Below are 101,375 nucleotides of genomic sequence, written 5' to 3'. Positions count from 1 at the left end.
AGGCTAGTTTGTGTAAATTGTGTAAAAACATGACCTACGTAGAGCAACACCTAATGGGTCCACAACCTGCCCCAGCCATACCTGCGTGGACCGGCATCATCACGAGCTCTGGAATGAACCCTTCTGTGAGGATGAGGATGAGGATGAGGATGAGAGGATGATGGTAAAAGAAGCTTTTTTCAGGTGGCTTTTTTTTTCTTTTTAGAAATCCTGAGAAAAAAGTTTTGATAGGGAAGATTACAAAACAGCAAGTCAAACAATTCATGCTTTTAGGATGACCATTATGGCTTAATTACGGAAGCATCCGTGGCTCCTCCCATCCTTTTCTATAAAATGTACTAACTTACCAAACTAGAGGACTAACAAAAGACTTGTGAGGAGGGAGTGTAAAGTTTTGCAACTGCCCAGAAAAGTAAAAAAATACTACAAGAGATTTAAATTTGCAGACTCGCTCCTTCGGGATGATCTCTTTGCAGCACTTCCAGCACAGCTGTTACTTTTAGGTTGCTGCCTGGAAGCGCCCCAGATGTGCACAACAAGATGACCTTGAAGGAGAGATTGGCCAAATTAAATCAGGTATGATTTTAGATTTATAGTGACTGAGATGAGGAGTATGAACAAACCTCATCTTTTTAAACTAGCTTGAAAGAAAGGAAGCAGAGTATTAATCCATATTTTCACAAGATGAATACTGAGCATATAGAGGAATGAGTGGAACCAAGGTTATGCTGCAGGAATGGTGTTCGAGTGTTTCGCACCACTTTTCTACGATGCATATGAATTGCAGAGCTGTAACTAATGATTATTTTCCTTTGTTTTCACTGCAAGTAAAAAATAACCATCATGATTTCTCATTTTAGGATCTGAATGTTTGACTTTTTTGCTTGTTATGTTCTCTGTTAAGCAGTCAACTACAATCATTGTAACAACTAAATGTTGGAGTATCACTTTAAGAATCCAGCTTTAATGCAGCACATGAGAGCACAGAAGACAAATCATACATTTCACTGTATTTATTTAAACCACTTTTCCCTTAATTTTTCTCATGTAAATAGCAATAATATATGCCACTGTTGCAACTGTTAGTAGCAATGTGCTGTGCCAGTGCCAATGGAAAAACCTATAGCAGCCTTGGGACTATTTTCTTCCCTAAAGTCTTTCTATTTTTAGCCTTTCTGTGGGAAAAGAGATAAAACTTTATAAAGTAAACGTGTAGTCTGGTCAGCGTGGGGTCAGATTGATCACAGACTGCTTCAGGACTCCGGGCGTCAAACGGGAACCACAAACTGATGAAATCCTGTAAAGACAATTCTCAGATTTGAGGTTTCATATTTATACACCTGAGCATACTGTTTGTCTCATCTGGAGGCCTGTTGTTTGAATAACATTGGAAGTTTTATTTTCTCTCAAGACATTAGGCCACAGTTTCATGTGAGCCGTTACAAACACAGGTAAAAAAACCACTGGATTTCTTCAGCAAAGATTAAAAAAAAAAGAAGGTCTAATCATTTTTGCTCTTAAATCAACGCTGAGAGCCGGGCGCACATTTGTCCTCTGCTGTGCTAAAGCTGCTTGTGGCAAGCTGCCAAATCCAAGTGGAGGAAACCTTCACACATGCAGCCCACAAAAGCATCCTCAGTGTTTACCTGACATCAGTGCAATGCCAAAACAACAAGAACAGCTCATACTGCATTTCCTCACAAAGGTGAACAGTGCTATGATTAAATGCTACGTGTACAACTTACGGCGAAGTGACTGAAATGAATCTCTGAGCACTTTGTAAACGTGTGACAGCCGGTGGTAAATAAAGACCCGTCTTTGCTGCAAAGTGTTGAATCAGCTCTCCCAGCTTCAGCAGAGGCAGTGGCCCTCTCTGGTGGCTTCGCACTGTTTATTTGTCAGACAGCAAGAGCAGTGTTTGGCTCACCTCCGCGACGAGAGGACAGCAGCTTCTTGTCTGTTTGCATGGCTCGCTGTCATCTCTGCAGGTAGATCCAGCCACAAAACATTTGACCTGCGTGTCCTGGTTAGCCATGCAGGAAACAGATGGCAATACAAGCAGACAGGAGATGTTTTGCACTTGCAGGGTTTCTCGTGTCCCTTGTAAGGCTCACTGAACCTTTTTTTGTACTGAGGATAATCTAGTCCAGGCACTGCACTCTGCAAATAGAGGTAGAAGGAATTCTGTGTGACTAAAGGCCCATATGAATTCAATCCGATCAAAGTGCTTAAGTGGTTGCAGGCTTGCATATCAAGTTGTACCTTTAAAACTGCTGATTTCTTTGCTAATCCATGTGTATACAGCTAGTGCAGCACCGTGATGATCACTGAGGATAAACTCTCCATCAGTGTGCTCCCAGTGTTCCCTAATAGGTGCAGGGGATTTGGGGAAGTAACAGTAGAAGTGTCTGAGTGAAGCAGACAGTGAGGCAGAATCAGGAAGAAAATATTTTTTTCATTAATTAAACTCAGAAAGATGGCCGCTGCTATCAGCACATAAAAGTAAGAGCAATGCAGCAAATTTCAGTCGCTGGTCACAAAAAGGGAAATTAGTCTAATAGCTGGCAAACACTCTACACGTGCTTCTCCAAAGAGCTTGTGTAAATCTCCACAAACTCACACACTGCAAATACAGATGCTCTAAGAGACGCCCCCCCCCAAATACTCCCAGGCCTAATTGCTGAGTGGAGTGAGCCGCAAAGGGTGGAGTATACAACAGGAGAGAGAGCAACACACACACACACACACACACCACACACAACACACACACACACACACACCACACACACACACACACACACACAGAGGAAAGCCTCAGTAGGCCACACCTTTTATTACAGTTCATAGCATCATTTTGTGACAGCACACATTTCAGACATCCAAAATGGGCACAGAGATCTTTTGACATAATCAGGTCACATTTGAGTTCATTCATTTTTAAGCATACTAAAATTTTAACTTCACTTCTGCATGTTTACTGCTTTTATTAAAAAAAAAAGGTCATCTTGTTTTATGCCAGGCCTTGATCTGCCTTTTCTGTACTTTAGTGTTGGACTTAAAGGCTTTACTCTTCACTAAACACTGAATCTAAACTGTTTGCCAATGTGTTTGTTTGGCTGTACGTTAAATGTTGATTCAGTAATTCTTTCTAGTCATGGCACACTCCCCATATCCATAAATGGTACATGGACAAATTTTAGGTAACAGTGATGTGCTCCTATGTATTTCAAATGCTAAATCAGTGGCATACGGTATGCTTTGAGTATCCTTCATGCTTTGAAAGTATGTGGTGAAAACCTGAACTTTTTGGCTCATGCTTTCTCCCGAACGTTGTCGCTCCATCTTCTGAGGTTGGCAGAACATTTTTTGGTAAAACTGTGCTGAACTCACATTTTTTTTCTATATTTATATTAAAAAAACACTCATTTTGATCCTCATCTTCAGTCCTCCACTCTTCCCATCTCTGTTATACTCTTTCTATTACCCTGCTCATCACTTCTGCATTGCAGCATCATCAGTTACCCTCTTCGCTCACATTCACATTCGCTTCTGAAGGACCCAGCTGAATTTCCAAATGGCCACAGAGGCCTCTAATCAATTAGAGCCAGTTTTAAAAGCGCACTTGAGTTTGTGTTTTTGAACATGTGGGAATTGAAGTAAGAATTGGATTTTCTGATGCAGTTTAAGATGCTGTTATGTTATGAAGCTCCCATAAGAATCAGATGTATTATGATCTCCTTTATTTGCTTCATATATGCACTGTTACAGGGCTATAATTTCAAATAGTGAGGTCATTGTAATTTTTGTGAACCAGAAGCTCAGACTTCAGTTTCTGACAGTTTTTCTACTCGCGGGTCTGCGTGATGTCAGATAGAGCGGATAACCCCAATATGGTCATCTCATGCGCATAAGCCCCACCCACCTGCTGCTAGCCAATCATAGGACAGTTAGTTCAAAGCGGGAGGGACTAATCCAACTTTTATTTTTTTTTTTCCAGAGGTAACAGACACTGAGGGGCTGCACTGATGCCCACTATATAAGACAGGCAGAATAATTTACGACTGTGATTTATGCAGACCTACTCAAAGAATAAAAATACAGAGCTGGAAATGAGCATAACAGGTCCCCACAAAGTTGTACAGTGTAAAATGTTTTATTGGTAGGTTACATTTTATTTCAAGTATAAAATGTGTAAAATGATTGCAGCTTCTACTGAGTTAACATGTTTGTGTTATATAAAATGTCCTTGTAAAGGTCTGGATACTGGAAGTTTCATCTGAATCTAAGGTCATTACTGCTGCTATTTCACTGTCATTCAAGGGCAATCTGTTTACAGTAAACACACTATTCTGTACTATGGACTTAATGCTAAATAGCTAACATATTGGCTGCTTTACATACATATGAACTTGTTTTTTGCTATTTCCGTAACAGTAATTATCCTGCAGTTCATGTAGATGTACTTTCTTTTGTGTTGGTCTAAACAGCTTGCACTGTTCTTTCTTATGTGCTTTGTTAAAGGTCATGTACAGTAAACCCCTGTGAACTGTGACACTTTGAGTCAAGTTGGGTCTGTATTATTTTTAATGTAGATAATGAGCTTATCTTTGTTGTTTTCTCAGAATATAACTGGCCGAAGTGATATCTTTGCTTTTTCACATCGAATCTCATGTCTTAGTTATTTCAGGTCATTAAATTTCCACTGGTGTTTGTGCAGCTTTTTTTTTTTTTTTAACTGTTTGCATGATGTTTAGTTTGGGAGGAAAAAAGGTTCATTGTCAACAGCCCTGAGAGGAAGTCATGAAACAACATGCAAAATATGTTCGCACTCGATTCTTCTCTCAAGATACTGGTTGTTTTTAGCTTTCGGCGAGCAGCAAGGCCACTGTCCTCCACAGGGAACGGATCCCACTCCGCCCCACAGTCATTTATATGACTCTGACAAGCCAGAGGTATAACATAGGCTCAGGGCAGAGAGGAGGGGGTAAAATTACCATTTTTAGAGCAGCGTTCACAGCTGTAACTAAGCAACAGCAACTTTATTTAGTGTCCTTGCGTGGGTCAAGCTGTGCCATTTCCCATTGGGGATAGCGGGCGTGATGAGAGCACAGCAGCTGTAATATCTGTAATTGGTGTCAGAGACAAATTAAAAATGCAGGAAGTGAGAATTGTATGGGGGACCTGAAGTGCCAAAATTACTTTAATGGGTTTTCAAAGCATCTTGCCAAAGGTTGCTGGCTAACACTGGCACATTTACAGAGCCAAAATCAAAAACCAATGTATTAATAAATAAATGCATATACCATTAAGTAATCATATAATTGAAAAGGTAAACATAGACATGAATTAATGTAAAAATGTGACATAAACTGCATCTGTATTTATTTACCTTCTTATTGATTCTCCTATTTATGTACTTTCCATTTCATTTTCCACTTATTAATTAAATCATTTTAAAATTTATTCACTTCTGTGATTTTCATTATTTATTTATTTGTTTGTTTCTTTACACGGTTCTTTATTGTGTAAATAAGGGGGTTGTCACTTGCTGATAAAGACCAGGACCAAAATGAAAATAACTTGTCAGAAAATCACCAGCTGTGCAGTGAGAGCCTGGAGAGGTGGAGGTATGCACTGGAGAGAAGAGGAATGAAAGTCAAAACAATACGTGTGAACAACACAGGTGTAACCTTTGCTACCTCTGCAATGAGTGAAGGTAGTGAAGGTAGATGAGTTTAAATACCTGAGGTCAACCATCCAAAGCAATGGACAGTGCACAAGAGAGGTGAACATGAGAGTGTGGGCAGGGTGGAGACAAGTGTCGGGTGATTTGTGACAGAAGGAAGGCAGAGAGAGTGAAAGGAAAGTTTTCCGAGGTGGTAGCAAGACCTGCTATAAGGTATGATTTGGAGACAGTGGCACTTACACAGAGACAGGAGGCTGAGGTTTCAGACTTAAGCTGTTAAAATTTTCACTGGGAGTGACCAGGATTAGAAATGACTATGTCAGGTACGCTCAGGTTGAGGTTTGGAGACAACGTAAGGGAGAAGAGGCTGAGATGGTTTGGGCACGTGCAGAGGAGGGAAAGTGGATATACTGGACAAAGGATGTTGAAGACGGAGCTGCCATGCAGGAGGAAAAGAGGAAGACCATAAAGGAAGATCATGGGTGTTTTGAAGGAGGGCATGCAGAGAGTCGGTGTGACAGAGGAGGATGCTAGGGGAGATGGAGGCAGATGATCCACTGTGGCAACAGCTAAAAGGAGCAGCCGAAAGAAGAAGATGATATTGATGATAATCGTCAGAGTACACAGAATCTAAATATAGCTTAAAATAATTGCAAAATACTAAATAAAACATAAACTGGGGTGCACTGGACAGGCAGGGTCTCCAGCCCTGATTGCTGCCCAATCTACAAGCCACCAAACCCCTGTGATGCCTCCTGCGAGTGTTGGCCCACAGGAGGGAAGGCTCAATTTACCCAGTTTACCTTGAGAAACCCTACCAGAGGCAAACTGCCCCCAATACAGCTCCTCGGACCACTAGGGCACAAACTCCTCCACCAGGGTAAGGTGGGGATCTACACTGAATGGAGCCAGCTGAGGTAACAGGGTGCCTCCTGGGTGCCTCTTAAGCGAGATGTTTGGGGCATGTTCTACTGGGAGGAGGCATCGGAGCAGATCCAGGACACAGTGGAGAAATTGTACCGCTCAGCCTCTCAGCTGTTCTTAGGAACATCTTGGTGTCATCCGAGCAAGAGGAGGGGAAGAAGGAGTCTGCTTTGGCTGCTGCCCCCTCAACCGAGACCCGGATAAGCAGCAGAAAATAATAAAAGCAGAATTATTGACTCATGTCACATTTTTCATTGATGCCTACAATTATGTTTTATATTTATTTTGAGACATTTAATCAATTCGGTGATATCCAAAGAGTGTGGGCCACGGCTTCCTGGTGGCCTTTAAAGGTACTGCAGGTGAGCTGCAGGAAGTCAGAGGCTCCAGCCCAACCACAACCCTGAACTGGGTAAGTGGAAGAAAATAGATGGATAGTTTAAAAACAAGCTTTTAATGTTCAGTTTTTAAAATTTAGATTCAAATTACCATTAAATATTTACATTTAAAAGAGAACCAAAGCCACGAGGTAAAAATTACTTGTAATTTTATTCATTAAATGATCAATAGCAGGAAAAAAACCTCAAATATGGCCGTGGCTGTCAGACGCTGGAAAAAAAGCCATTAATGGAGACTCAACCTGACCAGAGATTAGTGGAAACGCAAAGAAAGAAATACTTCTGAGGCTCTTCAGAGTTGTGGCTGAAGAGGTTCTGAGTGTAAAATTGGCTGCTGCAGTCTTCGGTTTGGGAAAAAGACTTTATTCTTCAAAAACAGGCCTCATCCTTTCAGATCAGAATTTTACTGGAATTTGGAGATAAAAAAAAAAAAGTTTGGACTAAAAGTTAAGACAGTTTTATTCCAAGTGCAGCCTCCGTGTCTGAATTTAATTTATCATTGGAGAGAATGCTAATTAGAAAGGATACATGGGAGAAAGGGAGTGAAAGGAAATGAAGTATTTTCCTGCACAGCTCGACTTCAGCACCTCATCAGCATCCTTTGCAGTCACGTCACTCTCCTGTTCTACATAAACTGTCAAACTGCCAAACCATTTCCTGTGGCCAGACTTGTAAAGCATATCTTTTGCCTGCTGCACCCTTCACGTTCACTTCGTGTGAGGCTGCTTAGTTTGTATTCATCTGATGACTTGCACTTGGTTGTATTTTTTAGAGAACAAGACTGGGGTCAACCCCGAATGCCTTTTGCAGTCAAAAATGATGAATTTAGTATAAGAACTGCAAAGAAAGCAGCCAAAATTCAACGCCTCGTTGAATTTGAACAAATCACCTGCTGGACGAGAGTTAAGATTTCTGTTGCTGTTACAGAGGACAGCTCACGCTGAAGGTTAAAGGCTGTCCCTCAGGCCATCACACAACCATCTGTCATGTTCATTTAAGCTGCGAGACATTTAAGGACAGCCTCACAGCTCGTCAGCATTAAGCTGTAAAAATTTACATTCAGCCCGTCGTACAAGTCTTAAAGCGAGCCATGCAGACAGCTCTACCGCTGCCGTTCTTCTTCTGTCAAGATGCTGAAACAGACCTCAAAAGAAAAATCTATATTTAAACACCAACATTTGAACATTTTTTTCATTTCATCTAAGTTCCATCTGCTGCACTTATTACACAAATCTTCAAATAACCTTGAGATTTAAAAACAGTTATCTGCTCTTCAGTATGCCAAATGACAAGGCTCTGGTGGATTCATTTAAAGTCTATTCAAATGTGGCATTTAGAGCTGGAACTGTGTGCATTTTGCTGCATGTGGGCTCTGCTGCAGACAGAAGGAGATGGTAAAAAATAATAATTACACAACAGTGCGGTATTAGAATTATCCAGGAAAAAGGAATCAGAAGGAAGGCCGATGCAGAAACTGTTATTCACCAGTGATTTAATTTAAACTGCAAAAAACATACAAATGGAAGTTAAACATTTTCATCTTCGGTCAGTCCTTATTGAGAGTCCGTTTTCTGTGGTCTGATGGGGCCGACAGACGGGGGCCGGTTGGTGAAAGGGTGCCACAGGCCCTGGACGCTGGGACTGTCGGTGTGGATGGGTTTGCGGATGCGGATGATGTCCAGACCGGACTGACTGGTCAGCTTAGTCAGGAGCTCCGATATCTGCTGAGCCGTTTTGCTCGCGATGATTTCTTCCCTCACGTTGCCATTTACTGAAAGAAGGGAAAACACGACTTTTAGGAGGACGCCTACGACACGGACATGATTCTGAGTGCAACTATGTTACTACCAACGTCCACCTGAACAGGCGCCCCAGAAAAACTAGTGTTATACTGCCCCCTACAGTATCTAAGACTGCTCACCTTTCAGGTTTCTTATTAAGGCAGTGATAAACCAGACTGAACACAACCCTCAATCTGATCTTTAGCTATAAATCCAGTTAAAAAATCCTGCATTTGTCCTTAGTTTTTAGCATACTTTTTATTTTCAGATTGTTTAAGTTGCTCATTTCTGTTCATCTGTTAATTTTGGATATAATATTAACAGGCACGTGTCCTTTCTAAAACAGCTCATGTGGATACGACACATGGTGTCATACCAGGGGAATATCACATTTTCCATACGCTTTGATATCTGTGAGACCAGCCACCTGATTTGGGCTGTTTTAAAGAATATGATGTGCCTTATAGAAAAATATTCATCCCCAACCTGCAAAATTGTGTTTTCTACAGTACCTCCACATTTACTGCCACATGTACTCTACGTTAACATGAGCTACCCTCCTGACAGTCCATGTTCAGAGGTATGATATGCATCCTAAAAGTCTGAAGGACTTGGCTCGAGTAGTTTTCTAGATGATGTAAATTTAAAATGATCCTTCAAAGAAAACACTATAAAAAACACACCGCCCTTCGTCCATTAATTTATTTTGGTTTTTGTTTTTGACTAAATAAATGACAGCAGAGACCTGAAAGGAGAAGAGCATCTTTTTCCTGGCGTGGGATCAATAAAGTCTCATCTTTTTCTGACAAATCTGTGACGTCAGGTGGGAAATATTTGATGAACTTTTATACATGTTACAGTAAATCTTATCATCTCTGAAGAGCCCAGATATGTGACTAAATTCATGTCTGATTATCATTAATTCTACTACTTATCTTAATGTTCAATGAGTACACTATCGCCTATAATACATATAATATTGTAAATGTTATTCTTGTCCACAAAAAATGCAAATAAATATATGAAGAAAACACTACATGATAAATAAATGTTTACTTTGGTTTAAATTGATCTCTCTTATTATTTCATTGCCTTAAAATTCCTCAACAACAGCTTAATCATTAATACTTCTATGTACTTTAATACTACTTCACCAATTTATGTGGTTATTTTCAGAAATCACCATTACCTCATTAAATGTATTGAGGTTTATTCTGATTCAAAGACAGCGCTGTGATCACTTACAGTATTCTGCAACTATCTTTGGTGTCCCGCAGGGCTGCGGAGACACATAGACGACAGTTCCAGGGTTCTTGTTGGCATAATCCACGACTCCCTCCTCAATAAAATCCCTAAAAAAAGACGATGAATTGCATTACAGTTTGGTGGTAATGGTGGCAGTGATTGTTTGGGTTTTTTAAGCTATACCTGATGATTATTTTCATTAGTGGTTAATCACCCTACGTTTTTCAGTTGTTAGTTTTTAAAGCTTTTTTTTTAACATTTTCTTGAAAATACAATTTCAACAACAGCAGATTTTACCCTTAGATGTTTGAATTGGTTGATGGGATGCTGGATCTGCTCACTATTATAATCCAAATGCATCTGAAGGCCTATAACTAGGGTAAAAAGTAAGTTAGCATCATCTAGCATCATGATGTGGAGCTTGAATCATGAAGGCATGTCGGTCCAGACCTACTGCCTCTGCTTAGAGTTCCTTCAACTACACTATATTACCCAAAGTATTCACTCACCATCCAGATCATTGAATCCAGGTGTTCCAGTCACTTTAATGGCCACAGGTGTATAAACCAGCACCTGGGCATGCAGACTGCTTCTACAAACATTAGTGAAAGAATGGGTCGCTCTCAGGAGCTCAGTGAACTCCAGCGTAGTACTGAAGTGGTAGGCCACATAAAATCACGGAGTGGGGTCAGAGGATGCTGAGGGTCATAGTGCACAGAGGTCACCAACTTTCTGCAGAGTCAATCACTACAGACCTCCAACCTTCATGTGACCTTCAGATCAGCTCAAGAACAGTGAGAGCTTCATGAATGGGTTTCCATGGTAGCTGCATCCAAGCCTTACATCACCAAGCTCAATGCAGAGTGTTGATGCAGTGGTGTAAAGCACGCCGCCACTGGACTCTAGAGCAGTGGAGACGTGTTCTCTGGAGGGATGAATCACACTTCTCCATCTGCCAATCTGAGGGAGGAGTCTGGGTTTGGTGGTTGCCAGGGGAACGGTACCTGTCTGACTGCATTGTGTAAAGTTTGGTGGAAGGGGGGGGTTATGGTGTGGGGGTGTTTTTCAGGAGTTGTTCTCTGCCCCTTAGTTCCAGTCAAAGGAACTCTTAATGCTTCAGCATACCAAGACATTTGGGACAGTTTGATGCTCCAACTCTGTGGAACAGTTTGGGGATGGCCCCTTCCTGTTCCAACATGACTGCACACCAGTGCACAAAGCAGCTCCATAAAGACATGGATGAGCCAGTTTGGTGTGGAAGAACTTGACTGGCCTGCACAGAGTCCTGACCTCAGCCTGATAGAACACCTTTGGGATGGATTAGAGCGGAGACTGTGAGCCAGACCTTCTCTCCAACATCAGTGTCTGATGAGCCGGGGATCGAAACACCAACTTTGTGATTAGTAGATGACCCGCTCTACCTCCTGAGCCACAATTCATCGTTTCATGTCGTTTAAACCAAAATTCTGACTCTAACATCTGAAATCGAGACTGAACAGATCAGGCAGTGTTTACCCAGTCCTCTGTTGTCCAATTTTGGTGTAGCTCCCAGTTTCCTGGATGAGTGTCACCCTGTGTGGTCTTCTGCTGCTGAAGCCCATCTGCTTCAAGACTCGATGTGCTGTGTATTCAGAGATGCTCTTCTGCATACCTTGGTTGTAACGAATGGTTACAAAGTGGTTCACTTAAAATCCCCTTCCCTCCCGATTCTTATGCTCGGTTTCAACTTCAGCAGGTCGTCTTGGTCATGTCTACATGCGTTGAGTTGCTGCCATGTGATCGGCTGAGTAGAGTGTATGTATGCTATGATGGTATGACAATAAGACGTTTAACCTGCTGTTGGCTTACAGCATCTTCTCGGATTCCTCCACCGGGAAAAACGGCTGATTAATGAGGAATAATAAGCTGCACGTACAAGACTGGCCCCAACATTACGGGCTGAGGTAAGAATAATTACAATCTCTAAATCAGTGGGCATACGAAGTAATCCTTTATTTTATGTCGAGGCCTTTACTGAGATAAACTTAACTGCCTACAGAAACTACCAAAGGCTTGTTTTTGTCTTTTACCTCACTCCCAGCGAGCTCGAAGCTTTTTTGGAGAAGATGATGGAGACTCGTTTCAGCTGGCAAACGTACCGACCGACGCCATTTTGAAGGACACTTCTTAAGAAACGGCTCGGTGTCCCTCTGGAAGTCATCGTTAACCTGCTGTTTTCCTACTGCTGGACAAAAATAAGCCAGTTAAAGCCTCTACGCGGCAAAAAGCTCGCAGAGGACGACCTGACGGGCATGTACACAGCGCTGTCCGTCGGTAACAAGTTCCGATGTGAAACATAACTGACCTAATGGTTAAATAAAAGTTAAGACTTCCTAGTAGAAGACTTCTTTCGTCGCAAATTAAGTTTAAAAACATTATGTTTATTTTCTACTATAAACATTAACATGTTGAGTATAGTTTAGAGGGTAAATATGTGCTAGTCTGGTCTTCCGCACAACTGTCTTGCGCATATTTCACACGGACTTGTTTTGAAAACGCACCGAAAAGCCCGGGTTAGAGTGGAGCATGGGAGGAGAGGAGGACAGATATCAGAGCCTGTAAGTTGTTGTTTTTTTGTTTCTTGCTTTATTGAACGGCACTAACTTTTGAGTGATGCTTTAATACGCCTCCGCGATAATTTTCATGTTCGGCATGTCTCCGTTTGACAAGAAAATAACGGTTTTCTGCCTCGCTGTCTCTCCTTACTTTAACTAGAGGGTCACCCCAAAACTTTGCTGTGCGTTTCTTGTATTAGGCTGCTGTTTTCCTCATGTTTTGGCGTCTTTTTGCAGGTGCAGTGTGATGACCATATAACCAATGTGGAGAGGCTTGCTGCTGAGGGGCTCCACTTCTCTCTTGCAGGTGGCAGCCCCAAAGTTTCTCCCTGAAGAACCTGTTTCATCTTTGAGACTTCTCTCTCAGAGACTCCTCCACAGGCCCGTCCCAATACTTCGGAGTACAGGCTATTTTCTGGCACACGCTGGGACCAGGGGTTATAAAAAGGACACCAAATCTACTGTAGAGTTCCCTGGGACCCCCGTCACAGTCACAGACATTAAACAGTATCTACGCTCCAAAGATATTCCCTTCCACGATGGCTACAGCTGCCTCCACATCCCCAGCATCTTCGTGGATTCCTCCACCAGGAAGGACGGCTTCTCCCTGTTTGTCGACAAAACCACCGGACAGTTTCTGTGCAAGGACACACTGGTGGAGGGGAGCTGGGAGGACCTTCAGGACTGCTTGGAGGTGATGCAGAAGGATGGGCAGGACTCCCTCAGCCCTGATGTCCTGCTGGGTTATCCAGAGAGTGTGGAAGAGCAGGAGGATAGGGAGAGGGAGCTGAGAGAGGTGCAGAGTATCTGGTCAACCTCTGTCCCACTTACAGACCTCCCAGAGGATGAAGCTCAGCTGATTAAAACCATGTTCCAGGTATTGTTGAGTGTCATTTGTGATACTTAATTCAGATAAACCAAAGATCAGTGATCAAAGCTCCACATCACACATCTCTCTGCCCCATCAAAGCACTGATTACTGAGTACAGGCAGCTACAAACCCAGGTCTGTGGCATACATTCACACACCCATCCTCATCCTCAGACTGCTGTTATGTGGAATCAGAGCACCTTCAAAACCTTGAGCTCTGCTGCTGCTAAATGTTTTTATTTTCCATATTGAACATTTTGTTAATATCTTAACTTTGCTCACAGGTTTGTAATGCTACACCTACTACAGGTCTCTAGCATAAAATATCACCAACCATGATGACAAACCAAAAAATATATATAACAAACTAGGCAACAGAATGAGCAGCTGTGGTCCAGTGATGCTTTGTTATGTCGAGCTTCCTTCTTATGCCCCATCAGCCTCTCGAACCCTGACAGGACAGAATGGAGTGAGGTGTGCACCTGCTTTACTCCGCTAACCAAACGAATCCTTAAAAAAACATCAGTTCCCCCTCTAGCTGGTTGTGCATGTACAAGACCTTACTTTTCCCCTTTTCCTGCCACAGTAATGTTTTCTTAATGTTTTGTTTCAGATCACAAAGATCTCCAATGCAACCCTCAAGAAGTTTGGGGTGAGATTATTCAAGCCCACCAAGAGTCTGGTTTTCCCCTGGTTTGGTGGACCTGACTCCTCATTAAAAGGGGTCAAGCTCCTGTCAGCCCAAAGAACAGAAACTGACACAGTCACATATAATGAAGCTACAGTCCCAAGATCCAGCTCCTATTACAACTTGTTTGGCCTCACTCTTGTGGGGCGTCTGGACTCGGAGGTGGTGGACGGGTCACGAGTTTGACACGATGGCTGTGAGTCAGGCAACAGGACTCCCAAGTGTTGCTCTTCCTCGCGGAGTCAGCTGCCTTCCTCCAATCCTGCTGCCCTGGAGCAGTTCAAGCGGGTGACTCTGTGGTTGGGAGGAGACATTCGCTCTTGGGAGGCGTCAAAGAGCTTTTCTCGCAAACTGGGTCTCAGGCGCTGCTCGCTGGTGCGGCCCGGTGAGTACCGGCCGTGTGCGGTGGAAGCTTTGGCCAGAGGTAAAAACTTAAGTAACATCATTAAAGCCTCCATCTCAGCAGCCCACAAGTCTATAGTGTCCTTCAAGCAGCTGAGAGAGGACGTTTACGGGGAGCTCGCCAACACAGATCAGGTGGCCGGAGTGAAGTGGACGAGGTTTCCTGAGCTCAACAGGATCTTGAAGGGACACCGCAAGGGAGAGCTGACCGTTTTTACAGGTACTGTGTTATTAATGATGATGTTTGAAGACTCTGGGACTAATTACTTTATTTGGAAAAAAAGATGCATTTCCCAAGAAATCATAACTAAAACCGTAGTCCTGTCTCTTACCTGTTTAACTGTGATGTAAACAAACCTCTTGCAGCATCATAAAATATGAATCCTGTGGCAATCAATGCCTATAAGAACAATGGCTCTTCCACCACTACTAAGCAGCCAAAATCAAAATCTGTTTGTAAGCAAGCAGATTCAAATTCAATGTTTTCTCCCTAAGTTATGATCAAGTTTTACAACTCTGCTCACAAAAAACTCCAAATCCATACCTGACTTAAGTTTAGATGATTTCTGCTTTAAGATGATCTCATTTGGCAGCGCTGCAGCACTTTCAGCACAGCTCCTGTTTTTACATCCCTCTCTGGGTCCCTTTCTATACTGTCTTTAATTTAAAGGAACAGGATGCTTAAAAAATAAACAGCTGGCCAAGATTTCACTTTCACTGAAGTGTCTTGAAGAGATTTTCAGTGTAGCAGTTTAAATTTGAGTTGTGAGCACTCACTGTATTAACCCAGTATACAACCATAATGTTTCCTAACAGGACCTACTGGAAGTGGGAAAACCACCTTCATCAGTGAGTTGGCCCTGGACCTTTGCATGCAGGGTGTCAACACTTTATGGGGCAGCTTTGAGATCAACAACGTCCGTCTGGCCAAGATCATGCTGACACAGTTTGCCATGCAGAGGCTGGAGGAGAACCTGGAGCAGTATGATTTCTGGGCAGACAAGTTTGAAGAGCTGCCACTCTACTTCATGACTTTCCACGGGCAGCAGAACATCAAGTAAGTCTTATCAGTGCTTCAGGGATCCACCAAGTTCTTTATTCAGGAGGATGGCTTTGTTTTCTGCCCATAAGCCCCATAATTTCATCAGTTCTTTCTTGTAGGAGTATGAGTGCTCAGTCAGTCCTTCTGAACCTTCTCCAATTTTGTCTGCAGAACAGTGCTGGACACAATGCAACATGCTGTCTACCTCTATGATATCAACCATGTTGTCATTGATAATCTGCAGTTCATGATGGGACAAGAAAACCTCTCAGTAGACAAGTAAGAGAACCTAAACCAAAGGAGAAGATGGATGATGTGTTATCTGGTGTGTGATGATGTCATATTAGTGCTGTTATTGGTGTTCTTATGCTGGATGTAAATAGAATGCTCTCATGTGATTCAGGTTTGCAGTCCAGGACCACATTATTGGGGTTTTCAGGAAGTTTGCCACAAACAGCTGCTGCCACGTCACTCTGATCATTCATCCGAGGAAAGAGGAGGACGACCGAGAACTGCAGACGGCATCGATCTTTGGTTCTGCCAAGGTAAGGCCGGGAAATGGTTTACGCTTTCACAGAAAGTGCTGGAAAAGTTTAGTTTTCAGTTCTGTCTGGAAGAAAATGCAGAAGAATCAGGTGAAAGTGGCAAATTCATGGCAGGCACTTGATGTGCAGTGCTTAATTATCCTCTTAACATCCACGAGGTCACACTGGTGACTGATTAGGGTCATGGTCAGTTTCACATGTTCCCCTTTATATGGAAATTTCCCCATCTGTCAATCCCAAATGGAAATCTTAGAAGAGAAGAACATTAAGGCCAAGATGCATGAAGGAGACTTCACTGATTGTTTTCATCTTCTAGTTTCTGAAACTGTATTTGTTTAAAAATGCAGCCTCACCATAACCTCGTCCCCAAGCTGTTTGCTGGTGACCTGGTGAATGTTAGAGGGTTAACAAAATAACAACAGCAAGAAAAATCTCCAAAAAAAGACTTAAAAAATAACAACATGGCTTTTGCTCTGATATGATAAGATTACATTTACACTTGAAAAGCAGATGCACTGCCACACGGCATTATCGAGAAGGATGAAACAAAACACTGATAATGTGGTATATTGTGTTACTTTATCAACACACTTGTACTTAATATGTGTATTTCCATAAAACAGGCTCCAGTCTAGAGTCAAATACTGTACTTTGGGGGGTAGATCTGATGTATTGGGCTGTTTTTATTTATAAATTAATGTATTTGTATACATACTTGGTGTCTGTGTAGTTGTGGTGCTCCATGTGTTGCAGACAGAGCTGAGAGTTGCACGTGCTCGGCTGGATGAACTGTGATGGCACCATATCAAAATGAGCCCAAACCCTCTTTTTCCTGAACATACTTGAAAATTTAAAGAGAACAGAAGTTATTTGCAATGAAGGATAAGAAGTGTGCAGACAGATCAGCTCACACTGATCAATAGAGCTGAAAACGAATAATTGCACCCACAGTCTGAGACCTGAATGCAATGACAGTGTGTTGTCTTATGCATCCAGTAGAATCACTTCACTGATGTGTTATTAATTTTAACGTATATCATTTTATTTTATACAGAATTTCCCTTTTTGTATTTGTTTTTTATTAATTATGTTCATTTGCTCATGAGTGTCATTCTGTTTTGATTTTTAAAGTAATATCTAAGACAATATGACATTTTAAGAAATAAACATCTTGAGTTGATGCTTTAATAAAAATACACGTATAATCACCTTCTTCACACACCCGCAGTTTCAGATCAAACTAAACGCATCTTGACCTTTAACCCCCTCCAGGCCAGCCAAGAAGCCGACAATGTTCTCATACTGCAGGAGAAGAAGCTGGTGACGTGTCCGGGCCGCAGATCCCTGCAGGTGACCAAGAACCGCTTTGATGGAGACGTGGGCATCTTCCCTCTGGACTTCATCAAGCCTTCGCTTACATTCTCAACTCCCATCAAAGGAAAACACAAGCTGAGGAAGGTCAACACCAAGCCGGAAAACGAGGAGGAGGGCGAGGCGGCCGCAGCGGCGTCAAAGGAGGAAGCGGCTAAAAAAGACAAGGGAGAGAAAACAAAAGGAAACACAAAGACTCCTCGAACTGTTAAAAGTCCCGCAAATGGAAACGGAGCCATTCAGAAGTGAGAATGGAAGGTGAGATTCAGAGTATTCCCTCTGTTAATGAGGGATTTGGATGTCAAAGCTCATCCAGACTCTTTGTATGAAAGATGATGTTCGGCAGTTTTATGCCAATAACAGGAGGTTCAGCTAAGCTACGTGTAAATATACAAATATAAACATGCATATGAACTGTATGGATTACCCTCCCTGAGCCAGAAAATGCCAAGTTGTTTCATCATGGATTGAAGGACGTTACAGGCAGAATGTGAAATAATGACAGAAAAATGCTAAATTAGCCTTCAAAGCTTTTCTGTTCAGTATATTAAGACTGAACTCTTTAAGTGTTGTTTAACCTCTTCTAATATTACTGTGACACCAGGAACTACTGACGGCCTGTTCGTGCCGCTCTGCTTGCTGGGAGCATTACCACGATGTGTTCTCTACTGACTTTTTGTACGATGATGATTTGTTGCTTTTTCTAATTAAAGGAAAAGCTTCTAATGCAGGTTGTGGTTGTGTTTCCATCCGTGGGCAGCAGGGGCAGTGTGCACCAGCCGACTGGAGTTTATTCCCTTCAGATAGAAGCTGATGAGCAGCAGATATCATTCAGCAGTGCTGTTTACTGCAGACATGTGTGTTTGATTTAGCTTTGTCTCTCGGCCGCAGCAGCGACGTGTTCCAGATGTTTGTGATTTATAAATGACTATAAGCGTGACAGAGTGCAGTTATGCACATTAGGAAAAAAGTAGATAATTCTGCACTGTTTGCTTTAACAGCGTACCCCTCTTTCAGCGCTGTTTGCCTGAACATTGGAGGTCGCTGGCTTCGTTTTACCCTCCTGTGATTTTGCCTTCAAATACTGATAATTAAGTGAGTTCTAATTACCCACAGTGATGAGAAGAAGACTAAAGATTTAAGCATGCTTGCCTGTTGCTTACCCTTCAATGTCCAGCCTTGGCCATCTCCAGTGTCAAACCACACAATGCATTATTTAGAGTGGGTGACTTTTAATAAATGCAAAGTGTTTTAAAACATCTTCATATGAATATTTGATGGGTAAAGTTGCCTGCCCTGCCTCAGCTGCACGGGTGTGGGGTTACAAGGAGAATCAGCAGCTCTGAGGTGAAGCAGGTCTGCATTGTGCTGCATGGTGGGCTGCAGCAGGACCTACTGACGGCTGAAGTTTCGTACTTTATCACGGTCACTGCAAACCCATATAAATTTCAGGCTTATGATTTAAAGGGTTAGTGGTTCAGCGTGGGAATATGAAAGTGCCTGTGTGTTTTATACCTTTGGTGATTTGCAACCCTGAAATAATCAAGTGTCACTGTGGGAATCATACACGTGGAATTTGAAGGACCAAAGGTGCCAAAATGGAAAAAGGGGGAAAAAAAAACAGCTGACTCAATAAAAATAAAAATTAAATCACCAGATTTAAAATAAATACAGGTACAGGTTTGTATTTGCTTTTCATTTCATTTCAAATTTTCCTGTTGCATTTGTCACACTAGTTATTTCCCCTAACATGTTTATTTAAGTATTTTATTTTTACAGTTCCTTTATGTTTCAATATGCAAATTAGTCATTTGCATTTTGGTCTCAGCTGCCCGAAGGACGCTGTTCCAGGAGTCTTGTTGTTTGTTCAGATGCAACTTTACAAACCGAAGCTGTGCTGCCAGAAACTCTTCCAAACAGGCCAGAGATATATTCCCGTCTCTTTCCAGTTGTCCTGCCATAAACTGTAACATTGAACAGGCAAACTGAGGGCGGTAGAGTCTGAGATGTTGCTCCTGCACTTCGAGCCTTGTTCCGTCTGATCCTGAGGTGAATTTACAGGGATGCCCACTCCTGGGAAGATTGTGGCATTGTGTTAACACACACCTGAGTGCCCAAGACAAGCAAACTACCAAAACGTCTGCCTTTGTAGAGGACGTCTCACATAGCTGATGATCGGTTAATTAAGGACTGACTATAGAGTCCAGGGAAACTTCTTTAATATCCATTTTGGTCTGTCTGCCTCATTAACTAACTGCTTTGGGTCTCCATGTGTAACATCTTAAGACTGGGAATTTTAGGCAGTCCTGGCACCCCAGAGATATGAAATATCAGTCAAACCTGGATGTCATACATATGTATAACACTGTCATTTTTTATTCCAGCTGTTCTACTTTTTCTTCACAATCTTCCAAACCAGGAGCCGGCATTACTCAAATTACAACTCAGCTGCTTAGCGTTTCCTTTTAAAGGTTTCTCTTTTTAAAGTTGTCAAACTGGAGCATCAAAAACGGTTTTATGCACCTTTTTACATTTAGATAAATTGGTGAAGTTGCTCTTTGGTAGTTTTGACCTGTTTGCCTCGGTGCAGACTTCAGACACTGGGGCCTCTCTGTCTGCCTCTGATTTCTTTGCTGGCTCCATCTTTGACAGACCAGTCCTCGGGAAGCTCCTGGCACCGGACTCATCTTACATGAGGTATGTGCAGCCTCGAGCTGCTCGGATAGCTGAAACTGTAAAATATTGTTGTAAGCTGTGGGAATAATTCCTGTGTGCGTCTGATGTGTCTGAGACGGCAGGAGGGAGACGGGTCTTTGTGCAAAAGTTCCATCATTTTGTTCTCGTTTCTGCTTTTCTGACCCTTCTCTTAATGCTCAATGTTTTCCTGTGAACGTTTTACTGCTGTGTAAGTACACACTGCTCTCCATACAGACTCCAGGCTGTGTGCTGGATGGGTCCGGGTGTCCTTTTGACTGTGTGGGTGAGGGATATGGCTGCAGAGATCTCTGAATGGGGCTCTTTGTGTTTTAAGACATTACTGTACCGAGATGATGGCGGCTCCGTCGCCCGCCAGCTCCTTAAAAATCACAAAAATGCACAAAAAGACCCCACTGAGCTAAATTCATGCAGACATATGAATGTACAGTCATCAGCTATAGGATTACTGAGCTTCATCCATGTAAGCATTTCAAAATATCCAGAGTTTCATTGTTCTTTTTCCCCTTGTAAACAGGTGGGGGAAATCCAAACTAAATACAGGAATCCCTTTGTGTAGCGGCACAGCACTCTATGTCTGATTGTTCTCTTTTGTTTTGAATGGCCTGTGCTGATCAGGGCTTTGCATGCCTATTCAAATAGTTGCCATCTGGAGAGAAGAGGAGATGAAACAACTGGAGTTATGAAGCTTTTAATCACGAGGGAAACAAACAGTGCAGAGACCGAAAGGATGTGAATCAAACGAGGCTGAGAAAAGATGTTTCAGCTGCCGATAAACCTGCTTCTTATCGTTCTAATGAAAACATGATCAGGTGTCGGGATTACAGCGTAAGAACCAAATAAGAGGCTTCATATCAGTCAGTGAGAAATAAGCTTGCATGCTGCTCCCAGCATGATCAGATGAATGCATAGCTCTCCGCCCCATTAGCTGCCCTTCATTAAGCTCCAACTATTTTGCCTGAGTCTGGAGGTAATTTCAGGACCTTCAATCAGAGTTAATCAGCTGAGGGGGTGGGTGTGGGGGGGGGGGGGGGGGGGGTCATTTTCTGAGGCTTTTCTGCTTTTGGCCTTCATGGTGAGACTGTTTTTATTATAGGAAAATCAGCTAAGAATACAATAGAGGTATTTTTAGATTAATTAAACAATGACGAGACCACAAAAACATATTTTCCCTGCTTGGGTTCAAAGTAACGGTTTCATAATGTCATATTCTTTGTATTATCTATGGTTCCTGCTATCCTTAACTTTACTCTGCCTTTGTTTTGCTAAATATAGATGTATTTTTATAGTAAACCTCAGTTTGCTGAGTTTTTCATGTGCTTCTCATTGTTGCCTGTGAGTTTGGTCTTGATTCCTGTTTCAGGTTGAAGATCCACGCGTGGCTTTCTGTGTTTTTACTTCTCTCCTTTGTTCTTTTTGCAGCGATCGCTGTCTGGATGAGTTCACCTGTCTGTTCTTTCGGGATTTGTCAGGTTGTTATCTCTACTTTTCCTCATTCCAGTCGTCGTCCCTGTTTTTGGATTTTGTTGTTTTAGGATCATTTTGTATTTTTGGATTAATCTGCCTCCTTCTGCACTTTTTGGTATAATTTTTGTGAAATTAAAGATATGTCTGCAAATAGGGTCCCCGTGAGAGTGTTTCAAGAGAGCATGACACACTTTTTTGTACTATTTTGCTTTATTGTCTGGAGTTAGCTGTCATACATGTTGTTGATTAAGCACTCACTTATCCTAGCTCAGCATAAAGACTGGGAAATCTATCCAACCAATTTTCTGTTGCTTCTCTGGGTCCGGATACCTGGAAATCTCACCCAGGAGGAAGCATCCCGGTCAGTCCCCTGGTCCCCTCAACTGGTTCCTTTCAGTGTGGAGGAATAGCAGCTCTACTGAGTGTAAGGAGCTACAGTACTTATATCGACCAAATTCCCATCAGTAGTAAGTCCCACTACTTGGTACTCATCTAGAAACACCAGCATGCACTTATGTGAGCAGTTATTTAGAAACTTTATCTCAAATAACTTACATTTCAATGATATCTATGATCACAAAGACATAAAGTAGAACAAATACACACAATGAGATGTAACCATTGCTACTGTGTCCAGGCTCAAAACACAACAGCTCTAAACTGTATTCATAAAGATTTGAACATTTAGAGTTTTATGAGATCTGAGGTAAAAAATATGATGCAATCAAAACCTCACCAGACAACGTTCTCTGCAGGATTAATTCTGCATGCTTGCCAGATCACCGGGGTTAACTCTATGAAAACAATTACTTTGTCTCACATATCATTCACTTATGATTTACTGTATGCACTTTGGAGACGTATCTAAACCTTTCCTTATGCTGTTTTCATTTAGTCCATAAGTCCCAAGTTTGAGCAGACAAGGGAAATATTATTTGAGCCAGTCTCATATTAGAAGAGAACGTGTGACAGAGAACGCTGAGAGAACGCTGAGAGAACGCTGAGAGAACGCTGAGAGAACGCTGAGAGAACGCTGAGAGAACGCTGAGGATGTAGAGCAAGTTTACAGTACACTGAGCCTCTGACTGTATCCTTAAAGTGCTGACCTGGAGGCCTGACCAGAATCACTGCATTCCTGTTCTTGCATTAGACTGACTGTGAATCTGAAATGTTCATAAACAGAAACCATTATAGCGCCATAAAGCACACGCCTCATTTCTCTGTGGTTCTGCAGCTAGAGTGTGTTCAGGACAGACAGACCAGAGGCCCTTTCAGACTCACAGCTGATTCAAGATGCCCTTCCACCCCACCCCCCCCGGGTGGTGTCAGGACATGAGGGAGGTGGGGTTTACTCTCTGCCTCGCTCACGTGCTCTCAGCACGTTTGACCCATATTAGCCAACACTATGCCTGCTGCTGCTGCTGTGTATATTAATAACCAAGCTCACATTCTCCTCTCTGTGCTCTCCGATCATGAGGAGAAACGTTTTCAGCCCATTATGTGAAACTTAAGATATTTTCAATCATTCTTATTGCCAAGAAATCCGACAGGAAAGAGGATAATCAGCAATGAACCTGTCCTACTAAAACAGAATTTAAAGAAGTATTTCTCTGTGAAATAAAGCTCAGTTTGTGCTGAATGATGATATTCTACCTTATTATTTTGGTGATAATATTGTATGTCAATCTTGTATGATGCTTAAAAGTTTCAGATGGAGCACTGAATACTAAATGCACCTTAATGCATGCGTGACTCAGAGGAAATGTAGAGATCTGAACTTTACAGACCTTGCTGAGTTGGAGGAAAATGCAGCTGAAGGTGAACTGGACTCCTTGAGAATGCCTGCAGTGCTTTGCTTCTCTGTGGGTGGCAGTCAGAGCGATTCACCTACAAACATCTTAAGGTCAACCAGCATGCACTGCTTTTGGGTGCACTGGAGGATTAAGTCCACCTAACAGCAGTTCTTGGCATGCAGGCAGTTGCTGTTATTTTTTGGTGAATGTGCAAGTGCTAATGTGGAGGACAGAAACTGCCAAAATCAAAATCAAAAAAAGCATAAATAAATATTAGTCACAGTAAATAAATTAATATGCCATTAAATTCATCAAAAATAATTATTAATAAATCTGTGAATGTTTATAATGCACCATTATAGACAGTTTTTTTCCTTGCCTATTTTAAATGAAAGTCTTTGCTCAGTGAGGCAAATAATGAATAAAGAAATTCAGAAAGGGGCTCCATTAGGGCAGTGTTTCTCAAACTGTGGGGGCGCACCACACTGGTGGGGCGCTGACGACCTGGGAGAAAAGTCATGCGAAACTAATGTTGAACAAGGAAGTTATGTTAGCAGACGTTAGCAGGTATGTTAGCAAAGCGACCAATCAATCTCTCCAGCATCACATCCATCGAGCTGTCGAAGTTTGAATCATTTAGGAAGCAATTCATAACGCAGCCCTCAACTTGGTGGTCTGAATACTGACGTGAAATATTCCATTTTCTGTGAAAATGCTACTTATTATTGCATAGAAATTGCTTACAGGATAATTGTGTCTTTTTCTTTTAAAATAATAACGAGTACATTTAAAGTTACAGACAGAGTGAACAGTTTGTTTGTACTTTCCTTTCAAACTGCCACGTTTCTCCCTCGTTTTACATTTAAGCTTCATCATTAATGTTTTAAAGTGAAAAATCAAATCTATATTTAAATATATCATATAGTAAATGCCATGCGTTGTACCTACCATTAATTAGAAGAATATTAATTACAAAAAAATCTATGAGATTATAAATGTGTTAGTTTATTATCCAAAAAAATATTGATTAAACTACACTCCCTAAAATTTTACAAATTGTTGGCCTTCACACATAAAAGTCCAAAATAATCCAAAATAATCTTCCTCCAATCTGAAGGAGGGGCTGCTGAAAATGAGAGATGATAAACTCAGGGGGAAATTTGTGTTTAAAAGACTGTAAAAGGAGTGAAGCGTAAACTTGTGGAAAAGCTGAATCCTGATTATCACTGTTTATAAACCTCTTTATTTATTTTTGTAACTTTCTTTGATCTTTGTGAAATCTAGTTAAAATGTTTCCATTTAGATTACGCTCTGTAAAAATGGTAGATTTAATAAGCTAAACCCAGTCAATCAATAATTTGCTTTCTTTCTTTGATGCTTTTTTTTTTTTTTTTTTATTAATAAGGCTTTGGGCATTACTTGGTTGTTACTGTTGTGGTTGTTATTGAAAAAATGTGAATAATGACTGACATAAATTATCATTATCATTTGTTTTGAATATATTTCACTAATGTTTTTATTGAGTAATTTACCAAGTTTGTTGCTGTTCTTATTTTGACAGTCACGGCCCTCCGTAGCGCTCATATCTGAAATGTTTAACTGACCTTTAGCTGACCGTCCACTTCTCAGAGCTGTACTGTAAACACCTGCCGTCTCAGTCCGCTCAGCTGGCCGTGGCCCGCCTTTTAAACATAAGAGATAAAGCTTCTGAGACACCAGCATGCCTGAGCCTTATGTAACACCCAGCTCTGGCCAAAGAGAGTGCTGAGGGGCTTAATCTGCCCTGGCACCAAGGGTGTGGAGGCTGTTCAAGAGCCCCGAGGGGACTGGGGAGTGTGTCTTATATGGCAGTTTTGGCTCTTTTATTTGCTGTAAAACTCAGAAAGGGTTAAATGAGAGGGTAGACGGGGTGACAGTAAGAGCTTAATTGCAGTAATAAGAGTGCTGTGGTATGTGGCGTCTGAGGCTAAGCAAATGGATGACGAGATGTTCAATGGCTCTTTGAAAGGAAAGCGTCTCTGATTGTAATGAGCCTTATTCCTCTTCAGCAAGTGGTCAGAATTAGTGTCCTACTTTGGAGACAAGTGAGGCTCCTGGCAGCACTCCTGCACCTCACACCAGACTTTCTTTTAATTCAGTCTGAGAGAGCCAGAACAACATGGAGACAGCTCTGCTCAGCAGCACACTGGGCATGCTCCACAGCCAGGCCAAAGAAAATGGCCATTCGCTCTCAAATTAGCCATCTGCATGGCCACCTTGAAGGAGGCCCCTCTCTGCCTAATCTTCTCAGACTGTGTGCACACACTGACTGTCTGCTTTATGAGCGCCTGAGCACTGAAACCACAGCAGTTAACTGAAGCATTATCAGCATAAGCATGGTCAGTTAAGCTGATTATCTAACTGTGGGCTATCCTCTTTGAAGACACATATAAAAACAGGGCGCATATGAATTCTGCGTGTTATCTTTCAAGTCCATCAGTTTATGGCAGTGTGCAGGATAGTGCCGATCAACAACTGTGGGCGGTAAAGAGAAGATGGTTTTTCCCCTCTACTGAGTATTATTTTCATGCCCTGCATGAAATTATTGTACATTTTAATTAAGCTGCTCAATTACAAAAGGACAGCGCTTGATAATGAGGATCAAAGTGAGTGCACTATTCAGTAAATGACAAGCAGCTCCCTTTGGCACACCGATGCTGAGATTAGATGGCTGAGGGAGTCTGGCATCTCACAGCTCCGGCCAGCAGTGACAAAGGAAGCTGAATTCCTGCACAAAATAATAATGCAAAGCCTCTGTGGAAAAATGCCAGAAAAATTAATAATATTATCAATTGATTTGCTCTGGCTATAGATTTAATGCTGCAGAAATACTTCACACATTGCTCGTGCATAGCATCTGTTTCTTGAAGATTAGTGCAGCCAAGAAGGGACACACATGCAGACCAGTTGCTGTGTTATTACAGCACATGTGGAAATATTCATAATCAACATGTCCTTGATCAGGACATGCATAAAAAACATGTGCTCAGTGTTAACCATATGTAGGTGATTGATAAGAACACTGATTGCAGCTTCTGTCGACCGCTTCATCCCATCTTCTGTCCATCAAACTATTCATTACATCATTTTTCTGCTACAGCTGCTTTCTTTGTCTGAAGCTATTGTAACAACAAATCCACAGTTAAGACATAAAATAAAAACATAAACTTGACTTTGGGAAACTCATTGAAATGATATTATGTACTTACAAAACTAACCAAAATAAAATAGACGCACATAAGAAAGGCTTTTGTTTTACTCTGCATCATTTTGGACAAATATGATCAAGACAAGCATTAGTGGTGAATTCTACACGGTGTATTATATTTCTGTGCTTTTTAAATCTTGAAACGTCCCATGTTACATAATTAAGAAAAAACTAATAGTGAAACTAATACAAAAAACAACATTAAACATTTTTATCAGCAAACTAAACGAGCCTACAGTGAGCCACTCTGAACTGAAACTAAAGATTTAAAACTAAATGATGAAAAGATTTCTTTTTTTGCTTTAAATGCTGTTGTGGTTCATGACTTCAGGTTCATAACAACTTGGATGGGTCTCATTGTAGTTTCTAAGTTATTTGAAAGTACAAAGAGAGGTGAAAAGTAAAATGATTTATTACCTTAAATGTCTGCAGTAGTGTGGGTGGGATGGTGGACGGAGGTTAGCAAGAGAGTCCTGGATTCAAGGGGCCCTTCTCTGTGGAGTTTGTATGTTGTCCCTGTGGGTAACGTGCTCGTTAGGCCAACCGATGAACCTGAATTAGACGTAGGTGTTAGTGTGAATGGCTGTCTCTCCATCCCTGCCTCTCTGTGTTAGCCCTGCGAGACATGGTGACCTGTCCTGGATTTACCCCACCCCTCATCCCACTGACAGCTGGGATAGGCTCCACTCACCCCCCTCAATCCCAAAGTGGAGAGGTGGAGGAAAATGGATGGAGGAATCTATAGAAGCCACATTTACAGGTCAACCTTTATGTGACAGGATGAGTTGGAACTTGTGATCTGGTTTCCCCTCACTTTTTATTGTACCTTTAAATTAAGTAATAATTTTACTATTAACACCAAACTGTAACAAACAAGAATGCCAAGAACCACAGTTTTCCCTTAATGCACTAACTGGCACGAATAGCTGTCAGTTGTATTTCTCTGTGACATAAAAACATCCGTTTTATATTATTCACTCCTGATTTAGCTTCTTTTACTTACAGCTTGTGGTCATCATCTGTTAGTGTTTATATCAACAGTCTCTCAGTTTACTGCTGAAACGTCGGGCTGGGATGCAGGACAAAGAGCACAAACACATGGTTTACTTTTCTCCTCGTCACACTGCGATGGCAGCAGATGAAGATAAAACACACACTGTGTTTAGGTTCAGGCATCAGCAGGTCATTCCCCTTCCTTCCCCTACTTGTCATTCATGCATTTTGCTTTGGTTAACCTCACGTCGAACACTTAGAGGACTCCATTTAGTTTATATTTGCCTTCCTGCTGGAGATTTGGAGTGTGTGTTTATTTGTTTTGCTTGCAGTTTACATTTTTCTGCCTTCCAGTTAATCAGAATGAGAGATTACTGTGAATAACTGCAGAAACAGAGATCTTGCTGTGATGTCTGCTGTAAATACTGGACACCATGCAAATCCAATGCAAAGGGCACAAATGGAAATATCACATAAGGACATGAATGCTTTTATTCTGGGGAAACCTTAAAAATGTTTTTACTGGCTTCCTCTGCTCATGCCTAATGTATCGTAATGGAAAGCACTGCAGTTTCACATTCAGGAAATGGACTCTCAAATAGCAGCGATATAGGGGCCATTTCTGAGTGAAATGAGTTGCAAGCGTCACTGACCACTTACTCTTCACCAATTACCTCCATCCGGCATGTTTGTGAATAAAATGAGCACACAGTGGGATGTGGAAGGTTCATTACGAGCCAACACAGCGAAATTGGCTGATCTGAGCCATGATAGGCATATTGGGCATGCGTGCAGCAGCAGAGAGCAGCATGAGCACAATGCCCTCATGCTCGAGTGGCGGAGAGCACCCTGATTTCGGGAGTTGTTATCAACAGGCACGCAGCATTCAACCCACACACAATTATCAATTACTGTAACAACTCTTCTCAGATTCTCTAGAGGCCACATAAGTGCAGGGCAGATTTTTTTCTCCACTCTCATTATGTCTGATTGCCGTAGCCCAGCAGCTGAAGCCAGAAAGTTGAACAGATCCAATATCCTGCTAAATGGAGTTCAGTGCTTTGAAAATTAAGATTTGTGTTGCTGCACACATATACACAAAGTAAATAAAACTTCCTGCGCAAACACACAGGACTGTGACAGCTCTGGGGCAGCGTTGTGGACCAGTCAGTCCTGGTTTGTCTGGATCATAATCTGGATATAAAAGATGGACCTAACCACCAAAAAGCCTCAAGTTGAGCATTTTCATCATCACCATCTTATTTTTCTACATAAACAACTGTCACAGATCTGACTCTGAATCTGAGGGGATTCTACACCTGCATGCAGTATGGACTTATCAGTCACAAAGTAGGCCCGTCCTAAAGTATACCCTGCTTCTTCATTCTTCTAGACACTAATGAGGACCAATTGTCCCTTCTATTTTAATTGCACTGCAGCTTTCATACAATCATACAAAACCTTTGCACTTCATACACTCACTTACTCCTGCACATACACCCAACACATCACCCCAAACACTTTGAGTGGGGTTGGGCAGGTCTTCCCACGCCCCTGTTTCCTGCACCCTGCCTGGGCTGGGTCACTGCTTCCCCAAATATATATATATATATATATATATATATATATATATATATATATATATATATATATATATATATGTGTGTGTATATATATCTATATATATTATCTATATATATGTTGTGTGTGTATATATTATCTATATATATATATATATATCTATCACACTATACACACCCATATTATATATATATATATATATATTATATCTATACACATAATATTATATACACACACACACACACATATATATATATATAATATATATATATATATATCTATTCTATATATATATATATAATATATCTAATATATATAATCTATATATCTATATATATCTTATATCTCTCTCTCTATTATCTATCATATTCTATATCTATGTGTGTGTGTATATAATATCTATGTTCTCTCTCTCCTATATCATCGTGTGTCTTATCTCTCTCTATCTGTGTCTCTCTCTCTCTCTCTCTCTCTCTCTCTCTCTTCTCTATGTGTGTGTGTCTCTCTCTCTTCTCTCTTCTCTCTCTCTCTTCTGGTCTCTCTCTCTCTCTCTCTCTCTCTGTGTGTCCTCTCTCTCTCTCTCTCTCTCGTGCTGTCTCTCTCTCTGTCTCTCTCTCTCTCTCTCTCTCTCTTGTCTTCTCTATCTCTCTCTCTATCTCTCTTCTCTGTCTCTCTCTGTGCTCTCCCTCTCTTCTGTGTCTCTCTCTCTCTCTCTCTCTGTGTCCTCTCTCTCTCTCTCTCTCTCTGTGTCTCTCTCTCTCTCTCTACTCTCTCTGTGTCTCTCTCTCTCTCTCTCTCTCTCTCTCTCTCTGTGTCTCTCTCTCTCTCTCTGTGTCTCTCTCTGTGTCTCTCGCTTCTCTCTCTCTCTCCCCCTCCCCCCCTTCCCCTTTGTCTCTTCCCTTCCTTCTTCCTCCTCTGTTGTTACCCTCCCCTGCGGGCAGCTCGGGTTTTCAGTTCCAGAAAGAGAGCCATCACAAGTTTTAAGCCTGATCTTAAAAATAGAGAGGGGGTCTCATTATAAAACCACTATAAATCTGTGACATCATCGCTGTCTCCGCCCTTACAGCCTGTTGACGACTGTAAAAGCTTCATGTTACGTACAAAAATAACAAACTATCGTCTAACTGGGATTTCAGAGCTTGTAGAAACATAAATGTCTGCAGATCAATTCGCTCCTCTGACGCTCTGACAGCCACTTTATGAAGGAGGAAATGAATGGGAGTGTCAGACAGGTGGTTCAGGTGCAGCAGGAGGGGCGGAGTCAGAGAGACACTCAGAGTCTGTTGGATAAAACCTGCCAGGTTGGGGTCACAGAGTCTGTTACCGTGGTAACTGACTCAGAGGTGGAGTTAGCTCTTCCTGGAACAGAAAACCCGAGTTTCCTTCATGTAAAGAAGGTCTTCATTACCTGTCTTATTGTGGAATATGCACAGATGGTTTTGGCATATAAGTAAAAGAATGCAGCCACATTAAAGGTTTAACATTTGTTTTGTAGATTCCTGTTGGCAGTCTCCCAGCTGGTACTGGTGAAGGTCTGCCTAGGAGCAAATGTTGGTTTACTATGGCAGGTTTGGTAAATCAACAGGAATTACATCTTAGCCTTCATAGAATACGTATTTTAATGGTTAGAATTTATTGATATTTTTAAAGGGTAAACACTGATTGTGAGGAATGCTGACCTGTGCTCTCTCCAAAAAGGTGCTCCAGCCAAAAGAGTCCCTAGGTTTCCTGAGGGCCTTTTTAAGGTTCCGGGTCATACCAGGGAATTGAAGAGGGGATTGAATAGGTAATCACCAATTTAGTTGTATATTCTGCATGGCAGGACTAGTGGAGAAGTATTTTATTTAATACATTTTGTTTTTTGTAGTGTGGTATTGATGTTAATAAAGTTGATTAGTTACGTTGTGTATTTAGTTTGTTAGTGTAGTTTTTTTGTGTACCCCAGAGAATGATTAGGCTCAAGTGGTAAATTAGCAGCAGTCTATAAAAAGCTGCCAGTTAAGCTCAGACTGCTGTTGGAACCCTGCCTCACCATTGTGTTGTATTGTTTTTATGTTTCTTTTGTGTAAATGTTGGTGAATAAACCACCTGTGGGTCAGCACGTCACCTCTGCGTCAAGCCTCCTATTTTAATTCAGCCGCTACGACCGTCCTAACACCCTCATTTTAGGGTTAACAACCCCAGAGTTGTTAGCAAAACCTGCGTTCTGGAATAGGCCCCAGATCAAGATGCATTATCACACTCAGAGCAGAAATGTGTGTGATGATGTAACTGCAATTTTCACTTGTAGCGTTTGGTAACATTTCAGGTTCTGTGCACCAGGGTTAGAAGAATCACTGAAATCCTTTAACATGACTCTTGCTATAAATGTGCAATTAAAGATTAAATATAGTCTTGAGCGTAGTAGTTTGAAGTTTTCATCCTGGACCAGTCTCTGTGCTGAAAACTCTGAAACAACTTGCCATAAATATTGACCCTCCCTCCATTCAGCTCCACATCAAATTCTGCTCTAGTACATTAAAATACCAGTACTGCTGACCAGAGCGCACAAATGCAACACTTTTTTCATATTTGACAGCACAATAAAACACAACAAAATTCAGAATATAGTTAATTTGGATTTTTATTTAATTTTGATTATTATTATTTATTTTGCCATATTACACAGCACCAGTCAAAAGGTTGAACACACAGTGTGTACAACCTTTTGACTGGTACTGTGTTACCCAACAATCAGACGATCCCTTATGAGCAGCACTTGGTGACAGTGGGGAGGAAAAACTCCCTTTTAAAAGGAAGAAACCTCCAGCAGAACCAGGCTCAGGGAAGGGTGGCCATCTGCTGTGACCAGTTGGGGTACTTTAGTTATGGCAAAATTCTAGTTTTTTTTTATAAATATGCTTCAAGATTTTAAAAGAAGCAGGGCAACATGGTTACCATGTTGCCCTGCTTCTTTTAAAATCATCACTGCTGCCCTTAACGCAGCGCCTGAAGGGCTTCATAAAAGCTTTTCGTTCTGGTGAAAATTGTACCGTTGTAAGCACCAAGAATGATCTTCAAGTGTTCCAGAAAAGTGACACCAAAAGATTCATCTTTTGGTGTAAGTGCAGCATGTAAAAGCTTTTCAGGAGAGCCAAAGTGCTTGAAAAGCAGTTCAGTTAATCGCATGCACCTGTTCTTCAAGGATTCTCAGAGTTTCTGCGCTTTTGGCGTTGCGCAGCAGCATGTCTGTAAGACAGTTGATGGTGGTTATGATTTTTTCACCTTTCTGAGCCTTTTTTATGCTTTTCTTGGATTTGCCGAAGGCCGTCACAAACACAAGGACAATTAAATTCCTGGCAATTCTCTTGGCAGCAGAAGGTGACATCTCTGGGGTTTCAGAGGCTGCCTGACTCTGACCCTCTGTAGGCCCAGTGTGAGAGATTGGTGCTGGCTCAGACCTTTCTACAGACAGGTCCTGCTCTACTGCACTCACACAGGAGGTGGGCTCAATTTTGGGAGCAGAACTTGGACTTGACTGTGGGAATGATGTAGACAGTTTGTCTCCTTCTTCTTCCTCCGTTGTCATCATCGCTCTTTTGGTCACACATTGGATCTCTTCCAGAGCACCAGAAATCTTGTCACTTTGTACAGTTTCATCTAATGCTTCGTTCTCCAACCACAGAAGAATCTTCTGCAAGAACCTTTCCACTGAGTCTTCTACAGACACATAGAGGACCTCAGGATAAAAGGGGAACATTGCTGTTTGAGTTCCAGAGATGACAGAGTCTAAGAGACTTCTTCCCGGTAGCATTGTTGGGATGGGATATGTATGAGACTTCTGGAGGTGGTCATACATTATATCCGTCAGCTTCCTTGAAAACATCTTGAGTTCTACTGCACTTATATTTTCTAGGGGTTTTCTGATAGCATTATCAGAAACAAACAACTGATTAAGATCAGGTTTAATGGCGTTAAAATCAATTGGAGAGTGCCTTTTAAAAGTCATTTGCATAACTGGTGTGTTTGGAGAGTCTGGTTCTTTAAAATCAATGAAGAACCTTTTGCTTTTCTTCACTTGGTGTTCCAGTTCTTGGATCAGTTTTTCAAATTCCTTTTTGGCAAATTTGAAGAAGTGGTCTTTGTATAATTTTTCTGCGTTACATTGTGTGAGTGGGGCACATGAGGCGAACAAGTCTCTCACCTTTTCGATCAGTAACCCCACATTAAAATCACTATAAATGATAATCTGGAGATTATCATTTATTACATTTATAATATCAGCTGCAACTGTTTCTACTAGTGTGCTGGGAGGACAGAGACTTTCAGCTTTCTGGAGACTGAGCGTTCTCCTCAGCATCTGTGAGAGGCATTTCTGTGGGTTCCATGTCATTTTCATCCTTAGTGATCTCTGGCTCTGCACACCATCTGGTGAGAGCCAAACTCACCTCACTGACTGTTACCTTCTCAGAGATCTTGGATTTAAGGGTCTTCATTCTTGAATGAGAACTGAGTACAGTCCCCTTTCTCATGCCCAGGAAGCTCTTTTTACCTGCACATCTTTTCAGATATGCAGCAGCGTGAGAAACCATACGTCGAAGCTTTTAAATGTCAGTCACTTTTACACTGACATAAACAGCAGGTGCTTGCTGTAATTCTGGGTTTCCTATGAGCAGTGACAGAACTGAGTTGACTTTATGAAAGATCTCTTCCTCAATCATGTGTGTCAGCTTCTCAGTGCTGTCACATCTTTCGTGGGGGATGTTGAGAGCGCTGCAGATGCTGGCTGAGAGAGAGTCTCCCAGTGATGGCCTTGTTTCTCCCAAAGCTATGCCGAAATCTAGTCGGAAATTGTTCCAAGGAGTTTTATATAAAAAAGTTTTCAGGATGTCTGCAGAAACTGACTGAATGATTTCAGTAATCATATCAGCAATCACAGCTTGGAGATCAGAGTCCCAAACTCCTTTTTCAATCATGTTCCACTGTAATCCACTGAGCTTTTTGTAGAAGCTATTAATCGCCGGTAAAAGCTCGTATGGTGTTTCCACAACTCGATTTTCATCTGCGTGTTTTTTGGACATTGTTGCTTCACACGTTTGAATTTTTGTGTTTGAATCCTTCAAAAATCTTTTCTTTTCAGAGATCAGAAAGCGCGGCGTGTCGGACATCTGCTTGCAAACGGAGGTACGCTGGGCTAATAAAGATTGTAAGAGTCGCGGGGATACTTAAGTCTTCGGTTTGAGCCAAGCGTGAAGAACAAAGACCAGCGGAATGTATCTCTGACCTGTCATTAAAGCTAATAGCGCGCGCATGCGCACGTCTATGCAGCAGCGATAAAAGTTGAAATCTGAAAAAACAAAGAAAAAACATGAATGAGTGAAGCTGTAAGAGCTGCAACCAGGTTTAACTAGATGAAATTATGAGTTAGGCATCTTGAATTAGGTATCAGCAAGTCAAAATTTTACCTAACCCAAAGTTTTTCCCCCCAGTGGCACGAACAAGCTTCCATACAGGGGAGCAGAGCATCATCCACATACCCATGGCTTTTTTTTGGCTACCACAGGACTTGCCCCCTGGTGGTCATTAGAAAGAATGCAGTTTTGGGGCACTTCTTGGCTTCACTTTTCACAACTGGAAGTTTGACTATGACACATCTTTGGCATAAAATCTATTATTCAGAGTATCAATAATTATTGCATTGGACTGCATTGGCGTTCATTTTATCCGGAGGATGAACTGTGATCACTCAAAAATGTGACCGATTTGATTCTAGATAACAGGTTATCCCTGCCCTCACACTCGGAAAATGTGACCATTTACACTTTTTGTGTTTATAAATATGCATTTTAATTAGACTGCATATATATATAACCTATGTGGACTTGCAAACCAGTCAGTTCAGCTCTAAAAATAACCAACAGAGGGAGAATTCAGATGCTGTTTTTGAGCCCTCTGTGGGACTGTGTATGTAGAGCCTGTTTTACTCTGGAGCATAAAGGCTTGTCTGAGAGGGTTGAGGTTCGTGAGGTATGACCTCGTTCTACATATTTAGAAAACAGAGCAAAGAACTGGTTGTGCTGGAGCAGGCTTTGAATCTAGGGTACGATATCTTCATCACAAAGCTGTACTGTGGGCCTGTGGGACTATGAGCCCTTTACAACCCAGTCAGAGAGGTTGCATCAGCTGACTGCGCCATCATCGGACACTGTTCTCACGTTATAATGTGTCTAATGGGCTGTAATTGTACAGGGTGGTGTTTTAATGTGGTAACCTTGCACTGTTATTGCTGTTAGATAATTTAGGCTGTAGCAAAGAGTTTGTAGACATAGGTATTTCTATGTTTAGGGGCAATTGCAAGCCACAATAGGCTTGCTGGAAAAAGGTGTGTGTCTGTGTACAGGTACTGTGGAGACATAATTCTGTTTACCTGTCTAATTACCTGTCTTATTAGGGGGGAGAGGGGAGCAATCTTCCATGACGGAAATTTTCTCTTTTTTTTTTGGTTTAAAGACTTTGTTTTAGGTTTCATCAAGTTAAGCTTTGGGTAATTGTTAAAGAATTAGTTTTACTGCGGTTCTTGCGCATCGTAGCCGGAAGCTATGAGGACGACTTCAAAGTAAAAGCAAGTGTATGCGTGTGTTTTTTTCTGTGTCCTTCCATGACCTCTAAAACTTTTTGTTGTAGAATGTACAAAAATACCAGAGCACCCTCTCAGTCTAATAATAGCTGTGGCTAAATTTTCCAAGTAAACTTGCAAAAGGCTGTTGGTATGATTATTATTATTATTTTTATCACTAACCTCCATAAATCTATTTGCATACAAAGAAAAATTAACAATTTTAATTTATAATTTAACACTATTTAATAAAATCATTATAGCAATTGAATCTCAGATAGCAGATAGCAACTAATTTAATTCAGAGAATAAAATAAGCTTGCAAGCTTATTTTATTCTCTGAATTAAATTAGTATTAATGTGAGAAATTATTTTACAAGAACTTCCAGAAGATCCAAAGCTACTCCTACTTGGGTTCTATGGTTCCGTATTTTAAAAGTGCAAAAGCTAATAATATTTTTATGGTCAAAAACCACCAAACAACCAAACAAACAAAAAATCTGTTGAATGACAAAGAAAAGCGTATTTAAAAAGACCTTTTTTGAACTGAAAAATTTGTGGAACAAACAGAAAGTTAGTCTGAACCCATGGAGTGCTTCATTTGTTATATTTTTGAAATGACAAAAATATTTTTTATGTATTTACATACTTGTACTTTTTTCTAAAAAACAAAAAACTGGAAAAGAGGGTCGAGCTATTTCTCTTTTTTTTTCAGTGCTATGTTTATCACTGTTGTTTTAAAAGATTCAATTAACATATTGATTAAAAAAAAAAACAACAACAAAAGAATGTTTAAAAATTCCCATACGGTCGTAACGAGGCTCTTATTTTGAAACCTGTGGCCGGACGGTGCGCTTGTTTTCCTCGCCAGCTTTCCTCCGCTCTCTGAAATACGAGCAGCTCCAGCCCCGCACAGCAACAAACGCGCTTCCACGGCAGGAAGAGTAACGAGAGCGCTTGAGAAAGACGTTTAACATGCAGTTTTATCAGCTCAGACGTGGGTGAAGTTACGTGTTTGTGGATAAGACGATTTAAAACGAAGAAAAATAAATCCCGGGGCATCCAGATTTTCTCCTTTTTACAGCGCAGCTGTCCAGGACGGGTCTACAACACTTTGTACATGGTAGGCTGTTTATTCTATCGGATTGTAACTAACCGAACACTTAAAGCATAATCAAATTAGTGTGGATGGTTTTTATATCGAGGTCGGAGCTGTGTCAGAACATGCGTGTCTTATTTTTACCTTGTGAAGTTTATGGGAGCGCACAGAAATCCCACTTTGGCACACCTACCCTGCACAGGTGTGTGATCAGGACTGTATATAGGTCATTTTTCTTTTGCCCTTTGAAAAAGTCTCACTTCCCTTTTTATCGGCGTGTGTATCAGTCATGACAGGTTCAGTGGGTTTAGACATAACAAAGTGCCTCCAGTTGTGTATCCAGACTCATTTCCTGCCCAGGCTTCAGCTTCAGTGCAGATTATAAATCAACAGTTTCCTTATCGTGGACTTTCAGCGTGTTCCTCCATCAGGCTCCTCAAAACTAATCCTGTTTCTTTTATCTTATCTGTTTAGAAACAGAGGGATGGATAATTGCTGTGTGGATGTGTGCCAGACTCGTGTATTACTCCAGTATTCAGGACATGACTGGTTTTCTAGGAAGTACTTGAAGTTGTTGTAGTTATATAAAAATCAGTGTCTCCCACCAGACCCTCTCAGAACTTTTATGTACAATAATAAAGCTATGCAACTTTTTGTTTTCATACTACGAAGATTTTCAGCATTAATGACCCTCAAACACTGACTGTATAAACAAAATGAGTGTATTAGAAAATTATTCTGACACAGAAAGAACGATGGCTCGAAGATGAGCCTGGTCTTACAGGAGATCTTTCATCTGCTGTAACCTGTCTCATGTGGTAATAAGACCCTTTAAAGTTTACCCAAAATACACTTTTACAGTGTATTTTGTAACATTGTTTCTGTTATTATGTCATAGATATTAAACTGTTTTGCCTGATTGTGACAGTCGGTCGGCGAAAAGTATATTTGGTTGTAGTTTTTAACAGACTTAAGTGTGTTTTTAGCCTTGAAAATTTCATGTGGATATCTCCACCTGTGCTGAAGTTATTAAAGAGAAAAGCCCAGTCAGCTCCGAGGGGGCCGGGTGGGAACTTTTTGTTTTTTAAACATTTGAATGATTTTATATGGAATGAAACTTTATTTTCTGTTCTCACCCACACATGAGATCCACGTGGTGCAGGATACATTTTTCAGTGTCAGTTTTCTGGTCTTTTCTCACCCCAGAAATGACTTGGAAAAGATTCCAAACTTGCAGCATCACAGGAGACCTGAAATCTAGGTCTGCTCCACAGACAGAGAGAGGGGTCAGCTTATGGTTTAGGCTTTTTGCTGCTGTGAACCTGAATGAAAACATCTTTTTAGGTGCAGGAGCTCACAAAAGTTTTGTGACCGCAAACAAACACAACACAAATGAGGAGAGAGCAGTTAATGCTCACACAAGTACTGAGTGACCTGCCCCTGGGACGCGGCAACAACATATGTGAATTCCTAACGTCAGTGGCATTCCCCCGTGACGCTGTCTGCAGCTTGATTCAGAAGCACTGTTTTTATTTACCAGTATATATATATTTGAATTTAATTCAGTGTCATACACAAAAAGTTTACATAAACATAAATCAGATTTATGATGCCAAATATCCCCAGGAGTGCTCATCTGGGTAATGAGGTTAAAAAAAAGGAAAAAGCATCCTGTCTATTTTTGGATGCAGCTCACTCATCTGTAAACAAAAGACCAAATGCTTGGAACGAGCTAACATAGCAAAGAGCAAACAAAGCCCCCCCCCCCCCCCCCAAAGAAAACACTATAGGACACTGTATTGAAATGTCTTCGGCTTAAACATACAAAGCAAGGTCAGAGCCTTACCTGAGCAGCTATTTGCATTGATAATTTGTCACGTGATTTTTTTATTTTTTTTTTCATAAGCACATGGCAGTCGTCCCTCGTTTGTAGAGGCGCTGCTTTGTCAGCATGTCAGAGGACTCTGAAGGCGAAGACACGGCCCGCATGTTGTGGTCTTTTTTTTGCATGACAGGGGAATCATGACTCCGGATGTTCAGGGTTGGGATTTGATGACCAGTGTTGTGCCTGGTTAACAAATCTGAATCCTTTTTGTTGAATCTGTATGTGTTAAATAAAGGTACCAGCATGGCGCCTGAGCCATAATTAAGTTTGGTAATGCCTCGGTCACACAGGCCTGGAGACCAGCCCATGACCTCTGGAAAAATGTGTGTTAGCCGTCCTGCTGGTGACGGCTGTCGCTCCCACAGAGGGAGCCTCACTGCAAACCTTTGCCAGTTAAAATAGCCTCAGGAAGAGAAAGCACTGTTATGTTAGGCTTACCTGAGTGCGGTGTGCTATTTGTCTTGCTGTGCAACCGCACCTTGTTGGTTTCTAGTCAAACTTGTTTGAATGAGGAACGCTGGGCTGGAAGTGTGAGTGTACATTAGTTTTAAAAGGCTGTTTTGTGCGATGCTTCTCAGTCGTGCTGCTCTGAATGTTGCCCTTGAGCTGTTTAAAATGAAGGTCGTACCCCTCTATTGTTCGCCTTACGCTGCACACGCTGTCTCCTTGAAGGAATAATAATATGAGGGAAACTTTATAAGACAAGGCAACAATGAGAACATAGCAGGAGCTGTCAGGCAACACAAAAAAAGTGTTGTATTTAGTCTTCCTGAGGGCCCATCATGTCGCATGAAGTGCAGATTTAGTAATTATTGGGTTTCTTTGTTTATGCAGTGCCTCATTGTGTTGAATTTGCTGTCCTGTCACTGGTTGCTTACTGTAATTAGTGATGCTGCCAAGTTTCCCACACCACAGCATTTAAGACTGTCTGAAATTATGATGCTGGCACTTAGTGGGGCTTTTCAAACAAATAACTGGAGAACAGGATTGTCTACAAGCTTTCGTTAGTATCAACACAACAAAAGAAGGAATAAATCTGTAGTTAAAGATCAATAATTCTCCTGGAATTATGGCTTAAAGGCAGACTTGCTGTAGGCTGATATAAAATCCTCCCAACTGATGATGTCTGTGGTGTAGGTGGCATGGGGATCATTTCTGTGGAAGAAAAGTCATGTGACCCATTAAACGCCCCTTTTAGATTGGTTAGTTGCTGCCAGGCCCGCCCCTTTCATGTGAACATGCAGCTGAAACTCGGGTTAACTTAACAAGTTGATGACCAGCTTCGTGTGACTGCTTATCCCGATCACCGATGTTGGGATAAGTGAATCCAGATAATGGAAGGATATCAGGGCGTGCTGAACTCACTTCGTAGTATTTTTTACTGTGATGTGACGTCGCTGCTTACATATAAACACTCTCTGCTTTTGTAAACACTCCTTGAGCCTGTTCTGCTGAGCACAGGGCAGTCCTCTTATCAACTCCTGTATTATTATATATTAATGCAATGTGACAGATTAAATAATTATATCTATTTTTACAGAAACCAGAAAACCTGGGCAGGCTAACAGCTACAAACCAACATCTCTGATCCAGGCTTTTTCCTATCTGAGAATTGGCTTTTGAGTATGTCACACTTTTTCTGATACTTTGGCTTCAGATGTCTACTGATATTGATACTGATATTGATACTGATATTGATACTGATACTGATATTGATACTGGTACTGATACTGAGGAAGAGGAAGGGGATCGTTCTCCTATTTGTTGAAAATGGGCTTTTAGGGGGTTACTACACATGTAAGCACACTTTGTCCTCTTATAGTTCAAGAGTTTTTTTTTTTTTCTTTTAAGTTTATTGACAATGAAACTCAAAAAGTTTAAACTGAGTTAAATAAAATCACAGTCCTGGTGATTTCCTTTTGGTTGATGCCAAAATTCCTTTTATATTATTACATTTCCTGATAAAGGAACGCTGCTTTCCTAAACTCTGTGAAATAAACAAATGCATCTAAGTGTACAAATATGCTGAATTGGTATTTATTAGTAAAAGAATACATGACAGCAGGATCAGACTAACTTATGTGCACTAGTCTTATTTCAGCGCGCTGTCAGAATAATTAGGTTACTGGATTAAGTTGTCATTTCTTGGATTAAATTCTCTCCTTGCTCTCACTGTGACTGCTCCTTCTCACACGCTGGCATATTTTAAAACCTTCCCGGCGTGCTTCTTCATCGAGCTGATGACAAGTTATGTCGCTGTAACTACAATAAAAGCTTCCCAACAACGATTTGAGGAGTGGAGCTGCCAGGAGGCTTTGTTTGTTTACACACACACAAATAAAAGCTGTTGATACAGCAGGCGTGAAATGCCTCCAAACTGTTGCTCCGTGTTAGCTACATCTACGTTAGCGCTCCTTCATAGTGTAACAAACAAGAACCAACATAGAATTGTGTTAAGTAGATTGGTCCCATAGATCAGCCACTTCTTTGGTAGTCGGCACTCAAAGGTGACTCTCCATTGCTGTAGCAGGGATTCATCCACATACACTAAAGGGAGTCTTTTAGCTTATTTGATAGGAATTCATGTCCTGTTATTTCTAACCATTTGATAGTAGTTTCTATGTTGCTTCAATACCAGGTTAATAAAAATAAAAACAGCAGGTTAAAAAAATTATATTCTGATATTGGGATTGGGAAGGGGTTTCACTTTGGGACCTCTTTGTCAGGGTACCAGAATATATAGAAATTCATAAAAACCATGATGCATGTACACGGTGGTGTCAATAATAGAGTCCCTATATTTATATTTATTATATTTATTTATAATCCAAACTGAAAATGATTGGGTCGTCATGGCCACTCCATTAAATGACTGAGAAAACGATCTGTGTATTTATTTAAAGTGTACCCCAGTTGAAATATCTTGCAGCTTTAATCTACCACCGAGCCCCCATCCAGATGCAGGGCTTGTGACCTGAGCTCCTCTCGAGGATTTGGTTTGGTTCTCTAAGCCTGGTCTGAGCCTTTTGCACAGCTGGACTGAGCAGCTGTTTTGAGGGCACTGAGAGGCAGGGGCTGAGCTTTTAGAGACGTCTGAGCCTGGGAACGAGGCAGGACGCTCTGTGTGCTCCTTCACTGTCTAATCTGTCCTGACGCCACCAGGTTGTGTCTGTGATCGGGACATTTTGAAGAATGCAGATTAAGATGGAGAGTATTTGGAGGATTTAGCAATAGACGAATGATACACACACACCTCCCACTCTTTGGGCTTTGTGAAACCTCATGTGATTTTTTTTTTTTTTGCTTTGTCCCAGTTTTCAGGTGCAGTGCACAGCAGCGATTTATCTGTGGACATCTTTTACTTTCCAAATTGCCTTTTTTTTTTTTTTGGTCACCTCCTTTCCTGGTGCTTTGACTAATGGCCCCATTTCAATGCAAATGGACCATGGTGCCAAGCACCCTCCATCCATATTTTAAAACTTTTGTCTTCCCCCTTTGTTCCAAAACTTTGGCCAGAAGTTCCTGCCTCCAGGATTCTATCCTGGGGATTTTTCTGCCTAACATCAGGTTTTGTGGAAAAGCCATTTAGTACAATAACTTAACATGTTATAGCTCATTGTGTAACGGGGTTACAACCAGGAAAGACTCCACGTCTTTAACTGTTCGTCTTGATTTTCTGTCTGAAAGAACGAGGCCTATTAAGCTCTTCAGGTTTATCACAATGCTTTCACTGTCTTTGGGGGTTGTCCCTGTAATTTCATCCAATCCTGCAAATTGAGCTATTACAATGCAAGATTCCCACACAGTTATAGCAATTAACATTTACGCTGTCATGGAAGAAGTGTGCAGAAGTGTTGCAGAGGTGGGCTGACGAGAGTTTAAGATTAAGATTAAGATAGATTAAGATAGTGTTTATTTGTCACATGCACAGTTATACACAGTACAATGCACAGTGAAATGTATTTTGTACCTGCAACCATATATACACACACATATAAATAAGAAGAATAAAAATAAAAAAAAGTAATTCACACTATACACTAAACTCTATATACTATACACTATACACACTTTTATAAATTATAATATTTACATTGTGCAATAATGGTCCAGTTAGGGCTCAGAGTTGAGCAGATGGCTTGTGGGTAAAAACTCTTCTTCAACCTTTCAGTCTTAGCCCTCAGGCAGCGGTAACGCCGGCCTGATGGGAGCAGGGAGAAGAGAGAGTGTCCGGGGTGGCTGGGCTGTTTTAGGATCTTCATGGCCCTCAGCCTGCACTGCTTGGTGTAAATGTCCTGCAGGTTGGGGAGGGTGGTTCTGATGGTCCGTTCAGCTGAACGAACCACCCTTTTTAGGGCCATGAAGTCCTGCTTGGTGCAGTTTCCCATCCAGGTGGTGATGCTCCCACGCATGATGCTCTCGATGGTGCAGGTGTAAAAGTTCCTGAGCACCTTGAGTGGGAGCTTGAAGTCTCTCAGCCGCCTGAGGAGGTAGAGACGCTGTCTGGCCTTCTTCACAGTGATGTTTATGTGATGAGTCCAGGACAGGTCCTGTGAGATGGTCACTCCCAGGTATTTGAAAGTGTCCACTCTTTCCACCTCAGCACCACTGATGACAAGTGGATGGTAGTCCCTCTGCTGCTTCCTGCTGAAGTCCACGATCAGTTCCTTTGTTTTGCTGACGTTGAGCAGGAGGTGGTTCTCCTGGCACCAGTTCTCCAGGCGGGAGACCTCTCTCCTGTAGGCTGTCTCCTCATTGTGAGAGATTAGTCCCACAACAGCAGTGTCGTCAGCAAACTTGATGATGACGTTAGACTCTGACGTGGCCTCGCAGTCATGGGTGTACAGTGAGTACAGCAGAGGGCTGAGCACACAGCCTTGGGGGGATCCAGTGTTGAGGGTGAGGGAGGATGAGGTGAGGTGACCCACTCGTACCACCTGTGGTCTGCTGGTCAGGAAGCTGTGAACCCACCTGCACAGGGATGGGCCCAGGCCCAGGTCCAGCAGCTTAGAGACCAGCCTGGAGGGAACTATGGTGTTGAATGCTGAGCTGTAATCTACAAACAGCACTCTCACATAGTTCCCCTTACCAGTGTCTATGTGTGAAAGGGTCTTGTGGAGGAGGAAGGATATGGCGTCATCTGTGGATCTGTCTGGCCGGTATGCAAACTGTAGTGGGTCGAGGGTGGTGGGCAGTGAGGAGGTGATGAATGTCTTGATGAGTCTCTCAAAACACTTCATCACCTCAGAGGTGAGTGCTATGGGCCTGAAGTCATTGGGGCTGCTGGGGTGTGGTTTCTTTGGGACAGGGACTATGATGGACTTTTTAAAGCAGGTGGGAATCACACACAGTTTCAGTGAGAGGTTGAATATCAGTGTAAACACAGGTGCCAGCTGGTCAGCGCAGGTCTTAAGGACACGTCCACTAATACCGTCTGGTCCAGCCGCTTTCCTGGTGTTTACACGTCTAAACGCCCTCCTCACGTCGCGCTCCGTCACAGTGAGTGTCTCCGCCCCTCCGGCCGGGAGCGCAGCGGGCTGTCGGCTTCCCGACTCAAAGCGCGCAAAGAAGATGTTGAGTTCATCAGCCAGAGAAGCGTCGGCACTCACCGGGTGTGTGTGTGGTGCTTTGTAGTCCGTGATGGTGCGTAGTCCCTGCCACAGTCCCCTGGGGTCAGACTGTTGTAGTTGCTGTTCCAGTCTGCGGCCGTAGCGATGTTTTGCCTCTTTCACCGCTCTGCGGACGTTGTATGATGCAACCTTGTAGTCCTCCATGTTCCCAGAGGTGAGGCCAGAGTTGTAGGCAACAGTGCGGGACCTCAGGGCGTCGCGGACAGATTTATCCACCCACGGCTTCTGGTTGGGAAAAGTCCTGATGGTCCTCCTAAGTGAAGTGTCATCAACAACTTTCACAATAAATCCCACGACAGTTTCTGTAAACTCCTCGATGTCTCCGCCCGCGCTGCTGCGAAACATGTCCCAGTCGGTTGAATCCAACGCACCCTGCAGAGCGGCCTCTGTTTGATCAGACCACCATGTCACTTCTCTCACAGCAGGGGGTTCCTGCCTGAGCCGTTGTTTGTATTTCGGCATGAGAAGGACAGCGGTGTGGTCAGACTTCCCAAAAGGCGGAAGAGGCTTTGCTTTGTAGCCATCTTTGAATGGAGAATAGCAGTGGTCTAGGGTCCTCTCTCCTCTGGTGGGGCAGTCGATGTGTTGAATAAACTCCGGTATCAGCTTTTTCAAGTTTGCACTGTTAAAGTCCCCGGCTACGATGAGAGCCGCATCACGCTGGTTAGCCTGATAGGTGGAAATCGCCTCATGTAGCTCGGATAGTGCAGTGTTTGTGTCCGCCTGAGGTGGAATATAGACGGCGCTGAAGATGACCGAAGTGAACTCGCGGGGCAGGTAGTGGGGACGGCATTTCAGGGTTAGGAGCTCCAGGTTAGGTGAACATGATTGTTTCAGAAGGACAACATTCCTACTGTCACACCAGTTGTTATTAATCATTAGGCACACACCTCCTCCTCTTGATTTTCCAGACTCACTCGTTCTGTCCGTGCGATGAACACTGAAGAACTCCGACGGCTGTACGGCGTGGTCCGGTATGAGGGGGGTCAGCCATGTCTCCGTGAGACAGATGATGTTGCAGTCCCTTATGTCCCTCTGAAACTGTATCCTGGCCCTGAGTTCGTCCAGCTTGTTATCCAGTGACTGGACATTAGCCAACAGGATGCTCGGCAGTGGCGTTTGGTGCGCTCTGCGCCTCAGCCTCTCTCTTACGCCGGCTCTTTTCCCTCGGGGCCTTGTCCGTGACCTGGGTGCTCCGCACCGTCCTTTGTTTGTGCTGGCCCACTGGAAACGCTGGATCTCCTGGGGCCAAGCCGGGTCGGGAGAAAAAGGTGTCAGAATACAGCCAGAGTGCTGTATTCTGATATTAAAAAGAGTCTGTCTGTCATACGTGATATGACACAGAGCAGGCGGAATTATAAAGTCGAGAATTAGAGCTAAACCTAATATATACAAACAAAGCGTAGGAGCAGGTACGACGGCTGCTGACCTCACCGGCGCCATCTTGAAAACGGACCCGTTTCAGGATAACTGTCTTAGGATGTATCCATAACCTTATGTTGGTGAAATTGGTTGATTTATAAAATATTTAGCACTGAAGCGTCGGTCCGGATGTGACTGAAGACAGAAAAAGAGAGCGCACACCACGGAGAGGAGAACAGAAACCCACTGAAACAAAGACAGGAGAATTTACAGCAACATTGTAGCTGAAGCAGAAAGGCCAAACACAGTGTTAGACCTGTAGTTCAGGTCAGGTCTGTGCCACGGTGTATAAATCACATTCAAACAGACGTTTAAGCAAGGAATTCCCTCCAGTTTTAAAATGTGAATCTCAAGCCCTGGACAGACTCACTCATTGTTTAGCAACTCTGCAGCTGTCAGAAAAAAAAATGCCACTGTTGCTACAATCAGTCGATTGGAGGCGACTGATTCAGATGGACTGGACAATCTGGAGCAGGTTCTAGATTATTTTCCTTTCTCCCTTGTTAATTAATTGGCTAATTCTTGATTAATTGTTTTTCCTGTCACAAAATGTTAAAAATAATCAGAATTTTATCAATAAACATCTTGTTTTTGCCAGCTAACATTCCAAAAATCAAGCAATTTTTTACTTATTAAAAAGAGGACTTACTGTTGCAATGAGACTTAAATTCAGTTTCATGGACACACTGTCTTTGGCTTTTAAATCCACAGATTAGTCACTGCTTCTACAAAAAAACCAGGGTTGTTTTTATATTCAAGTGTGACATAAAGTGGACATGACTCTACCAGCCTCTATTCTACAGACAGTACACGGTTCATCTCTTGAATACTGATGAATGTGGAATAAAAAGCTCTGTCCTCCCTGTAAATCTCTAATATGTTGTGTAGAGAAGCAGACTGAACCTCTCACATTACTCTTTACTCAATCACTGCTCCACTGCTGTAACCACACTCATTCTCTTAATCATACCCAAATGCCCCCCCCCCCCCAGACTTGACCCGTGGCACTGGCTCTTTCCCTGCAGCCTCTTTGTGAATGGGTCCCACAGTAGTGACTAGATTTACAGTTTTGTAAACAGGCCTGATAAGATGCCAGAACGGCTGGGCTTAGCTTCCTTCATAGATAAGCTGCTATCATCAGCATCACTTGGTGACTAAGGAAAAAGTGTCCTTGGGGGGAAGGTGGGAGAGGACAGTAATTATATCTGAAGTCACTGAGTCAGCTATAAAGCCTACTGCCAGAATTATAACAGGGCTTCCACCGTATGTTTTTAATACAAAAGTTACTGCTTCAGGTAGGTTGTTATTTAGGTAAGCTGTTATGTCTTATGACCTGGTAAATGCTGCTAGATTATAGCAGCAATCACAATCAGGATTATTATGGTCAATATTGTAACTATTCAACACAATTCATTAACTTAGGTTAACAAAATGTAAAATATTAAGTTATACTTTCTACATAAGGTGGAGGTGGCTCATTAGCCTCTAACATTTAAGAAACCTCAGGAAACTCAAACTTTTTGCACACAGTTTTTTTTTCTACTCATGAGATTGTTGTTGTACGTGAGTCGTCCTCGGCTGCTAACACAAATAAGCCAATTCTCACACACCATTCCAGTGATTAATGGTGGTTACTTGGCTTCCAATGACATATAGAATTACACACAGAGCCGTACATGTGTAGGCTCCTGTTAATATAACAGAGCTGCTTGGACCTTATTCTAGCTGTTGACCTCTCCCGTTATCTGAACGGAGCCGTTTAATTGTTAAATCCAGAGGTGACCGTGCCTTTTGAAACCGCCTTCCTCTTTCCATGAGATCAACTGAATCAGTTTGTTTTAAACATCTGAAAACTTCTTTATAGGTTAGCTCTTCCTTATTTATGTGTCCTTTATGTCAGGGTCCCTGCTCACTTTGTTTGGCAGTGGTACACACAAATGCATGGAAATATGGATGTACAGTACCAGCTGAAAGTTTGGACACACTTACCCATGAATGACTGAGTGAGTGTGTCCAAACGTGTGACTGGTTTGAATGTATATTTGTATGTACTGTCTGTTGGGGTATGTGCATCTCTTAATAGTTTGTTTTTTATCCAAATAGTGAAGCACTTTGTAACTGTGTGTTTTGTGAATTGCTGTGTAAATAAAGCCTGTCTTGCAAAGGACCGCTACAGGGACAGAGAGCCCCATGCCTCAGGAGACCTGCACAGCAGTCACAGGGCGAGCAGTGGAAAGGTAACACCCAACTGCCACACATCACTAAATGTGGGCCGGGTGACCCTGAGCGATCTGTGGACAAATGCAGTTGCAGGTGAGCGTTAATGAATCTAGGTTCACCTACATAAACCTGCTGAGCTTAACTTCCTCTAAGTAGATCTTTATGACCAAAGGCTGCCTTTTAGTCATCTTGCCTGAGGCTGCACTAAATGTTGAATGAGTTTAAGCTTTTAGGGAGGAGCGAAAACACAACTATAAAAGAAAGGAGTGTGCTTGGTTTGTAATGAGTAGGAAAAAACACCTGCATGACAAATGCAGAAGAATAATTTTATATTTTGTTGGAAGTCCTCACTCGGCCCTGCGACTACTTTTGTTTTTAAATATAAAACAGCTTGAAAAGTAAAAACAAAAAAGGAATAAAGAACCAGGCAAATCTTATAACTACTGTTTTTCAGTAGAATCATGGTAGGCTAGATAATCTGTGCCTCATATAAACAAAGTGATTCAGTGCTTTTCCACTGGGATATTAACTCTGGTGTCTCTTTCTTGTCCCCCCACTGTCTATGTGAAACGTACACAGGCTAACACGGCTCCAGGGTTTCGTCTGGACCTCACAATCACTGTTACACCAGATTAGAGTCGCTATATTAAATTGTTCGCCCTGCTAGTCGGGGCCAGTGGGGTTAACGGCTTCTCTGGTGGAAACCCTGTATAAAGAGTCTTTATCTTCAATGTCAGAAAGACCAAAAGGTCCTGCAGCAGATTATATTGGACTGATCCCTAATCTCAACATCACTGAGTCAGGCTGGGATTACATAAAGAGCCAGAAGCATCTGAACAGACTTTGAAAATGGGGGACTGTGTCTAAAAATATCTGCACTTTTACTTCAGTCACATCTTTATTTGATTTAAAATCCACAGTGGCAGTTTACAGAGGCAAAATCATAGAAACTGTTTTTGTCCAAATCCATCAAAGCTGACTGTAGTTCCCGCTGCGTGTCAGCAGCGTGTTGATATTTTGCAATTGCTTTGTTCACTAGGGTAGAGTCTTCATAGGGTCTTTACCTTACAATATAAAGCACCTTGTTGCGATTTGATGCTATATAAATTAAATTGACTTGAACTAGCATATTGTTGCAGTCATATTTGAATGGCAGTGATGGGCATGTGTACACAAGCTGTCGAGCTACTCTCCGAGCTGTAGTTAAACTCTCTGTTTCCAGTTTGTGTTACGCTTTTTAGTTTGCTTTCAAAGATTGCACCTTGTGAAACATGTTGGCCTCTGTGCTGAAGGCAAAACGTCTTCGTTTCCGGTTTGCGTTGCACTTTGTCAAGTTTTAAGCTCAGCTAGTAGTCAGCAAGTGTTGCAGACAAACATGAAAAACTACATGCAGCCTTGGCAATCTGCAACCAACGCAATCACAAGGAGGTTTTTGGTGCACCACGTTCTTCGCAAGTCATTTTCACCCAGTGCGAGCCAGCAACCACTGCCGACCAGTCGTCAGTGAAACCTCAGTGCAGTAAGCTAATGTTGCCTGGTACACTGGACTTGTTCTATAACATGCATTGCGTAACAGCACGTAGTCTCTGTGAGCATGTTAACATGAGCGTTTAGCTCAAAGCGCTGTTCGGCCTGACTACTGTAAATCTGCACAGAGTTGCAAACATGCCTGTAAAATATTCTTCTGATTAATTGGAAGAGGACGGCTCTGGACTGTAGCTGGTGGATTTCTGGTTGGGTGGGCTCAGACCTTGGAGTGTTTTGCAGGATGTGGGCACAATTTTGTTACACATGCTCTGCTGCCTAAATCAAAATTTATACCAAGAGGAGCCTTACAGAGGAATATTTCACTCATGTACACGTAGTGTGTTGCATCATCTGCTGTTGTGTGGATGATTACGGAGACTGAAAAGGGAAAAAAACATTTAAAAACAACACACCGTATTCCCATGAGCAGCTGTGATTGGCGGTGGTAGTTAGTGTGATCATGACATTCACAGCTGCTGCAGGGAGACCCATATGTGCTGATGTACAGTACAGCCCTGCAGCATCTCTGACTCTCTTTTTTTTTTTCTTCTCTCGCTGCTCTCACACGGTTTCTCCTCTCTCACTAGCACTCATTTTCCCACTCACTCACTCCTCAGTGGTGTCAGCTGGCTGCTATCCTTCTGTCATCCATCTCATGGCCTTGGACTGAGGTGCAGCCCACAGGCTTTTTCACTGACTGAGGCCAGAAACACGAGAAAACGGAGAGAGAGAAAACAAATAAACAGTGCCGCAATTTCAGAAGCAAGTCAAACGTGTTTTTCTTCTTATTTTTTTTTAGTTTTGGACATTATTTTCATCAGTTATGATAGCAAGTTAATTGTTGAGAATTTGGTGACGTTGCTAAAAAGATTAACTCCAGACTTATGCAATAGCCATTTTTACCAATGTTTGAAATGGAAAAGAAAGGCGAGGGTTAGGCTACGAAAATTACACAAAGCTGTTTGTGAAATAGTCACGACAGTCAATCTATTAACTTGACCTAAGTTTTCCTTCCACCCCCTTCTATGAGTCTGAGTTTTCATCAGACTGGTTTCATATGTTCTGTTCCAGGTTCATCTAAACAAACTGAATATTTTCTACTTTAAAGTGCTGATAAGTGCAGATCACTCTGTTATGGTTAGGCAAGAAAAACTGCTCGGCCAGGTTTAGATAAAGATCGTGGTTTGGGTTGAAATCCACTTTTTAGCTCACCCGGTAGAAGGACCAATGAGCTCTGTCCACCATTCACCAGAATCACGACTTCTCCTAGATTATTGGTCAGATTCTTGTGAAACTTGCACATCATCATCTAATGGTCTTCACCCAAATTGCGCCCAGACTGTGATGATCGTGAGCCATCACTGACATTCTGATTCTTTTTGGCTGATAGGATGTCCCCACTGTAGACTCTTGACAAACTATATGCTACAGACATATAGTTATATGAAAAAGAGAGTTTTCATAGGACTGCATGCAGTCCTGAGGAAAATCTAAGCATTTCCTGATTGCTTCCATAGGAATTAAAGGGTAAGCAGCAGCCAGATGCTGTTAATCAAATGCATTTCATTAATTGATCATCATCGAGTGTGACCATGTGAGATTTTGGCAATTTGGTCTGCTGTATTCAGATGTGTCTTAACAGAATGACAAAATCTTCCCCGGTGTTGACCTTCCAGCAAGGTCGGACCGTGCAATGCTCAGAGGAATTGCTAATAACCCAAGACCAACATCTCAGACTCTACAAACCTCAGTTAGCATACTTAGAAAAAGACTGAACAAGCTTGTTTGGAAGGGCTGCCAGAAGAAAGCCTCTTCTCTCTAAAAAGGAGACAGCAGCACAGCTTAGCTTTCCAAGGCTGCATCTGACCAAACCACAAGACCAAACCACAAGGCTTACAGAGCAATGTTCTTTGGACAGATGAGACCAAAGTTGAGATGTTTGGCTGCAATACACAGCACCACGTTGTGTGAAAACCAGACACAGCACATCAGCACAAGCACCTCACACATCTGTTAAGCATGGTGTTGGAGGGGTGATGATTTGGGCTTGTTTTGCAGCTACAGGACCTGGGGACCTTTTAGTTACTGAGTTGATCATGAGCTCCTGTGCGTACCAAAGTATTCTACAGTCAGATGCAACATGAGCCCAAGCACAGCTGTCAATCAAAAACAACAGAATGGGTGGAAAAGAAAGGAATCAACTGGTTGCAGTGACCCAGTCAAAGTCCAGACCTTGACCAATTAAAATGCTGCAGTGGGACCTTAAGAGTGTGCAAAACGAATGCCTGCAAATCTCAATGAACTGTAGCAACATTGTCAAAATTCCTCTTTAACCATATGGGAGACTGAAAAAGTCCTGCAGAAAATGATTACATCGAGTTATTGCTTATACTTAGATTTACAGAAGACTGCAGAGACCTGTGAAACCTTTTTTCACAGGACTGTATTTCCTATCGAAACATATCTGTTTCAAAGTCATGCTGGCTGTCATGGAAAGAAAAACAGGACAATTTGTGTCCTGGAACATGAAAAGTAGATTACCTCGACTCTTTCATGCTCTTTCGCGACCGGGAAAAATCAGGATTCCTCCTGGTTACGCCCAGCTGGGAGGAGACCCCAAGTTCCCAGTGGTGGGATTCTGTATGCCACCTGGGCTGGGAATGGTTTGGGGTCTCCCAGGAGGATCTGGTCAATGCTGCTGGCTCAAAGGCACCTGTAACATGCCGGTCAGTCTGCTGCCATCACGCCTGGACTTTGGATAAACAGGGAAATAAATTGCAGTGATCTATTACAGCTTACAGACCAACTTAGTGTTCCTTTTTTAGAAAGGAATCTTTATTGTCACTGACCAAACTGTCTACTTTTGGCATCCCATAATTGCATGTATACGACCTGCATTTGAATGGTGATGTTATCACTTCCCTGGACACGTGGTCAGTGAGGTTAATCGTTTGGAGCGTGTCCTTGTAGATGCCGACGTCTGTTTTGCTGTCGTGAACACAAACTTCCTGCTCAGTGTGAGATTTTTATTTTCAAATGATTTTTATTATGTCGCTCAGAGTTTGACCTGCTCACATCTTAAGTCTTTGAGTTGTGACACGTGTACTTTGGATGTTACAAGAAACAAATTACATAAACTGGAAATATTCTTTACATAAAAATGTTGGACATCAGCCCACGTTCCCCCTTCTTCTGCTTTCCTTCAATTTTCTTGTCATTTCCTTCATTCACTCTCACCCAAGGTCATCTTTCTCCGGCCGGTTTTTATAAACGATCAAACACAAAACGTGGCTGTTTCTTTCAGTTTAAAATTCATAACCCAGTGTAATATTTCATCCTTTGTCCTTTGCTGTTTCTGTCAGTCTAATGTGAGTCCTAAACGGCAGACTTGCAGCAGAAATTTGTCTTGGCTCCCCTCAACTCTCCACCTTTTCCCCTTTTTATCTTCATTTAGTTTCCTCACAGTAAGAGGTACTGTGTGTAACTGAACTTATGTAAGTGGGACGACCCCTCCCTGAGGTTGGTTGTTTGGATATTTTTAAATACATTTCTCCTTGCGCTCTCTGTGATTTCTGGCCTGATTATTCTCCAGCTGAGAGGCCACGAGACGACATACAAATGTGCTCTCTTAAAAACAGGCGTGCTTGTGTCTTATAAAAATATATCTCAAAGAGAAATCGCATACCTGCAGAAGAGTCAGGAGAGGTGAAGGTTTTCGAGGCCTGTGTGGTGGGTGTCTGGGAGGTGGTGGGGATGAACAAGGGTGTGGATCAGAAGCTACGTGGGAGGTGGGATGCACGGTCAAGCAGGACCTGCGTCAGTGTTACATAATGGCTTATTCAGACAGGAAGTGGATCTGAAATAATGAACATGTGCACACTGTTTGAATACACTCTCATCCTGTCAGCGCACTGCCCGACTATCCTCGCCTCACAAAAATATTCATATCTTATTTTCAGTCAGCAGATGATCATTTTCCCTGTTGTTCATGTTATTTCACAGCCCTCTTGTGCACAAAACTTAAAATCACATTAAACAAACAACAAATTTTGTCATATAAAACGAGCCATGTTAACAGGGCTGTGCAGCAATGCTTATGGATGTACGGATGCCTCATTCAGAGCCAGGAAGCACCTGTGGTTACCTGTGGGTACCTGTGATACACGAATCACTGATGCTATAAAATAATCTGCACATTTATTGGTATTATAACAAAAACCATAGAGCAGTTATTGTAGCTTTTGTTTTAGCTCTGTGCATAATGATGTTAAAAATTGTAATCCGATCGTATTGAAGTATTTTAGTATCATATTGTGGGGTGTCTGAATCTTAATGCAGCTGTTTGTGAGCCTGGCTTGTTGTCACAAAGTATAAATGTTATTATCACTACTTCTGACACAATTGTAATTCTTGTAATGGGTTTTAAGTGTCTTTTGATTATTTCATGACACCTTGAATACATTTATGCATCTTTGAAATCTTAGATATCACTTTGATATTTTAGGCAATAAAATATGCTTATTTCCTAACTTCGTCCTCCGTCCGTCACTGCTCGCTGCGCAGACGAAGGAGCCGGAGTTTTTAAAATGCAGGAGGATGTTTGAGGTTTGGCTCGGATGAGGATCCTAAATGAGGATGTCTGAGAAAATGCTGAGATTCCGCTGATCCACCTTCTTACTGTCCAAACAAGGGAGACATGCCATTTTTCCTCCTTGGATTCACTTCCCCCTCACTGCCTATTTTATCCACTTTAAACAAACATCTGTGTGATTTCAGAATTTCTCAGTACAATATTTCCAGTCTCCATTAGATGCTTTCCCACTACATTTATACAGTTATGTAACTACACATTTATAAACAGCTGTCAAGTGAAAATCAATGACATGCTTTCAAGTTTATTATAATGGAATATTGTCAATACGACTGTGTGTTCCTTTATACTACACCACTTCCCTGTTTTCTGAATGGCCTTTGTTGAGTGTGTAAAGGTTCAACCGTCTCTTACTGAGCTTGCTAACCTGCCTGCAACCTTTGGCACATGGCTGAGCATTAGAATAATAAACCTAAGTGCTATGGGGTGGCAGTGTTTGGACAGGGAAGAAGTGGAACGCCACCCTATTTCTTAATAGTCCACCGGGCCTTGTGTTTTTTGTTTGCATGTGTGTGTTCACGTGCATTTGTGTGTGTGCATGCCTGAAAGCCTGGAAAGTACAGACTCATTTATCTTCATTACTTATCCTCTATTACACTGCCCTTCCCAATAGGTGGCTGAAGTTATTTCCTGCACCCCATCCCAGTTAATCCCGACCGCTGAACAGTGTAGCTGTAAACTTACTGAATCCTGTCAAGCTCAAACATGCACGTGTGTGCATATTAATCCTGCATCTTTATGAATATAATCAGGATATTTATCCCTACCTGTCAGCTGGGGTTGTCTATGTTGATTAATGTTAACAGTATGTCTGCAGTGCACAGACAAATGGTTACTAATTAATCCTCCGTTTAGGATAATAAAATACTAGAAGTTCACTCACTGAACCCAGCTGACACACAGACATCTTGGGCAGGTTGGACCACGTAGCAGGACGTATTATTTGTCAGGTAATTTAATTAAAAACACTGCCAAGGACACGAACAGCAAGAACATGGTGGAGATGTTCAGTTGAGTGACTCAGATTAATCGAGGGGAGCCCTTTTGGACTGCAGTCTGCTACAGGAGCCTGCCTACTTTAACTACTAGTTACCAACTCAAACTCCAGTGTCCACGTGGATGAAGCAGGAAAGCAAAAAAGAATGTTTTTAAGTGCTATATTTATAATTTCTTTTGATAATTTCACTTTTTTTTCAAAGTCTAGTGAAACTGTGATTTGGGATGGAGAGCAGGTGACCTGCTCTGACTCCCAGAGTTGTGATTGTTGGCACTGCAGCCTGCAGATTAATCCCTAATCTGTCATCTGTTATCTTTCCATCACCAGTTTGAGATTTTTAGAAAATGCTGAAAGACTTTGAATGTGGTCTGAATGATGTCTGTTTCAAATGCACATATATAATCATAAATAAATTCATTTTTGGGGGTGTAAATCTCTGTTGGAGAGGACATTCTCTTCTTGGCTTTTTGTTTTGTGCTCAGATTGTGAATGATGTGAGAAAGTCCTGAGACACACTGACATAACTTACTGGGCAGTCCTTTGAAATCTTAGGAGTGTGGAAAACGAACAGAGGAAAGGAAAAGAATATTTACATGATACTGAAAAGGAGCATATGTCAAAATTATCGGTTTAATTCACAACAGGGGCTGAAACGTCTTATCTCCTTTGACCAGGAGTGAAATTAGTTAGTTATGTTGCACTAATTAATTTCAGTTGTTTGTTTCCTTCACATTTTTAGATCATTTAGCAGGTCACAGTGATGTTTACAGCTGTTAAAGGGTATCTTTGAAGGTGCCTGTTAAGATTACTCTAAAAATAAACCTGGCTTATTGTTCCTAAAACCAAATTTTAATATATTTGTATATTAAAATACATACTTTCAGCACTAAATACAAAAACTATTTATAGTAACAGATGCAAATTATGAAGTAATACATGGTTGAAATACATGAATTGTTTTCTGTAATGACCTGTGTACCTACTGCCAGCACAGGCCTGCATCTGTGGATTAAGAACAGCTGGATTAATATGAATACATTTGTGTAGTTTCCCACACGTAGGTCTTACTTTCTGGGCTGCTTGGATATCTTATACAATTCATTTGGGAAGGGATCAGTTTATTATAGGACAATGTCCTCGCTCTTATTTTGAAAGTGAGCTGCTGCTAAACAGCTAACTCCACTGTGCCCTGTCCCATGTTTCTACACCACTGTCCACTAGAATAAGGACTACTGTCACCACTGTAGCTGGTGACAGTAGTCCTTATTCCTCTGTTTGCAGGGAGCCACTATAACCAGAACCTGCAGCAGGTGGAGAAGGTGGAGGTGGTTTCTGTGTTTTTACCCTGAGCCCTGAGCAGGACGTGGACCATGACATGGTGGAGTTTGACACCGTCCATCAGTCTATGGGTGGCTCTGCTGTAGCTTTTATAGATTATTGGAGGGTTGTTTAGTTTTCCTTTTAGAAAAATTGAGGTTAGATTGGGGCGCATTTTGTGTGATGTAATAAATGGTTATCAGAGTACTGTCCTCCACCTCTTTTTATTCAGTGCAGCGCTCCTCCTCCTGCATCGCTCCTCGCACTGTTTGCTCTGTTAAGTAAACACCTGCTTATGTTCTGTAGGTCATTTGTCAGCCTTTAAATCAAATGACTGTTAAGGCATTTCTTTCCTGGGCTTCAAGTATTCTCAATGGCTTGGCCCTATCGCAGTGCAACATTTAAGGAGCTGCCTTAAAGCCATCTGGATTGAGCTACATTACATGTGGGAAGCCACAGTCTCCTCAGCACTTCCATCTGTCTGTAACTTACTAATGCAGTGTGTTAGGCACAGATGGAAGAGCTGATGGCTTGTGTAGTATTAACTAAAGCCCTTACAGTTGCAGTAACCCTGCAGGCAGTTTGGTAACGTTAGATTTAGCAAACACCACAAATCTTATCATCCTGCTGATGAAAGGAGATTCACATGAACCAGTTAGCTACTGCTCCACTCTGCTCTACTCCACCAGTCTATTTTTAGGTTTGTGCAAGAGAGAGAGGGTTTACAGACAAAAATAAATTGTTACTTAAAGATTCAAGACAAACTTATACAGTCATAAACTGGAAGCTTTTGCCTTCAACTGCAGTTGAAAATTATAGCCTACGTGGCAAAATATGGCACACTGATGTAAATGCATCATGTGAATTAATGTGCAGTCTCCTTTTTATAATACAATGAACAAACATTATCATAAATTTTCCCGACATACTGTGTGCATGTGTCGTTTAGCTTAACCCTAACCCTGCCTGGAAAGCCGAGACTGAAACCTGAAAAGTTGGAAAATTTAATGTTTGTACGTCTTATTTTAAATAGGACGATGCACATTAACACGAACGCTTGATTCCATCATGTAAATGTGTCGTATTCAGCCAAACACTCATTTTTTCTGCAGTAACGAGCAGGTTGATGGCAGAAGTCTCCAGTGTACGGCTTTAGATTTTGATCTGTAAGTCGCAGTTATGTCAGCAGTTCATTCTGCCCAGCACATAAGTTACTGAAAACATGATTTTAACTAATTGGAGCAATCTCACTGCAGCCCAGGGCTGAATATTTAGTGTGAAATAAGGGCTGTGTTGTCTCCTCACTGCTGGCGCTTCTCATGGTCTTTTCTCATGTTCTTCTATTACAAACTAAATTATTGCTTTACCAGTAATGCGTCAGTTTAATGAGCTGCAGATGGACTCTGTGCTTCTTTCCAGATGGTGGCAGTGGGCTTTTGTCTTTTTAAGTACTGAGGTAGAAGTTGATCCAGATTTTTTTAAGTAACAGCTTATTTTTCCACTTTGAAACTATATTTTTTCAAACCTCGTGCGACTTAGAAAGTGACAAAAACTTGCTGTGAAAACCCACAAACCCCCCAAACATGTGAAAGAATCAACACAAGCATTTTCAGCGTGTCTGAGGGGGTAGTTGTTTCTTAAACAAGGTGCTAGCTTTGTGTTGGGCCTTCAGTCTTGTTGACATGGAAAATCCCCCTCAGTCTCAGCCTTCCTCCACGTGAAGTCGTTTTGCCATTGTGACTCAGATTTTCCTCTTTCTTGCCGACTTCCATAAACACACTTGTCACTTTTCAGGTTTTCCAGCTCCCTACAGCAGTCGTAGTCTCGCTGCTTCTTTTCTGCTGATCTCAGCATTGTGCATTTTTTGTGTTTTATCCCCTCAGTCTGGGAGAACAGAGAGGCGGCGAGAGAATGAAGAGTTCCTGAGATGCTCGACCGACTTGTTCATGATTTTCTAAGGCCTCCAGAAGCTGAAGACGGGGTGTCAGTGACAGGTGAGCGGAGACTTTTGTATGTAGTACTGCTAAAATTTTGTGGTGGTTTCCACCTACTCATAATAGGTTTTCTGTAATGGCCATTTCCTGTTTGAGCCGTTGTGAGTTGGCTTCAGTGGGCCCCACATGTTGCACCGTGCATCCTGCTGGTGTGGACGCTAACACATGCCTGCTGCGTGTGAGCCTGCAGCAGATCTTAATCATGGATAGGGTATTGCTGTGATTCCTGAGCTGGAGGCGTAACCCTAATCTCTTTGGCACATTATACAGTAAATCAGAGTGTGGTTAAGTCAGGTCCCTGCCAGCTCAATGCAGCCCATTTGTCTGGATTTATGACTGGACTCACTCAGTAGGGCTACTTATTTTAATCTACAAATGTCCCCTTCTCTCCCTTCTCTCCTCATACTGATGAAGCACCCTACTGCTAAATTTTCTCTGCAGTTTTATTTGGGAGGTGTTCATGAATTGCTTTGTGCCATGGTGGATTATTTTGGAGGTAAGTGGTCCAAAGGGCTGGCTGGTCGAGGCCGGTTTTAGCTGCAGCGTCCAATGGGAGTGCGTCCCCGTGCCGAGGCAGCGCGGACACTGATGGATGGCCTAGCTTTCTGTCGGTTTCTGGTCCCAGACGGGAGCCGTTGTTATGAAAATCTAGAAGGAAGCAGGATGACGGACTGCAGAGAGATGGCAGTATGTGATGAATGACCACCTGATGGGCATCTACTGTAGATGTAGATAAACTGGAGTTGTGGGCTCTAGGGAGCCATTTTCAATGTTCACCAGAAATGGTCTTACTCCTGGCACTCCTGAACATTTTGAGAGTGACTGCAGGATAATAAACTTTATACGACTGAGGAAGAAAAACTGGAGACCACAGACAGATGTACCCAATATTTCTGTGAAGCCGCACTGGAATTATTTGTTTTACTGGAATTTCCCTCTAATTTCCTTCATGGTTTTAGCTCAGCCATCCTGCAGATAGAGAAGTCACAGAAATATTACTTTCCTGCTGCTTCAGCCTGTAAATCAGTTCCCTCAAATAGGGGCTGAGTCATGTTAGCCATGCCATGCCAGTAAAGTGTTAGTGTTAATGGTGGCATTCACGGGAGTGATTTGCAGCCTGCGTCTTTATTCCAGCAGCGGTGGCCTCGAGGCGGCTGATTGATGGTGTTTGTTCTCGGATCGCAGACTCCAGCTGAGAGAAGGCTCTGTTGCTTTGGCTGCAGCCTGATGAGACCTCACTCGTGGCACATTCAGTGTTCTCAAGACCTCCCATTGAGACTTAATCAAGAATGACCTTGAACTCCTTCCCCAGCTTCACGTCTCATTGCTTGAAGGACAAACCTTGTGCCTACTACTGTGACCCAGTTCTGTGAGCAGGGAAGGAGAGTTGAAAAGGAAGAGGGACAGATCAGTGTTTGTATGTGTGTAAGGCGGCGGTGGCAGGGCATAGCCTACTTCTCGTACCCTACTTTACCCCCTCTTTCTATCTGGGAGCAGCTGAACTACGCTCACTACACCATCTCTTCCTGTTTCCTTTCCTTTTTTTCATTTATTTTGGCCAGATGGTGGCTTACAGGTCAAGGCAAAGGCTGAACGCTGCCAAAGCCACAGCGGAATAAACTTTAGGATGTTATATCCTCGATTAAACAACAATTACTGTTTGATAATCCTGAGTTGAAATTCAGCATTAAACTTACATTTTTTTCCCCAGCTTATACCCACCCAGCACTAACTAGCAGACACACGCAGAGACTGACAGGGTTAGCGTTCAGGTTGTATTAAGACTGTATATGAACCAAGCAGGGTAGAGAGGGCGTCTATTTCAACATCCACTCTGCTTTTAAAATTGGGCTTCAAACTTACATTTTTGATAAAGTTTACAGTTGAGGCTTGGTCAGGTGACCCCGGACTTCTCTTTGGTTGTGCTGATATAGGCTCAGGCTGCTGGAGGACTTCCCATCATGCACAGTCATCCTCACCTTTCCACTTCCCTCTTTCCACCCCTGCTGCACGTCTCTAACTTCTCTCCTGTAGTTTGTGTTTTGTCTTGTTTGTTGTTCATGGTCTCTCTGGGCTCTCTTCTCTTTCCCCTCGCCCCCAGTTGGTTGCACTAGATTGGCTGCCTCTCCCTGAGCCTGGTGAGAGGTCCCTTCCTGTTCAAAGGGAGTTCTTCCCACTGCTGCCAGATGCTTTCTCATAGTGGATTTTTTTTTCTTTTGGATTGTTGGAGTTTTCTCAGTTTAAAGTACCTTGAGGTGACTATTGCTGTAAATTGGTGCTATGTAAATGAAATTAATTGAATTAAATTGAAAGTTCAATTGCTGCTAACAAGTTAGCCCAAATGTTTTCCCTACCGGATAGCTTTATGGCCAGGTTGCCAGTGTGGAGGCAGATGGTTTCATTTGTCATGTAGGCAGCACGGTGGCTCGGTGGTTAGAACTGTTGTCTTACAGCGAGACGGTCCTGGGTTTGAACGTTCTCTGGTGCTCGTGCAGGTTTTCTCAGGGAGCTCTGGTTTCTCCCACCATTGGAAAAACATGATGTTAATGTTGTTTGTCTGGACTCGGCCTGGCAGTGTATCTTATAAATGAGATTATATAATCAAAAATTTTAAGGGGGCAGCACTTTTTGAATGGTTAGTTTCTGTGTGGGTTATTTTAATGAAAAATTGAAAATGCTTTTAGGCCAGTTTTGGCAGCATTAATTTGGGCAAAAGAGATTCTTAATCTCATGAGTTTCCTGGTTCATTAAAGGTGAATAATGATCCACTGTAAGGTGTATTCCAGCTGGGACCAGTGTTCCTCCTCCTGCTCTGACCTGCTGTAACCTGAAGTACCACCAGAACCTGTAAGTTTGACGTGCTGACACGTGAGTGGTTCTGCATTTATTTTGGTCTTCAAAGCATGCACACTAGATTTCTGCACCAGTTAAACCAGCTGAAATCTAAACAATGGTTATTTATAGAGACTTTCTTCAGTTCTGTAGAAATTCCAGCAACAGTTCCTTTCCCAAGTGGTTGCTGCAAATATGCAGCAGTTTGCAAACACATTCACTATTACAAAATAAGGTAATTATATACACGTTATCATGTTGTGTCCTACCCCCAAGTAGCTAAAAATGATGATAAAATAATGCAGGTATAAACTATATGTGCAATATATGTATATGAAATATATGGTGCTACGTATGCAGCACCATATATTCCCACCTGTACCATGTTGTCTTTAAATACATGTTAGGATGTTTTGCCTGCATGTATTTTGTGTGCATGTCATACATCCAGATTTCAAAATCCTCTCTTGGATTTTTCCTTTAAGGTAAATCAGTTCTAATCGTTCTGTGGTAGCTTCTTTAATTAATCATTCGTACCCTAATTACCTGTTTTAATCCTTTTTGAGGTTTAATTAATCAAGCTACTTTTTTAATACCAGGTTTACCTTCATTTGTATTTCCATAAAAAGTATTTTATGCACTGTAAGACTCAGTTTGGACATATAAAAATGCCATCCATTCATCCATCCATCCATCCATCCATCCATCCATCATCCATCCATCCATCCATCCATCATCCATCCATACATCCATCCATCATCCATCCATCCATCATCCATCCATCCATCCATCCATCCATCCATCCATCCATCATCCATCCATCACAAGGGGGCTTGGACCAAAAAAAAAATCCAAAGCTGGACCTTTGCAGAGTGAGGTGATGTCCTCCTGTGGTGCTACTTTTTTTTTTTCTTCCTTTCTATTTAAAATTATGGGGAGAGCAGAATGATCTTTAACTGATAGCTCGCCTTCCCCTGGCCCCTCCTTGCTTCCTCTTCTTTTTACTGCCTGACAATGGCAGCAGAGGACCTTGCAGAGTATAGTTTTAGTCAAAGGAAATGGCAGAGGAGTTGTGCTCGGAGAGAGGAGGTGTATATGTCAGAGAGGGGCTGGGTAGTGCTGAGAGGAGGAGGAGGAGGAGGAGGATGAGGTGGGGATGCATGAAAGAGAGTGAAAAGCAGAGGAAGGGGAGGGGACTGTGCTCTCTTTCACATTGGTGGCATTTGCCTTGAGAATGAGCTGTTTCTTTTTTTGGAGGAGGGGGGGGGGGGTTAGAGAAGTTCTTTTTCCTTTTTCCCCCCTCTCAGGAGGGTTGGTCAGACACAGAGAAACAGGAACAGGGTGAGAAACGAGGGAGCTGGAGGCTGAATGATCAGAAGGAGCCAGTCAGACATCAGAGCAGCTATGCAGAGAACTAACCGGGGTAAGAAACTCTGAGGGGGAAAGCGCTGGAGAAAAGGGAAGCTACCTTTAATTACCTTGGCAGTGAAAGAGACGGAGAGTGTTTGAGAGCTGGTTCACTGAAGGTGAATGAAAATTATACAGGATTATTTCACTTTAATGCAAAGAGAGAAAATTTCAGATTGTGCATAGAAATTTAAACAGTTGGTTGATTAATCATTTAGTTTGTTAGCGTTCAGTTATGTAGCAGCTGTTTTGTAATCAGTATCTCATTTAGATTTTTAGCATCAGTTTAAGTAGTAAACATGTTTAGGTTTCAGACTCCCAGTCAGTCTATAGAAGCAAACTGAAGTCTGAAAGAAATTGTTACAGTATTTTTTTAGTAAGAGTAACGTTTCAGAATATACAGTTAAGTGATCGAGAAAATAGGCAGCAAAAAAGTGACAAACTGCAGTTACATTGATCAGTCTGCTGTAGCTACTCATTAGTGCAAATTAAAACAAGTGATTTTGTGTGTGTGTGGGGGGGGTGTATTATGTTGTGGGAGTTCATCTGTTTACACAGGCCTTTGTGATGTCATTCAATAAATATTACAGTGAACACGTGTTTTAAGGGCTTGTAAGTAAAAGTTAGAGTAACGTCTAAGCGTAGTGTCCTGTGAAGTGTGTGTGTGTGTGTGTGTGTGTGTGTGTGTGTGTGAGTGAGTGAGAGTGTGCACTTGCATGGAAGCCTCTGCCTGCTTTCAGTGCTGTATAATCATCAGAAGTGCATTAATATAAGTGCCTGGTTGTTCACTGCTAGTCTGTAGGAGCCATGCAGTGTTGTAGTAGCATTGCTGTGCGCTGTCAGCAGGGGGCAGTGTGAAATATGCAGGATGACCAGTAAAGTGTGTGTTTGTTGGTGCTTTATTAGACCAGATCAAGAGGAGCCGTTCTAGTAATGCCATTTTACAGCAACTAATTCAGCACAAGATCATCCTCACTGAACAAGAGGGAATGGAGCTAACTGGCTGAAATAATCATGTACGTCTGATTCTAGATATAATTTGCAGTTCCAGTATCGATGATGTGTCTGAATTCATTGAGGGTTTTTTCCTTTTTTTCGGTGGGAGGCTTCCACCTTGATGACCTCAGAATCTCATCACGGCTTTTTGCAATGATGGGGTCCTGTTGGCTTCATCAGGTGGTGGCCTCCAGCTCATACACCATCGAGGCTGCGTCTGCAGTGATGCCAGTCAATCTACATCCCCACTCTCACCTCTGGTCATAAGCTTTGGGTAGTGACTGACAGAATGAGATCGCAGATACAAGCGGCAGAAATGAGCTTCCTCCAAAGGGTGGCTGGCCTCTCCCTTAGTGAGAGGATAAGGAGTGCATCCATTCGGGAGGAGCTGCTGGTGGTTCGGGCATCTGAATAGGATGCTTCCTGGGCGCCTCTTGGGGGAGGTGTTCTAGGCATGTCCAAGTAGGAGGAGGCCCCAGAGCAGACCCAGGACATGCTGGAGAGATTATATCTCTTGGCTGGTCTGGGAATGCTCCGGATGAGCTGGAGGAGGTGGCTGGGGAGAGGGAGGTCTGGGCTTTTCTGCTTAGGCTGCTGCCCCAGTGACCCAGCCCCGGATAAGCAGAAGAAGATGGAAGGATTTTTTTTTTCCCATAAAAGGCTTGCATTCTGCTAATAAAAGCTGATTAGTTGTTCATGGATTAGCAACAGGACACAATTGCTTGATGCCACCATCTACAAATATACCTAGATATTAGAAATGGAGTTAAACCCTAACAGAAACTTGCATGTGTGTAAAAGAGGCAGCTGGTTGTGGTCACTGACAGTTGACAGCTACAGGAGGCTGCTGCTAAAAACATAAAGAAAAAGACAGATGTCATAAAGGACTATAATAGTGCTGTGAGGTCCAGAAAAATCTAAACCTGCACAAAATTTAAATATGGAAACATAATTAAAATTTTGTGGCCCCTTCTATTTAAAAAAAATCAAAAGCCATTGTTAGTATGTTTGTTTTTTATCCATCCATTCTCTTCCCCTTATCCTTTGCAGGGTTGCGGGGGGGCTGGAGCCTATCCCAGCTGTCATAGGGCGAGAGGCAGGGTACACCTGTACAGGTCGCCAGCCACACTCACACCTGTGAGCAATTTAGACTAACCAGTAAACCTAACCCCACTAACTGCATGTGATCGGACTGTGGGAGGAAACCGGAGTACCCGGGCCGAGGTGGAGTCGAACCCTTCTAGCGTTGAGGCAGCAGTGCTCACCACCATGTCACTACTTAATAATTGATCCCTTATTTTAGTAAAAACACCAAACAATATTATATTTTGCTTTTCTCTGTTCTATACAAGTGTAAATCATATCTTCTGGATTTGGACTGTTGTTGAGATAAACACACTTTTTATTATCAAACCTGTCCCTATTTTGACAATTTATAAACAGTTATTCATCATGTAAACAATTAATAGTCACTGCAGAAAAAGGGCTAAATTATGTTTTTGTGCTTTGAAGGCCATCCATTGTTTTAATGGACTTGAGTGTCATTTAGTGATCAACTATTAAACGGCTTACTGAATGATTCAGAAGGTCTTTTTGTGGTCAAATGTTTATCACAGTTATATGTGGTACATATCCATAGAAACAATGATGGATATGTACTAAAGGTTTTTTTCTTTTTATTTAGTTATTGTGTACAGGGGGTGCAACATCTGTTGTGTTTACTTGAGTTGTGTGAAGAGGTTGCAGCCTTTGGGAGCACTGCATTTTGGTACGGTGACTGTGGTGTTTGTTGGGGCTCTGAGACGTCGGCCTGTGGAAAGGTAGGCTGTCTGCAAACCAAAATAGCTTTGTCACACTTTTCCCTGAGAGTTTCCAGTAAGAGGGCAAGAATAAGGAGATGGGGGGGGGGGGGATTCAGAATTTGTGTTGAGGGGAGATGGAGAGTGGAGGAGGGGATCTCCAGACTCCTTTATACAGACGCCTCCTGCTGAAAACTGAAGCGCTCTCTTCTTTCTGTTCACATCCTTCTCTGAGTCTTAGGTGGTGCTGCTAACAGAGGTTCAGATGAGGGCTGGAATAACACAGCACTTCACCTGGTGTGGGGGATATTTTTAGCCTGACCTCCGCGGCTGTGGTTGTGTGTTTATGGTGTGGCACTACCAAAGAAAGATGTAGAGCAGGCTCTTTCAGTTTGTCTCAAAGCAGGTTTGTGTGTCGTTGCAGTGAAGGGCATGGCTAATAAACTGCTATACTGTAAGTTTATAAATGGCCTTTATAAAAAGGCTTTTATACTGTTTGCGTCTCTAATTGCCAATCTCAGATGCAGCCAGTGAATGCCACTGAAATTTATCTACACTTTACTGCTGCACGTGTAATAAATATGCAGCCATGATTGGAGCAAGTCGGGTGTTTCAGAGCAGACTGCAGACTTTCACATTTTATATGCTGTGAGGTCTGGTGATCCTGCAGACTGAAACCTCAGCAAGATTTTTTGAATGTATTGACTTCTCTTTATTGATTTGTCATCTCTGTTTCACCACAGAAATTAAGATGTGAGACTCTAAGAATTGCTTCTAGTCTATTAGAGGCAGATTCAAAGTTGTTAAATAATGGGGTTTTAATGATGTCCTCTCTCAATAAATCTCACCTGTCATATCTTGATGTTAGTAGGCTGTAATTATGTCTAACTTGCACATTAAACTATTGCAATAGTTAGCATTCTGCCAGTGTAGACAGTCCATATATTCCTGCAGTCTGTTCTGAAGTCTTCTTGTGTTTCACTGTTGTTCCAAATTTCTTAGTGCCACATCCAACATAATGCAGCTCAGCTTCAGTCTTGATGGCAGAGCAGTGCAGACACTCAAGTATAAATGCAGAACAATGGTGTAGCACGGCGTAGGCTCTATGGGGATTCGACTCAGCACTATAAATTAAGCTTAATGTAGATCACCTGGGCCTTCCAGCCTATAAAAGCTGATGGGCCAGCTTTCATAGGCACCTACACCCTCTGCTTATGCACTTTACTCTGTTTGCATGTTCACATTGAGGCTCCACCACATTGAGTGCTTTTGCAAAACAACTAGCCTTAAGTGGAAATGGGTTGTAACGTTTTTCAGCATCTAGTCTGCACCAAAGCAGGCCTACTAACTGCACTCCATGACGGGCAGCACCTGTTTTATGTCCAGTATGGAGTGAACTCTGCACCCTTACATACATCAGCTCTGTTATTATTCAGAGGGACTGTATTATTTATTTATAATAATAATTATAAGAACAAAAAATGTGCGGGCTGCCGAGGCATCTTGGTGGCCACCCAAGTATATTTGGCAACTCATTTGGATTTTCCATCATTCTGACACCATCCCCAAATTTTAATTCCCTTGCTCTTATTTTGAAAGTATGGTCTCTCCTAATCAGCCAACTGCTTAAAGTTGCTGATTGGAAGTTCCTGTTTCCCTCATAGAAGGCTCACGGCACCCGACGCTCCCCATTGTATTGGGTCATACTGACCACAGACCGGGATCAACCCTCTGTTGTGTTTGCACCTTTAACACCTTTACTAGAGTTTTTATAAAAACATGCAACTCCCATTCGCTGAACCAAATTCTCAGCACTAAGTCAGTTTATTGAATCGGTCACTCCCCGGAGAGTTTACAGAGCTTTTTTTTAACCTTCTTGCAAAACTCTAAACACATTCTCACTCACTAAAACACATTTTTGCTCAGTAATTCACTTGTAAAGCTTAATGCCAGCCTTAGTGGCAGCAGAAGTTGCACACAGCTACAGCACAGGTGTCATTTATTAAACACAACAGCTCAAAATTGTTCACACTTTTAACTAAAATATCCCAGCTGAGAGCAGGACACAGCCGGCAAGGGTGAGTTGAAGATTGATACCTGCAGTGGATGAAAACGGTCTCAGAGGAAGACGAGGAAGGTCAAGATCGGTAATTTCAGCTGAAATCTGAGCCGCTGGGATTTACTCAGAAGTGGCCACTTTTGCTTTGTACTTAGCCAACATAATATTTACTCAACATTTACAGTTCAGTGTTTGAAGAGAAAGTGACCTCCTCCAAAGGTAAATTATAGCATGAGACATAATAGTGAGCTGGACCCCTTCAGAACTCCCTTTATTCTTCATGGCACAGATTTAACAAGGTGCTGGAAATGTTCCTTGGACTTTGGTTCATATTGACACGATGGCGTCACAGTTGCTGCAGAACCATGATGTGACTCTGCTGGTCCTCCACGTCCCTGAGGTGCTCTGCTGTATTGACATCCGGTGACTAAGGAGGTTATTTGAATGCCGTGAACTTATTGTCATATTGAAGAAACCAGTTCGAGATGATGTGAGCTGTGACATGGTGTGTTATCCAGCCGTCCCACGTTGGGTACACTGTGGTCATAAAGGGGGTAGCCTCAGGAGTTAACTAGCCACAGCACAGCATTGTAGTCAAAAGTGCATACTTTTTTTATGTTTTGGCTTTTATTTTGTAGGATTTTGATCCACATAGTTTTGTGCTGAATTATTACATTTTGAAAAGTGCAGCAATTGCAAATTCTCTCCATGCTGCTTCTCTTGTGCTCCATCTATACAAGTAATCCTATAAAACTGTCAGCACTGAAAGCTGGAGGATCAAATCCTGATGCCTCTGTGTGACAGCAGATTTCCCAAGACTGCTGCAATGAAAAAGGCCTGATGTAGGAGAAATATTACTCTACATCTCATCTTGCAAACTATGGCTTTTGAATGATGAGACATCAGAAAATAGGTGGCTGCAGACCTGACATGCCCCCACACTGACCACCGGCCATGTTTAGTCTCCTCCTCAGCTGGAGTGCCACACATTCCTGCTGCTGGAGGAGTGTCGGGCTGACTGAGGGGCATTAAACCTTCAAAGACTTTCCTAGACAAAAACAGTCTGCTCACATTCACAATCAGCTGACACGGCCGACACTCTGGGGGTGGTTTTAATATTACTTGCATGCCATGCAGTGTGTGTGTATGAAGTGTAGTAGATGGATTGGTTCTCAGCTATTTCAATAATAGATTTGTGACTTATATTTTTCAGAGTAGACGAATGCTGAAGCAGTTTAAAATGAACATGAATGCATCCAGAAACAGAAATGCCAGAGTTTCTGCAGCTAGCTGCGCCCAAGTCAGCCGTCCGCTCCACCTTTACAATGTTGATTATTATTTTTGACAAAAGTTACTCCCACTGAATTTGCTAATGTATCATATTATCTTGCTATTCCAATTAACAGTTTTCACATGTCAGAAAATGGCTCTGTGGTCTTGTGATTATTTTACTAGTAATGACTGTTTTAGTACATTTTTATTAGGAGAGTAATTTCTAAGTGTTGCCTCGCACATAAAAGAATAATTCCCAGATTCTTTCACATAGATAAGAATTCAGTGTTTTAATTTAATGCTGGTCTCAGATCAGCGCTCGGTATCAGCACATATCTAAAGTTGAGGTATCGATATCAGAATTGGGGAAAAAGATGGAGCAGCGCATCCCTGCCGGTGAAAACAAGATGAGAGGGCACGATGATGATGATGATGATGATGATGGTATTTTGAGGGATTAATCTGGCAAATTACACCATTTTTCACATTTTATTGATAAAAGACTTGGGCATGTAATAGTATAAAAGTATCTGACTCATTAAGCTACTATGAAAATGGCTAATTTCAGCCAACCACAGAATATTTTTACACTGTGTTATATTAAGTACATTATCTCCATCCACTGCTCAGCTGTTGCAAACCCTTCCATTACCATTAGCTGTTATTGTCCATTTATCTTCCATTAGGGAAGTGGGAGCATGTGGAAGATTGTCGAAGCTATAGGAGGACTGGAGGCTTTAAGATGCTAAGAAGGGGTCCTGGCCTTCCTGTCAGCCCTGTGACACCCCCCCCTCCCCTTTTCTTCCCTCTTTCCCCTTCTAATGTTTGAGGCCCCCGTCACTCTGACAACAAAAGGGAAACCAGGACCGCAGGAACATGACGGGGGCTTTAAAAACACTCTTGAGACCCCATGTGCTTTGCCTAGAAGAGTGCCTGCATAGTTTCAGTCATCTTGAGGGATTAGAGCTGCGAGGGCAACAAATGGAGTCTCAGTGATCAGGAATAAAGACCTCTGGAAAGCAAATGTAAAGAGAAGACTGTCTGAGCGAACACGTCTTGCCTAGTTTTTGCATAAACATTAGAACTGATATTGCAAAGAAGTACAAAAGATTTGGGCTTTATGTATAAACAGTTTGCAGTTAGGAGGTAAAACGTGTGAGCGTGCAGGTATGTTAACCTGTGGCAGTTTAACATCCTTGTGTACTTTTACATAAAAGTGAAGTGTATGTAACACTTTCAGTCGGCCAAAGACTGGACAAAAGATGGATGCTACTAAAAACTGGCACCGGCACATTTTTAGCAACATCACGGCCAACAGGGAGCAGCTCGAATAATTACGAAACAAAGACTGTATAGAAGTCTGAGAAAAGCACTGTGACCTCAGTGAACACGTTCCTTGTGATATGGCTTCAGTCAGTAGTCTCATGTTTTATTTAATACAACATGATGTTCACTTTGTAAATCAGGATCCTATCTACAGAAAAATAAATCATAAGGCGGGGTATGCTTTAGGGTGTCGCTGCCTTGTGATGACTGCATGATAAATGTAAAGGCTGCAGCAGCACTGTTCCTCTGCAGGATCGCTGTCAGTCTTCATTATCATCTCATACAACAAAGGTTTATTACACCACAAAACATGGGGAGCTTTTTAAGTTAAAGATTCTCATTATTTATTATTAAGATAAACGGGACAAAATCTACTTGTGAGCAAGTAGATAACAGAAGACCTCCTAATAATGGCTGATGATAACACCCACACAAATGCATATCAGGTCATTTCCTGTCAGAAGAGTGTGCACTGACAAAAGTCTTTAATTAAAGGGGTCCCAGTGTGATTTATTCTGCCTTCTACAGATGAATGAATGGATAAATGTATCCTTTATGTAAACTGCATTATGATCAACAAGTAAATAAGGGTAGCAAGATTAATTTGTGTGTGTAATTTGACAAGAATATATGTTATGATTCTGGACCTTTAATATCCGGTCCAGGAAAGCACAGTTTAAAATGCCCAGTATATGATAAATAAGGATTTTTATGAACTGTGAATGCTAGAAATGAGCATAGCGTGTCCCCGTTAAAGTTTTCACAGCAAAATAAAAAAGTTTAAAATTCACTTGTGATGCAGCCAGGTGAGCTCACCAACTGGTGCTTTTTAAATCAGCCTGGAGGAATTTTCTCATTGACATAAGCTGCAGACTTGGCTGGAGATAATCTTCTGGGGTTTCTTTAATCTGTGCTAAGAAAAGCAATTTTAAGTATAAGGATTTTTTTTAATGGCTGTTAGTCAGTCTGTCTCATTCCCTGCTATTCACACAGGATTATTTGTAATAAATATCGTCATGGACTAATTAGTTTTCCTCAGTGCATAGAGAAATCACATGGGAATAATCCTCCAGGCTCTGCTCAATGGGACCGTTAAGTCTGCCCGCACAGCGCCACATGTTGCTCCTGCTGCCATTCATTTAGTTTTCCTTCGTGCTGACACTGATTGAAGTGTGCAGTCTGAATTTTTAAAGGCACACTGACACACATTAAACTTCATTTTAAACTCCATTAACTGACCAACCAAAGATGATCAATGAACAGATCCCACTCTCCCATAAGCTAATGGATTTTTGACTTTCTAATAATAGTGCAGGAATGTAGCAGCACAACCAATACTTCTGTCGTTAAAGCCGTACCACCTCTGAAAGTTTGCTATGTAAGAATACATTAACCAATATTGGAGTGAAATACTCTCTAATTCCTTTTCTATTTCCAGTATTTACTTAACACACTAACATACTATAGCACCAGATTTGTCCTAGTCACTTAATAATGAGCCTAAGGAGGGATCATCCAGATTTCAAGGGGTGCTGATTAGCATGTGGTAGTCACAGCTGAACCGTAGTAAAAGCCTTGAGAAACTTGTGAACTTGGCAGGTAGGAAAATGATTTAGCACGTCTCGGTTTGTTTTAGAAATAAGTCTGCATGCCTACCATCAATCCATGATCTTAACACTGTCAGCATTAAAAGTCTAAAGGTTGGCTGAGGGGGTCACAGTTCGTTTTTGAGGATTGTTGGGGTCGGGAGCAGCCGCCTATCCCAGCTGCCATCGGGCACACCCTGGACGGGACACTGGTCTTAACGCGGGGCTAACGCAAAGAGACAGACAACTGTTCGTGTTCAGCTTCTCACAGACCATGCACAAAAACATTAACATTAAAATGACATATTCTGATTGGTTAGGGTCTCAGAGCTCATTTCATAAGAAAAAAAGAGGCCTTGTAATAGATTTAGCAGCTATCTGGTTTCCATGAGCACTCCCTGGGCAGGTACACACAGTAATTGATCATTTATAAAATACACACAAATATTGGCGATACAAGTTGATTCATCTGATCAAATTACAAAGAAGAGCAAAAAACTTAGAGATAAATGTGCACACTTTAGACCAATGCACAGAAAAAGCTGTTTACTAAAAACCTGTAACCATAAACTGGGCTTGAGGGCTGACCGGGGATTAGAAAACAGGCGGGGAACGAGACCTGGGTGCATGTAATCAAGGCAGGGACGGACGAGGAGGAAGCAAAAAAACGAATATCACAACAACACACAGAAACAAATGGACACTGGGAAGGCTGGAATAATAAAACCAAAACAATATCACAAAAATCCCCAAACCGGTAAATCATTACAAAACCTCTCGACCAGCTGATTACCGATAAAAACGTGAGTGACGCAGTGAGAGCTGCATTCCTGTCATACTGTAATTGACTGAAACTTAAGAAGCAGGCACTCCCACAGGTTGGATATCCTGAGAATCTATGACTCACCGTGATGATGTGTTTAGTGTACAACAGGCACTGTTGTTTGGTTTTTGTGCAAATGACCTCATCATCAGGCGTCCTGCTGTCCATTGTTCTCCGCCCTCAGCTGCTGGGCTGTTGATATCATAGTCTGCTGTTCCTGCTGATATAATGTCAACATTTACCAGCAGTCCTGGAAAGGAGTGAAAAAGTAAGTTTATGGCCTCCTTTTTTTTTTCTCCTATATATTATTTCTGCTCATGAGCAACTTCAAGCACCCACTGCTAAAGTACTGCAAGTTCAACCTGTCTCCTCTTCTCAGTGTTTGGCCTTCTGTGGTATTATCCACAGTTATGAACTTTTTAGTTGTTCCTAAGGCTGATGAGATGTGTGGAGACAGTAGCCTTTGTTGCTGTCAGGGAGAATGCCAGCATGTTACAAGGATTTTACATCTCAAATGGAGAGAGACCCCTTTCTTGTGCTGCCCCATGCCTCGCAAGCCTCATGCCTCAAGCCCTGTTTGTGCTGCTTGGACGGATATAATGAATGGCCTGTCCTGGCTGTCTGTGTGTGGCCCACCATGGTCTTGCGGGATATTTGTATCCTTCAGTCTACTGTATATCATCTCTGTGTTGTGTCTGTCATAGGCGCTGTGAGAAAAAATTCCTTGAAAGAAACCCTGTGGGGAGATTTGAAAGCTGCAATCGCTTCTCGTTAGTTCCTCAAAGAAAAACATGCCATTACAGCTCATTCCTTTAGTTACTGGATAAGATCAGTACGTATGACAGCAACAGGTCTTGGCGTAAGCTATATGAAAACAGTGTTAACAAAGCCTTTGATAGGAAAACGCTGTAATATCGAGTTCTGCTGCTTTGTATTCAGAGACTCAGACTGATTCGTCTTTAAGGACTTAGGATTTGACTCGAACCTGTCATTAAGGGCTCGAGACGTGCTTTTACAAGACTTAGCGTAAGACCTTTTTCCTCATTTCCTGTTCAGGTTGTGACAGTTTGAGTTTCAAGTAAGATTAAATTACTTTAGAGTGGAACATTAAAATTTTAGACATTCGAGAAAAAATGATTCATAACCATCTCAAAGATTATTCTTCATGTTCGGCTGCTTTCAGCACTGCTGGTATTTGTTTAGACTCTTTTGCTCCAGTTGATCTTTCAGAGTTAACTTCAATAGTTACTTCCTCCAAACCATCAACATGTTTGTTAGATCCCATTCCTACTAGACTGTTCAAAGAAGTCTTTCCAATTATTGATGCTTCAATCTTAAAAATGATCAATCAGTCTTTATTAGTTGGCTATGTACCACAGACCTTCAAGGTGGCTGTAATTAAACCTCTACTTAAAAAGCCATCACTGACCCAGCTGTCTTAGCTAATTATAGGCCAATCTCCAACCTTCCTTTTCTCTCAAAGATTCTTGAAAGAGTAGTTGTAAAACAGCTAACTGATCATCTGCAGAGGAACGGTTTATTTGAAGAGATTCAGTCAGGTTTCAGAATTCATCACAGTACAGAAACAGCATTAGTAAAGGTTACAAATGATCTTCTTACAGCCTCTGACAGTGGACTCATCTCTGTTCTTGTCCTGTTGGACCTCAGTGCAGCTTTTGATACTGTTGACCATAACATTTTATTACAGAGATTAGAGCTTGCTATAGGTATTAAAGGTACTGCACTGCAGTGGTTTGAATCATATTTATCTCATAGACTCCAATTTGTTCATGTAAATGGGGAGTCTTCTTCACACACTAAGGTTAATTATGGAGTTCCACAGGGTTCTGTGCTAGGACCAATTCTATTTACATTATACATGCTTCCCTTAGGCAGTATTATTAGAAAGCACTGCATCAATTTTCATTGTTATGCAGATGATACTCAGCTTTACCTATCAATGAAGCCAGATGACACACATCAATTAGTTAAACTGCAGGAATGTCTTAAAGACATTAAGGCCTGGATGACCTCTAATTTCCTGCTTCTAAATTCAGATAAAACTGAAATTCTTGTTCTCGGCCCCACAAATCTTAGAAACATGGTGTCAAACCAGATACTTACTCTGGATGGCATTACTTTGGCCTCCAGTAACACTGTGAGAAATCTTGGAGTCATTTTTGACCAGGATATGTCCTTCAATGCACATATTAAACAAATATGTAGGACCGCTTTTTTGCATTTGCGCAATATTTCTAAAATTAGAAACATCCTTTCTCAGAGTGATGCTGAAAAGCTCATTCATGCATTTATTACTTCTAGGCTGGATTATTGTAATTCATTATTATCAGGCTGTCCTAAAAGCTCCCTGAAAAGCCTTCAGCTGATCCAAAATGCTGCAGCTAGAGTACTGACAGGGACTAGAAAGAGAGAGCAGATTTCTCCCATATTGGCTTCTCTTCATTGGCTCCCTGTTAAATCTAGAATAGAATTTAAAATTCTTCTCCTCACATACAAGGTCTTGAATAATCAGGCCCCATCTTATCTCAAAGACCTCATAGTACCATATCACCCCAACAGAGCACTTCGCTCTCAGACTGCTGGCTTACTTGTGGTTCCTCGGATACTTAAGAGTAGAATGGGAGGCAGAGCCTTCAGCTTTCAGGCGCCTCTTCTGTGGAACCAGCTTCCAGCTTGGATTCGGGAGACAGACACCCTCTCTATTTTTAAGATTAGGCTTAAAACTTTCCTTTATGATAAAGCTTATAGTTAGGGCTGGATCAGGTGACCCTGAACCATCCCTTAGTTATGCTGCTATAGGCCTAGTCTGCTGGGGGGTTCACATAATGCACTGTTTCTTCTCATTCACCTTATTTACTTTGTTTATACTCCACTCTGCATTTAATCATTAATTGATATTACCGTATTTTTCGGACTATAAGCCGCTACTTTTTTCCCACGTTTTGAACCATGCGGCTTATAGCCCGGTGCGGCGTTTCTGTGGATTTTTCTTTAACCACCAGGGGGCTCTTTAGCAGGATATGAATCATGGGACGTCAAAGTTGGAAATCAAAGAAGAAAGCGCCAACAAGTGCTAGCAGCAGGCACAAAAGAGATTTTTTTCAAACTCCCTCATCATGGAAACCACAAAAAGAACTTCCTATGATGCCACTTTTAAGTTGAGGGCTATCGACCTGGCACTACAGGAGGGAAATAGAGCCGCTGCACGTAAGCTCGGCGTGAACGAATCAATGGTGAATTGACTTGTTATAACTCAAATTTGGGGTTGTCTGTCCCCCTCTGCTGAGTGCCGAGTAATTGTGGAAAACCGAGAGCGGCGGAGATACCAGCGGCTTATAGCCCGGTGCGGCTTATATATGTACGTTTCCAGTTTTTTCCAAAAAATTTGTAGGTGCGGCTTATAGTATGGTGCGCTCTATAGTCCGGAAAATACGGTAATCTCTGGCTCTCTTCCACAGCATGTCTTTCTCTCCCCTCAGCCCAACCGGTCGCGGCAGATGACTGCCCCTCCCTGAGCCTGGTTCTGCTGGAGGTTTCTTCCTGTTAAAAGGGAGTTTTTCCTTTCCACTGTCGCCAAGTGCTTGCTCATAGGGGGTCGTTTTGACTGTTGGGTTTTCTCTGTATTATTGTAGGGTCTTTACCCACAATATAAAGCGCCTTGAGGCGACAGTTTGTTGTGATTTGGCGCTATATAAATAAAATTGAATTGAATTGAATTGAATTGAACATCTAGCTGCAGCGTGCTCATCTGCTGGCTCAGCCTGCTGACCTTGAGACCCTCAGTTTGAAAAACCTCTTTGGGATTATGTCCAAACTTCCATTTCAACACCATAAGCTACGTTTGAGAATGTGGAAAAACAAAACAGCATATCATAAAAATGTTCAAAAGGAGCCTGGTATCAAAATATGGTTAAAAAGAAGAACAGACATCGATCCTACATGGTGGAAGTTTACCCAGAATGCACTTTTTGATCACTTTTTTTGTTTTGAGGCACCTTTAAATTTTGTTGTGCAACTTGTTTGTACAATGATGATTAAAACTTCTGTTGTACGTCATAAAGATGAAATGGATGCAGTTCTGAAGTTGGAAACAGTCAGATTTTGGCTTTAGACTGTGATAGTTGGAGTGGGTGTTGCAGTTTTTAAATGGAGTTTACATTTGATTATCAGCTGTTAAAATTTCATGTGGACTTATAAAGTGATGAGTGCAAAAATAAGGTGAATTAAGAAGTACAAAATTTATGTACTTCAAGTGCCTGTAGCTCATAAAAAATTCATAGTATGAAGGTTGAATTTATTTATTGTATTTTTAATAGAATGACCCATGAAGGCCTTCAGGGGTTTTTATAAGACTTGTGTCAAAATGTTACTTATTTAATAGTGTTTTCATGGTGCAACAAACAGAATGCAAGTTAATTTTTTATAAATCTATTTGTCGTTGGCTTGTTTTTGGCCTAACACCTGTCTCTATCTTAGTGTGGATGAAACTGTATTTTTCTGTTCTTGTGCTTTTGGGGGAAGAGTGGAGCAGGATGTAGACCGATGAACTGAACTAGCATCTCCGGTGATGTGGACACTGTGGAGCTCTTTATGAAGAGTTAACTGAGTTTGAAGGTTGATTTCCTGGTAAATCTACCCCCCCTCTATTGTTGCAAGCTGTGGGGTAGGGACTGAAAGAGAGAGAGGATGCATGTGGCTGAAATGACCTTCCTCTGAAAGGGTGACTGCGATCGTAGGGCGAGGAGTTTAGGAGGGGTGCAGAGCAGATGATACTTTGCATTGGAAGAAGCCAGTTTGAGTGGTTTGGGCATCTGACTAAAATGCCTCCTAGTGAGGTTTTTTGGGCAGGTCTCACTGGGAGGTGACACAGTGGATAGATTACACCTCTCACCTGAATTCTACTTGGAAAAGGTGGAGGCGGTGGCGGCTAGGGAGGGGCAGATCTGGACTCGTTATCAAAGTGGACTTGTGCATTTTTATTCTTGGACTCTATTAGAATGTCTTTGTTTTATTCACAGTTCAAAATAATTATTTTTCTTACACCGAGCCCCTCACATCATCGACTGTCTAAAATAAGCTGTTTTAGCTTCTGCCTCCCTAAGACTACGCTCCCTTTAAGCCTAGTTTCCTGATTGGCTGTCCCTTGTAAACAGAAGGCTTCAGCAGCAGGTGGGTGGGGCCTCTGTGCCTGAGATGACCAAATGAAGGATTTCTTCCCTGTGTAACATCATGCAGAGCTGCCTCCTTTGTGACAGTGCCCATGACAGAAAATAAGAAACATATCAATCTGTCCCTGAAAGGATGGCTGGATGGATAGATGGCTGGATGGATGGATGTCTTCAATGACACGATACTGGATGTGGACTCAAATGACTTCTTAACATCTGATCAAAATAAAAAATGGAGTTGGAGACAGCTGCTGAACATATTTTTAACACTGTCACTCTTGTTGTTTTCCCAGCACGAGTGACCTCTCTGAGCTGCCACCATGGCCCTGGTTCAGCCTCTACCCGTATCCACTGAGCCCCACACCCCAGGCCTCAGTGGAGGAGCTCGCAGACGACATCCCTCCGCCCCTTCACCCCCCATCAATGTGCCACCTGCCACTCTGGATCCTATGGGTTCTGTTGGTAGCCTCATCACCACCCACACCAGCTCCTACCAGGACCACCGCCCCGGTGTTGAGCTAGGAGCCAGAATCCGACGGCCCACACCAGGAGCTTCCTGCCTGGGCTCCGAGTCACCACAACAGGATCTGTTACTGCAGAGCATCCCGCCAGTCAAGAAACAGAGCTCCACAACGTCCAGCAGAGGGCTGGAGAAGGAGACAGGGAATGGGAACTACACCTATCTGAATGAGGACTACATCGGTGACTGGAATGACAACCATGTGACACCTGGCAGCCCAGGAAGTGAAGTGGACGAGATTAGAGAAGGATTAAATGGAAATATGGGGGGGCCTCCTCCAAAACTGATCCCAGTGTCAGGAAAACTTGAGAAGGTGAGTGCGTGAAGATGTAATATTTTATGATTTTAAATTGAAATTAAGGTAAGTGCTTATTGACAGTGTTTCCCACACTGGTCAGATATGGTAGTATTACTTACCCCTTGGAGTATTTTGGACTACTGCAAAGGTTCTTGGGTTTTTTTTTTAATGTCAATTTAATAAACATCAGCCTTGTGAAATTAAACAGAAATGTAATTATGATAAACCACTTCTTATAGTCAGTAAAATCATTAGATGCTGTAATAAAAGAGTTTGGTCCCTGAGCTGCCACCAGCAGTGACCGTCAGTGAAGCACAGACTACTTTTCTTATCAGAAAGACTCAGTTCAGTGCATGACAACAAATAAGTGCTTTGTCATGAATTTTGTGATGATTTTATTAAGATGATGATGCTTCTTTGGGCTGCTCCGTTATTTGGAAGGAGATTTTGACACCAGATGCTCTTCCCGGTTCCACCCTCGCAGGGATTTGTCTCCTCCCGGTCTCAATGAGGGATCTTTCACGTGTTAGACGAATGTGTCGACCACTAACACCGCAGAGCCCCTCAGTGATGGATTTTAAATGTAGCATTTAATTTTTTGCTTTTTCTGTTTAAATAAATCAGGCACAGTTTGTGCAGTGCCATAATGTTTGCTTTTATTTTAGTTTTTGTCCTACCACAAATGTTACACTGGCCGATATGATCAGCAAAAACTTGTTTATTCCTAAATAAAATAAAAAAACAAAACCTTTTCATTCAGTTTGGTTTCACTTCAGCAGCCTGTGCCACATAAAACATCTTTGACTACTCAAAACTTAAGGTTTGGTTTAGCTGTAATTGTAGAGCTTTGAATATCAAATTATTTTCATCTCTTTGTTTTTTGGTTTGTTTTTTAACCGTGTCTAGAACATGGAGAAAACAGTGCTGCGGCCCACTGCCTTCAAACCCGTCATTCCCAAGAGCCGGTCCTCGATGCAGTATCTCTCGCCTCGCCATTGTGCCAATGTTCCAGAAAGCCAAAACAACCTGAACCTGCTCAGCCCCACCCACAGAGACATGTCACCCTCCTGCTCTGAGAAGCGCAGCTCCTACAGTGGAGGGCGTAATGCCGCCGGTGGCAGCAACCAGTCCTGCTCGTTGTCCGACTCTGGACGCAACTCCCTCTCCAGCCTACCGCCTTACAGTGCCACCAGCTACAACTTGCAGTCGGGAGAGGCCTCCACCAGCCACTTAGAGCCCATGAAGAGCGCTCCGCCAGTGACTGTACACGGACACTCCAACTCAGACAGCGGGCGCTCCTCCTCCAGTAAGAGCACAGGCTCTGGGTCGATAAGTGGGCGGGGGCAGCCCCTGTCTGACAGCGGCTCCGGTGGGCGTTCTCCTGGCCCCGTGGAAGGTTATGAGGGGGTGGTGAGGGACCTGGAGGACAAACTGAGGGAGAGAGAGCTGGAGCTGCAGCAACTCAGAGACAACCTGGATGACAATGAAGCTGCAATATGTCAGGTGAGACCTCCAAACTTAATGAAAGGCCGTTATACCTAAACTGTAATACATTTGCACTTTGACCTCTCTGCCTCTGGTTGTTCTGTCTAGCAGGTTTATGAGGAGAAGCAGAAGCGCTTTGAGCTGGAGCTGGAGGAGCTGAGGCAGAGCTGTGCCACCAGGATGCAGGTAGCCTCTCAGAAAGCCCAGCGCGCCCAGCAGGTGCTTCAGCTGCAGGTCAGAGTCTCAGACAAATTTAGTGTCGGCTTTTCAAACATAGCAGCCTTTTAAGGGCTTTAAAACTAGCCACAGGGGCTGGTGCTTGTGGATTGGGTGGAGGTTAAAGTGGACTCTCACAGCACTGGGGCTGAACTTCAGTCATTTTTTACAAAAAAAAAAAAAAATTACTATTTGATTTAAAATCTACTGTGACGACAATCAAGATGCAACTTTCAGCTTTAATTTGAGGGGTTTAACAAAAGTATTTCATTTACTGTTTGGGAATTACAGCCATATTTATGAAGAGATGGACTGTTGGATTCAGGCTGCACCCATATACTCATATTAATAAGCTAATGAAGTCACAGAACTAACAAACAAAACTGGAGCAGGTGAAGCAAGAGGTGTTTAAAAACAAGGATCATGTTTCACACTCTGCCAACATCACTGAAATTAATTTAATAAAAAGGCATCACTGGTTCTTCTAAATTATTTTTTTTCTGTCTGTGTCGTGGCTGCAGGTTTTCCAGCTCCAGCAGGAGAAGAAGAAGCTGCAGGAGGACTTCGCCCAGCTTCTGAAGGAGCGGGAGCAGCTCGAGGAGCGCTGCACCTCCTATGAGCATGAGAAGATCCAGATGGGGCCTCGACTCGAGGAGACCAAGTGGGAGGTGAGCAGGTGTTATTCCGCTGAGGGACACTGAAAGATTATTCAGCAAGTACAGTAATGACCACAGTAATTAGGTTTGGGTTGTGAACTGTATTATTGAGCCATTTTATTGATTTTTACCACTTCCCGTCCTTCATTAGACTCCTGATCACTGCCATAAGAACTGTGCAAATTATATCATAACCTTAATTTAGAGCCTCAGTGTAATTGTTCCAACTTGGCTATGAATTTATTTTCTTAGTTAAAATTTTTTTTTCTACTTTTAGTAACAACAAAAAAAAACCTCCCAAAACGAGTTAACTGCAGAAGGAGAAACGGTTCTTCTTTCATCCTTTTAAAAAGTAAATATTGGATAGTTTACGTGAATTATTCTGACTTTCTGTAAAATACAAATCCTAAAGTTCAAAAGTCCACGATTGTGGAACATTTCAGGTTTTCTTCTGCTGTATGCTTGTACTGAAGTTTGGATATAAAATAATTGGCTGCACACACAAATATGAACTTCTCAGTCTGAGTACACTCAGGTCTGATAAGGTCTGTCACCTCTCAGTCAGTTGGTGTCTTCAAAGTGAGTTTGGTGCATCAAGACGGCGATAAAACAGAATCAGTGTGCTACTTAATGAGTTAGTAATTACATGCAATCTGTTTGTGTTAACACGTCGATTAACTGATAAGTAAGTAAAAATCACAAATCAAATTCAATCCAGTCAGAACCTCATAATCTGAAACAGAAATTCCTGCACTAACACTGATGTAGTTCCTGGAGGATGTTAGTCTCTCAGTAACTTTGCTTTTACATGGCCAGTTTGTCTGGCTGCTTCACCCCAGGCAACCTGTGCACTAGACTCAGTCAAAAGTGGCTGCTGCACATATTTGCAATTCAACACAGTCACCAGACTACACCAGACACACACACACACACACACACACACACTGCTCAAAAAATTAAAGGAACTCTTTTTAATCAGAGTTCAGCATCAGTCGTTTAAACCTCTGTGATACTGATGTGGTCAGTAAGTATCAGAGGGGTGTTCATCAGTTTCAGCTGCTTTGCTGTTCATGAAATTACCAACAGGTGCACTAGAGGGGCAACAATGAAACAACCCCCCCAAACAGGAATGGTTTTACAGGTGGAGGACACTCACATTTTTCCCTCCTCATCTCTTCTGTTTTTCACTAGTTCTGCATTTGGCTAGGGTCAGTGTCACTGCTGGTAGCATGAGGTCATACCTGGACCCTACAGAGGCTGCACAGGTAGTCCAGCTCCTCCAGGATGGCACATCAATACGTGCCATTGCCAGAAGGTTTGCTGTGTCTCCCAGCACAGTCTCAGAGCATGGAGGAGACTCCAGGAGACAGGCAGGTACTGTAGGAAAGCTGGACAGGGCTGTAGAAGGACCTTAACCCATCAGCAGGACCAGGATCTGCTCCTTTGTGCAGGAGGAACAGGATGAGCACTGCAGAGCTACAACATGACCTCCAGCAGCCACTGGTGTGAATGTCTCTGACCAAACACTCAGAAACAGACTTCATGAGGGCGGTGTGTCAGTGATGGTGTAGGGAGGCATATCCATGGAGGGACATGCAACCCTCTACTAGACAACAGCACCATGACTGCCATCAGGTATTCCAGTGAAATCCTTGGACCCACTGTCAGACCCTGCACTGGTGCAGTGGGTCCTGGGTTCCTCCTGGCACAAGACAATGCCGACCTCACATGGTGAGAGTATGCAGGCAGTTCCTGGAGGATGAAATCTATATCACTGACTGGCCCCCACACCTGCCTGACCTAAATCCAGTAGAACGCCTCTGAGACATTATGTTTCGGTTTATTCATTGCTGCCAGGTTGGACCTCAGACTGTCCAGGAGCTCAGTGATGCCCTGACCCAGATCTGGGAGGAGATCCCCCAGGACACCATCCGGAGTCTCGTTAGGAGCCCCGACATTGTCAGGCATGCATACAAGAATACAGACTGAGTACTATTTTGAGTTGCTGCAATGAAATTTGGGCAAAATGGACTAAAATGCTGCATCATTCTTTTTCAGTTAGATTTTCAGGGTGGCTTTGAATTCAGTCTTCTGTAGGTTGATAATTTTCATCAAACGATGGGACATCCTTTCATTACCCAGTCCATATCAGTGTGGATATCCAGCATGATTTTTTTTCTCCACTGATGTGTTTTCAAAGTGTTCCTTTAATTTTTTGAGCAGTGTATATTTTTTCCCTTCTAGCTGTAAGAAAGTTGCTGTCGCATTTTTACTGTAGTGTGACCGAGCCATTTTAATCATTCAGTCCAGAGTCTGGTTAGTTTTTTAATAATAAAACAAAATCCTGGCCATTCACTTCTGCCTCATCGAATCTGTAAATGGAGTAAATAAATAAAAGCCATAAAACAACGAGTCAAAGACAAATATGTTTTAACCTGCTCTAAAAATTCTCAGCTCTAAAGCACAACAAATCCTTCAACCATTTTAGCCAGAGTAGCAGTAGGTGGTCTCTTCAGTGAATGTGCCATGCTTGGCAGCCTTCAACACAAAGTGTAGAAGTACAGCATAGACCCAGAACAGGGGGCTCCTGCAAGGAACAGATTAATTCTGCTTGTTGATGATGGCCTGCTGCTTGCTTCATTGACTGAACTTCCCTCCTGAATGCTCCTCTCCTCTCAGGTCTGTCAGAAGTCGGGTGAAATCTCACTGCTGAAGCAGCAGCTGAAGGAGGTGCAAGGTGAGTTAGCTCAGCGTGTGGGGGAGATCGTCTCATTGCGGGGTCAACTCAGAGAGACTCGAGGCGAGCTGACTAACACCCAGGTGCTGCTCCAAGAGGCCCACGGCACCATTCGCACTCGAACCCTGGAGCTGGAGGTGTGTGAAAATGAGCTTCAGCGTCGCAAGAGTGAAGCGGAGCTGCTTAGAGAAAAGGTAGGACGCTTGGAGGTGGAGATGGCTCATCTCAGAGATGCTCTGGCCAATCAAGGCCCAGGAAACAGACAGTGCCAGGTGTTCCAGGAAGCCGAGGAGCAGCTGCTCGCCTACGAGAGTGACGAGGCGAAGGCGCAGCGGCAGAGCAGCACAGAGGCCCTGCAGAGCATGATGGACAGGATGAGATCCGAGCTGGCCTTTGAGCGTCAGAAAGCTGAGCAGCAATTGGGAAGCTTTGAGGAGGAGCGCAGGATATGGCAGGAGGAGAAGGACAAAGTAATCCGCTACCAGAAGCAGCTGCAGCAGAACTATGTGCAGATGTATCGCAGGAACCGAGAGCTGGAGCAGCTCCTGCAGGAGCTCAGTCTGGAACTGGAGAGCAGAGATGATGACGAGGGCAGTGGCAACGAGATCAACTTTGATGAGATTGCTGCAACAGAAATTTGACCCTCGTATCTGTCCTTTTTTTTTTTTTGCACTACTGTCAGCTAATTGTTTTTCCCCCGTTCATGTTCAGACAAGCATAAAAGTGTCTCAGATGTAAAAATGTGGCGTGTAAATCTGGCCCCACTTCAGTTCTGCTTCATTGGTCAGGTCTTCAAGTCTCACCTGAAAAACCGCTGACCTTTAATTAGCTGTTAGCCGTCCACCTCAGTCCTCTGCCCCTCTGTTAATGTCTGTCAGTGCTGACACCCACGACAGTCTGATCCTCTCACAGTTTTCGAAGTTCATGGGAGATGTTGTTTGAGTGAAGTTAGTCACCCACAACCTTTCCCTATCCTCCCCTGTGTTGGTTATAACTCCACCTTTCCTGCTGGCTTTAGCACCACACTCCCACTCTGTTATAAGTCAGCTCTCATTAGTGCAGTTAATTTGGATGGAGCCCACGCTGCTGTCAGCGGACGTGGGATACCACACATTCAGGATGTCATGATGAAGAGTGAATGAATCAGAGCCTGGTGCTAATCTCTGACAGGTCTATGTTGTTGTTTTTCCCAGAACTAGTCAGGCTTTTATGTAAACTGCTTCATGAACATCATGTAAACTGTGAAGCTTTCTCTCCATTTTCACTGGGGTAGAAAAATTTGGATGGAACAAAAAACTAAATCTATACAGATTTTTCTGTAGCCCAAACATGTTCTTTCTGGACCTGTAATATAAGGCCCAGGTATACGAAAACGATGTTTAGGCTTCCTTAAAATGCACTCTAGTTTAAATATTTCAAGTCGACCTTTAAAGCATTTTTCTTCTTTTTGGTCACAATATGCACTTATAATGGTGGATGCTCATTAAACATGGCCAAAGTTTAAAAAAAAAAAATTAGGGCAGCATTTGTGCAAGTAATCCCTGTGAGCCAAATGCTCAGGCTTTTTAAAGTGCATGTCCTTAATATAGTCATTTCTGGTACACATCAGTCCCAGCCACCTGCTGTTCACACCTTCTGTTAGCGAGGGGCAGCCAATCGAAAGATGGCTTGAAGCTGCACCAAGGCCCAGTACAAGATAAAGTAGATTGCACCCACTTAAGACAATGCTCAGTGCCCGAGGAGCAGCTCTCTGCTCGGCATTGCTTAAGATGTTACTGAGTGCATCTTTTACAGAAGCTGCATCAAAAGCACAGAGCCGATGATGAGGATCTGCACAGGAAGTGCAGATCACACAAACCGTCCTGGTCTGATTTGATGGTTTGCAAAGAACGAAGCAAAACCGCGTCAGAGAGGTGACGTCAGACATGCAACCAGTGTATTCCCCAGGGCAGAAGCAGTATGGAGCTGTAATGAGCATAATAGGTTCTCTTTATCCCTGAATGAATGCACAGGGTGGAAGTAATGTCATGAACATCTGTCCAGTCTTAATTGACAGTAATTAAACACCACCACCTGGAACGAATATCACTTTAACACCACTGCACATATCGCTTTGACGCTTGCACACACAAACATCTGTGCCACTGAATTACATTCAAAGTTGAAGGAAACCCCGAATAAAAGGCCTTTTTGGTTTTAAGTTTAATAAATGCATGATTTTTTAAATAAATCAATAGTCCTGTTAATCAAGATTGCAAGATTTTAAATAAAATCATCACAATTGTGGTTTTTGCTTTAATTGAGCAGCCATATTTTGAGGCTCTTGCTTGACTGTGTGTATGTAATGAGTGTGCAGCAGTGCCTCACAAATGAAGTACAAAGGGAGCAGTTAACAGTGCAGATTTGGATCTCCTCAGACATCCACGAATATTAAAGGGAAACTCGTAATGTTACACAGCATATCGTGGCCGTGTTCCCTCCATGATTGCTTTATTTTAAAGTCATAATTGCAGAATCTTGTTCTCTCTGAGAGGAAGTAGATGTTCTGTGTGGGTAAAGCGTTATTAATGTTTCCGTATTACTCATCGCTGACACGGCGAGCTCTTGCACAGAGTGACGTTTTCGTTTAAAGTCAAACTACTTTTCCACCGACTGCTCGTACCACACTGTTCCTCTCTTACTGCTGAGTGACTCATCAGTATCCTCCATTTATTATGTAAATAAACCTCACTTGTCACACGTACACATAAAAGTTTTCTTCCAGAGATGTGTGTTCATCTCACAATCAAAGCATAGCCACTGTGAATAGACCAAAGCAATGCCCCCTCCTATATTTTGCTCCTACAGATATGAAGCCTGTGTAATTAACGTTTTGTGTAGATGTTTGTTTTGGTCCCTCAGTATAATTTTATAATCCACAATATTTGTATGAAGACATTAAATGTATATTTTCATGCTGTACATTTCTTGAACAAACCCACTCTGGTTTTAATTAAAAAAAAGAGGCGAAACTTTAACAGCTGTGTCACTTTTTATTACATCAAGTCTTTCTTTAATATCCAGATGTTCCTGTTGTAAACTCTGGTATTCAGTCAGGACGTGAAACCATTTTATCCAGCCTGGATTTGTTTTTGTTTTTTAATTGTTCACTTTTCTTCGGGTTTACATTAAAGTGATATTTTCTGGTTTGGTGTAACTTTCCAGAAATGCTCCTCACTATCTGCTGCCCACAGAAATATGTTTGACTGGCTCGTGTCTGCCCCCTTCAGGTGGAAATTTTAATTGGAGCCACCTCAGCGTGGACTGCTATTAATATTCATTCCACTGGGGCTTTTAAAGGCACTCAGGCTGCAGTTTGTCTTCAGTTTAAAATTCAGGAGCATAAACCTGCTGATCCATCTTTGAGAGTTTCATGCACTAATGGATGTTGGTACAACATGTAAAGAATGTTCTGGACAGGCACTGGATCCTGGTTGTGAAAAAGTGACAAAAAAGGCAGCGAGAGATTTCATTTGTACACAAATGGGACTTTTTTGTGACGCTGGTTCGGTCGTTTTCTCTTAAATATTAACGTATCTGCTTATTAAGTCCTGCGACGTGCAGTTAGTGTTTCTGATCAGGAAGTGTCCGCGTCATCGCTCCCAACTTTAACCTGAATGGCAAAAATCGTGTACCAGACCTCAGCGGTGTGTGTGCTGCTGCAAGTTTACCTGCCTCCAAGTTAAATCCCAGAGGCTGCTAATCTAAATTCACAAAAAGCATCTCGGAGTCCTTTCAGAGATTTTTTGGGACTTTGACAATAAACTCCATGGGGTCTTTGGCCTTATTGCTGAAGGCTTTTCGGATTATGTCAACCGCATGCTGATGGGTGACCCCTTGCAGGGAGATGCCATCCACGGACAACAACTCAAATCCAGCCTGGGACACAGAAACGGGGTGAGACAGTCAGACATGGTAACAAATTAAATACAAACACACTGAACTACATACACTCATTGGTCACTTCATTAGGTACACCTGTTTAACTGCTTGTTAATGCAAACATCCAATCAGCCAATGAAATGGCAGCAACTCGGTGCATTTAAGCAAGATGATCTGCTGAAGTTCAAACTGAGCATCAGGATGGGGAAGAATGTGGCAGGGTTGTCGGTGCCAGACTGGCTGGTCAAAGCATTTCAGGCACTGCTGGGATTTTCTCACACAGGGTTCACATCTGTAGGGTTCACAGAGAATGGTCCAAAACAGAGAATATCCTCTGGGAGAAGGTGCCTTGTTGATGTCAGAGGAGAATGGCCAGACTGCTTCGAGCTGACAGGAAGGCAGCAGGAAGTCAAAGAACCGCTCAATAAAACCAAGATAAATGCTCAACGTGCCGATTCTGACCCCACCATCTGAATGTCACAGCAGAAATCAAGACTCATCAGGCCACATTTTTCTACACACCATGAAAGCACGGATCCATCCTGCCTCGTATCAATGATTCAGACTTGTGGTGCTGTAACGGTGTGAGGGATATTTTCTTTGTACACCGCGGGTCCCTTGGTGCCAAGTGAGCATCATTTAAAGGCAGCTTACAGCTTACTTGAGTATTGTTGCTGACCATGTCCAGCCCATCATCTGATGGCTCCTTCCAACAGGAAAATCATGTCACTAGCAAGGTTTAACTAATGAAGTGTCCAGTGAGTGTATACTGAATTGCCTTGTTGAAGAATTAAGTATTAAGCCCCTCAAATCTTCCTCAATGTTCTCCTAAGGCTTAGCAATCAATACACAAAAGAAATGAACATATAACTGATGCATATGAAAACACGCTTTACATTTTCTTCAAAAAAAAGTTATGGTTACTTATCAAGTCTTTTAGGTTTTCTTCACAAAGTGAAATATTTAAATTTGCTTCTCAAATTTATTTATAAATATAAAAAAATTTTACACTGCTAGAAAGCATAAAATGTTATTTTTCCTTCCTGGTACTTTGGACCGTGATCATAGAAATATTAAAAACAGCTCAAGTTTTAGACTATGCAAACAAAAAGGTCCGTGTTTGTGAACTTCAAGGTACCTTGAGCACGTCGCAGGTGGAGGCAGCTCCTCCAGGAAAGATCTTCTCGATCTTCACCACTGGCTGAACCTTCGACTCCATCCCACCAGATATACTGATACCTGCAGCGCCACAGCAACACACGTTACAGGTGTACCTGTCATATTTCATCTAAACACAGGAAGTAAATACAGACATTTATTTATTCTCAGATTTTTGTGTGTTTGTATTTTGCAGTATTACAGTGCATGACCATGAGCTTCCATACTACAAGACGGGCATCAAGGAGCACATCACATTTATGCACATCAGGGGTGTGAGGTGCAACACAATGTGTGTGGAAACCTGTGAAACATTTAGAAACTGGCCATTTTCCGTATAAATGAAGATGGGTTCACTAACTGCAGGGATTTCCTGCCTCGCATGTTTTCACTCAGTTGTTTTTCTATGTGATAAAATTTGCAGTTGAGCTGCTGTTTTGTTTTCACTGTGAAATCTGGGAGCTGAGTGCACTCAACTTTTACAGTCATCTGTAAATGGCAGGAGGAGAAGACCGCATGTCATTTATCTGTTGTCACTTTGTAATGGACAGCACATCAAGTGTGTAATGGTGGGAGGCTGGGCGATGCCTCACATGACCAGCCTCTCTGGACATGTACCATTATTCTGCCATTTCAGGTTGACTCTGGGAAACCACTGCAGCTACACAAAGCAAAAAAAGATGAAACTAAATAAAGTCACTTACCCAGTGACTGTTTGGTCTTGGAAATGCTGACAGTCCGGAGCTCATACTCCTGCTCGGAGTTGGTGCCATTGAGCCTGTCCTCAGAGGAAGCCTGATGGCCGTTCACCTGTTCAGGCCCCACTCGCAGATTTGACCCAAACACCTGCGACAACAGAGGGCGATTCCAACGAGCAGCACTCTGCAGTGTGAACAGGGCTTCTTTACTCCTGCCTCCACTTTTCTCCCGTTTGCCTTTAGAGTGACCGTTTCTAAAAGACGGCCGTCCCCTTTCCGAGTTCAGATCTCCCTTGTCGGAAGCAGAGTGCAGCGAGACCTCATCAAAGTGGACGGAGCGAATCGTGCCGATGTCCGTCCGGAGAGGAGGCCTGGAGTCACTGCTGCGGGCCAGCAGCCAGTTGGGGAGCATCGGGCTGGCAGCTGGGGGATGTTTGAGGTCTTGGGACTCTGTGTTACATCCATCCACAGGTATGTCCAGCAGAGGCGTGAAGGACCTGGAGGTCTGGGGCCTCTCTCTGGATGCCCGGGGCCCAGTCAGGCTGAGCTTCTCCAGCTCCTCCAGCAGGTGGCTCTCCTTCTCCACCTCCTCAGCACTGTGGAGCTCAAAGCCTCCCCGGTAATCTGGAAGGAGGAGAAACATTGTAACGGGAATTATTTTCAAGTTCTATGCACTTTGGCTTCAGGCTGAGGTTTAAAATGTTTCACAGCTGAATGAAAAGTATGGAAGTCCATTTCTGCCATTAAAAAAAATAAAGATGAAAAACTTAAGTATTATTAAAAAAAAGTTATTTATAGCATTTATGAATATCCACAAGTTGAACCACGTAGAGTTTTTTTTTTTCAAGCTCTTTCTTTATTTTGTGATCATGTTTTTATTGTGAACCCTTTTGGACACAATGACACTGAAATGAAAATGTGATGTCATGACAGGCGTACTCATAAAACTGGCATACTGAAATCACACGCGTCTATCAGTATATGTTTGTCTTGGGTATTTTTTACCATGCCAAAATGTATTTAATCCTCTTTTCCTGACAAAAATGTGCTTCCAGAAAAACTGGATCTCCCCCAGATTTAGGGCAAACCCTACAATAGACTTTATACCTGTGGGATGTGGGACATTGTCACGATATGTGAGAAAGGGAGACGAGGGATAAAAATGCTGTGGGATCACTGGTTACCATAAAACATTATGAATATGTAGAGGCTCCCTGGTATGTCCTCAGAAACTAAAAAAAAAACTTCACAACAGTAAAAAGGTTTCACAATAGCACCAGCTAACACTCCTGGTCACGCCCCTCCTGTAGTAGATCTACGCCTCACCCCGGGGGTCACCCCACAGGTCGAGAACCAATGCTTGAAGGAAGGACAAATTCAGCCTTAGAAAAATTAGACCAAGATAAAGCCAACATTTCTCCAAGATAGTTCCTACAAAGAGTTAAAATATTGTAGTGGAGGCGCTGACCTGGGATGGGAGTGATGAGGCGCCGTCTGGGTGCTCGACCAGAAATGGGAGAGCGAAGAGGAGGAGTGCGGACTACAACACAAAGATGAGTGAAACACAGATTTACAGAAAGGTGGTAAAAGGTGTGAGAACAAAGAGTAAAATAATCATATTTCACAGCACAGAGAATTTCAGGGCCTAATCAGCCCGACTCTGATGGTGCTCATCATCATCATCAAACAATTCTCGTACACACCTGAGCGATACTTGAGAATATCATAGGCTTCGGCTTCAACAGCAGTCACCATGTTATTGAAGACACTCAGATCAGAAGGAAGAAGCAGCATTCTGAGAAACGTGAAGAAAATATGCTGAGTCATTGTTGTTACTGTGTTACAGAGCAAAAACAGTTTGAGATCTTATCCTGAAAAATCCTTAACCTCTGTTTCCCTGACTGGATTTCCACACTGCTGATCATGTGGTGGATAAAAATCTTTGAGTTTATTTATGAGCACGCATGAAGACCCCCACCCCATTAGCGCCTGTTAGCACATGATCTCACAGCCTTATGATTATCACCAATTATAGATCAGATTTTAGCTCCATCATTGTCCTCACCTGACTTCTCTGAGCAGCAGCAGCTTTTCAGGGCGGTCCAGCACAACCAGCAGGTGGCGTATCAGATGTTCCACCGAACGCTCTGCGACATACTGTGAGAGTAAATCAGTTTAGTAAGCATTTGGAAAATACAGCTTTAATAATTACTTACATTTAAAAGTGTCAAAATAAAAGGAACAGTCCAAAAAGCCTGTTCTTATTCCCAGGGTATCAAATAACTAGAGTTTTGTCAAAGTTGCTGGCGTGGCACAACTTTGACGTGTCAGACGTGTCCTTTGGCACCTGTGCCCTGACGTACCAGGTTATGACATCAGTGTGTCCTAAACAGATGAAAATGTTCTCCTGGCTGCCAAACCTACGACCTCTGCCACCACCACTGCATCAGCTAAGCAGCACAGACTTTGTAGGACCTAAAATCTCTCAACAGCCAAAACTGCCAGTAAATCGAGACGCTGATGCACAAAGACGCCTTGGGCCTTTTTGTTCTTACTGCCATACGTATATCAGTGAATGAGAAACTTTGTAATACAACAGCGTCATGCTTGGTACCTACAATCTGCATATTAGCATGCCCACAATTCATCCTACATATATGGAAACATAGTTACCTGGATCATGACAGCTTCTAAAATGTTCCATGAAATGGATGATGGTAAAAGACAGCCTGCCTTTCTCATATGTGTACTGACGGGCTGAGGTAGTTTGAAATTTGGTACAAACAAATTCATCTAAGGAATTATTGATGAATCCTGGATTTATTTGGCAAACATTCAAACGTACATTTTAAGCAGCATTTGACAAAAAGGTGTTTATTACTCCCTGGGATGGGAACATGTTGCTACTGAGGTCAACACAAACATTACAGTCTCTGAGTCTGCCTGCAGTTTGAACTCCAGGTCCTACCCTTCGGCACGTCTTCATCACAGCAGCCACCTCCTCCTCAGTCAGCAGTCTGCGGGCCATGCCCTCCACCACTCCGAGCATGTCTGAATTTGGCATCTCACCAGGCTGTCCTCCATCTGAAAACACTGCACAGTGGAATCAGTGTTTAGTTGTGCTGTGTGTGTCTAGTTTAATGGTGCCTTTAACACAGCCTCCACAGATCTTTGCATTGGTTTGGAGCTGCTGCTCTCCATCACCCATTGAGTGCAGTAAAGCTGATGTGGAAGATATTTAATGTTTTTAAAGGTAAGAAATTAATCAATCCTTCATCTGAGCCACAGAGCTCCACTGCTTATAAAAATACCATTAAAACCAACCAACGCAACGCCGTCAGTCATTTTTCACTGCGATGAACTTACACTCATTGTTGTACATAACCCCATCCCACATGCATCATCCTAATAACAAATAATGTGCAAAATAACTACAGTATGGAGCTTTACCTTTCAGTGCCACAAGTTTGGTTGTTAGCAAGATTATTCAAAAAGATGCAAGGCAACGTGTGGATGGAAATTATTGTAAAGGTAAAAATCACAAATTAATCTGGATCCAAGGACTTGATTCACGTGTGATACAGAGGAATGTTCAGCCTCAGCAGATATCTATATCTGCTCTCTGTGCTTCCTGCTATTTCTCTGTTGCTGTTTTCATTTCAGAAGAGGTGAAGTTTTCCAGACAGGGACCTGCTCCAGCATCTCTGCAGGCCACACATCTCATTTGCTGTTTATTATAAGATGAATGTCAGTGTGGGATTGAGAAGAAAGCCAGCTACCTTTCCAGGCTTTGTCCTTTGATGGGGACTTTGAGCGCCCTCTGGAAGTGTCTCTCTTCCGCACCCCCTTAAACAGCAAGTTAACGAAGGTCTTCGAGCGCTGCAAGGTGCTCTTCTCTTCTGGGTCCTTCCCTTTCTGCTTCTTCTCTTTTTTCTGCTTGATCTCTATGATGGGATGGTAACAGCAAGTCATTTACTGTAGCATTTAACATTTCATCTTGATATATTTCACTTTGATTCACTTTCACCTGCCACAGTGACTTGGCTCTGCGACCTGGTGATGGGTCGGCTCGGCCTGCTGAGAGCCAGCAGCACGGCAGTTTTGGGTGACTCTCTCTTTGCTTTGCCCTCGTCTCCACGAATCACCGTGTCTTTGAGCAGAGTGGTCAGTCCCAGGCTGCGCGTGGTGTCCGTACCGGATCTCAGAGAAGGTAGATCCGTTTGAATGGCAGTCTCCGTCTGCTCTGACTCAGACCTGAACATAAAAACTATCTACATCAAGCCTGTAGAAGAACTTTAGCTCGAGTGTTTGTTAGTAAGATGAATGTGGGGAAACAAACCAGACCCAGACCTCTGGTCCTCAGTAGAGATGCATACATCCACCATATCAGAACCGAAAGGCAGGCTGGGTGGGAACATGACCTGCGACAGGCCGCTCAGAGAGCTCACCGGAGTCCCAGATGACAGAGAGGAGGCTGAAGAGGATTCTGAACCCTGGGAGGAAGATTTCTGAGTACCATTGGCCACTGAGAAGGATAAACAGACAAAGAAATTCACTCTCACTAAACAGAACAGAGAACTGCAGCTTTTACATTAAATGGTGTCACCACTTTAGAAGAAAAAAAAAAACATACATTTATTAAGCCATCTGTATTCTGCTACCATCTCCTTATAAGCAGGGTACCGTCCCGCTTCCTGTGAAGATACGATCACAGATATGCAAATGAGATACAGCAGGGACACTTTTACAGGATCACTATATTTGATAAAGTGTAACCTGAGAACCACACACTCAAAAACCTACACAAGGAACACCTTTCCTTTCCAGACGTTCTACTAATCTCTGATAGTTGGGATGCTTTCTGGCTCCAGGATCTGTTTCAGTTACCAAAGCAAAGGATCCCCCCAAAACAAAAAGTTACACAAAACACTGGCTCTATGCTTCGATCAGCACCCGATCCCGGCTGCCTGGTGAATAATGCACACGGCCTGGCTATTTTTCACAGCGCGAAACCCAAGCTCCGGCTGGTGAAGTGAGCGAAGAATATTATGACTGCATGCCAGCTGTTGCTCTGCAGCACTAACTGCTACTACAGCCACTGCGCAGCGACCTCGTGTAGTTTGTGTTTGTGAGAGGATTTGAGATGAAAGCTAGGTAACAGGTCAGAAAGGTAATGAATGTCGGACCATCTGAATGAGGCTTTAATGAAAGAGCCAACACACTTTCTAGTAACAAAGAGCCGATGTGGAACACAATGCAGCCTCTTTAGCTTGTTGTTAAGATTTCATTTAGCAGCAAGGTTTACTTCTTCTATCACAATGTCCACTCAGGTTTCACTCATGGTTACAGTGGGAAATGAGAATCACATTAAGTGTCAGGCATATGGTTTATTGATCTATTTGAAACAAAATGTATGTCTCAGAGCATTTCCTGCTCACTTTAAGACTGGGCTCAAAGAAACGCAGTGTTTGTGTTTCTGTGTGTAGCTACAGTTCAGCCACTTTCTGAACCTCAGTTCACTGATTATGAGCCCAGAATGAAGCCATGTCAGGCTAACGTCAGGGTTAACCCCGGATGTTCAGTACTAATGAAGTGTTTCACTTCCTATCAGGGTATATCACCACGGTAACTTATGCTGCAAACCTAACCTGCTCTGGAGCATGCTCTGTTCTCAATTAGAGATCAACGGGTTTGAAATCATCGCCTAATGACCAATCAGTTCTCCGGAAAATAGCATCACCATACCTGAAAGATCCCTCAGACCTCTATGTGTGGAGGTTTTTTAATAGCATCTAAAGTCTTTGAGTTTCCCTGATAAAAAGGATTGTGTTCATTTTCAGTTAAAACAAACAAAAATACTGTTAGAGCTTAAACGGGCAGTAGGGTTTACCTATTCCTCCTCTGTGCACTTTATCAAGCTAAACTGTTTTGGTGTGAGTTGCCAATTTTGGGAAAAATCATCTGTAAAGACATCTGATTATGATGATGTCTTGATTATAATGGAGCTCACTTTGTGAATTTTTGAGTGTCCAGAGGACTATGAAGGAAGTTCATCACAGCCAGACTTGCATTAGGTGGCTCGACCACACCTAAAGCCCCATTTCCAGATCTTCTGTGCCAACACCAAACAGCTCATTCTGCTATCGCCTCTTGTTTGGTGTCGTTTGCTGGATTGGATCATTGCTGGTTGTAGAATGGGATACCATCCCACAGCAGTGTGTGACCAGGCTGGTGACCAGTGTGAGGAGGAGGTGCCAGGCTGTTGTGGCTGTGTGTGAGTCCTCTCTTTTTTTAAATGAATAAACTGTTAAATTGACAATATGTCTTGTTTTTTCAGACTTCAAACTTCCAATCCATGAATGGCACCAAACAGGAGTCAATATCAGAATCAGCTGTTTGGCGTTGGCAGAGAAGATCTGGCAAGTTTTTCATGGGTGCAGCCCACATACTCAACTCTTTTGAAGCATTATTACAACCAATAATAACCAAACATACATTTCTTTACTTCTTGTGCCAAGTTTATATTGCACTTTAAAATAGTGCAGAAAAAAATTTATAAAAATCAATGAAAACGTCGCACTTCTCGATGATTTTAAACTCAGAACATAACCTGCGAAAAAAGAGAGCCATTTTTTGACACAGAAAACTCTGACTTTAAGCTCAGTATAGTTCAATAAGCCATTAATCGCACTTCCTAATACACCCCTCAGGTCAGAAGTTCTGAAAAAGGTTTTGGCAGTTTGAGCACCACGAGATATGTGCCATCTACTTCCATCATATCTGCAGCTGATGTCTCTAAAACAGGACATGCCAAAACTATATAGAGAGGAAAATATGCAAATCTGATTTGGGGTGAACTGTTCCTTTAAGATTTTACATTTTATTTTACTACGTCACTGTTTCAGTCAGAATAATTCCTGAAAAACCTTTGAGATTATGAGCAAATGCAGAGTGTTTTTCTTTAAAGAAAAGATTTAGACTCCCTGATGTTGCTGTGACGGTGCATAAATAATTCTTGAATTTAGGATTATATTAATTGTTTGTGAGCAAGATTAAAAACAAAAATATTTTCAGGGGCTCTGATGTTCTGTGCATTTGTTAACGCATTCTGCACTAGACATGGAGACACATCACCGCTCTCACCTTGATGGTCAGCATGACGTGTGTGTGACTCTTCAGCACCTCGACAGCACTGCTGTGGCTGATGTCCTCAAAGCTCACTCCATTGGCAGCCAGGATCTGGTCCCCCATCTTAATTCCATTTTGCTCAGCCAGGCCACCCGGATCCAGCCTGGGACAACGAGACAAGAAGGAGCTGAAACAATGAACGATTTCAGTATTTTGAAGCTAAAATACCAAATACATATTAGAGCAAACAAATGAGATTTTAAACTAATTTAAAGTTTGTTGCTGCTTTTTGTCAGGATTTGGACACTGAAAGACTTGACTCATGTACCAAAGTACATGATTCAACAATAAAAATCATAGTTTCTTGTAGTCTTATATATTTGCGAGCGACACAGCGACTTTTTATTGACTAAATGAACAGAAAGAAAAACATCAAAGGAACCACCTACAATCTAAAGGAGTGTAAGTCGCAGACATGTTTTACACCTATTTTCTTCCTTTGTAATTCTATTTAAATGAACATGAGCTTCTTTCTTTCTCTAGCAGATGCACCTACTTGGAGACATAGATGCCCAGACCAAACTCTTTCCCCCCGCGGATGTTGAAACCCAGGCAGTAGTCATCGGAGGTGGTGTAGAGGTGGACAATCCTTTGCAGGGCGCTGCCTGAGCTGGCCTCAGAAGGCGTCTGCCCGCTCTCCTCCACCACCATACGCCTGTGAATCAGGTCCACCCTGAAAAATGAATAGCACACCTCTCTCTTCATCACCAGGGAAAAATAATAGTACTTAAATCAAATACATATGAATAGGAATACTGCTTTATTACCAGGTAGTTTTCTCCTTGGAGTAGCGGATACCGGGGACTTTGCCAACACGTCTCACCACCATCCTCAGCCTGTTGTTACCAGTCAGCACCTTCACAGCGCTGCTCATGGTGATGCTCTCCAGGCTGATGCCATTCACCTCCACCAGTTTATCACCTACGAGCAGGCCCGCTGCCTCTGCAAACAAGCACACAAACGGAGAAGTGACACACATGTGCACATTAAACAGCAAATGTCCCATTTGTGTGCGGTCAAATCTGTGGCTGCATCTCTTTATTTCCACACAGAATAAATTCATCTCACCTGCTGCACTGTTGTCCTCCACCTTACTGACAAAGATGCTGAGGCCATGTTCTGAGCCTCCACGCACACTGAATCCGAGCTTGCCGTCCATGCTCTTATCCACTGTGATTGTATGGAGGTCTTCACTATCATCGCCACCTACAGACATTTAAAGTCAAAACGTTTCGCTAATTGTGGTGAACATTTCAACAGGGTTAAACTCCTCAGGAGCTGAAAATTATAGGAAGGAAACAAAACATTGTTGCCAAGTTTTCAGGAATAAAATGTTCCACAAATGATGCTACGAATAAGACATGAATAATAAACTTTCCAGCTCCAAGTATGAGAACAAACTCATTTATCATAACATTTTAGAAACGCTTCATTGGAAAGTAAAATGAACAGTTTATTCATTTATTACAGAATTATGTTTCATATTGTGTAAATCTCTTTAAGGATACATTATCTCATTAAGCATGCGCTAATTACAAAAGATTACAACACTTTATTTCTTTCTATTAATATAAAATAAGACACACTATGGAAGCAAAATAGCCCCAAATCTTACCCCTGGCCTGCACTGCCTGTATTGTCTTGCTTTAATTATCAATGAAGGAACTGTGTTTAGTCTTTGTTGTAATTGTAGGCTTGGCTATAAACGTGTTACGGATTCATGCTGTGAGTTTTATGCCTTGTTTACTGCATTGACAGCAGAGTACTAAAACCATTTGTCTGCTCCCTGTAACTAATATTAAGCATTATAATCTGCACTACACTAGCAGCCAGCTCAACCACTCCTTACCATCCACAGGAGAGTTGATGAGGATGACCCGACCCATGGGTGACGAGGATCGGATTCCACGCTGGCGCTGCTCCTTCTTCCGTAAGAGGTTGCGTGTAGCCGTGTGTGACCCTTGGTTTCCTGGGGTCTTCTCCCTGCGGGACGGGTCTGACGAGTGAGCCATGGGTTTGGCGGGGTCTCCTTTCACACACACTCAGCTCCACGCAGAGGAGTCTACAAGAGCACAGAGCAGAGGGATTGCCCTGTATTCCCAATATGGTGAAACTGTATTATGCTCGCATTTTGGAGAATTTTAAAATCACATGCGTGGGTAGAGGCGTGGACTGGATTTTACTCACTGATGGCGGCTGTTTTGCCACATGATAACAGAGACTTTTGCTTCCTGGAGTCACAATCTGGCCCATTCCTCCCCATGTTGCATCACTCTCACCTTTCTGAGTCACAGAGCCAAATCAGTAGTGAGTGAATAAATAAAACAATGATACACAAACAGCATAATGCACTGGGATGTTAAAAAAAAAAAAAAGACAAGCACAGGGAGCTACTAAATTGTTTCTAAATCAACTCACAAAAGACTCACTCTTAGCTATTCTTACTGCAGCAGGTGAGGTAAGAAATAGGATTTAATTGGTTTATTTAAGTCCTGTCTGACCCACTTAAGAGTCACGAAGTCACATGGTGTTGATGCCATGGTTACATGTCACTAAGAGTGACCACATGTTGTCACCTCGGGGTTCCCCCGAGAGCCTCACGTAGCTTCAGCACCCGGGACAGCGACGCTAAATTGCGTCAAAAGTTGCGAGAGCATCAAAAGGCCAAATTTAACTTTTGTATATACTGAAATAACTGAGAATACATTTAATAAACTTGTTTGATTTTCATCTTAATTTAACCCAGCGTCTATAGTATCTTAAACCTCCGAAATACGTTCATTTTTTACAGTGGTGTCTAAGATAACAAAGACACATAAACAAATACTTACCACACATTTTGCGTTTCACGCTTTGAGCACCGTTGACAGTACCACAGCTCTTCTAATGTTTTCTGCTTAAATACCGGACACCATGAGGTTTCCGCTCTATCCCTTATATTCATCCCACACTCTTTAAATAAACAAAACTAACGCTGCTGGTTCGCATACCTGAGTCCGTGTTTGCGTGAAATGACTCAACGCACCTGGCTGAGACATTTCTGGCGTAAACAAAACCCCGCCCCCACATCCCGGCCATTGGCTGGATTGTGTTCAATAGCGTATGCTTGATTGGACGTCTGACATCTCAATCAACTGACAGTGTATAACAGCTAAAATAGCTATACTCCTAAAACACAGCTGCAAAGGTAACGCAATAAAACTGAATTCGGGGCAACAAAACTGCGACAATTCAAATGAAAGCTAGAATTATTAAAGAAAAAGCTATTCTAATCATCTCAATCTACTCGAAGCACTGTTTATATTTATTTATTGTCCATATTTTACTGTTTTACTTTGCTTTGCTTTGGTTTTCAGCCTCCACAGTAGTGATACAGACATGAAGAAGCAAACACAACAGTAACACAACCAGGCAAAACAAAAACTCTCAGATTGCTACAGTAAGATGGTGATTATATGTGTGAGATCCTAAATAACAAAATGTAAATACAAACACCAATAAAATAACAATTACACTTGCATTAATAATATACTGACTTTTAATTTAATTTAATTCATTTTTTAAAGGCTTCAGTACCACTGCCTGAGTCAGGGGCCCAGCTATATACTTTCTGAGGTGTATGCTTACACACGCACGCACACACACGCACGCACGCACGCACGCACGCACGCACACACACACACACACACACACACACACACACACAACGCACCCTCTCAGGGTTTACTGTGTTCATGTGTGCAGATCTCACTTACTTGTATAAACTTCTTGTCGCGCTTTTTTAGGTATTCGGTTACATGTCTGTCCTGACTGAAGCCGTTATAATGATGTAAATTAATCTTTTATTAATGGTGATATCGCGAATCTTAAATGTGGATGATTTTGTTTAATTTAGAGACTAAATCCGAAATGTGTGGACACAGGCTCTTAGGAGGCTCATTCTATAATGCACTTGGAGGATAACAGAGCTTTTTAGGTGTCCGATAAGATTTCTTCAGCTGACGTCCATCTGAAATGTCTCATTATGCCCGCATGCTGCGGTGAAAGCCGCAGGTGTTTTCCACAGGTAGAAGATGAAAGGTGCGCTGTGCTATAACTTGAACAGGATTATCTGACAAAAGGTAAAGTGAGACATGACACAGAGGGGAATGGGGCAAAGATGAAGGTCATTAAAGCAGAGTGGACAAACACAAAGAGAATTCATACTAACTTTTGGAAACTGTCAAACAAGAAGCAAAACCAAGCCCATTGTTAGGCAATGGTGTTGGTTTTGTACATTATGCAACTGTACTATTTGTAAGCTTAGAGTTAAACCTGCAGTCAGCTGAAGAAGTCACTTGGACAAGACATTAAATTTGAACAAAACTAAGTTTATGTTATTTGGAAATTGTAGAAAAGATTCTGGAGCAAAAATGATAAATGATGTTAGTATGCAAGATTTGGAGGCCCCTTTTAAAGTCAGAAACCTTGATGTTCTCAGATCTCATAAAATATAAAACTGCACAAGTTCTATATAAAGCCACCAGGAAA

General features: G+C 42.3%; 4 protein-coding genes across 10 annotated transcripts; 2 read left to right on the top strand and 2 right to left on the bottom strand.

Annotated features, from left to right (window-relative positions):
- Positions 1-8,483: 8,483 nt before the first annotated feature.
- On the bottom strand, positions 8,484-12,347 carry LOC115798351 (39S ribosomal protein L43, mitochondrial-like). The gene is made up of 3 exons (XM_030755177.1): positions 12,104-12,347; positions 10,035-10,141; positions 8,484-8,779 (listed from the first exon to the last, which is right to left on the bottom strand). Exons 1-3 carry the CDS (start codon positions 12,232-12,234, stop codon positions 8,562-8,564), a joined length of 456 nt encoding a protein of 151 aa, XP_030611037.1. The 5' UTR covers positions 12,235-12,347; the 3' UTR covers positions 8,484-8,561.
- A 205-nt stretch (positions 12,348-12,552) lies between these two features.
- Positions 12,553-18,224, top strand: LOC115798528 (twinkle protein, mitochondrial-like). Its single transcript, XM_030755396.1, is given in 9 exon segments — positions 12,553-12,631; positions 12,866-13,505; positions 14,112-14,353; positions 14,355-14,455; positions 14,458-14,808; positions 15,405-15,645; positions 15,802-15,909; positions 16,034-16,175; positions 17,448-18,224. Coding segments are annotated over 8 exon segments (2,148 nt in total). The 5' UTR covers positions 12,553-12,631; positions 12,866-12,890; the 3' UTR covers positions 17,796-18,224.
- An 18,638-nt stretch (positions 18,225-36,862) lies between these two features.
- On the top strand, positions 36,863-86,890 carry LOC115798361 (leucine zipper putative tumor suppressor 2 homolog). 7 transcript variants are annotated; one of them, XM_030755195.1, is made up of 7 exons: positions 36,863-37,060; positions 58,569-58,679; positions 78,262-78,801; positions 79,693-80,289; positions 80,383-80,457; positions 81,009-81,155; positions 83,823-86,890. In XM_030755195.1, the coding sequence occupies exons 3-7, from the start codon at positions 78,289-78,291 to the stop codon at positions 84,519-84,521; spliced, it is 2,031 nt and encodes a 676-aa protein (XP_030611055.1). In that variant the 5' UTR covers positions 36,863-37,060; positions 58,569-58,679; positions 78,262-78,288; the 3' UTR covers positions 84,522-86,890. The 7 variants fall into 7 exon arrangements, with proteins under 7 accessions (XP_030611055.1, XP_030611053.1, XP_030611054.1 ...); XM_030755193.1 differs by having other exon boundaries at positions 80,383-80,505; XM_030755194.1 differs by having other exon boundaries at positions 80,380-80,457.
- A 24-nt stretch (positions 86,891-86,914) lies between these two features.
- On the bottom strand, positions 86,915-99,846 carry LOC115798359 (PDZ domain-containing protein 7-like). The gene is made up of 18 exons (XM_030755188.1): positions 99,677-99,846; positions 99,033-99,128; positions 98,695-98,907; positions 97,914-98,051; positions 97,613-97,787; positions 97,342-97,518; positions 96,801-96,948; positions 94,291-94,351; positions 94,008-94,182; positions 93,685-93,911; positions 93,437-93,601; positions 92,626-92,750; positions 91,723-91,814; positions 91,361-91,452; positions 91,126-91,197; positions 89,664-90,281; positions 88,940-89,040; positions 86,915-87,798 (listed from the first exon to the last, which is right to left on the bottom strand). The coding sequence occupies exons 3-18, from the start codon at positions 98,855-98,857 to the stop codon at positions 87,655-87,657; spliced, it is 2,673 nt and encodes an 890-aa protein (XP_030611048.1). The 5' UTR covers positions 98,858-98,907; positions 99,033-99,128; positions 99,677-99,846; the 3' UTR covers positions 86,915-87,654.
- Positions 99,847-101,375: the final 1,529 nt, after the last annotated feature.

Source organism: Archocentrus centrarchus, chromosome 19, assembly GCF_007364275.1.
Source record: "Archocentrus centrarchus isolate MPI-CPG fArcCen1 chromosome 19, fArcCen1, whole genome shotgun sequence".
Lineage (NCBI taxonomy): Eukaryota > Metazoa > Chordata > Actinopteri > Cichliformes > Cichlidae > Archocentrus > Archocentrus centrarchus.
The sequence above is the reverse complement of the archived record's forward strand: the minus strand, read 5'-3'. Positions and strand labels throughout refer to the sequence as shown.

Coding starts and splice junctions, on each gene's coding strand:
- LOC115798351 (XM_030755177.1), bottom strand. CDS start 12,234: ATGACTTCCAGAGGGACACCGAGCCGTTTCTTAAGAAGTGTCCTTCAA. Junction 10,142..12,103: donor TCGAGCTCGCTGGGAGTGAG/GTAAAAGACAAA, acceptor GTCTTTTTTTAG/GGATTTTATTGAGGAGGGAG. Junction 8,780..10,034: donor AAAGATAGTTGCAGAATACT/GTAAGTGATCAC, acceptor CCCTTCTTTCAG/TAAATGGCAACGTGAGGGAA.
- LOC115798361 (XM_030755189.1), top strand. CDS start 78,289: ATGGCCCTGGTTCAGCCTCTACCCGTATCCACTGAGCCCCACACCCCA. Junction 78,802..79,692: donor TGTCAGGAAAACTTGAGAAG/GTGAGTGCGTGA, acceptor AACCGTGTCTAG/AACATGGAGAAAACAGTGCT. Junction 80,506..81,008: donor AGCAGGTGCTTCAGCTGCAG/GTCAGAGTCTCA, acceptor TCGTGGCTGCAG/GTTTTCCAGCTCCAGCAGGA.
- LOC115798359 (XM_030755188.1), bottom strand. CDS start 98,857: ATGGCTCACTCGTCAGACCCGTCCCGCAGGGAGAAGACCCCAGGAAAC. Junction 93,602..93,684: donor GAGCCAAGTCACTGTGGCAG/GTGAAAGTGAAT, acceptor ATCCCATCATAG/AGATCAAGCAGAAAAAAGAG. Junction 91,198..91,360: donor TATTCTCAAGTATCGCTCAG/GTGTGTACGAGA, acceptor TTTGTGTTGTAG/TCCGCACTCCTCCTCTTCGC.